The sequence below is a fragment of the Ciconia boyciana genome, chromosome 3 (genome assembly GCF_034638445.1).
Source record: "Ciconia boyciana chromosome 3, ASM3463844v1, whole genome shotgun sequence".
In the NCBI taxonomy this organism is placed as follows: domain Eukaryota; kingdom Metazoa; phylum Chordata; class Aves; order Ciconiiformes; family Ciconiidae; genus Ciconia; species Ciconia boyciana.
Window position 1 is genome coordinate 67,665,815 of NC_132936.1, and position 144,179 is coordinate 67,809,993.

At 38.8% G+C, this 144,179-nt stretch overlaps 3 protein-coding genes and 1 long non-coding RNA gene across 5 annotated transcripts; 2 read left to right on the forward strand and 2 right to left on the reverse strand.

Moving 5' to 3' along the window:
• Positions 1–36,147: 36,147 nt before the first annotated feature.
• NMBR (neuromedin B receptor) lies at positions 36,148–54,467 on the reverse strand. Its single transcript, XM_072855978.1, has 3 exons — positions 54,052–54,467; positions 38,936–39,284; positions 36,148–36,549 (listed from the first exon to the last, which is right to left on the reverse strand). The coding sequence occupies exons 1-3, from the start codon at positions 54,465–54,467 to the stop codon at positions 36,148–36,150; spliced, it is 1,167 nt and encodes a 388-aa protein (XP_072712079.1).
• Positions 54,468–60,044: 5,577 nt separating this feature from the next.
• On the reverse strand, positions 60,045–68,378 carry LOC140649177 (uncharacterized). Its single transcript, XR_012041511.1, has 3 exons — positions 66,080–68,378; positions 65,304–65,400; positions 60,045–62,604 (listed from the first exon to the last, which is right to left on the reverse strand). It is a non-coding gene; the product is annotated as an uncharacterized lncRNA (long non-coding RNA).
• GJE1 (gap junction protein epsilon 1) lies at positions 62,862–63,842 on the forward strand (the record flags this gene model as incomplete). Its single annotated transcript, XM_072855400.1, is given in 2 exon segments — positions 62,862–63,056; positions 63,447–63,842. Coding segments are annotated over 2 exon segments (591 nt in total), but the record flags the coding sequence as incomplete, so codon positions are not given.
• VTA1 (vesicle trafficking 1) lies at positions 68,327–109,318 on the forward strand. Of its 2 annotated transcripts, none has more exons than XM_072855980.1 (8): positions 68,327–68,522; positions 82,687–82,781; positions 86,006–86,133; positions 86,804–86,879; positions 89,268–89,379; positions 97,822–97,995; positions 99,845–99,925; positions 107,155–109,318. In XM_072855980.1, exons 1-8 carry the CDS (start codon positions 68,414–68,416, stop codon positions 107,298–107,300), a joined length of 921 nt encoding a protein of 306 aa, XP_072712081.1. In that variant the 5' UTR covers positions 68,327–68,413; the 3' UTR covers positions 107,301–109,318. The 2 variants fall into 2 exon arrangements, with proteins under 2 accessions (XP_072712081.1, XP_072712080.1); XM_072855979.1 differs by having other exon boundaries at positions 97,819–97,995; positions 107,155–109,314.
• The last annotated feature ends 34,861 nt before the right edge of the window (positions 109,319–144,179 follow it).

Here is a 144,179-nt window from a genome sequence, read left to right on the forward strand (position 1 = left end):
AGCTACTTGGCACACAAGCAAAGACTAAACTGGTGTGCTCTTTGAAACTGCCAATACCAAAGTGAAAGACACCAGGCAGACTATTGGCATCAAAAGGTTTCCAAATTAAGAGCACTTACAGTAATTTTATCTGCTTCCAAGAGCCTAAAATCATAGTAGCTGAATCCAGAATAATGAGCTTCTGCTGAGCCTTAATGCTTTGGCTTCAGAGACCTTTGATTTATTAAAATGCACATAAAGTAAGGGGAAAAAAGGAACTTTAAAAAATATTACAATAATTCAAACTTTCTGTGTGTTCAGATAGATGCATATATGCTTCACTCCCAAGTCTCTGTGCCAAATTTTTAGCAGTAGCAGCTTGTTGCCATAGAGAGAACACAACACATGAGAAGATGGTGAACCAGGTGACAGAGTGAACTATGTACATCTGTTCATCTCTGGAGACTCGGTTGCCTGTATCAGCTGGGAACAAGTGAAGCTGAATGTAGTTATCCAATGTTAGTGTCTGCCAAAACCCAACACAATTTGGCTAATTCTTTCCTCCTGATATAATTATCTGTTTAGTTCAAGAGTTACCATATTCATTATAATTCTGGATATCTCCTCAATCTATATTAATTTAATGGATAATATTATTTAAAACACAGAGCTCATGGAGTCACATCGCCAGTCAGGGAAACTCATTAGTCTCAGGCTAATTGCTCAAGCAAATTGTTGTGCTTCTGTATGTATCATTTAGATCCTAATTCTGTTCACAACATAAATAATCACTAGCGTGGCCTAAGCTATCCTTTCAGTAGAAGTTCCTGTGCATGCTTAGAAGAGGGAATTTTCTCCTGTGTGGATAAAGAAAAAGGGTTTATTTATCTTCAGGTATCTGTAATTGCAATGGTCATCCCCTCAGTAGTGTCTGTGCCCTTTTATCGTGACGTGGAAGCATGATAAGAATGAAAGAGGAAACCAGCATGCACACAGATTTAATGGGATCTTGCTTCATAAGCCACTTGTAAACCTAAGCAGCAAATGTATTCTACTGCATAAGACAGAATAAATGGCAAGTGATAAGGCAGATGCAATGCAAAAAGTGCAAAGCTAATTATATCAGTCATAATTGATAGGACAATAAGCACAGAAAAATGCAGATACATTTAGTTGGTTTTGTTGACAATCAACCAGAGCCACTGAGTTCATGAATTTTAGCCTTGCAGGGAGGATTAATCTAGATATGTTTTGCAGAGCAGACTGACAGAGCATTTTCCCTTGCACAAGAAAAAAACAGCTGATATATCGGATACTCTAGCAAAACATGAAGCAAATAGACATAAGTAGCCATCATTCTTGGTAAATTTTAAAAAAATAGTAAACCTGGTTTGGCGATGATCCCTTTGATTCCAGATGTGGCAATCAGAACCTCTGATTAGTAAATACTTCACGTTGTTTAAGACATCATGACTATAAGTCGAGTTGGCTTACGAAATGGGTCAGTGGTAAAGAGAAATGTATTACGTCTGCTTTAGAAATCAATCAGGTTGTATGGAGGGAAGTGTGGGACTCTGGAACAGGCAAATTAACAGTAGCAGATTCACTGAAATCAGATCAAATCAGATTTAATTCAGGATACATTTTCAGTGAAAAGATGTGTTAGGAACAAGGTGTATAGCCACTTCTACCAGCAGATTTTCAATTTTATAAACTGTTCTTGCCTTGTCACCAGTCACAAATGAAAATGGTTTCTGTCTTCTTGGACTGCTCAATACCATCCTAAACATACCTCCCCAAACATGACAGGTAATCTGCACAAATGAGCTGCTCTGCTTGGAAGAACTATCCTTTTCTATGCAGTATGACAGAGCCTGGTGCTGTCTCTGCTTGCACTTCACATTGCCTTGGTTAAAAGATCCTTCAGCACAAGAGAAGGCTTATTCTGAAATGTTCTTAAAAACACATTCAGGTTCCTTTGAAGTCTGCAGTAGTCTTTCTGCTGACTTCAAACAGCTTGGAATTGGCTCTGTCATGGATAAACAGGGAGGAAAAATAAGGCGAGCATGAAAAATTAGCTTACAAAAATAATGTTGGTACTGATCTAAACAGAAAAAACATATATTACACAGCATGTGATAAAGACAAGGTGTTCTTATGTAAAAGGTGCATCATAAACAATCCATTTTATGTGCATGGGCATTTAAGAGGGAAATTTCAGCATAATTATCAAGATTGTAGGTGGTATATTACTGAAGCTAATGCTTCAATATAGTACACTGGTGAGGTAAAATTTTCCAGAAGACTGTCATGCCAACAGACCCCTCAGATTATTGCTACCATTACTTGATCCACTAAAGTTAATCCTGGAAGCTGTGTTCAACTAAGACTGCCTCTAAGCTAACATGCCCTGCCTAAAGACAGCACCCCCTGACTGTGCCTGGATCTGCCCTGCTACACCTGCAAGGCATTTCAGCCGCACAGTGTGACCTGGTGACCAATGTTAAATTAGGGACTCTCTGCCATGGTCTCCATTTGTACTGTAAGCATGCTCTCAGGCATCCTGAACATTAATATTCTATGGTATCTGCTGCTCTGAAGATGATAAATTAATCAGGAGGTTTCATCACAGCCACACAAACATGCCAGGTATCCCTGGCTGCTCCCAGTCTGCTGAGGAGTCATTGCAAAATGACTGCCTTTCTCCTTGTACAAAACCTTCAGTCACTAAAGGAATTAGGTAACCTTTTGCATGAAGTAATATTTGCTTGACTAGGATTGTTTTCTAATCCTAGGCTGTTGCTTTGAAAATCAGCACCTTAGAATGTTGGAATTTTGCTTTAAAAAAAAAAAAAAAAAGAATCACCAAGGCTGATCTAAAAGCATTATCTGAGGGAATAAAGGCTAGCTCTGCATTGCAAATATTTTGATTAGCAAGCCACAGTCACAGAGTTCCAGTGCTATAAGCAAGGTCCTGATGTCAGCTACCGTGTTGTTCTGACTGTCCATCTGCTCAGTTTTTGGTTCTGAAAATTACATTTTACTGCATTTTGGAGTAGAAATTAGGAACAGTGAGGTTTATTACTACTCTCCAGATTACATTAGATATTGCAGCTGTTTTTGAATGGATACGTGAAACAGCCTTGCCCTGTCTCCTCCACTATGTTTTATGAATTTATCAGTTGAACTGGCAAGTGCTGTTGGTAGTTCTGACATAAAAGAGTTTTGCTAAGTATAATGTCCATAGAGCTTTCTTATCCTTCGAAGATAAATCCTTCTCTGTGCAAGCTTACTGTTAGGAAACTACCTTGAGAGTTTTGGAGAAAGAGAGGGAAGGAGAGAGAAAAATACTGCAGGAGATGACAGAAGGAGCTTTCCCCTTTCCACCACTACTCCTTTCCACATGCATATCCCTTATGTGTTCCATGCATTGCTATCATATACACAGTGTATTGGCTTAAAAGATAGCCCTGGAAATGCTGATGCAAAACCTGAAAGCTGGGAAGAACTAGCAATTTCTTTGACTTCTAGTGTATCTTGAATTTCTCTGTTATTCTCATATTAACCTCAGCAATCTGAATTTGGCCAACATGTTTTCCCAGAAATAACTCAAACTTCATTTGAAGACCTTAATCAATAATAATTGTGATAATAAAAATACTGTTCTTGTTAATATTTACTGCTTATCTTGGTAGTTTGTATAATTGAGTAATTATGGCTTTTGTAAAAATGTACTTAATTTCTCATCTAAATTACTCAGCTTTAATTCCAGATCATTGACTTTCATCACATTTTATTTTTTAGTGAGCTGAAAACATTTTTAATAAACCTAGTCTTTTCTCCTCCTGAAGATACTTTTACAACTGAATCACATCGTCTCTCACTCTTCCTTTTGATATACTAAACAAAGTGAACCCTTCTATTCTTTAAAAGAAAGCTACATGTTACAGACCTTTCATCACCTCTAGTCTTTGAACCTCCCTATGTGCAGTTTTTCATCATCCTTCTAAAAATGTGGATAGCCATGGGATTCAGTATGTTCCTTCTGTAGGAAAAAGGACATTTCCAGAGGTAAAGCCATGTTTCTATTTGCTAATTCCCTCCCTCTATAAATAAGGGTAACACTAGACTTTTTGCTACAACTCAACATTGTGATTTTATTCTTAGTTACTTACCTCTTTGGAAAATGCATTTTGCCATTACAGAAGTGTAGCAGCAACTTCTGTATTTGGGTCTGGTAATATTTATGCATCCTTTTCTCTGGAGATTATTTAATAAAACTTGTATGACTACCTGGCCTTCATTATTTGCCACTCAGTGGCATCTTTGTGTAATATGTACATTGGCATTAATTTTTTTTATCTAGTTCTTGATTACTGATGAAAATATTGAGTCATGCTACACTGAAAACTGCTCCTTGAAAATCCTCAATGGAAACTCCAGCACTAGAAACTCCCTTCACCTGTTTTCTTATTAACGAGAAGGTTTGAGAGCTCCAGGTCAGCTCTTATCTCATTATTGTGTGCATAAATGCCAGTTTTTAATCTGAAGGTCATAAAGAACAAATCACACTCCTTATCAAAGGCTTTATGTTTTACAGAGCCTTTATCAGCCAAACCCATTATCTCAATTTAAAATGACTATATACATTGTAAAACAGCTATGCTCTGTGGTGTTGGTTTTTTTCAGTTTCTGGGGGGGTGGTTTGTTATTGTTTTTTTCCCCCACAGGAAGCCACAGTGACTGCCATTAATAATATTCTCTCTACTTCTTTATGGATTGAATCCAGCCTGATTTTTTTCTGCTGTTATCCCAAACAGACTGTGACTCTCCTAGCAAACTTATGTCTGGTCTGCAGGAGGAGTAAAACAGCATTTGATGCTGGTGTCATGACAAGCTGTCTACAGAAAAAGATCAGGATGGTTGATCAGTGTAATATAAGCAGTAATAGCCAGCATGACAGATTGTCTTTCTAATTCATTGAACCCCCAGGAACTGGGAAAGTTACCACCAAACATCCTACATGCTGCACAAAGCCTTGCATTTCACAAGGCACCCTTCTAGTTACTAAAATTTGTTATATCAGTAGAAACACAACCCAGAGATTTCAAATTTACTTATCCATGACCTTTATCCCTGAATTTGTATGAACTCTGAATGCAAATGCAAAACTTGAAGTATCATCACATCTTTGCTTGCAAACTTTGAACACTAGTGATTTTGCGCTGTAATTTTGTCTCAACCCTATCAGTCAATTACAACTTTTGAATGTATATGCTTACTTATGTTGCTATGGTTCCCTTTGTTATGGTGAGCAAAACCCCAAGAAAACAATTTGCATTTTGCTGAAAGAAATCTGTCTTTTGCTTCTTCTCACCAGGAGATTAGTCTTTGTGATAGTTCAGTCTCTTGCTGAGAACATTGTCTTAAAATCACAGAGAATTATGGCTTTATATGAGGTGATGATAACAAAAAATACATGTGGTTATTCTTAAAACAAATACCATTCTTTATCAAAATGCTGTGTTGAAATGTAACAAAGATTATTTTGTCAAGTTAACAAAAACAAGAAGAATCAAACAGAACTCAGTACTCTGCACTTAACAACAGTTAAGTTGCATAAAGGTGCATTAAAAAGAACACCTCAAACTTAGTTTTCTCCTTTTTTTTGTTACAGATAGAAACAAGAAGAATATAAGGTATTAGAATAAGTGCGATGAAATACAGAAAGTTTTTAATTGCTTTTATTTTCATATTACACTATTAGAAAAATATCAGTCGGATATCAAAGAAAACCTTCAATTATTTTAGGTTTTCACCCCAAAATTGAGCAAAAAGCAAAAATAGGCTATTGTTTTTATACAAATTTTGTAAGCCAACATTTTCTGTTACTGTCTGAGGTACTCAATACTGATATAATCTGATATAACTAAAGTGCTTAATTCATGGATTAGGGAATAACACTTGCAAAATATCTACATCTCCTGAACTGATTGCATTTATAGAAAAAATCAGAACAGATATTGCAATTGCAAAAAGAGGTGGTGCTTTGTGGTGCTACTGAAAATACAGGGATACTATTTTGCTACAGAGCACTGCGTCAGCCTGGAATGAAAAGGCTGCACCCCAGGAGTCTAAATTATGCTCACTGACAGGATCCAGGTGAGGATACAAAGGCATCTATATATGTTGAGGATATATCACTTGTTCCTCCTCTCAGCAGGCAGAGGGATGAGCAAATTTGGAACTGGAGCTCATAGGACACTCAGGGTTTTCTGTTCATACAGCCACACATATTGGAGTGCTGTTGCAATTTACAGACACAAAGCTATGGCAAATGTCAGCTTGATACGCTAATAATTCCAGTAATGGTAGACACGCAAATGGGACTAAACCTCTGTCTTTGAGCTGGACCAAGGCTGAGCTTCACATTGTTAAGGATTCATTCCAGTTAATCGATGGATGTACCATTTTTTGAACTGCTCATGGCTTGGACGGGTGTACTCTTTGCTGCTTGATGGCAGGGGCCAAAGAGTGGTGGTGAATGGAGTTAAATTCACTTGGCAGCTGGTCACAAGTGGTGTTCCCCAGGGCTCAGTACTGGGGTCAGTTCTGTTTAATATCTTTATCACTGATCTGGACGAGCAGATCAAGTGCACCCTCAGAAAGTTTGCAGACGACACCAAGTTGTGCGGGAGTGTTGATCTGCTTGAGGGTAGGAAGGCTCTGCAGAGGGACCTGGACAGGCTGGATCGATGGGCCGAGGCCAACTGTATGAGGTTCAACAAGGCTAAGTGCAAGGTCCTGCACTTGGGTCACAACCCCATGCAACGCTACAGGCTTGGGGAAGAGTGGCTGGAAAGCTGCCCGGCGGAAAAGGACCTTGGGGGTGTTGGTCAACAGCTGGCTGAATATGAGCCAGCGGTGTGCCCAGGTGGCCAAGAAGGCCAATGGCATCCTGACTTGTATCAGAAGTAGTGTGGCCAGCAGGACTAGGGAAGTGATCATGCCCCTGTACTCGGCACTGGTGAGGCTGCACCTCGAATACTGTGTTCAGTTTTGGGCCCCTCACTACAAGAGAGACATTGAGGTGCTGGAGCGTGTCCAGAGAAGGGCAACGAAGCTGGTGAAGGGTCTGGAGCACAAGCCTTATGAGGAGCAGCTGAGGTAACTGGGGTTGTTTAACCTGGAGAAGCGGAGGCTGAGGGGAGACCTTATCACTCCCTACAACTACCTGAAAGGAGGTTGTAGAGAGGTGGGGGTCGGTCTCTTCTCCCAAGTAACAAGCGATAGGACAAGAGGAAATGGCCTCAAGTTGCGCCAGGGGAGGTTTAGATTGGATATTAGGAAGAATTTCTTCACAGAAAGGGCTGTCAAGCATTGGAACAGGCCGCCCAGTGAAGTGGTTGAGTCACCATCCCTGGAGGCATTTAAAAGATGCGTAGATGTGGTGCTTAGGGACACAGTTTAGTGGTGGACTTGGCAGTGTTAGGTTAACGGTTGGACTTGATGATCTTAGAGGTCTTTTCCAACCTTAATGATTCTATGATTCTATGATTCTATTTAATTGCAGTAATGATAATGTGGTTCTTTTTTCACTTTAAGAGCTTTCATTATTTGTTCTTTTACAGCATATGGGAACATAGTCATAAATAGGAAATCACTGTGGCTATGTGTACATGTTGAACAAAAGGACAGCTTCTTCTTTTTGTGCCATCTAAGACAGGAGGCAGCTATAGATGTATTCAGACATGGAAGTAAAAGAATTTGCTGACACATGCTAAGAAGTTGTATTCACTTTTTAATGTTTAATCATATTTTGACTGTGCAAATTAATACGCCTGCACTCTAGCAAATATTAGCTCTAGTTTGTAATAAGTTCCTCTCAGAGAAGGAATTATATTTGTTGAAAACAACACTGTAGGGAAAATTTTGTTAGTATTTTTCATACATATACAGCTCCACTATTGTATTAGCCCAGAATACTAGCCCCTTAAATGAGGCACATTTTTACAACTACAGATTTCAAGCCACACCTTTTCCATTCACACTTTAATCCCTCAAATGTGCTAGCACGTACTGCAGTTGCACCTAAAAGTGGTGGGAGTAGCAGTAGGAGGAAGAAAACATGAGATAACCATTCTCTTTTGCTTTTCAAAGCAGAAAGGAAGAGTTTAAAGTCCCTGCCTTAATGAAACATGGACTTTGGAGTGACAGGAGCCCACTTCCACTGCACTCCCCTTCCCTCCTCCTTCCTCCCCTGTGGCAAGTGAAGCAAGGACCAGGTAGTCACAAGGTAAAATGTTAGCGCTGTTCCTGGTGTTAACAGGTACTCATGCTAGCATGTGGAGCTGCAACTTTTGTCAGCAGGGGAGAGAAAAGTTATTTCCTACAGACCATCATGCAGAAGAAAGCAGACAGGATGCCGCAGGGATCTCCAGAAAGGAAGGGCTGTATTACTAAATGGTACTTTTTAACAATAAGGAGAAATTAACCAAATCTAAACATAATTTGGGACATAATAGTGCAGTCCAAAATGTCCAAAATGTTTAAAATAATCCCTTATAGTATTTGCCTAGTAGCTTGTGAAGCTGCATATTATTCCAGGCCTAGCCATCAGAAGATGGTGCTATCTTCAGACACAAAATGAGAAAAGCTGATAACTAAATCGGCCATGTGAGGTACTGAAATTAATTTCCAATGCTAGTCTTAGACTCATAACACCTGCAAGCCCTACATTAGAAGGCATTGCTAGAGTGTTTGTGCCTAAGACCAATTCTCTTCTCAGAAAGCAAATCAGAGAGCACATGTTCATGACTGAACTTTACACAAGCATCAGTAAGAGCAAACATCCACTTTAGCTTCATGTAAAAGGGCATTCTTCTTCAAAAGCTCAGTCAGATGCCTGATCACAGCCAGCAATTATTCAAACAGATAAGTCAAGATTCTGTTGTTACTGGAGACAGTAATAGAACTGCACTGATTAATGTAATTAAGTGTAATCCAGCATTCAAACTTGCAGTTTGAGTTGGCATTGGGTATTATTCACAGTTTTATTTTGTAAGAAGCTCCACACAAACATATTCTCCAAAAAAGATTAGAAGGTATTTTGCTCCTAGAGGTACTGACTCCTAGTGAGATAAAAAAACATAGTTGTTTTCATTATAGAGACAAACACAAATGCAGAATATATTGGAGTAAGGAAAGTTAGAGGTAATTCCATTTTCTTTGGTGTCCCTACCATATTCTAGCATAAGTGTCTCAGAAAGTCGCAGGTTTTAAGGGCAGAGCAGAAAAAGCACCCAAATAATTTGTTCTGTCTTCATATTTAACATGGTGATATGAGCAAAGCTTGCTTTTTAAAAGATAACAAAACTTGAGAATTAAAGAAGATAAGCCATATCGCTTAAAAAACCATGGTAAATAATTTTCCCTCTTTCCTATGCTAAGCAGGCAGAATATTTGTATTTTTTTAAATATAATCTAAGTACTAGTACAGAGACATTCATTTCCCACCTCATTTAGGTGGCATTAGATGTATGCCATCATGGAACCAACTGGAAACCGGCTAGCCGGGGTCACCAACACCACGGGATGCAGTGTTTCCCTGTGCAGTTACCGTTTGGATCCTCACAAATATTGTTTAGGTTTAATGTGAGATGACAAATGTATGTTAAGTCCATGATGGCTTCCCTTTTACTGTTCTGAGAGACAGAAAATAATTATTAATTCAGATAACTTCCTGTGCCTTAATTTTCTTTTCTCCTGAACATGTAGCTCCTCAGAATCTCATTTTCATGATCTTGTATTCGTTGAGCAAATAGCCAGCAGATTTGTACAAGGAGATATAAGGTTTTATAGGATATAAGTGTATCTGCAGTGAAAGAAGCCCTGGGGAATAGAAGGACATTCCTCTGTCCTTCCTCTGTCAGCACAGTAAGGTGTTTCCAGTTTAAAGCTGGTGTTCTTGCAAAGGTATATCTCCTCTGGGATGCCTGCAGGAGGCTGTAGCATAGGGTGACACACTTTCCATGGCATGTAAAAATGTTTAATGGCTTAGACTGTGCTCCCAGCAGCATTTCAGTGTCTCATAAGAGTGACTTCTAGGAAATTAACATGAAAATCACTTTGGGATCTTCCAGTGTGAAAACCAAACTACATCATGATAAGATTATTTTTTAAAATTTCCTCTGAACTGCCTTCTTTTTTTCGGTAAATGCAAGAAGATAGAAAAGGAGTCTAAGCCAACATTTTAATGAATATAATTCAGAAGGCTAACAATAATTTCCTAAAGAGTCACTCTACTGGTTTTGGCTGAGGTAGAGTTAATTTCCTTCATAGTAGCTAGTACAGGGCTATGTCTTGGATTTGTACGGGAAACAGCGTTGGTAACACAGGGATGTTTTAGTTACTGCTGAGCAGTGCTTGCACAGAGTCAAGGCCTTTTCTGCTTCTCACCCCACCCCACCAGCGAGTAGGCTGGGGGTGCACAAGAAGCTGGGAGGGGACACAGCTGGGACAGCTGACCCCAGCTGACCAAAGGGCTATTCCCTAACATATGACGTCATGCTCACTATATAAAGCAGGGGAAGAAGGAGGAAGGGGGGACATTCGGAGTGATGGTGTTTGTCTTCCCAAGTAACCATTATGCAAGATGGAGCCCTGCTTTCCTGGAGATGGCTGAACACCTGCCTGCCCATGGGAAGTAGTGAATTAATTCCTTGTTTTGCTTTGCTTACACGTGTGGCTTTTGCTTTCCCTATTAAACTGTCTTTATCTCAACCCATGAGATTTCTCACTTTTACTCTTCTGATTCTCTCCCCCATCCCACCAGGGGGGAGTGAGCAAGCGGCTGGGTGGGGCTTAGTTGCCAGCTGGGGTTAAACCATAACAGTGACAAAGGGATCAGAGGGGTTTTTAGTGACACTTCTCTGACTTAATGCTTTACTAGAGAAAAAAGAAATAGGAGACAATTCTGAAAAAGGTCATGTAAATCAACATTTTAGGACAGGAACCAGCTATTCCAGTTACTTCAGAGGATAAATTAAGTTATTGTCCTCTTAAACATACAGAAGAAATAGTAAGGTTAAATATTAGAAGGAAAGCTCAATAATGCCAGTGTATCAAACATCACGTCAATTGTACTCATTGGAAAGGCAGATTATGGGATCACAGTGACTGGAATTATCCTTTTATTTCAAGCTAGACTTCATAACTCTTTATCAGAGACAAAATATCAGTGGTTAAACTTGCTGTTATAGAGAACTGGCTGAGCACACCTTTAAAATTCTTTTCAATTCATGTTAATTCAGGCTTCTCCTGTCCATCTCTCCTTTCACCCCAAGACATGAACAGTTGTATTTCAGCCTGGGAAAAGTTTGCATTTGAGATTTCCTGACAATACAAGTCATTCTGGAAGTTAGCAAAGTTAATTAAATGTATTTAAACAAATCATTCTTCCTTGTGATTTAACCTTATGCCTGAATTCCCTTAAAATTATATAAGTCCATTACCTGTGAATGAGCTATGATGAATAGATAAAATAGACAAAACAGATTTAAAAAATTGATTTTATTTTCCGTTCATTATCATGATTCTCTGTTTCTCACTTTCTATCCTTTTGCTGGCTGTTCCTCCCCTTTCTTTCTTCTTTTTCTGTTCACTCTAGGCTACAATAATTGTAGTGAGTAATAGTAACTCATGTTCTTTCAAAAACCACATGGTGTCCATGTGGTGAATAAGGTGATTAAAAAAGTGATTGCAGCAACCATTTTTGAGCATTTGTACAATAAAATAACGTACCTTCTAGAAGACTGTGCTGTGTTAGCAATGCATATAAATGACTAGACATGCAGAAATTTTGTTGAACTAATATGTGGGAGATAAAACAGAGAAAGGGATTAGACAAGTATTTATGGTGCCCATGATTAGGATTGGCGTTCTTCCCAGTCAAAGAAATCAAATGCCTTTAATATTATTAAGAACCGATATTGTGCTGAAAAGGCAGTACATTTTGTTAACTGATCAAAGCGGATCTACATATTCAGATCTAAATGAAAGATATTTCATTTATAATCATCCCCTCTTTTCTCTAATTGCATATCCATTAATTTAGCTCTTTCTTATCACATTATTGAAAATGAGTTTGCCCATCTTTCTGTCATCATTTGCAAGCAATTTGGTGAGGAAAGAATGCCTAAATTCTCTTGTTTGAGTTACTGGTTCCTTGAGCCTTGTTTTCATCAGGAGGAAAAGGCATTTTCATAGTGTGGTAGCTGAAATACAGCAACTAATCCTAGTGAAGGAAAAGTGGCCTTGTAGCTGTCATATGAGTTAGAAGACTGTAGTAAAGAATGATAGGAAACTAAGCATATACCCTGAGCCGATATCCTGTTAAGAACTACTCATGTTACACCTGTGTTATCCCATGCTTTTCGGTGGCCATCATTAACAACTGGAGGTTTTGCCTTAGGTCACAACTAAGTGTCCACCATAGTAAATAAATAAAATAGCTAGAGTGAAATAGAGCAAGAAAATGTATTTTCTCTGTTACTAGGAGATGAAGTCCATCTCTCATGAAGGCAGTAAGATTTCCTTGCAACATTGTTAATACACTTCTGGAATAAGTAAATAAGTGGCCTTAGTTCTGTCAACCAGCTACCTATCTTCTCTTCAGATTGGTTCCCTAAGGTTTGATACCGTGATTGTTTTTTCATTTGAACCTTTGTCTGAAGCATTAAACTGTCAAAACTGAAATAATGAAGTCTGAGATATCAGCATCAATGCATTGACAATTAAAGTAACTTGTTAGATCATTTTGTACCCACGTATTTTCTTCATGAGACTGTCATGGTCACAGACGACACCACCCATCAGCTTTAGATTGAATTATTTCAACACAGTGGATACACAGAAAACAATCTCCTATCGACACTTAGGAACTTGGTAACTAGAAATTTTCATTATCACAGTATTTATACCATCATTTGTATAACCTGGTATTTAATTAGTCAACTGAATTTTGCTGAACCTTAAAAATAATTCTGTCTTTATCATACTTCTAGCTTAAGCAACAGGAAACAACTGTTGCTGGGTTGTTGTTAGTATATGTTACATACTTAATAATAATTTTAATAATCATTTATAATCAGTAATAATCATTTCCTGACACTTATGTTTAGCACAATTTTTTCCTCTTGCACAGAAAAGTGTTTATTCAGGGAAGAATTACTAGAAACTATAAGGTATCATTTATGGCTACTTGCTGCTGTGAGCTGATCTCAGTTGGCCTTAAGGCTATAACAGGTAAGAACTGTGAGGACACAACTACACTGGCTTTCTGTGCCAGACCCTTCCTTCACTGCAGCTGGCAATGACAAGGATGCTACCTAGAGCAGCTTTAAACTAGTTTTTCATTTGAAGCAGCTTTCTGCTAACTTTTACTGCCTCAAAAAATGAGCTAAAATGGAAAAGAGACCTTGCTACACGCTGTCCAAAGATTATTAGCTAGCAATTAGCTAGCTGCCTGGCAAGTAGTTTTTAGGCAGACACATGTACAAGGCCAACCAAATTGTTCTATCTAAATAACTACTGACTTTGCAACTTGCAGGGATAGTGAGCAGCTGTCAGTGAGCCAGGATCTGGAGCTTTCAGCAAAGCCACACAAGGCTTCCGTCCAATTTGTTATTTGAACCTGTCCCTCCAAGGGGTATTCTCAGGCATAATTTCCTGTCTGTGCTTAGTGTTGACTAACCAGGTGGCTTTTGCTAAATGTGTATCCCAATGTTTGAACCTCCCAGCACGCAGTGCTCTCAGTGTAGTCTTTAACAGTCCACTGTATCATTCAGTTTTCCCAGAGTCTGGTGCATGATAGGGGATGTGATATACCCACTCAATGCCACGCTCTTTGGCCCAAGTGTCTATGAAGTTGTTTTGAAAATGAGTCCCATTGTCTGACTCAACTCTTTCTGGGGTGCCATGTCACCATAGGACTTGCTTTTCAAGGCCCAGGATAGTCTTCCAGGTGGTGGCATGGGATACGTTTCCAGCCATCTGGTGGTTGCTTTCACCATGGTGAGCACATAGTGCTTGCCTTGGCAGGTTTTGTGGGAGTGTGATATAATCAACCTGCCGGGCCTCCCCATATTTGTATTTCAGCCATTGCCCTCCATACCAAAGAGGCTTTAACTGCTCTGCTTGTTTGATTGCAGCGGATGATTCGCATTCACGGGTAACCTGTGCAATAGTGCCCATGGTTAAATCCACCCCTCGATCACGAGCCCATCTATATGTTGCATCTCTTCCTTGATGGCCTGAGGTGTCATGGGCCCACCAAGCTATAAATAATTCACCCTTATGTTGCCAATCTGGATCCACCTGAGCCACTTCAATCTGAGCAGCCTGATCCACCTGCTGGTTGTTTTCGTGTTCTTCAGTGGCCCGACTCTTGGGTACATGAGCATCTACGTGACGTACTTTTACAACCATGTTCTCTACCCGGGCAGCAATATCTTGCCATAATGTGGCAGCCCAGATGGGTTTACCTCTCTGCTGCCAGCTGCTTTGCTTCCATTGCTGCAACCACTCCCACAAGGCATTTGCCACCATCCATGAGGCAGTATAGAGATAGAGCACTGGCCACTTTTCTCATTCAGCAATATCTAAAGCCAGCTGGATGGCTTTCACCTCTGCAAACTGACTTGATTCCCCTTCTCCTTCAGCAGTTTCTGCAACTTGTTGTATAGGACTCCTTACAGCAGCCTTCCACCTCCAATGCTTTCCCACAAGACAACAGGACCCCTCAGTGAATAGGGCATATTGCTTCTCATTTTCTGGCAGTTTACTATACAGTGGGGCCTCTTCAGCATGTGTCACCTCTAGCGATATTCCAAAATCTTTGCGTTCTGGCCAGTCCATGATCAATTCCAAGATTCCTGGGTGACTGGGATTTCCTATTCGAGCTTGTTGTGTAATCAGTGCGACCCACTTGCTCCACATAATATCAGCTGCATGATGTGGAGAGGGGAACCTTCCCTTTGAACATCCAGCCCAGCAGTGGCAGTTGGGGTGCCAGGAGTAGCTATGCTTCATTACCAATCACTGCCAAAGCAGCTCATACCCCTTCCTATGCTGCCAATATCTCTATTTCAGTTGGAGTCTAGCAGGCCTCAGATCCTCTGCATCCCCGACTCCAAAACCCTAAGGGTCAACCTCAAGTCTCCCCTGGTGCTTTCTGCCAGAGGCTCCAGGTAGGGCCATTCTCCCCGGCTGCAGTGTAGAGCACGTTTCTTACATCTTGCCCTGCCCGGACTGGCCCAGGGGCTACTGCATGAATTATCTCCTGATTAATTTGTTCAAAGGCTTGGCGCTGCTCAGAGCCCCATTTGAAATCGCTCTTCTTCCAGGTCACTTGATAGAGAGGGCTTACAATCAGACTGTAATTTGGAATATGCATTCTCCAAAGACCCAAAATGTCTAAGAAAGCTTGTGTTTCCTTTCAGCTCGTTGGTGGAGACATGGCTGTTATTTTCTTGATCACATCCATTGCGATCTGATGATGTCCATCTTGCCATTTTATTCATAAGAACTGGACCTCCAGCGCAGGTCACTTGACCTTACTTTGTTTTATGGCAAAACCAGCCTTCACAAGGATTTGGACTATTTTCTCCCCTTTCTCAAAAACCTCTTCTGCTCTGTTGCCCCATATGATGATGCCATCAATGTATTGCAGGTGGTCTGGAGCCTCACCCTCTTCCAGCGCAGTCTGGGTCAGTCCATGGCAAATGGTGGGACTGTGTTTCCACCCCTGCGGCAGTTGATTCCAGGTGAACTGGACACCCCTCCAAGTGAAAGAAGAATGTAGCCTGTGCTCTGCTGCCAAAGGGATTGAGAAGAACGCATTAGCGATATTAGTTGTGGCATACCACTTGGCTGCCTTTGACTCCAGTTCATATTGAAGTTCTAGCATGCCCATCACGGCAGCACTCAGCTGTGGCGTGACTTCATTCAGGCCATGATAGGCTACTGTTAGTCTCCACTCTCCATTAGACTTTCACACTGGCCATATGGGACTGTTAAAGGGTGAGCGAGTCTTGCTGATCACTCCTTGGCTCTCCATCGACATATCAGCTTATGGATGGAATCAGGGAGCCTTGGTTGGTGCGATATTGCCACCAGTGCATTGTTGTGGTGGCAATTGGCACCTGTTATTCTTCGACCCTCAGCAATCCCACAACGGAAGGGTCCTTCGAGAGACCGGGCAGGGTGGACAGCTGTTTAATTTCCTCCATCTCCAAGGCAGTTGGAGAAAGCCCACCGGTACCCTTGTGGGTCCTTGAAATACCCTCTCCTGAGGTAGTCTATGCCAAGGATGCATGCAAGGCCAGTCATGATGGGGTACTTTTGCTACTCATTCCCAGTTAGGCTCACGTCAGCCTCCAATACAGTTAGCTATTGGGATCCCCCTGTCACTCCAGAAATACAGATGGGTTCTGCCCCTTTATAGCTTGATGGCATTAGGGTACACTGTGCACCCATGTCTACTAGAGCCTTACACTCTTGTGGGTCTGATGTGCCAGGCCATCAAATCCACACAGCTCAGTAAACCCAGTTGTCCCTTTCCTCCACCTGCCTGAAGGCAGGGCCCCTCTAGTCCTGGTCATAGTAGTCATTACTCACTTCTTGTAAATGCAAATCAAAAGTCCCTTTATTAAGATTGGAAGTAAGATCAGCCCTTCTACTCTGTCTGAGGAACTGCTCACTAGAAACTGGAGCAGCAATTTTCCTGGAAGAATCCTCTTGTGTGATTGTTTCTCCTTGCAACTCACGTACCCGTGCCTCTAGGATCAACGTAGATTTTCCATCCCACTTCCTCCTGTCCTCTCCATGGTCACGTAGGTAAAACCACAGGGTGGCCCATGGGGTGTATCTATCTGCTACATCCTCTCTCTTGAGCAGAGGGACACTTACTCCTAATGGCTGAGATGATACTGATCCGTACAGGTAGGGAGTAGGACATATCCTCTTTGAGTTGTTGCAACTCTCAGGACAGTTTTTCCACAGCTGAGACACAGGCCCGTAGGGAGGAAGAGAGGCTCTCTTCGTATTGTTGGGGTTGGCCAGCCAATTCATCCACCATTTGTCACTCTTCATCTTTCCAGGTCATTACTGCCAGTGAGTTGGCATACGGTGATGGTGCGCTCTGTACAAACTTCTGCCACATGGGTCATATGCACTTGACTTCATCTGGATCTTTGGATAACTACTCATTGTTCAGGTCATCATAAATCACCTCCAGCACAGCTAATTCCCTCAGGTACTGGATAGCTCTCTCCGTGGTGGGCCACTTGCCTGGGTGACATATAACATCTTCCTTGAAGGGATACCTTTCCTTCACGCCTGACAGGAGTCACCTCCAGAGACTGAGGGCTTGTGTCCCTTTTCCAATCCCTTTGTCCTTGCCCCCTTCCCTAGAAAGGGATGCCAGCTGCTTGGCTCCCTTACTCTCTAATTCCGGGCTACTGACCCAGTTTTCCCAGCATCGGAGCAGCCATGTGACAATGTGCTTGCCTGGACGACGGCTGAAAACCTTTCGCATATCTCACAGTTCATTCAGGGATAGAGATCGCGTGGTTACCATCTCATTTACGAGTTCTTCCTTTCCCTCTGAGGAAGAGGGGGAACCCTCCCACCAAGTTCTTCCTCAGGGGAAAGCAGGGAATTCTTCCTCTTCCTCCTCTGTTCTCTTGATGGCCCTGCTTTAGAGTAGTCTGCCTCCTCGCTGGCGGGGCAGTATGCTTCCTTCTCCTGTTCTCTCTTAGGAGAAGCTTCTTCATCCCGTACTAAATGAGCTGACCTTCATTTCCAAGATTTCTTCTTGTGTATGGGAGCGACTGATACCAGCACAGGTTGGTTCTCTGGTTCAGCCGCAGTGCCTGTCACCAGGGTTGGAGTAGCCACAGTGCCTGTCGCCAGGGTTGGAGTTGCCACAGTGCCTGTCGCCAGGGTTGGAGTCGCCACAGTGCCTGTCGCCAGGGTTGGAGTCGCCACAGTATTCTTAAATAGTTGTTTAACCCTAAGCAAGACCTGACACACATTCAGGAGACATAGCAATAGGAACATGCTGGTTTGAACACCCCAAGGATATTCAAAATTCTCAAGAGCTATTGTAATTGGCCTGGAGGAGAAGGGGAAGATGGAGGAAGGTGTCTCCCCCATAGGTTGGCTCTCCGAGGACCAAAAGTAAAAAGTGGTATTAATAATTTCCAATAGATGGCTCCTGAAGTACAGAGGTGACAGCAATGCTGAGTACAAATACCAGATTGATCTCACGACCAATAATTTTATCATAGCATAAGCCAGTGTTACACAGTACAGCAAAACGATAACCTTAATCGACCTCCCCAAGGTGATAAACAGCATATAAATACTGATAAACAGTATATATAGCACGTAACATGTTACATAAGACAACTCTGAGATATAATACACAATACAACAACACAAATACAACAACTTTGAGAGCAAATAAATCAACACTGTGACCAGTGACTACGAAACTAATATACTGAATGCTTATAACAAATTTGTTTTAACATGCTCTAGTCAGATCTGTCATTATCTCAACCATTCGAGCCCCACATTGGGTGCCAAAAAGGTTTAACCCTAGCCAGCAGCTAAGCACACACAGAAGCTCGCTCACCCTTCCACCCACCCCAGTGGGATGGGGGAAAGAATCAGAAAAAAAAAGTAAAACCCATGGATTAAGATAAAGACAGTTTAACAGGACAACAAAGGAAAATAATAATAATGATAAAAGAATACACAAAACACGTGATGCACAATGCAATTGCTCACCACCAACCAACCAACCAATGCCCAGCCAGTCCCCAGGCAGCAATCACCACACCCTGGCCAATTCCCACCAGTTTATATACTGAGCATGACGTCACATGGTATGGAATAGCCCTTTGGCCAGTTGGGGTCATCTGTCCTGGCTGTGCTCCCTCCCAGCTTCTTGTGCACCTGGCAGAGCATGGGAAGCTGAAAAGTCCTGGATTAGTGCAAGCACTACTTAGCAACAACTAAAACATCAGTGTGTTAACAACATTATTCTCATACTAAATCCAAAAGCACTATACCAGCTACTAGGAAGAAAATTAACTTAATCCCAGCTGAAACCAGGACACCTAGAAATAAGCAACCTTCCTCCTTGCTTCTCAGCTAGACCTTTTTCACAGAAAACAATATACAGTAAAGTGAAAACAAATCAAGCTGTTACAGCAGCTGACAGAAGTCCCACAGGTGCTGCACAGTTTTATCACTGAGCCATCATCTCTTAGTGCAGCTGTCTTCCTTGAAGCTATGAGAGCTTCTACATGACCAAAAGGCATGTGTGACAGCAGCCTACTGACAAACACACTGAGTAGCTTCAGCTTGCCCTAACCCAGCTCCCTGATACCCAGTTCCCTGCTGCTTCTTCTCCCTGCAGTGCCTTATCTCCAAACTAACTGATCCCAGGTCACTGCTTGGTCATCTGCCTACTCCAGCCTTTCCTGTGTGTCCCCTCACATCCCCATTACCGTATGACAGCCTCTTGGCATCTCCCTACTCTCCACAGCTAGTCTGTCTTCTAACACCTACTCCGATCTATGTAACACTGGCAAGCAAATTAATCACTTTCTCCCTCTCCTTCTCCTCCCATTCGCTCTTGTAATTTACTCAAAGGCCAAGGTGGTCACGAGCAGATTGTCACCTTTGTTCCAGCGGATAAGTCTTGTTTCAGATTTAGGATCCACCATTCAGTACAGTGTGGGGAAATTGCTGGTGGTCCACACTCTGCTAGGATTACTGCCTTCCCTGGCAGTCTTAGCAGAACACATGCCTTAGAAAAGGTAAACCAAATGGGACTCAGATGGAAGATAGGATAGGCACATATCCTATGCATGTTAATCAGAAATCTGACTAGAGGATTACCAGACTTAAACTCATTGTGAATCCCCAGAGAAAGTGGTGAGTCAGTAGGGTATACTAGTGAATAAGATTTAGATCTTGAAACTTACCTCATAGGTTTCAACTCCTTGTCTACTTACCTCATTAGTACCTATTCTGATACTTTCCTGATTTTTAAAACCCCAAATATGGCACTCAGGGAATACTTCCTCTCAAGTAAGACCAACCTTTTGTGTGTGGCTTGCAGAATTCCAGACACTTCATGAGTGGTGGACTGAGCCTGGTGGACTTACAGTCAGTCACATTGCTGTAGACACACCCAAAGAGCACCCCTTTGCCCAAGGAAGAGAATTTTTCTCTTTTTGCAAGGTTAACTCTTCAGCTTCATTTTTTCCTCCCAAGAAGCTTAAGTCTTTTCTGTGTTTATATTGATGAAACATCATCAGCATAGTTGGCTTTAAGCAAACAGCTAGAGGATTAATTATTTGAGAGAGAAATACGTATTTGGATACCTATTTGGTCAGTTCCGAGTACACAAATCCTTTAAAAATCCTGCATCAAAACAGATTATATTTTCTGCAGAGCCAGAATATCTGCCAAGAGCTAGTACAAAGTAACAACTCTGCTTAAAAGTACTATGTTGAAAACTTCCGAATAAATGAGGTTTGAGGTTGCATGTTATGAAATACTATTCTAGGAAAGTGAACTGGCAAAAGTTTGAGGGGCCAGTCGTTAAGGGATTAAGTAACGTCAAATTCCATTCAGCTGTGTCAACAAAAAGTCTAATCCATTGTGGTTTGCTACCAAAATGTGAAATTCACAGCCTTGGAGAGAAAAGCCTTAATCAGAAAAGCTACCACAGTATGTACGAATCAACCCTCTTCCTGGCAGTCATTACAGATACGCCAACAGCTGAATGAACATGAAGCCTGGGAACCAGGCAGCTGCTGACAGTTTTTGGAAAGAGGAGGTCCACCTGAGACAAATTATTTATTATATGTTCTAGGTATTGAATATTGTCATTAGGGGAGAGGCACAGTATTGGACTAAGACTAGTGATTAGGCTTCTGATTTTTCCCCTTCTTTTTCACATAATATCCACCCTTGTGCAATATTGTTCTTAGTTTTTCTAACAGCTGGATGAAATAGTTTTAGAGAGACGGAATGAAGAATCAAGCAACACACTTTTTGTCAGTTTTATCAAAAATACTTTCAAATGAGAGTTAAGATGCATCGTTCAGACCAACATTGTTCATTGTAAGTGAGATTGTATTTATCATGCCAAGATCGGTGTCGTGGTTTAGCCCCAGCTGGCAACTAAGCACCACACAGCCGCTCTCTCACTCCCCCCCGGTGGGATGGGGGAGAGAATCGGAAGAGCAAAAGTAAGAAAACCCGTGGGTTGAGACAAGAACAGTTTAATAATTGGAACAAAATAATAATAATAATAATAATAATAATAATAATAATAATAATAATGAATTATAATGAGAAGGAATACAATGAGAGAGAAAGAGGAACAAAACCCAAGGGAGGGAAAGAAAAGGGAAAGGGAAAAAAAAAATAATAAAATAAAATAATACAACCGCTCACCACCCGCCGACCGACGCCCAGCCAGTCCCCGAGCGGCGATCGCAACCCCCCGGCCAACTCCCCCAGTTTATATACTGGGCATGACATCATATGGTATGGAATAGCCCTTTGGTCAGTTTGGATCAACTATCCTGGATGTGCCCCCTCCCATTTCTTGGGCGCCTGGCAGAGCATGAGAAGCTGGGGAAAAAAACAAAAAAAAAGGTCCTTGACCAATGTAAATACCGCTTAGCGACAGCCAAAACATCAGCGTGTTATCAATATCATTCTCATACTAAAATCCAAAGCACTGCACTATACCAGCTACTAGGAAGAAAATTAACTCTATCCCAGCCGAAACCAGGACAATCGGGAAAATAAAAAAAAGGAAAATATTTCACACTAGAAAAGAAAAGTAAACTAATGTCTATATAATTTAGTGATACTTGTCTGCTGAGTACAGGAGACAGTAAGTCCGAGTTTATAAAATGTTCTTTTAGAAATAAATCATAAGACTGGTAAAATTCAGGCTCTCAAACCTCACAGTGTTATTGTCTCGAATGTTAAACCACTAAGGGTCACAGAGTACATAAAAAGCAAACATTTTATACATCAGCATTTACAGAGAAGAATAAGAGTTATGAAGTAGTTATTTTGAGTAGGGTGTAATGAAAACATTTGTCTAACACTACACCCGGACTTCAGAAATAGATAACATGACATTATTTTTATTAGCATTGGTTTCATTATGCTAATGCTTAAAACACCAATAAAGAGTGGGCACCTTCAAAGGTACTGCATATACACATATTTACAGGATAAATAGATAGGCCAGTGAAAGAAGAGGAAATGAAATGGAGGACCACTTATCTTAAAACACATCGTGGCCAGGAAAAGAATGCACCACTGTGATTGTCATGTCCATGTTGATCATGCTGGACCAGTGGAACATCTTAGCAGTGATCTGCACTGCTAAGATCTAAACACACCTAAACCTGCCTGAGATTGGATACATGACTACGAGAGTGCAGTTATACAAGCACATAGAGCCAAAGCATAAATATTTTAAATTAACATCCCTTATTAGATTACTGCTGATCATAATTTTCACCAGAACAATCCATTTAGTATTAATTCTTATCAGTACTTGTGTGTGTGTGTGTGTGCGTGTGCGCGCGTGCATGCGTGTGCATGTGTGTGTGTGTTAAGGGCGTGTTTGGACGCTTGCAATGAGCCATGATTCTGTTTTCCTGCTCTATGATGAGATACCCAGAGATAAGAAAGGAAGCCCATGACTGCCAGGTGTACATAGGAGGGTGTAAGGGAGTTAAGGGAGGTGTAGCGTATCCATCAGCAGTTTCCAATCTGTGCATAAGACAAGATATAGAAGATGTTTGTAGGGAGATCTACTCAGCCTGCCCACAGAGCTCTGGGAGGGCCCGGAGAACCAGCACGTTGCTGCCTTCATATCTTGTATGCCTGAGTGTCCTGAGCACAAGCTGCCCCTCACACCGGAGCGCTCAGCTGGTGGCCACGATGGGGCACATACTGTGGTTACCAATGCTCCCAAGGCTGGTTTTTTTGGAGCAAGGTCAGGCTGGCTCAGTCAGCACAAATGGTGCATTTGTGCACCAGGAGACTGATGCTTCTCAGTCTTTTATGGGGCCTCAGTACCAGGCAGTTTTTGAATGTAAAGACTGGAAAGAAGATAGCTTTTGCTCTGTGCAATAGTTTGCGAATTATTCCAGACATCATCTGCCCTTGAAACTTCCTTTATCTTCTCGTGGTGAGGTAGCAGTGTCCTATTTCAGTAAGGCTTTTAAAACAAATATAAGATCTCTTCTGTCAATACAGGATGCTGGGATTTACTTTTAAAAGTAAATAATAGTATTTTATGGTCCTTTTACCTACCTTCTCAGCTACTTTCCTCTCTCTCTGCCATACTTCTAATAAAGTGCTTATCCAAATCACAGTAAGGGTCCTACCACAAAGACCTACCATTCTTTTTTAAGATAATCACAAAAAAGAGAAGCTTCCTTTTTACTAACCTCTCTATATGTGGTAATTGTTTTAGAGACAAGCCTCAATGATGCTGTATTCTTTCTTCCTGAAAGGCATGCCGGTGCTGTAAGGATATGTCTGTATTACTAGACACTTTCCAACTTTCAGGTCTGGGTGAATGCCCTACCTATATCTCAGCTTCATATCAGCACAAGACCCTGGCACATGCTACATTCCCCAGCACATCAAAGGCAGTAGTCTGTAGACAGCTTAAGTAATTTGCCTTCCTAAGCACCATAAACTTTCTGTAGGTAAAGTTAGTACTGCATAGTCTGTGAAGTCTCATATATTACCTCTTAAGACTTAAAGGCTGTTCTCAGATGTCTCCTTTTCCCACTCCATAAAACTATAATCTTATGAGGACCATTGATTTTTCAAGTTAATGTTCCATCTTCATCTCCCACCATGGAGAAAGTGGTTTTATCTTGTTATTTGCACCATGGAGTTTTTCCAGAAGGAGCAACACTAACACCGCCACAGGAACGGGGAAGGAGAAGAAAAGCAAAATGTTATTTATCACCATAGCCTGGGGGCGTAAAAACAGACTAAGAATATCATATTCCTCCTTTTTCTTCTTTTAAGGCATTTCTATCTTGATATTACTATATGAAAGATTAATTTCTGGCTTTGGGGTTTTTTTCTTTCTCTTGTGGAGTTGAAAAACTCACTGAATTTAAATAGGAAGAGAAAAAATATGTCTGTTAACTGCTATAGCACAAGCTGCAGCATATGAAATTGTCCAGATGTTTCTCATGGTGCGAACTATCAGAATACCTGATAGAATGGAAAATCCTTGTGTGGGCATGACATTGTAATAAACAATTAGAAGTGCCCACTGAAAGGGAGCAAGAGAAGCTCCATTTCTGTCCAAAATCCCCAATGAGGGATGTATTGCCAGATTCCTCCTCTTTGTTCATGCCACACTGTACACATGCACCTTCCTATAGAAAGGGCTCCCCTACCAGGAAGATGTATGAATACCCATATGGCATTGACCTTTTCTAGTCCCCCATACACTAAGAAAATACAATGAGGTCCTTGAAGTACATGTTCACTTCCCCTTGGACTTTAAGTCCCAGGATGAAACCAAGTCAGGTTTCCAAAGTTTTGGGAAACCTTAAGGGCTGCTTCTCTGGTACCTTCCTGTTGTCTTCTTCCCTGTTATTTCCCCATCCCATGTCAGAGGAAATCCTCCTTCTGGGTGAACATGCCACTGTAGCACCCAGGTGAGAGCATGTGTAATGCCCAACTTGTTGTGCGTGCTGGGTAGCTATTGAACTGTGCAGGGGAGTCTGCAGGACTGGTCAAGCTGTCTTTTCCAGCCATACAAGGGGGGCTGTTGTTTAGGGCAGCAGGCACTATGGCCGTGGCGCAGTGTTCTCTGAGACAGATACCCAACCACTTCTGCTTTCAGCACTGGTCTTACAGAGGTTATGCCTTTCTCTCCTGGCAGAACACCATTGTTTGCAGATTATGGGGTTCTTCTGTTATCGAGTCTTGAAAAGCAGGAAGGATTTCCACCTTTTTTTTTTTTTGCAACAGTTATGACGATTATGATGAGAAAGGAGGACTGTATACAGAAACCAGAGTGTGCTTATTTGTGACTGCCCAGCAAACACCTTCTTTTTAGTTGCAGGACTATATAAACATCCCGGCATTCAGGCTGTGCATTACTCTGGATGAGGGCATAGACAATTATAGTGCAACGCACTCTGTAGAAGGTGAATTACTCATTTGTGCTAGGAGGAGTGGATTGCAATTAAAATGAGCACTAATTCTGGAAGACGTGTCTAGCCTATGTTTGGATGAATACTTACAGACAGACGAAGCACACTGTTAATACTTACATTAACTTTATTAAAATTAAATTAATATTTAATATCTTCATTGATTTATCTAAAGACTGATGCAGGTCTGGTTTTGTGGGGTTTTGTCAAGTCCATTTTCCTGGTGAGTCCTGTGCTGTTAGCTGTCCCCACTTCTGACCAATACCATAAGGCAACACACTCTGAAGGGTACAGAAGCCCTCAGCAGGCCTACGTGAGTGTCTACTCAGCAGTATCTGCTATATGAATTATTCTGGTTCTCTGCTATGCATTTATGGCTTGTGAGGGTTTTGTATCTTTCTAAACCTATTTGCCCCTTAGCAAAGAAAGTGCAAAACAGATGCACCACAAAATCAGCATTCTCCCATTGTTTACACCACCCATAGTGTTTTCTGCTCACTTGTCACACTTTATTTGCCATATTTTTGAAAACAAAGGAGAATTAAAAAGTCACAGAGTTGACATTTCCTCTTGTTCTTTATAAGCATTGGGCACAGTCATTGATCCAACAAGACTTCATGAAAGACAATTTACAAAAAAGGAAAGATTTTAATATATTTGACATGACTCAAGGGTGTACCCAAGGGCTATCTCTGCTCTGTACATTTTTGCTTCAGTAAGAAGGGAAACTGCTTTTGCATTAAAACTTTCTCTTGGTTCTGCCGTTGTGCAAGCTCTGGGAACACGCTGAAGCATTCTGATGTGCCATGGCTTCGTGCAGTGTCTGATATAAGACTTTGTCAGAAAATATTTTTATTTTCATCTGACAGACTATGGAATAACCGTTTTTACTTTCTGCCTCTCCGTCAAATTACTATGTTGTGCTTGCTCGTATCAATATCTTTCACATGAAATAAAAGTCATATGTAATTTAGTTAAATATAAAGGGGATTCTCCAGTAAAAATTCTCTGTACACAGGACAGATCCTTTAAAACTTGACCTTTTGCACATATCACTATTGCATGGGGACTCTCAAACAGTTCCCTAGATTTAAAACTAATGACAGAGAGTTTGAATTGGGCAGTTTTGGGTTCTTCCTCAAAAGCAGAAAAACTCTGGCATTAAGTATAAAATCTGATTTTTCTCTGCTTTTTGCTTAGATTCAAACAGGACTGTCATTTTTCTCAATAGATTTAAAATTACTTTTTTTCACATAAAATGTGACATCTTCAAGAAAAATTCTCAAGATTTTTCATATAATTTCTTTTCTTGGGAAGAATTTCCATTTTTCAGACAATCCTAGTGAAAGCCATCACTTAGGACACCTGAGTTTGGTTTTCAGCTGTTCTTTGTTGGTTTTGTGCTTCTGTGGGAATTATAGAGGCTAAATGAGATGAATAAATGGATTTTTAACAGGCTTATTACAATGAATACTTGCCAACATGTTCTCAGCCTGAAAAATAAAGCTCTTAAGATTTAATTTTTTAGCAGCCTTTCTCCAAAAGTAAAATTTAATTAGAACCCAATTATACTGAAATTGAAGTAACTGCTGAGGTAGTGCAATGAATACTTGGTCTCATATGGTCTGATTCATAATCCATAAGCACTTTGAAGAACTACCTTATTGTCCTTTCTATATTCATATGCATTTCCTAGTAATATCAGTAAGAATTGTATGGCTGCTTTGCATATATTTGAGAAAATTTTTAAATAAATGTCATATAAGAATCTCTATTTTACTATATATTTATCGTGGCTTTACGCTGCCAAGAATAAACATGCATAAATTAATGTTAAATTGCAGGACCTTAAAGCTTCTGTTGGAAAGGTAAAGAGGAAAGTAAGTGAACCTTTTAGAAACATCAGTATCACCTTAATTCTTTAGTACATAAACCCTTCCTAGAAAATAGAGAGTAAGGTTTCCTATTTTGTACCCACTTACACCAATGTGAGCCCAAAATAATGTTTCTGAAGTCATGATTTCTCATTATTCCAGACTTAAAATGAGGTATAACAAACATCTCTAAGCTATATGGTGATCCATAACATAAAAGTTTTAAAAAAAAAAAACAAAACAAAAACACCCAGAGATATTTTGCCAGACTATTTTCTTACCCTCCATCATTTTTCTCACAGGGAATTTCTGACACTTTTAAAGAGCTTGTATCTGAGATTACTAGTTAATTACATGACCAGAGCTTAGAGCAGAAAGCATCTTCATGCTCTCTCTACATAAGGGACAACATAAGGTGCAGGACAATGAAGAATCAGCAGGGTAAAAAACAGTGAAGAAACAATTGGTCTGCAGAAATGGCCCTTTTTGACTCATGCTTTAAATAATTTTTCATCCAATTTCAAGTCAGAAATAGCTGCAATTGCTTATCTTTTAATATCTAACAGGAAATGTTAATGATTAAATGGTAATTAGTTACTTGCATGATTAGCATTTCCTACAAGATAATTTTGATGTGGACTTTGATGTTAAGCTCAAGCTATTTTCTCCAGAGATCATTTTGTATTTTCAAAATGGTTTCTGTAAGATAGCAACCTATATTTTCAAAAAAACAGTTTTCTGTATGGTCATCTTGATGATCAGGTTTTGCAGACTAGCCAAATGGCAGTAAGATACCAAGTTAGTGGACTAAATAATTGTTTTGTTAAGACCTGAAAAAGCTTTTCTTTTTTGTAACGGAAAGCTCCTCTTACTTCCTTATTTTCTTATGTACAAGAGGCTTAAAAATACTTTTATTGTATCTGTTTTCTCCAGTTACACAGTCTGATTGCAGATCCAACAATGCCATGGGAATTGCCAACAGTTCTGCTTGTTGGCAGCTAAATGTCACTGAATGCTGATACTGTACATCGCCACATAACCTCTCAGATCACACCTGCACCCACAATCCAAGCACTGCCACAGAAAGCTAATGGGGGTTCCTACAGAGGAGGCAGGACTCTATGATCTCCCACGCAAACAATCATTGATCTGCAGCATTCAGTGCTTGATTACACACTATAGGAACGTGCTCTTTTTCTTACCCAATTCAGGCTGCTACTGTCATTGTGAAATCATCATAAAACATCTTTACATCTTTGAAAAGTAGTTGAGAAGTTGGTTAACTTCCAAGCACGTACATGCCCATTTGGGAATCTCGCAGGATGTGATCATCAGCACACTGGCCCTCCCATACATACTGTGTAAAAGGACCATTTCCTCTCCTCCACACGTATTCTCTGTTCTCTATTGCATTTGTGGGCAAAAAAGCCAAACCGTGAATTTGCTTCTGTTCAGGTTTTAATAATATTATTCAGAAATACGTCTTTATTAGTTGCTTTTCTGGTCAGGCGCTGCTAAATGCTGTCCAGGTATAAGCTGATTTGAAGCTTTGATGTTTAATTGAAATGTATTCTTGAGCCTGTTGTTAGTATTGGCCAGTATGCTGGAAAATGCAGCCTGACTTCTTGTGATACAAGCTGTCGGGGTGACCCAGCCACTTTGTTTCAATAAAGGCTAAACCCACAAAAACAGTCTTCCTCTGTAAACATCACACAGAACATTCAAGAAAATCATAGTAAAAGGTCATTATTCAAGTAGCAAACCAAAGCTCTCCAAAATTAGGAAATGCTGGATTTACAGTGACTCTTGCTATCTTCAGCTCCTGCCCTGTGCAATGAATAAAGAGAAGTCCTGTGGGAGTGGAAGAGCTTGTGGTCCTAGAAGTAACGACAACCTCAATGATGTGTCACTCAAAAGACAAGCGAGAGGCACCAGTGATTTTGGCTTGTCCTTCTTTGTCAATGCTCAGGTCCAGCAGCTGAGCCAGGCTATTAGAGCAACCACGGATATAATGTTAAAATGAGGCACAGGAGCCCATATAGCTCCTGAGGGTACAAAGGTGGTTTAGAACAGTGTCATTCCTTCACTGAGTGGAGCACTGCTACAGTTCCTGGGTTTTCTTTGCTGAATCTGTAGGAAAGTGATAATGATGAAACATGGTGAACACATCTGTCTTTGCCTAGAGAGGAAATGAAAGCAAACAATGTCTAGACATGGGCGAAGCATTTAACTGAGGCTGGTGCGCAGTAAAAGCTATATTTGCTGTTGCTGGCTTTCTCTCCTACGGATACTTCCCCTGCTGCTGACAGCTCCATTCTCCGCAGCTACAGGATCAGATCGGGGAAGCTACTGTAGACTTACGAGCCCACCCAAAGATGTGCTGTGCTTTTCTGAAATGGCTGCGCTGTTACAGAAATTAGGCAACTCTGCTCTCAGACTGGCAAAGCCGATGGGGGCTTGGCAGCATTTAGTTTCAGACATTGGGATGCTCGAAGGTAAAGGTACTTTGTCATTTTAGAACTGGCAGTGCTTTTAGATCATATTGATTTTATTTCATTGTCTTGAGATCATCTATCCTTAGCTCTAAGTATAACTCTGGACTCTCACAACTCTTGAAATATATACAGTCCTAGGCTAGGCATAGCTTAAGGCTGGAATGCACGCCCCAGCAACAGGAATTTCAGCAACGGGAGACAAATCTTGGGATGGGCTTACAGGTTTCATGTAAGTCTGGGGTTTGCAGTGAGAGGAGTGACAGTCGCAATGCATAGAGAGAAGGCACAAGGGGCTCTCATGCACTCGCCTTTTATGCCCAAAATATATATGGCATTTTTGTTAGTAGTTCAGATGGACCACAGTCAGCTACATCAAGCACAGCTAGTTTTCCAAAGGTGTTCACCTGTGGTGGAGCTGATTTCCCATTATGCGTATAGGGAGGGGACAAGGATGTATAGGATACATTTGAAACACCTCCTTCTCATCCCTTTCCTGGTCTCCCTTTCCAATCCCCAGCTACTGTGAGAAGCTGGCTGCTACATGCCTTGGGCACGAAATGAGAAGATGCTGAGAGGACTGAAATAAGAAGGACCTTATGTGACAGACAGGTAAATACTACATGGCACAAACGCTGGAGGGGCCGTCTGCTATAGAGCAAGGTCTTGAAAAATTACTGATGTCAGCAAGGATATCTTGTCTCAGATGCCATGTAGATGGGGCTCTCCAGCTTTACAGAAGCTAAGGCAGAAAGTTGCAGCCCACCTCCCCACAGTGGGTCTGCTGGAGGTAGACTGCTGGAGATGCATGGGAAACACAGTCTGTAGGCACTGGGCAGCAGTAATACAGACTGGTTCATGGAGCAGCTCAGAATCGGGAAGGGTTAAAAACAGCTATGCTACTGTACCATCCCTCTTGGGAGAGAGACAGACTTAATATCTTGTGTTCACTCCGTAGAAGTGTCTTTTCTGAATCAAACATGCACTACAAGGTGAATCCGTAGTGCACTGAGCCAGTAATGACATGGAGCTTCTGACTCACAAATTACTCCCCTTGTTTAAAGAATGAAGTAACAAAAGCCCTCTCCTGATAGATTAAAAACAGTTCACCACATTAGTTAAGCATGGCCACATATTATACCTTTTCTGTTCAAAAGCAATGCTATAGAAATTTACTAACTGTATCATGTTGTAATATAAAGTCCAAACTTCTTTAATTTACCTTATATACTGACAATCTTCAACTATACCCTCTAAAAGAAAAATGAACATATTCCTCTCCAGTATATTGGCATTTTCCTGTTGACTTAGGACATGAAAGTCACTAATGGACGTTTGTTAAAAGCAAACACAATTCTTTCACATTATTGCTAGTCACTAAAATAACAGTAGTATTGGGAGTCAGAAATAAGTCAGAAACAATCAGAAATTAAGGCAACTTTTCAAAACTGAATTAGACAATTGTCTAAATTAAATGAGAAATCAAAAGCAGATCTGGCTAAGCAATATACTTTTGGTGCCGATCTGCCAGTTTAGTGGCTGCAAAATGTGCTGTAATGTAAAGCATGGAGTCAAGTTCTTTAGACAGACTTCCCCCTTCCCTCCACTGGATCAGGACCAATCCCAGAAGCATCTGAATGTACTTGTGAATTGTACTTGGTTCTACCTTTGTTGTATATTTCCATAGTTTGAAATATAAAACTTCTTTGCGAAGCTACAGCTCTTGAGCTATAGCATGCACATTTTCAGATGTCTTTCTCGCTCATCCAGACCCCAAGGGACCCTTACCCTATTAAAACTTTTATGTTTTCAGACTGTGTTTGCCAAAATGCAGTCATGCTGGCAATCTTTGAGCCAGCAAAGACCATTTGAAGACATATCTTTTTGGTCTGTCCTTGTTCTCATTCTTCCTCCTCCCATATCCCTTTCTGGCACAGCGGATGGGGCCCCTCTAGCCTTACAAAGGCAGGAGAATGAGAAGACTCATCATGGTATCAGAAAGAAGAAAGAAGCCAGTAGCAGGTAACACTGAGCATTCGTGTAGAGCCCTGTGATTGTTACAAGTACTACAAACATGCAGGTGGATTTTCAAAGGCATCCAGTGATTTTGTGAGGTTGAGTTGTGATTTCATTGAAAGGCTGACTATTGTGCAACAGACTCTTATTTTAGAAATAAGTGAGGAAAGAAATGGTACTGAAATCAACACTGCAAATCTTCAACTTAATATGAATCTGTTTAAATTATGAGAAAGCATTTTTCTCTCCTACTCCCAAACTGACTCTTCCTGGGCCCATATTTCTGTGAATCTGTTTTGACTGAGTTAAGAAAAATATCTACAGGGCAGGTGTCTTGTGAAAAGTAAAGACATTGTTCTGTATTGTAACCAAAGTAGCTTTGTTGAAGACACTTATCACTTCACAGTGTAATGCTAAATGAGGTACCTCAAGTCTGTTGAGAATTCAACCATACTTACACTTCAGGATTCAGCATTGTAATGTTTCTGTTACAGGCAGGGTGGGGTGGCAAGATGCTATCAGACTTATTTTGTGCTAGTTCTAGTCTAGAAAAAAAGAAAAGTCTTACACAGAGGAAGCAGTAATTATCCTCTCATTTCTCAGAGACTGTGAGAAGGGATGGTATTTTTCTCAATAGTTGCAAAATATTATTGAAAGAAACCAACTCAAAATTCAGGAGAGGAAGATAGAAAAGAACTGATGTTTCTGAAGTAAGAAAGTTTTCACAACAGAAAAAAAGAATCAAATGGTATTTTAACAATCGTTTTGGCATAGATCTCAATGTAGTACTTGAAAAGTTGACATGATCTCATTTACAGATTTCCTTTGTTTCTTTGACTACAGAGTTAGAGGAAAATACTTCATATAATGCATTCTACAATCATTTTTTTAATTGTTAGCAAGCAGTGTTATCTGGAAATAGCATCATACATACAGATGTACTTGTATACAATGTGTACAAAAGCACAGTAACAGACACTTCCAAAACGTGCATATTGGGTTAGCAATGTGCCTAGTAAAGCTCCAGACAGATTAACTCATTCCCCCACACCATGCTACAAGAATTGGAGAGGAGGCATATACAATTTATGTTACTTACTCAAAACAGGCTTTGAGTATTAGGCCTGGGAAGTAATGAACCAAAATTGTGCTGATTTCTTGACAAGAAGGAGTTATAGTCTACCTGGGAATACCTTCCCTGCACAGAGAAAAAGAACAGGCTGTAGCCTGCAGTTCTGCCAGAAGGCAGACTCACGCTGTCCATACCACACATAGCAATTTAAGACACTGAGTGAAGAGTATGAATCAAACACAAGCATCAAATCTGCTATAAATTAGATTATTATTTTTCTGGTAGGGTACCTGTATCATCTGGTAATGTCCACATCACACAAATGCCTTCAGGAAATAAAAAACACAATGGATTTAGAAGTCATATGAAATGTTATGCTGTGTAGAGAGATTGCCAAACAAAATGAGAAGCAGGGAACCAGAAAAAAAAATGCAGAAATAAAAGGGAAACTTGATCACAGTAAATGATCACCATTGAGAACTGAGAAAGGAAGTCTTTAAGCTTTTGTGGTTTGTGGGTGTAAAATATCCCAGAGTAAAAATTATTCAAGACTGATCAGAGCAGAGGAATCCAAACCTCTGGCTGGCAGCCAGGAAGAATTAGTGGCATAAAATTAAAGAGGAGTTCTGAGAACATGGGGGCTCACATGGAATTAAGAGAGAAAAGAGGCGAAATGGGAGAAAAAGGAAGACGAGGCAGTGTTAGGAAGTTATGGATGACAATTTCCTAAACTATTACAGACAGATTTACGAGATCATGTCAATCTGCTCTTTTGTGTAAAGTCTTCCAAGGAGCCACTGAAGCCACAGGAACACTGCAGTCAGCTAGGGCAGGCAGTATGGAGCTGGTCCACACTGAACTTCATAAATTTTGTCATTCGAATGCTGCACACAGCTTTAACTCCATTACATACTATAGGTCTCACCAGATGGACCACGCTGGTTGACATTCAGACCTTCAATCTGTTACTTTCTCTGTTGCATGCTAACAACCAGGGATTTTTTTCAGGTAATTAGCTAAAATTATGTACGGATTACATCAATGTACCTTCTTGTTGCTTTAAAAATTGGAGTCGGAGGATAACTAACCTTGAAGGTATGGGAATTGGGAAAGAAATTTTGAACTTCAGCTGGTTCCACAGAGTTACAAATAGAACTAAATTAACAGCAAGTGCGTTAATGAGGACAAAAGGAACTATAAGCTGCTACACTGTATTAGTGCTTCAGCTTTTGAAATTATAAGACTAGCAACTAATTCTGAAATCCAAACTAAATTTCTAGTGTACTTTCTATCGTTCACTTTAGAGGAGTCACTGCAGAAGTACAGGCTACAGTGTTGTGACAGAGATAGATCTGTGCTGGAGCAGTTCCACTCAATTTGAAAGAAAAAGCTATTTAAAATTACATTTGGCTCATGAACTGGCCATAAAAAAATACTTCCACAAGGTGCCATTGTCTGCCACTGCTGACCCTTCTCCTAAGAAGGACATTGTGAGCATCTCCTCTCTGAAGCTCAGACCCAGAACAGACCCTGCCCCAGCTAATCTCCCACCTGGCTTGGCAAATGGTTATTAGTCAGCCAGCATACAGCTGTATAAGGGGGGAATCCGCTCCTCTGCATCAGCTCTTTCAGCAAGAGACAGGTTAGAAACTTATATGGTTAGCCTTACATGAGTTTTTGCAGCAATAAGCTTCAGTCATTGTGTCTATTCGACTACCTGTGTTGACATGGTACTGACATGGTTGACATGAACTGATTTTAAAAAAGAAAAAAAAAAAAGGTAAAGAATAAAGAGTAAAAAAAAAAAGAGGTGTTTTAAAGCTAAACTGCTTGCTTGCTTGTGGCCTGAAGGGCCGCTTTGCAAGCCTTGCATAAGGTATCCCCAGCAGAGGAGCGTGAATGAAAAGAGAGAGCAGTAAGGCCTCCTAGCAAATTCATTCTGGACAGGATGGTAACTGGCAACTACAGCCTCACCCACCATTCCCTGCTGTTTTAATCCCAGATCTGCACTGACCATGTACCATGAAAATGTCCTCCTGGGAATACTGACAAAGACCTGTGCACCGTCCATGGCACTGGGATGACTCACAAAAAACATTTGAAAAGCCTTCTTTTAGGCAGCCCAGCTAGGATTTTCAGAAGTGCATTGACTATTTATGCACAAGGGCCTTCAGGAAAAGAAAAAGTGTCTTTTAAAGCTGAGATTTTCAACAGTACTTAGGCTTTGTTTAGACTGGTAAACAGTGTGTGCAAGAGGAGTAGATCTAGGCAGCAAACAGCTGGTACTGAGCAACCAATGCCAGCTACCCACGTTTCATCACTTGGGCGTTATTTCAGACTGGAGCTTGTCTGGTCCCATGGGCTGCATGATCATTAGTGATCAGAGTATGTTAGGTGTGTTCCTGCAGGGCATCCTTCAGTTTGGTTTTGTCTGCTAGTAATCTGGGTTCTGCACTCTGAGACTGCTCTGAGCTGTAGAAAGCCTTGCCACAGACCCTCTTTGAAAAAGCCACTCAGAACTTTACCTCTTTGAATGTTCAGCCATCCCATTACACTTAGCGTCCTTCTTAGCTGTGTACTGATATCAGCAAGATCAGTTAGTAGTAGCAAATAGAAAGCATGTAGACACCCTAAACCAATGATGTCACAGACTTAACAAATCAGAGAAATGAGCTTTCAGACACTGAGTTCTAGAAAACCTGCATGTTGCACACAACATTTTTCTTTCGAGATGTTAATCACAAAAAGAATGTAATTTTGGCAGATAAACTTCTGACCTCAACAGCAAACAGAATCCCCAAATTGTAAATTCTCATCTGTATGTCTGCCGAAGTGAAAAAACAAGGTGGATTTAAATGAGGTAAAGATCTGGCACTCGATACTTGAATATTTTTTTATCTGAAACTAGAATCTATGCATTGCAATGGCTCCTTAATTGGTTCAAAAAATGCCTACCAGTCTTAATGAGCAATCCTTGTACACACAGCACAGCTAAAATCATGCAAAATCTATTAGAGTAAAACATAAGCCTGGATCAATATTCAGTTAAAAATACGGAATATTAGTGTAGCTGATCTAACATTGCTTTAAAATGCAGAAAATTGATGCATTTTAAAGCAATGTTAGATCAGCTACACTAATATTCCGTATTTTTTCTTATGCGTTAAATATATATTAGCATCTCCTTTAAAGTACAATATGAAGCCAGTTTTGTTTTCGCAGTAAAACGTACTCACTTCTGTCTAGTAAGACTAGGTGTGAAATAACCTCAGATTGGCCAGACTTTAACAGATCCTCTGTGCTGAGGACTCAGACAGCCTAAGCATACGAGAGCCAAAAGAAAGTTACAAACTGCAAAGAAAAAGTTCAAATTTGTTCCAGAGTCAAAAATCACACCCATTAAATCATAATGACATTTCTTGTTTCAAGTTGTGCCCATTCAGTTGTGTCATGCTAGTCACTGTGTTCCTGGTATTGCTTTTCAGGGAAGTCATTTGAATGGCAGAAGAGTTGCGCAAGTAGCTGGCAGATCTCTCTTGCTGAACTTTCTTCCTGCAGCGAAGCTGGTTGTTGAAATGTCTTCTAAAACTCTCACTGAGAAAATACAGTGCAAATGGGTTGACACAAGAGTTGCAGAAGCTTAGCACTCGGGCCACTAAGGTAACAACCATATGTCCTGTCGATGGATCAATCTCATTGTAATTAAAAGATCGGTACATGTATAGCACGTGGTTAGGAAACCAGCAGATAGCAAAGAAGCCAACAAAAACTAGAACAATTTTTGCCAGACGTTTCCGAGTTTCCATCTAAAAAGATGAAGAGAACCCAAATGAAAAACAACGAATAGAACTACTCCACATAACAGACTTAATTAAAACATGTAGCATTTTGCTTTATATTAACAACTATCACGAGTAAGGCCAGTAAAAATGCTTCCTTCAGGGGCTGAATTACTTTTTCTATCTCATTTACTTTCCTTTCCCACTTTCAGTTTACTTTCAGTGACAGTAAACCTAGCTGTTTGCAGTTACAGAAGGTTGCTCTTTCTACATGATACGCGCAGCAAGAGTCATTCATGGGCCAAGTAAACATTGGCTTTTAACCTGAAAGCACGCACCAAAGGATGCTATGAAACACAACCTTTTCTGATGAGATCTCAGTGCTTGGCTTGAAACTTAGCTTTAGTTAGAAAGCTATTTAGAAACCACTGGCTTTGAAATGTAGAGACATTGTGAGCGAAATGTAGAGCCATTGCTAGGGTGTTAGCTATACAATGGTACTTACATCCCACTATTTTGCCTGAAATGCCTCTGCTTGCACCTCTCTCCTAGGCAAACCACCAAAACTGCATTGCACAGTCTGAAGCATCTTAATGCCAGGGTAAGGTGAAAGGTTCAGTTAATCTTCAATAATTATATGAAAGAAATGTACCTTAATTGCAGCACTAAAGTATAATTGGATTACAATGTAGATATTGAGAGTGGCTGAAAAGTTGACAGGAAACGAGCCTACACAGAGGTTCCAAACTGTGAGAGGGAGGGAAACTGGCCAGGCAGAAGGCACCAAAGGGAGGCAGAAACTTTCTACATATTCCTCCCAAAAGATTTATGATGTCTGTCAGGTACCAAAGTTTTGCAGAGGCAGGAAAGTTTTCTGGCTTTGCTCAATTTTCTATCAATTTTATCCTGAAAAGTTCAAGTGAATTTATTCTAATGGGGTCTCAAAATCTGTGAAATAAATCTGTAAGTTTTCTTGGCTCCATCTAAACAAAAAACAGTGAGGTATTCACAAAAGATGGGAAAACTACCATTCCAATTTGGTAGGATTTGCACTCAGACAGATTGCAAAGGCAGACTAAAAGGCAGAGAGGTATAGGGTGAATATTACACTCCTGTGCTGTGGCCTAAAGAAACGTGAGTTGATAGCGATAGTCTGAATTTACTTCCTCTTGCTGGGAGATACGTAAGTACACTAGAATTTTCTATTCTTCTGAGCCTCATAGATTGACAAAAAGAAAAAAACTAAGTAGAATGAAAAAATATGTTCTTACTTTGAAAATACATGTGGGTTCAGAAATGTGATATAAATTAAATATTGTTTCCATCCGGAGGGTTCAGCCAAAGGCTCTCTATATTTCACAGGAAAATAAAATAATACATGAAGTGCTAATATGAATGCGTTTTTGACAAGAAACAGGCTAGAGTAGAAATGAAATGCTGAGCAAAAAGGACATGAGGGAATGTGGTTTTTCTTTTTAAAAGACTATGTACATGCTATATATGCAAAGAGATTTCAGTGGGTGTAAAAGTATTTTCTAAAATATTGGCAGAGAAAAACCTTCCAAATTATTTTAATGGGAATAAGTATTTTTGTCTATCAATACTAATGCTTTTGTAAAGTGGTTGAGACACTTTCACTGCAAAAGCTGTTTGTATATATAACTGTTCCTGCTAATGAACAGCCTGTTGCTATCTTATTGCTTCCTGTGCCTTACAGGGAAGCTGGCTTTGTCCAGCATTTTAAAATGCTTTGTCTCAAAGGTATACAGAACCTATACCGAAAGTTTTATCGCATCTGTAATAGAAAGGCTATTAGAAAAGTGCGAGTGCAGGATTGTATCCAAGAAAGGTCTACTGAGACAGCCAAAAAAGAATCAGTTCATGCTCTGTGTTCATACTTTCAGCACTCCTTGGTCTGAGAAGAACCTTAGATCCCCTAAGAAAAATTTTCCATGCTTATGTCAGTTTTTTTGTTTCCAAGCACAAATAAAACAGGGAGAATTCTCAAAAAGTTCATGTAAGATTTCTTCCCAAAATGGCTGCCCATAGAGATAGGTGAAGCCACTAGCATTAACACAAAAACATTGTTCCTCAGTAAGAATACAAGTAATGGTTACACTAACGACACATACAAACACATATACCAATCCTATTTCTTGTTAGGAATACGCATTGATGGCATTGAATTTATATTTTTCCTTGCTCGTATTCATTTACATACTGGGCTTAATACTGAGTAATTGTGAAAACAAGGAGATTTTTCAGATAATCCTCGGCTTAGTTCATGCATGTGGAAACTGAACTAATCCTCTGTGAAATCCAACAATTTGGATGTTATAGTTCCTGTACTTTCATTTATAAGTGTATACAGCACACAAATCTTTCATCAGGATGTAAAAAGCAAATTGCTTACCTGTCTTTTGGAGTGCTCACTGTATTCTCCAGGGATGTTGTGAGCACTTTTTATTAAACTCTTTGCAATATGATAGTAGTAAATACTAATAATAGTAAGAGGGATAAGGAAATACACAAGGAAAATGAGCACAGAATGGATCTTCGGGTGCATATCATCCGTCATGGGGTATGGTATGCATGCTGTGAAAGTGGCATTATTCGTGTCATTGATGTGGGCCAGTTCGGAGAACACCACTTCAGGAACTGCTAGGAGCATGGAGATTACCCAGATGGCAATGGCTTTAACACAGGTCCATAGCACTGCACTGGAGGTCTGGATGTCCATGGGATTTACAATTGCTTTGTACCTGAAATTGATCAAAATGCAGATGCAAATTAAAAGCTATCTTCTCAAATTCAACATGTGATTCATAAGGCCACTTCATCCCTTTCATTAAATCAATGTCATATTTTGTTCTTATTTGAAATGTCAACGGGTTTGTAGTTTTTCTTAAACTTGCATTCTCTAAATCTCTAGCTTCGTCTGCATATATATCCACCAGAGGTGGCAAAAGGAGCCCTGGATACAACCTGTGGCTGTAGGTGCCCATGCTGTGCCAGCCTGGTGAAAGCACAGAAGCAGCCATGACTCCCCCCTTTCTTTCCCCAAATCCTCCCAGCAAATCCACAAATGCACATCCTACCTCCATACTTCCACCTCACTCTCATACCAGCACCTGTATACTAGAGTTTGTTTCCTTCCTCGGCTCCCACAGCCGAGGACTCCCTCCTGCCTGCTACCACGGCTTTCCCGCTCTCAGACTCCACCAGCCCCCTGGGAGCGCGGGACAATAATCAGCATTTATCACCTCTTGCCAGACCAGAAACAACCGCTGCTGTGGTGGCTCTTGCCTTTCCACCCCAGCGCCTTTCTGCACACAGATATACTGTTCTGGCTGTAATGCCTGGAATATAAGCATCTTCATAAAGTCAGGCAGGAATGACTCCCAACGGCCTGTGCAGAAGTATTAAACTCTTAAAGAAAGTAAACATTTCCACATAAACAACTGGAGGCTGCTGCTCTGTACCATGTTGTGGGAAACTGTCTCAAAATATATGATTACATATAAACCTTTGCAGAACTGATAATTTCATAACCATTACAATTGAAACAAGAAGTGTTGCAGAGAATGGAAGTATCACACTACAGCAAAGTAAAATAAATGAATAGAAGTAGACTCTGGTCAGGAATTCTTTTATTAAAAAAAAAATTGTTGCAGAAGGTGATACAAAGTGAAACTTACCACAAGAAAAGGTCAGGTTTAGAAGGCCAAATATACTTTGATAAAAATATTTCAAGGATACCTTAATTTTGCTTTGATTTTTAGTTTATTTTGAAAACATTTATTTTCAAAATGTAAGTAAATTTGTTTTAATGTTTTTATTAAAAACCAAACATTGAACAAAACATTTCAGTTTGTCTAAGCTGCGGTAATTTGGAAGGTTGCTTTATCTGATGGGGTTTTTTTTTTTGCTTCTTCAATTTTTTGTTTCTAGTTTTGATTTGATTTGGGATGGGTGAGAGGATTTTTTGAAATTGCAGAAGTTTTGAGAAATGGAAAAATTATTTTTCTTTAATATCTAAATAAAAGTTTAACAGGTAGAAGAGAGTCAGGAGAGATTCATACTCCAGGTACATAACTTTATTCATGTTAAGGTCTTTCTAGTCAGTGGAGATGTATTTTCAAAGGATTAATCAGGTTTTAGGTGCATTAAATCACGCTCTGAAGTGCTTATTTTTCTCTGTTAGCTATACAATGAGCTTAGAGTGAGAAGAACTGTAACTTAGATGTCTCTACTTGGTGATAAAACTCCTTATCCGTGCATATAGATACATATACATGCATATACAAATATAAATATGTATGGGTGTGAACAGGTGTCTAAATACATACCCAGGGTTAGGTTATGGCTAAATATAACATAGCTGCTGAAGGGAATGCTGAGAAATGGAGTTGTGATCCCAAATACCCTTTATGGCTGATTTGCAGGTCCTGACAGGTATGTCATAACCCCTCAAAACCTTGAGCAGATGTTTGAGAAACTGTGGATAAAATCTATATCCCCATGCAGCAAGTTGTCAGTTTGCTGCAAACCATCAGTGCAAAAGGCTGTGCCATGAAAACATCTGGAGCAGAGCACTGTCTTGGTACCCTAGCAAATTTTTTCTTCAGAGAATATTTGAGTGAAAATGTGCCTTGGAGTCCTCTTTCTCAGGACTGTGATAAATTGTCTTATCACTAAATAATTAAAAATAATGGCTATTTATGTTCATATCCTCTCTGAATTCAAAGAGAGGATTTTTCCTGTGTCTTCACCCTTATTACAGAGTGGAAAATTAAACTCAGTAAATCGTCTCTATTAATTTATGTTTACCATTTCTTCTAACACACAGTCAGAAACTCCCTGGACATCAAGGTGTAAAGAAATCCTTTATACTGCCATGGGAAGGATAGAAGCTTCTGCACAAAGCATGAATGTTCCCCAGCACAAACTGGGACCTTATTATTCAAGAATTTGCTTCCTATTGCTGTTTGCCTTGATTTCATTACATAAAGACAGACCTTCTATTTCATTTCATTCAACTGAGGTGACGTCAAGTCCTTACATCTGCTCATGTCTTTAAAACTTTACATTGGTGGGGAAGAGCTGGTTTGGGGACTTTGGGGCAGGGGAAGGACACTGGATAAAAATCATGTTTCATACTACAGGGTTTTATTCTCTCTCTTTTCCCATTGCAACTATTTTGACCACAGTCCTGTCCCCCAAGACAGTGACTGTGTACAATTAATTGTTTTAGCAGCATTTGGTCTGGTTAATAGCTAAACAGGAGACCTATTCAGAAGCCTTTACATTAGCAGAAAATGTGGCATATACTTGTGCCTTGGCATATATTGCTGTTTCAGCAAATAGCATGCCTTCCCCTGACTCCAAGTTGGAAGGCATTGGGGCAGACTGCCCTTTTTCACAAAAACAGCTGGGTTCAGCCCAAAAATCTTCTTCTTTAATCCTATCAAAATTCTACTTGCTATTTCAGATGGCACTCTTCTTCCTAGGACTCAGCCCTGCACAGTACTCGGTGTCAACGGGAAGGAAAAGGCACTAAGTGCTTTACAAAATCTGTCATCTTGTCTATATCTCTGAAAAGACACAGAGTAGAAAGAGACAGGTTACAGATGAAATCAAATGTAAACTGAGTGAAATTCAAGTGTTCCCAAAATGAATACCCAGCCACTTCCTTTGTATAAAACTAGTGTAAGGCTAAAATATACCACCAACCATTCCCATTACAAAGTGCATATTTTCTATCAATAAAACAACTCTGGTAAATCAGGATAAGGGTGCAAATTATTTAGTCAAATTAGTAAGCAAAATCCATCTTTTCCTTTACTTCACTGATGAAAAAATAAAATTATAGGTTGCCATGAAGATCTGGAAATAATTATAAATACGCATTTGGTTTTAATTAAAAGCCTTCATGTAAATTCTGTCTTCCTACATCCTCTATCATTATGACTGCTGACAAAGGCATCCCAACTCAGGAAATACTTTTATAATAAGTTTCCTTTCTTTGGAGCTGTGGTTTCTGCCAGAAAACACAAGCACAAACTTGCCCATTCTGTAGATATTGGTTTTGTTTGTATAGTGTATTTGCATTATAAAGCAATCTCCTCCCTTCCACACAACCCAAAAAAATTGAGGAAAGAAAGAATAACCTCTTCCTCCAGAGTTAAGACATGTTGCTACCTTCTAAACTCCAGTATAGCTTAACTACTCCTCCCCATGTTTGTTTTCAAAGGCCTTTGCAAAGGTATTTCTGAGCTTCCAGCTAGTATGGGAAGCTCTACTCCTGTCTCTGCTGGGACCACAATGCTATTCCCCTCCCACACACTTGACTTCAAAAGAAGCTGCTTCATGATTAGTCCTAAGCTGTCCCTCCATTGCAGTACTACATCTTTTTCTAGAGTACTTTGTTGTGATGCCCTTCAAAAACAAATTAAAAAGAAAAACCAAAACAACTAGACAATATTTAGGCACCCACTGGACTATGATTATAGCCTACCATTCTAACCAGAATTGTCTCAATATTTCCTTGCCCTTTCATTTCTGTAACTTGTGTTGTCTCTACTTAAAAACCCTTCAGGTCAGGGACTTTCTTCTTGGTCCTGTTCATATAGCACCTACTACAAATAGGACCCTAATTTATCACCCAGTTTCCTACATGCTATCCCAATGCAAATAAATAAATATAATAATGAAGTGTCATAAACCAAGCAGAGACCTAATTCAGGCAGGGCAGATCCATACTACTTTGATTTAATTTGCATTTTAATCCTGGAGCTGGAGGGGTTGGTATCATTGGCTTTATTATAAAGCTTCTGTTTTAAGTGATGTTGCTGTGTCACAGTACTGCATTTTCCTGCAAACTAGAATCATTAATCAAAACCATTTCTATGTTAGCATTTTATTGTGTCACTGCATGAAGATTTCAAACACAAAAAACCAGCATTTAGCCTAACAATATAAAAGGATATAAATATATCTGAATAGGAAACATGGCTGTATGGTCAATATTTGTTAAAAATACTGTGTCCAGTTGTAGTCCACTTCACTAAAGTAGTATGAAATTTTGGGCAAACCCCTTTTCCTTGTATGGGCAGTTCTGTTGTCTCAATTCCAGTTGCATCATTAAGAGGAGAACAATTTATCTAGCTGAAAACAACGTGGAATAATTTGATGTTCAGTGCTGTGGGAACTTCTTTCACAACACACAAACAGCCTGAGATTCACATTTATTCGCTTTTATTCTTTTAAATTCTTGCAATTTAAAGTAGATATCTTAAAGTTTTTTATAGTTAGTCCTAATATTTTTGTTCTGTGCTTATCTAAGTGCAGAGAACTGCATTCACCAGGAATGAGCATCTCAGAGGTCTGATAGCTGAATATAATGAACAGTGTTTGAAATGAAGACTAGCAGACCATGTGTAAACACAATTAAAATGAATGTCAATGGCATGTGTTCTGCGTTTCTCAGGGGGAAAATCCTAAGATTTTCCTAAGTGGAAAAAGTTTTCCCCTCTATAGAAATACGCTCTGTTGAGCCAAAAACTATCAATAATGCTTCAACAAAAAAGTCTGATTTAGTCTTTTGGATAGTGATTTCTCCACCCCCAAAAGAATCAAAACATAAGTTTCCTAGGATGGGGGGGGGCGGTCCACATGAAATATATTACCTGTCCTGTCCACCCAGCGTTACAGAGGATACATTTTCTCTTTCCTTTTCATTTTTTCTTCTTTTGCAACTTCTTTCTCTTGCTATTCACTTCACATTAGCTAACTATATTTCTTACAAGCTAGTACAAATATTGCAATGCTAGCTCACTGCCTGCAATCTGGCTTTTTAGTCCTACTTGTCTAAGCCCATTTACTTATAACTGCACTATTTAAAAGTACCATTAGTAATTTGTTCAATTCTCCTCCCGAGAGTGGTAATAGTAAATTGTTTCACTGACTATTATTCAGAAGAGTTCATATATGTCAGTATTCCCAGTAGATTTATATTTAAGTTTGATAATGCTAAGTCACTGGTGAACATATTTTTACATACCTTAAGATAGACAAATATGTCTTCAGCAGAGTTGCAGTTTCTATAAGTTTCTACTGTGAAAATAGAGAAGAGAAGAGAAGAGAAGAGAAGAGAAGAGAAGAGAAGAGAAGAGAAGAGAAGAGAAGAGAAGAGAAGAGAAGAGAAGAGAAGAGGAAGGAGAAGGCAACCAGGAGCCAAATCTAACAAAAACTTATGCTACATCTCTATTAGCAAACTAAACAGTGCCAGAGCCTATTCTTAGAGCCAGGTGGCATTGGCTGGACACTCATGACCAACCCATTAAACTCTTTAATCTCCCAATATGAGACCACCACATCCAAACAAGATAGGCAGTTTATGCTTCTACTGGTAATGGCCCCTGGGCTTGTGTTTAATCCTGAATCATGCCTAGAAAATGTCTAGGAGAATATTGATTTACCCAGGTCAAAACCACACCATGGGCTGCCATAGCAGTTTGACAAGTGGTTGACTTCCAGTGCTCAGGCCTATGTTTTGGCACTGTTTAATAAGTTTTTGTGCATATAGATATATATAAATATATACACACACATATATGTGCATATAAACATACGTGCATAGCAAAAACACACACTTTCAGGTGCCTGGTCCCAAGAACACGACCCAGAAGCCTCACGCAATGGCTGGCCTACCCCGGCCTGCTGTGTCCCTTCTTTCTTGACTTTTAAATTATGCAAGTAGCTGTATTTCTCCTGCTGAGCATGCCAGGAGCTCCCCTGACCAGACCTACTCAGTTTGCATCTAACCATCATTAGGATCCTGAAACTAAGCATAGCAAAGCTGAGGAGCCTGACCTCAAAGTTGTGTTTAAATAATGGCTGGAGCACACAGAAGTCACAAGCCTTCACAAAACAGCTGTGGCAAAGGCAGCTCTGGTACCTGCCTCTCCAAGAACAAAATGGAGCATTCACTCAGCCAGGGTGTCCAGGAGTCATTGCCCAGACCTGCTGGACAGTGGCTCAAAATTAACATTTCATCAATGAGGAGAGAACCTTATTCTTACCAGGCTGCACCATACAAACCCCTGGATTTAGCATTTCCCACTGGGAAGTACAAGGCAGCTTAGCAAGTGTATTCTCTTGGCTTTTTTGCATTTGTGGAGCATTAACCTCATTCCAACACTAATTCGGAATTACGGATTTTGGATTCTGCTCATGAGGGATGGACAGGAGGAGGGGAAGGTCAACACCTAGGTTAGAGAATAGGCATTGCAATAGGTAGCCTAGACAAGCTTACATACTGTTTGGTTTTGCCCCCTAGTGCTCTGTTCTCCATCTAGTCATATTACTTCTTCCTCACTATAATCCTATTGGAAGAAAAAAAATCTTAGAAAACCACACCTAATCTTGTCTTATTCTTTCAGCGTTTATATTCTGAATCTCAAAGGGTCAAAGGAGTTTGAGGAAAGAGAAACATTTCCCCAAATGGGCATGATCCAAATCCCGTTGATACCCTTGCCTTTAGATTGATGAGATGAGATGCGTGTTTATCTGCATATCCACCATATGCTTACTGCATGACTCCCAGCAATGATATCCACACATACCTCAGTGACGAAGGTCTCAAAGAATCATCACTGCTGGAGCAGAAGGTCAATAAAAATATCAGTTACAGAAACTAAAATGCTGGAAGCAGAAATCCTGAGTGTAAAATACGCTCAGTGCCAGTTTACATTTATAAAATTGTTGCTGTTACAAAATCATTCCTCCCGTTTCCTTGATGAATTCAGTAAAAGTCCATGCCATGGCAGATAACATAATTATTGAGGAGAACATGACATGGTCAGATGATTTTCAGAAACGTTACAAGCCAGGAAGAATTAAATAACCAAACCTCTATTAATGTATCTGGAACAGACTTAGATTTTACCATTTGAGAATTGAGACCCCAAATCTCTAATTTCTAAATTCAGAAAGCTGCAACTTCATTTATTTGCTCTAGTATCATAATTTGGAAGGCTCCACTCTATCATGTTTAAACTTGTTTCCAGTTCAATTTCATTTGCAACTTCTGTTGTAATTTTGCATTTAAATCAATGTAGATGGAAAAAAACAAGCACACACCATAGTAAAAAAAAGGAACATTAAAAAAATCACAGAGGAAAATGTATAGCAATCCTTAAAATACAAACAATCAAACAAACTTGGAGCCAAAGCACAAACATGACACTATGTTAAAAAAAATACTGTGAAAATTAGTTGGAAAAAATGAAGCAATATTTGGGATAGTCATGTGAAGGACAAAAGAGAATCATATCAGATAGAATGATAATAGATCAGAATAATCCATTTCTTTCATATTCATACACACACCACAATTTTATTTGTACATATGCTCATACAAAGCTGGAAATACACAATTAAATCTACATGCAGCAGAACTAATTATGCCAAGGTTTGTATGGATTGTTTGCCTCTTGGTTATTTTCTCTGACATCTGACAAGTTGTGCCAAGTTAATTCCCAAACACACTTCTCTTCAGTGGACACCATAGTAGGTTTCCTCTTACCTTCCACAAATTTCATGAACTTGTAAGAACTTGCTATTTGTAATCACACTGTCAAATTGGACTGAATCCTGGCATGGATTTAGAAGTTACTAGTGGAGGTACACAGGGATTGTGACAGCATATGCCTTGTTTCATTAGTACATATAAAAAAGACAAAAAGAATTCAGCACTAGGAATATATAGTTTGGAAGAATGGTCCTGCAGCAAAACTCATATGAGAAATACACCAGTTCTTCTATAATTAAACTATTTAAAATCAGGATTGAATGAAATTGTCCCTTTTGGGAAGGATATTTGAGAGATCCATCCCTCTGCACATATGTAAAAGATATTCATTATTTATTCTCTAGCAAATTTATCATCACAGAAAATATGTGAAATCTTTTCCCCAGAGAGAGCGTTGATAGAGCATATTTCATCTCTGACATTATTTCTGAGGGCCTGTTGAATGCAGACTTGAGGATTCCAACAGTCCAGTTTGGATAAACCCATTGCAATGTAATATATAAGGGAATTGTGTACTGTATTATGGGGAGAGACAAACAAAATAAATGTATGAAGATTTATGTTCAGGCCTGCTTGGTAAAAATTCAGCTGGATCTGCTGTTTAGCAGCTATTTTGTCTGCCACAGACACAGGCTTTTACTGAACTGATCAAAGAAACAGGAAATAGGAGGAATGGTTTTGTAATAGTTTCTCAGGGTTTAGGTTGCAACCTACAAAACGCTATCGGACACTGGAATTTGCATTAATCAAAGCCAAGTTGGCTGCTGCCAGCACAACACAGGTGTTGCATTGGTCAGTGACTAGGATAAACACCACAGCCATTTCTCACTTCGCCATCCTCAGGATTGAGCCGTTTAGTTGAAGAGCACAGACAGGACACATGCACAAAGGCAGGAGTTTAACAGATGCGTGTGTCTGTATGAAGCTTCAGAAAAATTTGCCTAACTTGGGAGGAAAATCTTATTTCCTGAGAAATTATTTTCAGCTGTGTAAAGATGGTCACAAGAGGAACTTCTCCAACAGCTGACTTGAATTGCCTGACTTGGACAAACTTACCCTAAACTAGGTAATTCCTTAATCTACTCCAGATATAAAATTTCTCCTGCACTGTTGCATGGGGTTTTTTCCCCATCCCTTTTTTCTTTCTGGAATATTTTTCATCACATGCCTTTTAGCTGTATTGAATGGATACAAATTAACTAGAACATTTTGGGGTGGGGACAGGTGAGGAAAGGCTTCACTGGTTAACTTGACAAAAAGGATTGCTCCTGATAAAATATGTCAGAGTTTCCTCAAACATGTTCTGGCAAGCTTTATTTTGTCAGTCAAGTTTGTACATATAAATTAAAGGGCGAGCTGAAAAAAATGTGAGAGACAAAGCTTGCCCAATCTCTCTTAAATTTCATTTGCTTTGCCTGTTATCACACAATTATAACCACAATGCTACAGCCTACAGTGAGAAAAACATCTGGACCATCATTTATTTTAATGTACTTCAGTAACTCATTCATTCAATACATTTACCTCAAGTGTTAGGGTTTCTAAGGGATATAGATTTCATAGTTCTACTTGTTCCATATAATTTTGTTTTCCCTTCTACTATATACAGTCAAGGCACTGTTTTTCTCTTATACAGACACTCTTATATCTTATACTCTTATACTCTTATTCAGTCTTTCATTTTACCTTTGATTATTTTTTCTTTATTCTTTGGTTAATTATAGGTAATTTTCAGGATGTCATTTAATACTACTTTCCTTGTCAAGGCTTTTTAGTCCCTGAATGTCACCTATTAGAGCTCAAAAGGAAATCATGTCCACTTTCCTGCTTCACCTGCTCCACTACATGTAATAAGAAATCAGGATTTTAGAGGTCTCCAATCACTATATTTCAGCCTGAATCAGCACCTGACATAACAAAAAAAGAAACTTTAAATAAATTCTGAAGAAGAGTAAAAAGAAATTTTTATTAAGAGTGATTTTATAATGTAAAATCCTAAAGTAGTTACTAGGGCACCTTTTCACACTTCTGAATGTCTTCAAAATATTTCCTGAGTCCCCCAAAAAGTAGAAGACAGTAGGCATCCAAACTGAGCCAGAATGGCTTTTGTCATCAGCTGTAGTCAGAAGTCAGCACATAGATACTAAACTTGCAGAAAACGTTTTTGAGTTTCTTAACACTTTTAAAAATACAGATTGCAATCTTCCAAAATTAAACCAAATAAATAGAGAAATAAAACAAACAAAAAAAAGGATCAAATAGTTCAGCTATTCACATCTATAGGATACATTTTAAGCATCTCAGGCACTGTATTTAGTTATTCAAGTATGAATTTCAATTTTCAAACTCCTTTGTTATTAAGATATAGGAAAGGAGTCCTGGCACTAATGAAAAATAACTTTGTTACCTGGTTAATCAAGTATGTGTGTCATCAAAGGTGTCTTTCTGTCACACTTTTTAGGAAGAATACAAAGAAGAGGCTAGTTCAATTGCAGTAGGGCCAGTTGCTCCACTGTTCAGCTTCACTGTCTTCGTTAGAGTGCAGCAGGACTGTATGTGAGCTAACACATTTAAACCCTTCATTAGAAAGAAAATTCAATCTAGAAAAAGTAGCAGAATTAAATTTAATCCTATTTTTACAGATCACATAAAAAATGAGGCATTAAATGACAGCCAAAGAGAAAAGGAAAGACTGTGTGGGACAAACCTAAAGCTGTTGTAAGGAGCTGCCATTTATTCCTTCAAAGTCTCTTCACCACAGGTCTCTTGGCATTTTTTGGATACAATTGCTTTTCATCAGCATACACAATAACGCAGTGATGGCCAGAGGTGCACAATGTAGCACTCAATCTGCTGCCCCCTGAGCTTCTCCAGCCACCCCTCCACACCAAGGTTTATGCATCATCCAGCCCTCTAGCTCTGAAAGGCATCTTGGAAAGTTCTTTCTGTACTTGTGCTCTACTTCCTTACCTTAGAGTCTTTCCCAGGCACAAAATGGCCCTGAGAAGAGGGTGAGAAGCCCCATGGGCCCAGTTTGCACTCTGGGCTAACTGCATGGCCCACCATGGACATAAATTGGAAAAACACTCCCTGAAGCAGTGAACAAGTTCATGGGATTGTTCAAGTCAGGCATAGTTCAAACCAGATTCATCCCTGGCTTCTGCCCTTTTTGCAGTGAGGAGATGATGGCACATCTTTTCTTCATGTGTACCATGCTGCAGTTCTTCTGGCTACGCTTCTCCTTTCACCTCTTTATTTTTACACTCTTTATCCAAGACCACACCAAGTTCTGGGAGACCTGGGAGACCACACCAAGCCAACATCCATTAGCCCTGGCCAAAACTGCAGCCTATGGCCCCTGAAGAAGCAAGCTAGACAAGGGACCCATTTTTATTTCCTTGTCCAACCACACCTCTAGGAAGTGCACCCCCAGCCATCGCACACCAGCTCTGTGGCCACTTTCAGAGTGTGCTGAGCGATATTGGAGGTCTTCTTCCCTATGGCCCCTTCGTTTCCCTATTTTTTTTGTTTTGTACATTTTTGTCCCTCAATCCCTTCCTTTTTGCCATTTGTCATCCACTGTAATTATTAGGTTTTCTCTTTCTGTAATCCACCTCCTGTTTTTTCCTTGTTTTTTTTTAAACCAGAGAAATATTAAGGTTTCTAGAGTTGGTCTGGTTTCTCTGCAATAGAGTAAAATCAAGAGGAGCAGTGGCCATGAGGGGCAGGGGCGCTGCCCCTGCACATCTCCTGCGTGGCGGTGAGAGGGGATGGCTGGCTCAGCAGCACTGCTGCCTTCTTCACCCCAGAGGAGAGGGAAACTGCACCCTCGTCTGATGTCAACACACTGCAACGCCAGTGCCACCGCTGCATCGTCTCTGCTGCCGCCATCCCCACCACCGTCACTGACCTCCCACCCCCCTCTGCCCCAAAATGTGTGGGGCCACAGCAGGGCACCACCACCCACCCCTGGCAGCCAGACCCAGAGGAGCTCAAGGGTGGGAAGGGCTGTTTGATGGGACTAGCTGCTGTTCCTGGTATGGGCGACTTTGGGCAGATCTGCTATGTGCTGCCAATTTCAATCTGAAAGTGTGCTCTAGGGAAGTCTGGGAAGCACTGTTACAAATTACATATCATGTTTGTACACAGAAAAAACCCAAACCAAAAACCAAATAATCTCATTACTAGATAATGAAGCTTCCAGGCAGAAGGTGCACCTTTGCCCCACTGAAAGCACTGGTGGTGCTGAGAAAGACTTCTGTGACAAAAAGACATATGAAATAAAGCAAGTTTAGAAAAGATACATATGCAGTGAATACTACTTTTTTCTCCTTATAGTTTCAGTTTGTAGGTAACGATCTTTCAGAGTTTATTGCTTCTGTAGCCAGTGTTGTTAAATGTATCACATACATGTAATTTGCCATGCAGAATTTCCACATAAACAGTAAGTGCTAATCACACTGTGGAAACCAAGACAACCTCCCTTACCCTAATTCACGCAGGTACACTGTAAAGAACACTAAATATTTATAAATCTGTTCCTTAGTGTAATCAATGTCTGGAGTTCTATACAGTCCTGTGGTAACAGGGAGTAAAAAGCAGGAAAGGCTTTAATGATCATATATTAAAATGTACTTTGAGCATTATCTGTGAAAGAAGGGGTCACTGAGAAGACATTGTATACCAGACTAAATATGTGCTGGATTATAACGGAGCCTTTTAAGCGATATCACTGCTTCCAAACTGCTAATATCCTAAGCTAGATTTGCCTATCTGGCGATAACACTGCTCCCAGCCAGGCCTCACCTCCTCATCACCTCTTAGGTGCAGGATGCTGCCACCACTTCTGATCTGATGACATAATTACACATACAGTTTCCCCATAATCTAATCTAGTCAAGATGACAGACATTAGGGTCTGGCTACAAATTAGTGTGAAAAAAACCCCTCCACATCAGTGCCTCCCCTTTAGTTTAACACAAGTGCTGTTGTACAAAAAAGTAGACCTGAGTCCAACCCAAACTCCATTGAGAGTCCAGCCAGCTTCACTTAGAGATGACTTGGGCCCCTAGGAGATAAGCCACTGGAGATAAGCCACTGTCTCTGAAGTCAGTGGCTGCTCTTCTGACTGAAAAATAAATGTTTTTTGTTCTCAGTTACTGAAAATGTAACGGCAGAGGTTAAATAAACAGAGTTGTTAAATTCTTAGTATAACCATTTCTGATATTTGTATATACTGTGGACTCCAAAATGCTGGAGGAATGTATTTATTATGAGCTTATAGTGTCACAGCACACCATCTGTAGCTGTTTTCTAGGATGTGTAATTCTAAATGCATTCAGTGTAAACAGATTCAGCATTATTACTTCTTGAATCTTTACTGATATTAAAAGAAGGATATAAAATTATATGGAAAAAGCAAACAATGAATGCTCCAAAGCTATACAAAAAGTAAATTAATAAATCCTTAAACATTAAACCACCAGTATTCCCTCACATTATATTTCACTAGAGATATGATCTCCTCTGCAAATAACGTCTTCCCTTTTCAAATAAGATAACACAGTGAAAATAAAGCTGAAAGAAAACTGCAAGGTTTGCTTGGCTCTCTGAGGACAGTTTTTGACATACTCTTTAACTGAGTTAATCAGAGAGTGACAGGTGTTCACTTTAAGGTATGTTTTGCAAGCTCTTCTTCAAAAATATCATCCATTTTCATAAGTTACGAAGTCTTTATACACAAATATTTTATTTAGGTCCTGATTCAAACACCACTGAAATTGATGGCCACTGAAGACTACTCTCAGGTGGAATAAAATGATTTACTGAACTGGATACAAAAAATACATAAATTATAATTATACTCTATTAAAAAAGGATTAAAAGTTTTAAAGAAATGTTAGTGTAAGTGTGAAGATAAACTACTAAACCAAAGCCTTTACATCATGCACCAATGTAATGCATTTGTTCGGCTTAAAATTCAACAAAAGAAAATGGGGTAATTCCCATGGAGAAGGAATTAAACATTTTCATTTCTGGCTAAAAAAAAATTGCTTAGGTAAGGGAAGAAGGATAATTTCATTTAATTTCAGGTTGCCGATTACACTGCAAGATTTTGTCTTTCAGAGCCTGAAGCACAGTCTAACACCCACCCAGTTGCTATAAATCCCTTAAGTACCCATTTATATTAATTGGGAGGAAAAACTTGGGGTCCAGCTCTTCGTTTCTTCCTAATTTGACAAGTACTGGAGATGGAAGTGTTACTTTCTAGTTTGTTTTGGGGGATTTTCTTTTTTTCTTTTTCTTTTTCCTTCTCTGTAAGTTCAGAAGAAGCCAAAATGAATACTTTGAACCAAAGGTTTAAGACTGACAATTACAATAGAACAGTTTGGTGCCTCCAAATTCCCAGAGGCTGAACTAGTTCTGGCAGTCACCTCTGGTAACTTGCTCTTCTGTTAGGGCACAAATACACATACACACACACTTTCTCCACAGAAAGAAACAAATCTATTAAAAATACCTCTGTGCTTGACTTGGTTTAAACTGCTCACTGCCTGTTGACATATCACTGTGGCTTGTCATGGATTATACTTAAGGTCTAAAACCTTCCTCTAATGAATAAGATTTCAATACATGGGCTGTTACAGGACCATCCCAGAGGTGCAAAAGACAGGACTAAACCCAGTTCTTGCAGCTGGCATCCTGGAAGTTGGAGGCCCAGGTGCACCCATTTCCAGAAACCCTTTAACTTAAGTTAGTACCTGACTCACCATCAGTCAGTGAGGGAAGGAGAAGTATGGGCACCTCACAAGTTGGAATGAGGCGATTGCAAACCAGGGCTACCTTATCAGAGTGGTGTTTACCTTTCATGCCACCTCCAGCTAGCCTTAGCCCAAGCTGCAGAGGGCTGAGAATGGGCAGCCGAGCTTTCCTACCTGTCAGCACTGAGGGCGGTGAGGGTGAAGACAGAGACGCCAACAGAGGTGAGCTGGATGGCAGGGATGAGTTTGCAGCCCACCTCCCCAAAGAGCCACTCCTCAGAGAAATACCGGGAGGCATCCACAGGCACACAGGTCACTAGCAGCAGCAGATCGCCAGCGGCGAGGCTGGAGATGAAGATGTTGGGCACGCTCCTCATGGCGCTATTGGAGATGAAGATCTTCATGAGGGTGATGTTGCCCAGCAAGCCCACAGTGATGATGAGCAGGTAAAGCGAAGGGATCACGCAGCGGACGGTGAACATGGCCGTGCCCTGCGCCGGGGGCAGCAGGGCTGTATCTGGCACCAGCTGGTCGCTCCCATTCCCCCCGAGGGGCATTGCCGTGAGCTCGGGTGGCAGCTCTGCCTCCATCCTCCAGCTTCAGGCAGACCGGAGGTCTCCAGTGCAAAGTGCAGTGGGAATCACTGGAAAGCTTCACCTCTCTGCAAGTCAACAAACTTTCTCCCCTTTCCCTCCTGCCTTTCTTCCTCCGCCTTTTTCCCTGTCGAGTTTTCTTCCCTCAGAAATGCCGAGGAAGCACCGTCCGCCGGCGCAGCCCGGGGGGCGGGGGGGGCATAAAAAATCCCGTGCCGCTCCCTTTCGGCTCGTCGGACAAGCCCTCTCCCGGCGGGGACGGAAGAGCGAGATCCTCGGCCTCGGCGGCAGCGACCGCCATCAGGCCAGCAGCCTCGGGAGCAACCCTCGCCCTCGGGAGCAACCTCGGAGCGCCGCCGCCGCGGAGGCACGGCCCGGCCGCCTCCCCGCGCCCGCCGGGGCCGCAGCGGACGCCCCGCGGGAGCCGGGGCCGCGCTGCGGCGGAGCCGCGGCGCTGTCCAGCGGCGCCGGTGCTGCTCCTCGCCCCGCGGCTGCGGGCGCCGGAGCCGGAGCCGGGGCGAGGCGCAGCCAAGCCCGCTCCTTACTCCGCAGCCCCGATTTATACCTGGTGCTGGGAGGAGCCGCCCCGCCTCTCCTCCCGCAAGCGCCTGTGCCCTCGCCCCAGCCCCGAGGCGCCGAGGCGGACCTTGGGCGGAGGGAAGCCGCGGAGCGGGGAGCCGCCGCCCGGCGGGGTCCCAGCCCCCGAGCGCGATGGGGACGGCGGCGGGGGCGAGGGGGGCCGCTCCCCCCGCCGCTGCTCTCCTCAAGCGGCCCCCCTGCAGGCGCTGCCCGGCAAACCGGAGAGCTGTCCGCCACGTCGGGCGGAAGGCGGGATCGCCTCCGGGAAACCCGTCTTCCAGCATCTTACCCAGGTGAAACCACGGGGCTTTGAAATACAGGGTGACGGGGAGCGAAGAGATTTTATTCGTGTCATCCGGCTGTAGGTTCTGAATAGACCCTACACAAAGACATCAGCTTCCTTGAAAGTTTTAGGGGTTGGTTTGCGAAGTTGCATTTCACATTAGTCTCGAGTATGGAAATGGGGACAGGTGATGTGTTTTGTCCACGACTGACTACGCAAATGGTATAACACAGTGCAGAATAAACGTTGTTTGCCTCTTTGAAGTGTAGCATTTGTCCCTAGTGTTATCTTTTACTTCCTAGTGTCTGCACATGGATAGACTTTCCAAACAGCTCCATCTCTTTCCAGCAGAAGCCATGAATGTAGGTAGCAGTGCAAATATGCTGAAAGAGAGGCAGACCTACTGGACTGAAGTTTTTGAGATAAAGAGCTAAGGCAGAGCAATAACAGCATTTGCCAGTAACATTCTCTGCAGACTGATTCTTTCCTTTCCTCTTCTCAAAAGGGAGGATGTAAGACCTTGCAGTGAACTTGCTTTTTCATATTATTAAAACAGATCTCTTGAAGCCCTATGGGATTATGATAAGTGTACGGAAAAAGCAAATGAATGCCCAGAAGACTTGCTGAAGTCGGAGAAAGAGTTTGACCACTGAAATACCAGAAGCAAAGCGTGTCACGTGTGCAGTAATACATAGCCTGTCCAGTGTAGGAATTAAATTTAAAAGACATCAGCGATTTATCTTAAATAACCTTTTACTAAGATTACCAAACAAAAAGTATTACCGCTTCTTAAAAGTTACACCTTTCTGTATCTATTGATTGATCTTTGTGACCCTTCTCACTTCCCTGAATATATACATGTGTTAAAGTTGTGTACATTACTGATTCATATAATGCTGATTAGTTTATTAGAAAACCCAGCCAGTGCTAGTCCTCAGAAACGATCAGGCTAGAGACTTCACCTTTACCACCAGGCAGCTGGTAGGAATTGTCACAGAGCTCCTCTGTAAGTGATTCTTGTTTAAGTTTCCTCCACACGGTGGAAACTTTCCTCCACAAGTTTCCTCCACACGGTGTTAAATTCAACTACACTCCCTCTGAGGCAGCCTCACTGTCAGCTTCGATATTTATCACAATCACTGGCATCCTCTACTTTTCTAAGACCATCAATATTCAGGTTTCTGCAAACAGTCCAAATCAGTCTTTTTGGCTCCCATTGGTTGATCCAATACCTGTCTTTAACAGTGACCTCTGACTATGGTCCTTTCACTACTTTATTTGAAAACGGGTTTATATGTGAGCAATCAATATGATTCCCATTGGGAGAATAGTTTAAAGTCAACTTTTCCTTAATATTGGTTTACCTGAGACATCAAGAAGCTGGGTCTTTTTGCACGAATATCAACAGAACACTTTAAAAGCTTCTATTGGCATAAACTTCCTGCAGTTTGTGTGGAGAGAGGTGAGACCCCTTGCTTTTTGTTGCACAACATCACCACTCCTACTGCTGCCCTCCAGGAGAATTTCTGTTATCCTAATAATTTTTACCTGTCCTTTAGTCCAAAGGATGGAATTCCTAAGGTTGAGGAATTAGGAACATATTCAGTAGGAATTTATGTTCCTGATTTTTGTCATTACTTGATTTTACCTGATCTATATTTTCAGAACTCTGAACAGCAAGGAAATAAGCTTTGGAGACTGTGAGTGTCTCCAGCTCAAAGGAAACAGAAAGTTAGATTATGCTTCTACTGTCGTTCAACAGATGTCTGTGTAAAGATAAGGGAATATACTCAAACAGCATGGACACAATTTCCTGCAGAGGCAAAAAGGAGAGGGAAAAGATCCACAGACCCTGACATAAACCAGACGGAATTCAGATCCCCATATACAAACTGTTCATCATTCTCTTCAAACAAAAGAATCCATCCGACTTTTTGGATGTTATTTCAGATTATAGTCTAGAGACCATCTCATTGTGCAGCTGTGACACAGTACTTAGCAGAAGAGCAAAGGAGAGAGCGAGCGAGCCCCACAGGTAAGTCTCCTTAGTGGGAAAGAAACTGTGCATAGGCTGAAATCAGCCAGCGCAGACAGAGCGTATCCGGGAGTGCAACACCACAGGGCAGGCACTAGGAAACGTGGGAGGCAAATCTGCTTCATCAGTAATTCCCAAACGCAGGGATGCAACACCTGTCCGTGCAGGAACGAGGAACTCCACATATCTCACAAACGCCCTCTACCGAGAACTGCTTCTAGCAGGGAAAAAGGATCCTTTCACGTGTTTGTGCAGCTCAACGCGCTTGATAATTCCGGGGCTAATTCCAGATTTGTACATCACAACAAACTTTGTGTAGTCCCATGAAGAGCCAAGCATATCTGCCACCAAAACTACCTGCAGTAAGTAGCCTTTAATTAAGTATGCACACTTGCAAACTAGATGAGAACTGTGTTCAAATGCAGCCCTGGAAGTGATCACGTTTGAAGGCCTGCTCATCAGTCATGTAATAAAAAGAAACAAGGCAACAAACAAGGAACAAATACTATTTGATTTTAAACAATGAGCATTAGGAACCAAACCTCAGAGAAAATTTTGTAGTATCATGCATCAGACCAGCAGATACAGTTGCGAAAGTGGACATGCATTGTAGCAGAGAGTGACTTCTCCCAGACAGTCAGATCTACAACAACCTTAAGTAAGTCATGTCTTCTTGTTACCTGAATACAGGCTTTCTTAGCTTGGTGGAGGTTTTATCTTTCAGTTTCTTGAGTCAGCGGCTCTATTTAAAGGACAAGAGGATACAGAAGCAGATCACTTCCCCTGTCCCCAGGTTTCAAAAGAGATAACAGGGTTTGCTACTGCTACTATGTGGGTAGCTGGAAGTGGGTCCAAGAAGCATCTGAGAAGAGTAGGCAGAGCTGGAGAAAGGAGGGGATGGAGACAAGGACTCTCTACATGGATGTGAAACACTCCATGTTGTGGAGCCTCCAAGGAGGACAAACGTTCAGCTTCTAAGGCCACATCTCTATGGCCAGACCTCAAACTCTAAGGTTAGACATCTCAACATCAAACCTCTACGACTCTTTTACTAGTAAAATAGCGCTGAAAGTTAATCACCTCATAGGCAATGCCAGTGCATTCCCTGGGAGAAATGGGTATGGGAAGAATTACTCTAAAAAGAAGAATTGTTGTGGATTGGTGTAGAGAATGTCACAAATGGCATAAGCTAGCAAACTAGATATGTTCTAAAGACAAATGCTGAGTTCCACTATGGCTGCTCAGGAATAAGCTCTAAGAAGCAGCTAACTAATAGAAAAGATGTCAGATGTGTGCCTTGCAGCCCTTTCCCCTTCAAGACTCCAGCTAACAGAAGAAGTAGCTACACTCTATGGTCAGAGCCAAGCTGTGTCCTCCAGCAGTACTGTGTCCCTGGAGCACTGGGCTGCAAGCAGTAGTTTGTGGCCTCCCAGGCCTGGCAAAGCTGCAACAAACACCGATATGGAAATGCCTCTTTGTTAAGTCTGCATGACTGGACACGGTGACTGTAGAAAAGAATGCCAGAGTGATTCATCATGCCTATTTCTTAATTTTCCAAAATATGCTTTTTAGATTAAACATAATTTAAAAAAAATTAAAAAGTGAGGAAGAAGCTTTATGTATGACACACATCTCCCCAGACTGAGCGCCGTGGTTGAGCCCATACGCCTGTGCAATAAACCCAGACTCTCTTTAGTCCATCCTTCTCAACTGCCAGACTTTGCATCCTGCCTGCTACACTCCCTGCTAAACACAAACCAGCAGGCAGTCAGGAGGATCTGAAGAAGTGACCTGCCTCCTAAGCCTCCCACCCCAGCTGAAGGTGAGGCAACCTCCATCTCAGGTCCAATTGCAGTAGAAGCACCAGCCTGCAGCTAGTAGAGGCCTCCACTGGGCCTAAGATTCAACGTGGGGAACTCTGCAAACCAAAACAGAAATTCAGGTGCTTCCAGCACTAGGAAAAGCTGGAAAGCTGGCAGAAGAGGCTGTTGTCCAAGATTTAGGCATGCAAGCTCTCTTTTGTCAGAAAAAAAATTATCTTACTGATACCAGTTCATTTTTTGTGCCATTTCATTTTGTGCCATTTCCATGGTGCCATTTTTTCATGGCACAAGGATAATAGGTGCCATTACATTTAACCACACTAATAAAGCAATGAACTGGGTGCTTAATGTTAAACATGCAGTTCATCCCTCTAAGCACAAGTACAGCTTCATGCATGCGTTTAGTTTCCATTTGTTTAACTGTGATTATTCAGTAGGACTGCAACTCATTAAAAGGTTAAAGAGCATACTGCTGAGTTGCAACCTTGAGCTGAAAGCCAGGCTTCGGACTCACTTAGAAACAAATGTGGTATCAACATCTCCCATCCCATTTGTGCATGATAGACAACCAACAGACAGCTGCTCCTGCAGATTCAAAACAAATAATGATTTTCTGTCAAGAAAGTCCCAAGGAACGGCTTGAGTTGCCTTAACAGACTGCATTCAAAAGGACTGCACAATGCCAGCTTACTCTACTCCCATCTCAAATCATTCTCTTAATGTGGTGTTACGAAGCACATTATTGAACACGCATGACAAAAGGAAAACATTGCTATTAGTTCCTCTTAGTGTGAAGATAATGGGCTTCCTGTGCTTCAGCTCACATGACATGTATTGAGCCACTTCAAAGAAACAGACAGTTTTATTGTGGGCCCATTCATCACATTCAGCGGGGTTTGAGCACAGACACCCATGGGGTTTGTATTGGGTTTATTTGACAACCTCTCCACAATTCATTTTTTATTTCAATGCAGCTGTATTCCTTGCGTGTTTCCAGAACCAAAGCAGAGCACCACCAGTTAACTCTTCTTTTAGCATCTTTATCACAGGACAGAAATTCAAGTTTCCATAATGTTACTGAGGTCATAACAGAGAACGATGTGATTGCCTTAGATTAGACAATCCAGTCAGATAAGTAATTCTGTTATCCCCACCTAACAATATAAAGATACAAAGTAGCATTTGTATCATGCAGCTTTTTACCTAAAATGTGTTCTTAAATATTTTTTCTCTCTATAGTGAAATCAACTGCTTCCTGACCAAACTTTATTATTATTGTGGGTTCATGTTCATCGATTAATGTGAAAATAATTGCTACTATACCAAGCATAATAAAAAGCATTGAAAGATCTAGCTCAATTTAGAAACTAGGAGTTTTTCAGTTTTCCCATTGTTGCTTTTTTAAACATTTCTGCTTAAAGAGATCATAAGAAATATCAACACAAGTATTATTTGAAGTACAATCAACAGTAGGTTTTCAATAGCAACTCACATTTTAAAAGAATTAAATGATTAAAATATTACTGATATTAAACATCTGTCCAGCATGCTGAGCTAATTTAGTAATTTTACAGTATTGTGGGAACATTAACAATTGCTTTCGGATGATAATTAAGCTCCATATGTATTATGAGCAGAAGAAAAACAATTCACTGTAATCACAATTATTGCATTTTTGTGAAGGTTAGTCACACATTCTGAGAACCACAGTATTTTATTGCAGAACACATACCACTGTGAGATATTATTGCTTTTAGTTCATTCAATATATACAAACCTCAGCATTCTCTCTACGCAGTAGAGCAGCAGATTGCATTAAAGAAAGTTTAGAAACCCAGTCTCAGTGCTACTAATACAGCACCTTTTACAGTCCTCCAGGGGATAAATAGACATTTAATTAACTGCCTGAAAAAGGAGCTGTAGTAAATAACACACACTTATTGAAGCGCTTTTCACCTTCTTCGTAATCTAGCTGCTTCAGCAGATGTAGAGCAGGTTCCCCTTACAAAGGGTGTTCCGATGTCTTCCAACAGTTATTCTAATCATGCCATTAATATCGTCATTGTGGTACCTTTTCGAGCCACAGCAGCCAAATCCACACATAAAAATGAACCCCGATTCCCACCTCTTCCCTCCTCCTGTCTATGTTCCCGTGCCTGTGAGCATACATCACGGGAGGGGCAATACTTCTTCTTACATCAACTTGAAGTCACGCTGCAACCAATTACAAGGGAGGCTCTCTCATGAGTTTAGAGGTAAAAGAGTAAATGCCCCTCTTTGGATTTGGTGGCTGGATTTCACTTTCCTGTGCATCTTCTTCAGTACGCCGAATAAGCTACTGCGCACCAGCGACCGAATGACGAGCTACCTCTTCCCCTCCTCTGGTTTCCCGTCTCCACCCTTCCTCTCTCCAGCTTCTCAGAAAACTCCCACTAGGTTCAAACTAAGGTGTCGAAGTACATCCCTGCGCTGTTCACCAGCGGGAGCGTCTGGCACACGCGTGAGCTCCCATGCATAGCTCTTCTGGAGTTCTTTCAACTGCACATATGGAGTATGTGGGCAAATTATTAACAGCAATTATCGCCATGAAGTTATTTGTAGCAATATCGGAGGGGTTAATATTATTTGTTTTAATTCAATTGCTGTTATTTCTTTGAGTTCAGAATCTTGGACCTACAGCTTCCAAGTTCGGTTGCATCCTTACTTTTCATTGGACTTAGTTAAAAATAAGTTATTAACCTCTAGATGGTGTAAACCGAACCTGTCGGCAGCGCAGGAGGCCAGCGCTGCGCCCCGGCTGGCGGGGTCCCGGCTCCTTCCGCCGGCGGCAGCCCCGAGACCGCCGCGCCGGGGCTGCAGCTGATGCGTAGCCCCCGGCCGGGGCCGGGGCCGGGGCGGGGGCCGGGGCCGGGACCGGGACCGGGACCGGGGCCGGGGCCTGCCCGGAGGCAACGGGCGGAGCGAGCCGGGGCGGGGGCTGGCTCCGGCCGCCACCGCCCGCGCCGGGCGCCGTCCCCAGAGACGTCCCCAACTACGTGCGGAGGGATGTGCGAGTACGCGGGGGCGGGCCCGGGGCCGGAGCCGGGAGCGAGGGGTCCGGCCCCAAACCGCGAGGGAGCCGCGCCGCGTCCTCCATCCCCCGAGCACCGAGCAGCGGCGCCGGATCCCTTCCTTCACGGGGCGCTCAGCAGCAGGGCTTCCCGGGCGGGACGCGATGCCCACCGAAACAGGCCTGCCTGGGTGCTAGAAATGCCCCTTTGGGGAAGCTCAAGTTTAATTTGCAAGAATAAGTATCGTTAGGTTTGATGATGCACGGCGGTCCTTACTTTGCCATCACCTGACACGACGTAGAGCGGTACAACAGCAAAATGAATGGACTTCTCGGTCAAAGCGTTCAGCTCCGTCTGGTGCATTCTGCAACAGCAAAATTCAGATAAAGGCAGTGAACCAAATTAACTGATAAGTGCTAGACAAATGAGTGTTTATATAAAATTACTAGCAACAATAAAGTGTTCTAAGCCATTATTTTGTTAGAAGCTACTGCAGCCTTCATAGGCAAACTCTCTCCTTTTAAAACAAGTAGGATAAAAGAAGTATTTTGGATAATGAGAAAGAGCAAGTAGGCCTCCAACAATAATGCTGTTCATTTTTGTTTTCATGTTGAATAACCCTGTGATTTGCAGCTCAGGGCACCAACAGTAATTGGCCAATTCCATGCTCTTTCCTTTGGCTCCGTTTGTATGCTTTTCCTTGGTGTTTTGGGCTTTGCTGTTTATGGAAATGAGGCCTTGCATTTCAGCTGTGACCCAGACAAGAGACAGGTTAATCTTTTCTGTCACAACCAGTTCAGGCCTATAACTCCTCAGGTAATTATCTTCTTTTATTGTAGAAATCCAATGTTAACAAAATAAACTGCAAAAATTAAACATAATTGTTCCATATAAGAAGTAGTAACTGATAGGGCTAATTATCACTTAGCTTTTCCATGAATATTTTCCTTTTAATAACTTTTCATCTGTGACTAAATACAGAGTTGTGCTTTCTATCTTTCATAACAACAACCCTCACGTTTCAGAAACCAACTGAACTTTTAAAATTAAAACATAACAGTGATTTTTACCTTTATTGTCATCTAAGTGTTTATACATTTGATATATATTAAAAACAGACTTGCAAAATGTTCCGATATGTGCGCGTTTTAGCTGTCCCGATGCAGTTGTAAATGGTCTGACAACTACGGTTCTGCTACATTTTAGGTACTCTGGGCATTACAGTTGGTGATTGTACTGGTACCCGGAGCCTTTTTTCACCTTTATGCTGCGTGTAAGAGCATCGAACAGGAAGATATCCTCCAAAAGTAACTCTATGCTGGTTTTCATACCTTCTCTGTTTCCTTAAGGATTATCCTTGAAGCTGTGGCTTTTTCGCTTCAGATTCAGCTCTTTGGTTTCAAAGTGAACGCAATCTACATGTGTGATGTGGGAGCACTTGAAAAAAAGTTTAACATTACCCAGTGCATGGTGCCAGAGCACTTTGAAAAGACAATTTTTCTTATTGCAATGTACACGTTTACTGTGATTACAGTGGTCTTGTGTGTTGCCGAAATTTTTGAGATCTCATGTAGAAGGCTAGGTTTCTTAAAAACTCAGTGATGTCAATAACTCCTAGTCATTTACCACCCTGTCCACCTGCAGTTTTATAACAAGGATTTCAAGCTATAACAAAAAAAATCTCCTGTCCTCTATGCAATGTTACAGAAGAGAAACACACTCATGATTACTGCTTATTCCTCATCTGAAAACCACTGCATTATGTGAATAATCTTTGTTTCCATGTAAAGATCAAAGGCAATAAGATTCACAAGACCAACATGTTTTCATGACCTGCCACATACAACAGTTTTGCCTCCAGAGGCGTGTCTGCATGTGAGGAGGAGGCTATTTATGTATATATTTTTATTCACAGCTTTTCTAACACATGCAATTGGAGCTAGTAAAGTTATTGACTTGCCAGGAAAAACTATTCCAAATTTCTTACATGGTCTTATGGCTTAGGAATTAAGCAGTAATGGTGGATAATCTCTGGGTACAAGAAAGTGTTCAAACGTTTTCCCAAGCAGTGCCACTGTTGCAACCCGCATCTCAGACCCCAGGGGCAGAGACTCCTGCTTAGGCTGCGGTGACAACATATCCATCAATATCAGCTTACTTTGCAGCAGTCCAGCTAGTGTCAGCTGCTAGCTGTGAATCTCCTTCTAAAAGTGAAAGACTGGCATGGTATTCTTTGTGCTGACTGGAATGCCTTACCCTCATTATGTTCTGGTTTACCATGTAGAAGATTTTTACCAATTTTGTATGATCACATTTTGAAGGAGTAAAAGGGCTTTATGACTTAGTTTTGCATAAGAGGCTTAAGTGTCAAAAAAAATCTCAGAGAAAAGCCTTTTCTGGGTCCAGTCACGCCTTGATTTCAGTGAGTTTTGCTTGTGTGTGACTGCAGAACTGGGCCCACATAATTTTTTGCCGTGTGTGTCACATCTAACTTCTTATTGCTCTGGCTAAACTTGCTAGAATAACAGTTAAACAGAAGTCTGCATACTAAAATTATTCCATGCAATAAGTGTATTTGGATAGGTTAGGTCTTGAACTTTATATAGGTATCAGATGTTTTCGTGTCCAACAGTTTCTTCTTAAGGACTAATAGACATCTTAAACTTAGAAGTTATTTAATTCCTGCTGCTGAAGTGAGGTAATGGAAAAAACAGATTTCAGAACTGTAAAGAAACGTAGAGGTAGTTTCCTGTATAGAATATGTACAAATCACAATCTTAACAATTAGCTCTTTTCAATTTGTTTTTCAAATACCCTCAATTTCTAGGAAAAAAAAATAGAAGGTTTCTTCCTCTTCCTCTTGCATCATTTTCTACGGCTACTAAATTGAACAATTTCTGTTCTGAATCTCAGTGAAACAAGAGACTCAGACTCATCACTACTTAACAGTGATGCAGGAACCAGCAAAGTCAAAAGGAATCCATCAGCATCTTTGGACACAGTTTGAGGCCTGTAACACTGAAGGGAAGAACATCTTTGCTTCTCGAATTAAGTTTAACTTACGTGAAAAACACAGTGTAAGCAACATTCAGCATAAAAGCATAAAAAGTTGAGATCTTGGTGGCAGCATTTTGGTCCTTTCAGGAATATTTGGAAAATTCTGGAAAAGTTACCACAAAATCTTTTAGCACCAGCTGTTAGTTAAGCAGGCCCAAACAAGGTTAGGTTGTAAGAACCTTGTAATCCTCACCCACAAAAGTAGTCCTCGTTACATAAATGGAATTGCATTATTTAGTTGTCTTGGATTTGATTGCTTCTGGGCCATTTAAATCTAAGTGGATCACAACTAGATGTGTGATTTTTTTAATATGCTGATCAAGAACAAGATGATAAATTTCAATACATTCACTGTATTAAAGCGTTAATGTTGTGTTACTTTTTCCCCACGGAACTAAGTTATATGTTGTCTTAGATATATGTCCAGTCAACACTATCAGATTTGTGCAATAGTAAAGCAGTTACTTGATATTTGCAAGAATTACAAGTGGAATAAGAATCACTGTGCTAACTTCTTGTTTGCATAATATACCATGTGCTTTGGTAGATACATGCTTAATTTTTTGTTGTACACATCGGTATCCATCTGGAATTATTCTTTGCAATTTCAACTTGTAATCTCAGGTAAAAAAAAATCTTTTTATAAATAAATAAATTACGATATATCTATTACTACTAAAAAGAATAATTTACTTCCATGTGCTAGCTACAGTCGTGACCAATTGTAGTCAAATCACACTTAATCAGATGTTTGTATAATAATAAACTAACTTAATCACAACCTTGTCAGTATTTTCCCTGGTGCTTAATATTTCCATTGCTTGTTGTTGTTCTTCTGTAGATTCCAAAACATTTCAGAAAGGTCAGAGGAGTGCCAAAACCCTGAACTCCTTAGGGGACTTCCCTGTTACCGTCAAGAGCCTTGCAGAGCCAGGACTGGCAAAGGACTGCCTGAGGACCCCTGGGGGGGCTCTAGGAGATGGATTACCCACCACCGTGCCCTTTCCCTTGCTGGTCAAAATCTGGAACATATCAAAGCATGTTCTTCTTCCAAATCAGATACAATGCAGATTTTTTCTGCACTTCCTGTGAAATTAAAATTGTCAAATTCCTCAGTTTATCATTTAAAAACAAAATGTGCATTATTGCCTTTTAGTGCAAATGTTTTTCTGTGACTGATTCCGTCATTAGTTTCTGGAACATGTTGATGGAGATATGTCCACGTAAAGAAACCATTTCCCCATGGTTGTCAACACTTCTCTTTCCTACATTTGCCATTTGTTTTCCTGGCACTCATTGTATTCTCAAGTGTCTCTAAACTTTTCTTTCTCCTAGTCTTCCAAACTCCCACCACTTTTATGCTCATCTACATTGCTTTCCATCAGCTTCCTTACACCCTTACTCCCTCTGAGATTTATAACATGTCTGCATGCGTTTCTCAGTGTTGCACTTTAGCTCAAATGCTTAGCAAATATTTGAGATGATCCTGAAGGCTTTTTTTGCCATTATGAAAGGAATTATATAATACACTTGGGGATTCTTTGATTCAATTCTATTTCCTTACACAGCAAATATGAAATCCTGTCTCCCAGAACACAGTAGGAAGTATTTTTGTTGCTTTCATCAGAGTCACATTATAAGTGCTTCTTTGACTTTTTCATTGTTTTCCACCATACTCTAGCAGCCTCATTTTCACAGACAGCACTCAAGCAATCCCCAGCTCATGCGTTTGCAGTCAGTTTTGTCCCTAGCCAGACATCATGCCCATTTCAGTTCTCACTTAACAAAGAGCTGTAATTGTTCCCTTCATCTTCAATGAAACAAGCTAAATACAACCCGTAAGTGACGCAATTGCCTTTACATCAAAGGTATAGTTGCTCTGGGCCAGCAAACTTCTAGTACACCACCACAACATCCCAGTCCTATAACCACTCCTTGTTCTGTTCCCTTCTTGTCTTCCTTTCTTCTGCTCAGCCACCATTTCCCTTCTGTTCTCTTTTCAGCACTCTCCCATGCTAGCAATGAGACAACGCAGCCGCCTCTCCTACCCTGTGCCTCCTTCCAACCTGCATCTTTCTTTATGCCCTGGAAGCACTGACATCCTCCTGCCTTGCAGACATCCATTTTGAGACCACGACAGTGTCTGGCAACTGGGCCATTTAAAATAAATTAAAAAAAATCATTTAACTGTGCTGTCAGAATGAGAAGATGACAGACACTAAAATAATTTACATTGCAATTTGTGAGAGCCATTTGAAACCACTCTGCTTCAACGGTTCCTATTTCTTTTGCTGTTCTTATCCCCTCTCAGCAAAAAGAGGTTCCTCTGAGAAAAAGTTATCTGGGAAGCGCTGATCCTGCGAGATATATTTTCTACGGCTGGCGGACTTGCTGACAGCTGTCGGGAAGCAGCCCCGTCTGGTGAAGCGCCATTAACCAGGCCGCTGTCGCACACGGCTTCTCCAGCCAGCGGCAGCGGGACGAAGGGCAGAGGCCCGGCAGTAGAGGTCTGGTTCAGTGCTCGAGGGCCTCCCGGACCGCTGGTGAGCCTCGGGGCTGCCCAAAGGGAAGGTTTTTCAACCTGAACAGGAGTTTTACTTGCAGGTCTACCGCCAGGGGGAAGGTCTGCACAGCTCTCGGGGCTGACGTGCCAAAGGAAGGGGCAAAGAAGGGCCGGGGAAGGCGTCGCCGCTCAGCTGCGGAGAGCGGGGCCAGGCCGCCATTCCCCCGGCTGGGGCCGGGGAAGCCCCAGCCACCCCGAGGCCTCCAGGCCTCTCCGCACGGCGGCTGTGGGACGCGTTTCAAACACTGCCGAGCCACGCAGGAGACGCGTGAGGCGGTACAGCCCCGCGGACGGGCGGGCGGGCCAACCCGCCCGGCGCTGACCGGCTGCTGCCAGCCGAGGCCCGGGGAAGCCGCCCGGAAGCCGCCCGTAGCCCGCTCCTCCCGCTCAGCAGAGGGCGCTCTTCCAGGGTGCACCGCCACCGGCGGCAGCCCGCCCACTGCGCACGCGCGCCAGTGTCCCCTGCCGGAAGCGGAAGCGGCCGGCGCCAGGCTGAGGAGCGAGAGCTGTTGTCTGCTGTCCGTTGTTGCCGCTTCGTGTCGCCGCCCGCGTGATGGCGGCCACGGCGCTTCCCCCGCTGCCGCCGCAGTTCAAGAGCATCCAGCACCATCTGCGAACCGCGCAGGAGCTGGACAAGCGCGAGCCGGTGGTGGCATACTACTGTGAGTGAGGCGGCCGCAGCGCCGTCCCGCCCCGCCAGCCCCCGAGCCGAGCCGGGCCCGGCCCGGCCCGTCGCGTCCCGCCCCGCCGCTGCTCCCGGCGACTGGAGCCGCTACCGTCCCCCGGCCACCAGTCGCTGCACCGGGCGGAGCGCGCCCCTCCCTCTGTCCGCCTGGCTTGTTGGGTTGCGCGGAGTGCCCGTCGGATGTACGGACAAGCGGGGGCGGAGGGGGAAGCCCCACCTCTTGGGGCGGTACGGGGTGTTCACGGTTTTCCTTGTCTGCCGCTTCAGCTGCGAGCCCCAGCCCGTCTTTCATTATCGCAGTGTTAAGCCTCTTTGCAGACGTAGTGGATATGCCAGCAGCCTAAATACATGATTGTACGCACGTGTATAAAGTCAAGTTTTCGGTGTTGGGATAGTCCTAATAAGAATCGCAAAAAAGTAACATTCGAGAGTCTTTTCAGAGTTTTTCACTTGCTGAAAAGACCTCCTTCTTTCTGTCTTGTATCTGAGTAAGAAGTTTTAATTCTTTTAATACTGTTCATTTTATTTTTTGTGAGGCTTTGCCACTTCTTCAGGGCTCTCTAAGGGGGAGAGTGGGTGGGTCTTCTTTTATTTGTTTTATTGAAATGAACACAGCGAGAATAATTTTCTCTTACTGTAAATCTTTCAAATTAACATGCACATTTTTCAAGCTAACTTATGGCTTCGAAGCTAACGATCGTCAGGGTGGTCTGTGAGCCTTTCTAAAAGACTTTCCATAGTTAATTAAGAAATGCAAGCCTGTTGTTAGTCGTCTTAAATTCCTGTCACCACAACTTGGAAAATTTTGAAGACTAGCAGATCACCAGAAATGTATGTTTATGTTGTTTGTTATTTTCTTTTTATTGAGATGTGAGGAGGTAATTCAGGGAGTTTACTTGTTAATAGCTTATCTTCAAAAAGAGTTAAATAAAAAATAGAGGTAGAACTGGTACTTTAGTTTGTAAGGCAATCTTAAGTTTAGAAGGATGAACTCATGAAATTCAGGCTTCAGAAAGCTCTGAAAAAACTGTCAGCTGAGCGTCAGAAGAATAGTTTTAATTTTTATGTGTTATGCAGGAATACTGTGCTAATGTGGAAAAGTGCCACCAGAGAAGTGAACATATTAGAACACTGTATGTTCTCAATAGTACTTGCTCTTTTTTACTGGAAAAAAACAGGACAAATCATACTTCGTGTGGCAGGAAGCACCAGCTAGGTCAAATTGCACTGTTTGTTTTTTTTCTTTATTTCTTTGGGGTTTTTTACCAGATGGAATACCCTGTCTGGCTATACAATAAAAGTACTAGCATTTATTGAAGGTAATGAAATACAAGTCTATTTTTATTTTGGAACAGAAATGTTTTGGTGGCTGACCTGTATTTTTCTTAATGTCTTTTCCATTCTGAAACTTAAGGTAAGTCTTAGTGTACAGGAAAAAAATAACTTGAATTGTTAGCATTTTCAGTAAAGTCCTTTGCATTGTCTGTCCTACGTAGCCTGAAAATTTGCATATCATTCTTTCATTTGAGTACTTCAGCACATCTGATTCATTACTGAGTATAGAGAAGACCGTATTCTAGAGATATCTTTCTCATTACATTATTACATAAAGTAAAAAGCAGTGACACCTCTTTTTCAAGGCAGGTCTTGCTTGGATCCTTTGTTCTTTTAAATACACAAAGGAGAAGAACTAGTTTTCACCAGTGTTCCACTGATTACACTTATTTCCTCCCATGGTTGATGAGTTTGTCTGGGTTGACTAAAATGCAGAATTCCTGTTTTATGGGAATTTTTTGTTGTTTTAATTCTGGCTTTGAAGCAAAAAGAAGGTTTATGAACCATTAATTTTGAACATTGTGGATTTGGAACAATTATGCAGAATCCCAAAGTATTAATTACTACTATTGCTACTATCAAAAAAATGTACTGTGTATACTTCTAGCATGCTATGAATAATAAAAGCTTTCCTAAAAAGGTAGCGTTTTTTAAAGTGTAAGTCTGGGTATACAAAAAATTTTCAGGATACTTTTCAGATAACATTTTGAAAGCAACACAGATTTTATGTGGAGTTAAAGCAACATTTCTCATTAGATGCTTCACTGAAAAAAATGGAACATCTTGTTGAATCTTTGGAATGTGTTTCAGAGGAGCTCTATACATTTGCTATAATGTATTGTGTGGAACGAGTAGCACGAGGAAAGCTTGGTGTGTACTGGAACATGTGGTGTTCTCTGTGCTGTCGCTCCTCCGCCAGGCTTGTCTGCAGGCCTGTGCCTGGCACCGTGCGTGTCGTGGGACCAGGAGGCTGGTGTCGCACAGCAGCCAGCCAAGGGGACCCTGTGGTGAAAGGCCATGTGATGGAACAGTGCTGCGTGTTTTGTCACAAGGCTGCTTGCACAGCCACTGCGTGAGGGGGAACATCTGAATTTTGGTTATATGATGGATGTAACCATCAGTCTGAAGAAAAGAGTAAGGTGTTTATAGCTTTGGAATGTTGCCAGGAGTGGTACATCCCTAGGCAAAAGCTTTGGTCCTAATGTTTCCATGGCACAGTAGTTTTCAGTATGGATGTATGTTTGCTAGGTTTTGATTTATGTACATTTTAGTTCAATTCCACTTGTATATTTCTGATAATAGGAGCTGCTACACAAACTAATTAGGATATCAGAAGCAAGTGAACTCTGGTAAGATGTGTTTGCAGCCTAAAATTCTTTCTATAGCTCAGCAATAAAGTCAGGAGCAACTATTTACTGCTCATCATATTATTTTTGTCTCTCATCAGCAGCCACTGGTGCCAGAGGTGTCCTCTCAAAGCTGGGAATTTGAATGGCAGTTACACATTTTATTTGCGTACACCATTTTACATCTTTTTTCTCTTATGTTTTTTTGGGTATAGTTCATTTGAAGCATTAAACTAGGATAAACCAGCACTGCCACCTAAAGAAGATACTGTAGTCCTTCGCTGGCCACTCACTCCCAATCCTAATGTGCTTCAGAAGCAAACATTGATGTAACTGTACGATGAAAAACAACAATAAGCTGTTTTTCAGCCAGGCCAATTCACTACTGCTTAAACAGCTGTGCTTCCACACAGACAAAGACAAGGAACAAGACACAGTGGCTTGGGGTGAAGACAGGACTCCTGCTTTTTTGATATTGCTGGCATATTTTGATTTAAAGAAACTGTAATTTGATGAACCTTAATCTGTTTTACACAACATGGATAGCTACAGCGGGAATGATTTATATTTTTCAACTGTGGCATAATTTTCCACATGAAAAATAAAACGTTGAAGAACAACATTGATGCTTTTGTGCACCATAACACATCACAGATGCTTTTTGTTGTGGTACTTGCTAGAAACATTGCAAAAATTAAAAAATTATTTTATTTCTGATAGTCCTGTGTATTCCTTACAAAGCCTTCATGCTTAGCTCCATTTTTAGGTATTCAAATTCAAAGTAGCATATTATCAGTAGCTTTATATGTTGTTTGTAAACTGTTCCTTTTTTTAGCCCTAGCTGCTGTTAGTAGATGGACATAATTGATTGAAGCAATAAAAATATATTTCCTTCCTGGCAGTATGTACTGTAAATTTATATGGCTGTAAAATTTGTTCCACTTAGAACACAGACTGTAGAGAAATAAAGGAGCCAAGCTTATTTTTTTAAGTTGTACGGGACATGATCTCACAAAATAATTCCTCTTTTAAAGAGATTAGAGACTTTATGGTTAATGTAAGTGTTCAGCACTGCAGTAGTCTACTGCCTTCTTTTAAAATGCTTGACTCCCCATATGATACATTTTCTCACATTTCATATTATTTTGTTAATCGTTGTCATTAAGTATGTAGCTATTTCAGGTTCAGTAAAGGTCAGCTGATTAGATAAGTATAAGGGAATCCTGGTAAAGGATGCTACGTTGATTAGGCAATAAGTGATTGGTGGCCAATAAAGTAACTTTTTTATGTTAAAAACTTACATGAGTGACTGTTTGACTACTTTGAGATGTTATTCTGCAAACACAAGGAGGCAGGCTTTGATAAAAAAATTCTCTGGCCTGTGTAATAACTAAAGAAATTACATCTTTAACTGTGCCATAGGCAGTTTGACTCAGAAGTTATTTTTTGAAAAATTGCAAGGTTTGAGAGGTAGTTTTGTCTTCTGAAAACTTATGTGTTAGTGTTTAAAGCAAGATTTTCCTTAATAGCTGTTTTTTCAGCCTTTCAGGAGTGTTGTTAAGCTCTTTCCAAAGATGATTGGTAGTTTATTTTATACTTCTGTACTTACTGGCCATTGATGTTCTAATTCAGAAGTATTGAGAGAATGCCAGTGAGTTGCCAGAAAAGCATTGATGTTTCATGGTATATAACTTCCTAACACACAACAGTGTTTGGATATCCAGTGAATGCAATGTGGAAAAATATTCTAGTAACTTCAGAAAAGCAGCGCTGTGATGGTTTTTGCTTCACAGTCTGCTAAACATTGGAGAACATTCATGTGAGATCAGTAGACTTGATCCGTTTAAAAAAGGTGTGAAGAAAATCTCCTACAGTTCTCACATTCTTTAGATAGAAAACCACCACAGAAATCCTTATGAAGGATCTTACTATTGTGTTGACATGTCTGGTTTTGTGGGATCAAGCAGGAGAGAAAGGCAAAAGAAACTATTTTTTTTCCACAACTAGTTGACAAGTTGAATCAAAAGTCATTCAGCTTTTAAGAGAAATACCTATCTGTTAAATGTGACTGGCTTTTTACTTTCAAGTTTAGTCAGACATCTATAAACAAGCTTCTCACTACATACCAATTACAAGACGTTTTTTATTAAAAAAAAAAAAAAGACAAAAAATGAAGTTCATGGTCTGACTCAGAACTTGGGAAATATAGTTACTATGTAATTTTACAACTGAAATACTGTTAATTTTTTACTGATCCTTCCTCAAAGCAGAGCACTAATAACAGACAAATATTTTAATTGAGCTTTTAATTTATTCAGCTTTTTATTGTATCTTGGTGCATTTTGAATGACTAATTTAGAAGACGCATGTAATTTAGATGTATTAATGGAAATAAAAGTAAAAGGTATTTGCTGTATTTCACTGCAGAGGTTCTGCACGTACTTACTGACTTCATTTAACTGTAACGTTGTAGAATTGAAATGCATAAAATAATGTTCTTATAACATTCCTTATCTAATAAGATCAAATTCCTGAGCTTTCCACTTGAAATATTAATTTTTTTATACTAGTTTTATATAATCCATTTGTAAAAGTACATTTTCTATATTCTCACGTTGCTGGTGGCAGAAAACTGTTTTGTGTGTTGCTAATACTACAAATGATTTAAAGCCTATTATTGGAGATTACATACTGAAGAATAGATTTAATCTGTTCTTTACCCAGGATAAGTTAATTGAAATGGTCAAATATTTAAGTAGCTACCCATTTCATAGTGAGCTTTGAGACTTGCTTTGATTGTGCTATGAGTATAAACTAAAAATATCTCTCAATTTCTTTTTTTTTCCCCATGCTTTCTATTTTTTCTGTCTTCAATCTTGTCTTGTCTGCTCTGATTTGTTTCAAAGATTTGTAAGTGGGGAAAACCGTGCTCTTAAAACTCTCGTTTGTCTGTGGAGACAGAAAAACAGTGAGAAGTAATTGGAATAACAAAGATAAATACATAAACCCCACAGTCCTCAAAGCAAACTGTGGGCAGAAACAAAAATTAAAGATGATGTTAACTATTGTGTAGTATTTTTGGCACTTGCTTTGATTACATAAGTAATATTTAAAAATAATCTGCTCTGACAGAGATAGGAATGAGAACATAAAATATAACAAGTGTACTTCAGAGGTTGAAACTTTATTTCTGAGGTCTGTGTATTTGTATAAAACTCCTAAAGTTCAATTGTATGGTGTAAATATACTAACATGCATTTTTCCACCGTATAATTCACATTTTTTTGGTGGATCTTTATGCAACTTGAACCTCAGGAAGCAGAATTAAGAACTGTCTTTTCCTGCCTGAGGTTTGCTGCTGCTTCTGAAGAAGTGATGCATCAATATCAGCATTCTAATTTGCAGAATCACAGAATCATTGAGGTTGAAGGAAACTTTGTACGTCACCTAGTGCAAGCCCCTGCTCAAAGCATGAAGCATGATCACTAGTACAGGTTGGTCAGGACTGTGTCCAGGCAGGTTTTGAATATCCCCAAGGATGGAGACTCCACAGCTGCTGGGAGCAACCTGTTCCAGTGTGTGATTATCCACACAATAGAAGATTTTTCTTATGTTTAAATGGGATTTCCTGTATTTCATTTTGTGCCCATTGCCTCTTGTCCTGTCACTGGGCAGCACTGAGAAAGGTCTGGCTTTGTCTTCACTCCCCACTGCCCCCCTCCCCACATCGGGTATTTATGCACATTGATAAGACCCTCTGAGCCTTCTCTTTTCAAGACTAAACAGTCCTAGCTCTCTGCCTCTCCTGGTATGACAGATGTTCCTAGCCCTCTTTCATCTTTGTGGCCCTTCCCATGTCTCTTGTACTGGGAGCCTGGAACTGGACGCAGTACTTGAGGTGTGTCACACCAGTGCTGAGTAGAAGGGAAAGATCACCTCCCTTAACCTGCTGGCAATTCTCCTAATGCAGGCCTGGATGCTGTTAGCAATTAAGGTCAGGAGTGCACTTCGGAAACTTATCTCATGGTCATGCCCAGCTAGGGTGCTTTGTTTCACCTCACAGAGTAGTTTGAGAGCATGAAATAGGTTTCTTCCAGTTTAAACTAAACTGGAGGGTGTTCCACAGGAGTGCTTCAGATTTGTGCTCTAATCACTACAAGCTGTTTTGTCCGCATGACTTGACCATAACTAATGCAGAGTAGCTGCCTTCTCCTCCTTTTGCCTTCTTGAGATCTCAATTACTATAAATCCTACAGTTAAGGTAGTTTTTCTGTTTTAATGAGAAACACTTCATTTTCTTTATTAGACTATAGAGACAAGCTTTGAAAAATACTGATAGTTTAAATATTGTGCAAAAGCTTAGAAACCTATGAGTTCCACATATAGATCTCTTACTCAAATTTTACAAGACCAAAGTTGGTCCTTAAACCACACTGAAGAATGGCAGTGTAGAATACTGAGTGATTTCCTGGGATTCATAATAGATATTATTAGATTACTTGTTTTGGCATCTAACCTTAATAATTACCACTCTTGTTTGTAATTGCAAATTTTGTTTCACCTGTTTAGTTTGTTTACAAGTTGCTATTCTTCAAATAACAGTGAAATCTAATGTAATTTACAATGACTTCAGTAATTTTAAGTAAGAGACAATTTTCTTGAGATAGTTTTGACTTGACAAAGTTTGTCCAGCATGTAACATAACCTTGAAATATACTGTTATCAATCTATTTTCCTCTGCAGGATTTAGAATACTATGAAAGATCTGAGGGGAAGAGGAGGGGGCCATGATACTATCCTTTTTTTGTTGAGTTTCTTAATTAAATTTGTGTGTAGTCTTCCTTCCCCTCACTTTTGTCTCTGAATTTTTTTTTTCCTTGCATTTCTCCTTAAACTAATTTCACCTGAAAATAAATATTTAAAAGTAATTTGTGTTCTCTGGAATGTTTCAGATTTTGAGTTGATGCTGCCAGCCTAATACTTACCTTGACTTTTGCCAGTTTCCTTCAGTGTCATATAATGAAGAGGTATTGGGCCCTTCGAAGTTAGTTTGTCAGTGCTATTAAATCTATTTTTAAAAGTCTTTGAATTCAGACAACTTTGACTTAGCCATGTAGAAATAGCATATATTTATGATCTGCATGCAGAAATTACATGAATGAAGTATGATACATTAATGTTCACAAAAGCAAGAATAATTAATTTTTATTTTTCTTTGCAGATGCGTTCTTTATGAAAATACACTTGCAGTAGTTTGAGTACAGTCCAATTTAATGTTTTGGTGTCCCTTGCTTCCCACATTTGTATTCCAACTATTGTCTCCTGTACCAAGCAGTTAACGAATGTTTTTCTGCCAGTGGTTTGACAAAGGGAAGAGGAAGGTGTAGAATATGAATGAGTAATAAATTACGGCCTGAAAAAGCTTTCATCTCCTAATCAGAATCAAAATATGGCTAAAGTTTATGGCAATGTTTTTTGTTACTGTTTAATGTCAATTTGTTACTATTAAATGTCAAAAATATTCCAGTTCCTAATTTTTTTTTTTCTGTATTAGAGAATAAAATACACATGGCGAAAAAGAACTGAAATCTTTTGATCCTGTTAGACTAGGAAAAAGAAAGAGGGATAGTAGGACAGAATTTAGAAGATAGAATCAACCTATTGTGCGTGCTTGCTGGCTGGAACTTTTGTGCTCCAGTATTTTTACTTGGCACGGAGTTAGTTTAAAATGGGAGTGAGGGGAGTTTCAGTTGTTATCCAAACATAAATCTGGAATAACTTACTGTGTATTAGGAATGAATGCCTGGCACGTACTAAAGACAAAATACTAATTCTGAAATTGTGCTGTGTATTAGCAAAGGAAAAATAACGTGGTATTGCATGACATAAATAAAAGCAGAGAAGTTTCTGTAAGGCTCACTGTATAATTCCTTCCAGCACACCCACACTTAGTATTTGCAGAACAAAGATTAAGGGCAACAAATCAAGACATAAATTTTGTAGTTGTCTTGGCTAAACATTTTTCTGAGAATGATTACTTGCCAAGTCTTTATGAATTTGAAGATAAATGTCCTGTCTGCAAACTGAGAGCAAACCCTCTTTTAGTTAATAATTGGCAAAACAGTTCTGTCTTTGTGCATAAAAGATTACAAATTACTTTAGCTCTACTTATAATATTAATTAATATTTAGACATTAGCTCTGTGTAGCCTCCTTTACCTCCTTAGTGCTTTACTTTATGCATATACTACTGTTGTTGGCCACACAAAAATCATTTTTGCTATTTGATTTGGATAAAGGGGGCAAAAAATGTAGATTGTATCTGTTATAAAGCCAAGTGCGTAAAACAAGCTTAAAAAGAACCAATAATTGCATTCACTGACTTGTTTCCAAGTATTCCAGATCTTCATCACAAATAGTGAAGAGAGATGAGAATTACAGGTCACTTATTTCCAAGATTGTCTGCATTCTTCAAATACTTCATTTAGGCTTTAAAAACTTTTGTAGCTACAATGTATGGTTTTAGTTGTCTTTTTATATCACTATTTTCAGCAGCTCGGCTTTTCACAGAGGAAATTTTTTATCAAAAGTTGCCAAGCAAATGGCTCCTGTAAGTCTAGTTGTTTAGTTTTACTGTAGTCATTAGGAACATGCACTTTAAACATTTTTCAGTGTATAGAGAGAAGTTCTGAAGAGAAGAACTCTGAAATAATTTTGATGTAAAATGGCATCTCAAGTGTGCTATTTTTAAAAGGTGAAAAAATGCAATTGTAATACAGAACACTAAGAGGATTTATTTCTGTGGTGTCCATACCATTGAGGAGATTAACTTCTAGTTATTAGACATTGAACCACTTGCATTAAAGCAAAATTTTTGTGACTTAGCAGGCACAGTAATAATACATTCCATTGCTTTTGCAATATTATAGAAACCAGAACAGCTGTATTTAAAGGAATGTAAATAATTACTCTGTTTTCTTTCAGATGGGGGGGTACGGGGGACGGGACTGAACTCATGTTACATTTGGCTTTCTCAGCAGAGATGTTGGAGGCGGTAGACTTTTGGCCTCTTGCTTATGAGTTCTATGCTACTGAGATTACCTGTCAACATAAACATGGAGGACAGTTCTTTGACCATTAATTGCCAGTTTAAAATTCCACTGATGATACGAACACAGGAAAATTATGTTTTGCTCATTGCTGCTGAAAATTCAGTAATGAAGTGAGTTTGCCCATTTGCTGCACGTTAAACAGGAAAAGGACATAATAGATTTCCTTCACTAGATCAAAGCATATCTTTCAGTTACTATCGTGTATCCTTACCATAAGTAATATTTGTGTGATAAACTACACACAAAAGTAAAAGATATGTAAGAGTCTTCTGACACCTTAATTGGCAAAGGTAGTATCAAAACCAACACGGTTGTACAGATAGCCTTCATATAGAATACTCAGGACATTTCAAAATTAGAGCAGAGAGAAGGATGACAAAAGATGCAGACATGGAAAAACTTGTGTTTGGAAATAAATTAAGATTCTTTGCCTTAGGAATAAGATGTAATAATAATACACAAAAATGTAAAGAGTAGAACTAGTAGACACTTTTTCCTGTTGTCTGTAATAAGGCAAGGGATTACTTATTGCTTTCAGATTCACTCACATATTGCTCTTCATACAGATAACGTTTTGAAATTTTGCTTTTGAAATTAAAATAATATTATTTTTATTTCAGTAGTGTCTGTAGAGGCAAATACCAAATTATTTCTCTTCATCCTATTCTGTTTCTGTCAGAGGAATTCCTAGTTCTTTCAGTTTTTCAAGTACTTCACTTGCTGTCTGCTTGATAAGTTTAATGATTGTTGATAGAGGTTTTCAACACCCAAGCCCCACCTTTGACTAGAGCAGCACTGAGTAAAGCAGTAAGTGTGCCTAAATGTACTTAACATTTTGTTTGTCACTGGTGAGTTTCAAACACTGGAGAGTATACTTTCCTTCTGTATCTTCAGTTCATCAATTGAAACTGATGTTCCAGGCGATTTTGAGTGGTAGAGTATGGTTTGCGTTTTCTGACCTGTAGGTTGCCTAGTTCTTGATTACAATCAGGTTGTTTTATCAAAGGTATTTGAGTCAAGACTCCCTTTCAGTACTGAATGCTACTAGGTAGTGATGCTCTGTCAATAGTAGGTTTCAGAAACATCATACTCTTTCTTGATCACTACTTACTTGAGAAGGAAGGAATAGCTTTTGCCCTTACCTCATTGATTGCCTCATTAGAGGCCTGTCTCTGGGCAGGTTTTGTTATGCAGTACTCCTTTCAAACATATTACTGTATGTGAAGATGTGAGTATGCACAAATTCTGAACTCTGAAAGTTCTTAAAGATTGCAGTAGGCTCTTGTTAGGGTAACATAAGTGTGCTCTGAGCTTTTGCCAGTTAATAAGATCATGCAGGAAATCTCCTTTCCAGTTTATATAGATGATACAAATTGAGGTTTGATGGCTAGACGTGGTAACTGTCTGGTATAGTCACTTGTGTGGTACGAGATGTAATTGCTGTGACAGGTGCAACACATTTAATCTTAGTCCAGGTGACATTAATTGTCTGTAGAATGTCTCTGTTCTTAATATCTGTAGAGCTGCTGCTAGAGCACCTTCACATTTTCTTTACAGTCTATGTATGCTTGGGATAATAGTCCTTCGATCTTGAATGACCTGAGGACTCTTGGGCACCTTGGTCCCAGAGTCTTTTGTAGCAGGAAAGTGGTGTTGGTATGGAACGTTGCTTGATGTCACCCACAGTGTAAATTTATATATAGACAAGAAAAACATGTTTCATATCTGTAACTATTGTTCCTTGACCTGTGTTCTCTGTGTATTCAAGACTCACTCTTCTACATTTGTTTATTGGAATGCCCGAAGGAGTCTTCAAATTTTTCCTCAGTCTCTGAAATCATAAGAGGGGAGAGGGCTGGCTTTTTAGGGCTGCCTGTAAAGCATACAGATGTTACAGTCCTGTAAATACACCCCTTTGGATATTATTGAGGAAAAAAATTATCTTGCTTTCACTATTTAAATGGATGTATTTGCAATGAATGTGGGGAAAAAAGCCACATATAGGTAACCGAAGAGTAACAGTTAAGCAGATAAAAAATAAGCAGATCTTTTAATGATTAAACTGATCCTCAAGACTAAAGACATTTGCAAGATTTCCATTTATATGGAAACAGTTCTTTTTATGTAAATTAATTTTGGAAGAGATATGAAGGTGCGTGCTTCAGCAAGTAAGATAAATCTATATCCAGTAATGACCAAGGGTATTCTGAATTTATGTAGCCCTAACTCTTATCAATCTAAAATTAATTTACTTTCCTCTGAAAATGTCTGTTATTTGCATCTGTCAAAAAGAAATAACTGATCTAGATGGCCCATAGGTCTAGCATCCATTATGTTAATTCCTAAGTTTTACATTATTAAATCATACCATGAAATGTGTTCAGGGAAGCTTACAGTCAAGTATGTACTTAAAAATCAGTTTAATTGAAGACTGTAAGCATTAACTCCTCATCATGTGATTGTGGTACTTTAATCGGCAGTAGACTTAAATTAGCTTTGAGTGCCTCAGATACACATCTCTGTGTCTTTCTGTGTATGGATTTCTTTGAAGTGTAATTTCCACTTTACATGTGCTGGTTTCATAATTTTTAATATTAACATGTCAGCATCCTGAAGATAAATAAGGTGGGCTTAAGAGTACATATCAGTAATTAGCTTAGTATTAGTGTTGTCATTTGATGAAACCTACATAGCATAGAATCTACATAGCAATTTTTGTTAAAATTGTCATCTTTCATTTGTCATGATCAATTGTAGTTGTTTATAGCCTTTATTAATTCCTGAAGTTTTGCTCAGAGTAGACTTTTACTTGGTTGTTTTTTACTGGAAACTTGAATACGAAGGTGCTAGGTTGTTTTATAAATTGTAAATGTAGAAGTAGAGAGGCGTTGGAGGGCACAAGTACTTTATTATTTTGGGGGGGTCTTTAAATGGTTGGGCAGCCCAACAGCTTTAACATTCAAAAATTTGTCAGCTTTGCAGTCCCAAATAAGGAATGTACACTTTGGTTGAATAGTCAATTGTATATGGAATGTGAAATACTACTTTTAAAATCCAGAAAAATGAGTTAAATTATGATGCTCACCAGCAGAACCTAGGCAGGTTTTGTAGAGAGAGATCTAATTTTATTAGGCAGACTGATAATGGATGGAAAAGGCAGACAAGCTTTTGAGCATATAATGTTTTCTTCTGCAGCAAACATCAGGATAAGTGCAGTTTGGAAACAACTGTGTTACATTCGTGTTTACTGAGATAATTTGAAGGGAAAAGACTTTCTCTAGTGCATGAAAAGATGTTTGGAAGGAGAGAGACGGTAAAGCTGTGAAGCATGTAAGGATCACCTGCAGAACTCTGTGTCCTGCAGGAAGAAGGACATTGGAGTATGCCGTAATAACTAGCTCGTGATAATATTTGGTAGAGTTACAGCTTTTAGTTCTTGAGCTCTGCATTTGAAGGTGTTTTGTAGGACTGACTTGAGGGTCAGGAGTGAGAGTTAGTGGAATGGGGGTTTTTTTGTGAAAAATGTTCTGCATCTGGTTACTGAATGTTTCTGCCCATTTTCCCTTCTCTGTATGTTTTAATCCTAGTAAATAATAGTTGTTTGGGTTTACCCACAGTTTCCTGAAGCATATAAAGTTCTGCCATGTGCGTACCTAAAATTCATAGATTTTTGGTAGTAAAAAGATAATTTTTAATCAGAAGATGTTAATTGTTCATTTTCAAGATCATATGAAAAACTGGCAACTTTACTTGCAGGGAAAGTTTAATAAAGTCTATCTTGTCTGATTTAAAGATCAGGTTTATGTCTTGTGTCTTTTGATGATATGTATGCATATACATGGATATAATAGATGCTGAATTCCATTTGTTAAAGTGGAGTTTAAAAGCTAGCTAGTTCCTGCTACATGAAGTTCCATTTTTGAGATATATCTGTACACTCTATACATATATGTAAGTCATATGAAAATTATTCACGTATAATTAGGGATAAAAATCGACTTGAAGTTCCTATTTGAGAGAGTTGCAAATGAGGATGGTGGTTATTTACAAAAGCACTTAATATTGCATCATAGTGATACAAGCATCAATCTGAAATCAGCAGAAATACTCATTGAGAAAAATAAAGCATAAATCTTACAAAAATATCTCCTAGTATCTCTGCAAGACTTGACATATCTAGGTTTCACTGTCATTGCTTAGTAGTACTGTAGTAGTACATTGTTAAACCACAAGATGAGTTTCTTTCAGATGTGTTGGGGCGGGGGGAGGCATTGCTTTTTTTGCTTATGGGTTTTGCCTTAGATAATCACTTCTGATTTTTTTTTTGGTGTGTTTTGTCTCCTTTAAAGGTCGTTTGTATGCAATGCAAACAGGGATGAAGATTGATAGTAAAACCCCAGAATGCCGTAAATTTTTATCCAAACTTATGGATCAGTTGGAAGCTGTAAGTAGAATTATTGCTCTTCTCTAAAATGATTCATGATGTTACTTAATTTTTATTTAAACTTCTGCAAATACTATCTTACCTCTGTCATCAGTCATTGATGCAACTACTCTGTATGCAGGCATACTGTATGAATTTAAGTTGTATGTAATAAATTGGCAGAAGGATTGAAAGGAGATAAAGCTATATGTGTATGTATGTTTATATGTATGTATGCATGCACGAGCATAACTGAAATTTCATACAGCAGACATTTGCCTTAAGGTTTTGTCTAGACAACCTGAATTACAGTACTTTATTCATACATATCCTCATGAGAAATCATAATTCATTATGAAATAAATGCGGGAGTTGAAGACTTTTTAATTGATTTGTCTTTGATTCCTTGAAGTCTGTGAGAGTTACTTTCACTGCTATAGAACTGGCTAGCCTAGTCCTTGGTGCTTTTGAAATTTTTGACCTAAACTGTTGTACCCAGGGAGTTTTTTAAAACATTCTCTAAAAGACAAAGATACTTTTGATCATATCCTCTGTTAGAGACTGGGGATCTTATACTATGAATTTTTGTAAGCACAGTCTTATCCGTGTGGGTGAGAGATAGCTATGCCACGCTCTTTTGAGTGGACCGGATAGTATTAAAAAGCAAACAACCTTAATTAGAACAGAGTTAAATGAAGAAAGATAAAGTCATTGTACAGATGGTCTGTTTAAGTTCCAGGAGCTGTTTATGTTCATATGCTGTAGTTTTCAATAATCTCGAAGTAGTGTCTGGATTTTAAGGTTTAAGTGCTTATTTGGAAGCAGAAAGTAATGTTGAAAAATGAAGCAGTGGTTCTTTTTGTGTTCAGTATTAATGATTCCATCCATAATCTAGCCATAGCAATGCCTGAAGAGTTTGTGTGAAACTAGTGCAACCGCCTTCAATTCTTAAGAAAAAAAAAAGAAACATGAACCATTTGTCTTTTATTCATACCTTGTGCTTCTTGCTATATTTCTGATTTTTTTAGCAATGGAAAATCCAGTGTACAGTAACTTCTTGGTGTGTTAGTTCATCAAATTTTAACATCTTTAATGGGTCTGATTTTCATGCTGAAAAGGGAAGAGAGGTGGCAGGAGAGATGAGATTAAAACTCCGAAAGATTTTCCTCTTCATTCCCTAAGTATTGTTAAAATTTATTTGATCCCTTGTGGTACTGCAGCAACTAATCTGTCTGCAGTGTTCAGTTACGTCTTTTGTTTCAAATTTGGAAAGACGGGAAAACCAGCAAAAACCCATGGTTTCATCTTTCAGTTGCTGGTAAGATTGTGTCAGAACTGATGGTCAGGTATCGAAGTTCCTTCTATGTAACCAAGTGGTGGAAGGATGGAGAGAGCACTTCTAAGCAGATCTAATACAGCATTTTTGGGGCCAGGAAGCTTGGGTATGTTGAGAAGTTGGACCTCTGCAGTAATTCAGCAGCAGCCGTTTTCAGTCTGCCCTTAACCATCAGTGGGCACAAAGGGGTGCTGCAGGTCTGTGCTAAATGTTTCTCACAGCCTTCTGTGTGTTGCCGTAATTGATTATTTTAGAGGTTAAGACAGAAGCTTACAAACAATCCTGAACTTTGTAGTAGCAAAGAATAAAACAGTTTAGCTATATCTGGAAATTACTGGATGTGTTCTTTGCAAGAAACTTAATAATATTCCAAATATGTGAATTAATTACAGTGATTTTGTATCCAAAATGCATGTTTCTGTCAGAAATATTTTTACATATGATTGTGTTGGTTTGCTTTTCCAATAGGTAGCTGTTTCATTTAAATGTTTTTAGTAAAATTAAACCAAACTTGCTTGATTTTAGGTTCAGATTATGTATTTAAAACACCAGTACTGCTGTACTGAATCACAGATTGTGTGAAGGGTAATTTCAAAAATAAAAAATTCTGTTAACTTTAATATTTTAGAAGTGTATGTAACTGAGTGTCATTTGTGCATTTGAAATCATCTCCATTGAACATCAGATCAAGTATAGTAATAAGTTATTTTCTGAGTGTAAGGTGTATATATAGGCTGGTGAAAAAAAAATATATAAACAAATAATTTTCTTCCTCAGTTAACTTCAGTGTTTCATTTCAGTTACGTATCTTGCAACTTACAAATTGTGGTACACTCACAAGAAAAACAATTACAATTTGTAAAACACAAATATTTTTTGAAAACTATGTAGAGTATGAGTTTGACAAAAGTCTTCAAATTTAAAATTCTGTTTGGAAAGTTTATATTTCACTACTGAAATCAAGTAACTTTTCTGGCAACATTCTATGTATTAAAAAGTTGGCAGCAATCTAAAAAATATGGAAATGCAGCCTGCATGATTAAATTTTCTTCACACGCACAGTGAAAAATAACTGCCATTCAGAGATTGGTGTTAAATCTTTTGGCAAAATAAAGGCTGCAGGTTAGTATCATGCAGTGTTCCTGGTTTTGTTCTCTAAGGATAACCTGAGATTTCCTTATGTGCGAACAGTAAGCCTATTCAGAAGCTGTAAATCCACCTGTTGTAACTGTTAGAGGGTTATTTGCTTTACTGATTTTTATTAGGAAACCTGAGGATTCTTGTACTCCAACATGTTTGAAAAGAGGTCTTTGAATTGCAGTACACTGCTTACACTGAAAATTCCAGTAAATCCATAGGTCACTAGGGCAGTCAAGTAGGGCTCAGACGCTTTGAAAGATGTAATGAACTGTGGTGAAATAACCTTACAAGAGAGAAGATACATGATCACTCTGACTTACAGTACCTTTATAAAGCATGCATTACTTTATCAATTGAACTGTGTTGAATCCTGACGCAGGCTTCAGAGTGCTTGGTCTTTCGGATAGTAAGGGGAAAAATAACTAGCTATTCCTTCACAATATTGCAGTTGTGTTTATTTTTAACACAGTTTTTGTTTTGGTTTGGTTTGGTTTTTTTAAAGTATTTTGTGATTGAAGATGATATTCAGAGCTACTTATTCACAGTATTTCTCCCTCCAAAAGAATGTTCTTTCTCTTTAGCATGCTACTTTTAGCGTTTGTTATGTTAGACACTGGAGATTTGTAAAATAATTAAAGTGGGTTTTGGTTTTTTTTTTAATTGTACTTGGCTTTATCTAAAATGGCAGCTTCTTCTTGTGTTTGAATTAGATTGCAGAACTTCTAGGGTCTAATAAGGTAATGAATGTATTTTTTTCAACTTTTTTCAGATGAAAAAGCAATTTGGTGATAATGAAGCAATTACTCAGGAAATTGTTGGTTCTGCTCATGTGGAGAATTATGCTTTGAAAATGTTTTTATATGCAGACAATGAAGACAGAGCTGGGCAATTTCATAAGTAGGTGAAAATCTTTGGTTTTGTTATCTGAATTAAGATACTGGTCAGGAAATTTGAATATCCAAACTCTCTTTAATTTGACTGGAAACAAGAATTGTGCTTTAATGCATTCATTTCTCTTTCAGAAAACTTGATTTGTTACTACTTGTATGTCTCTAACCTCACACGTTAACTGGTATCCTCATTCTTGTGTTCTTTAGGAGGTTGCTCACCTACTGGCAAGCCTTCTAAAACCCCAGGCTAATATTGAGCTTGGCATCAAGCTTGTTATAGCTTTTACTGTTCAGTGATATTAAAATAGTTGTGATGATACATTATATGGTTTGATTTACAGCAATTACTACAGCTTGATGACTTTGCTAGGCTTTTTCTAAGACAATATAGGATGCCCTATGTCCTATATTGGACATTCCAAACTAGAAACTAAGTGCAGAACAGATGACCAGCTTTAAAAAATACTGAAAACTTTCTGCATAGTAGTTAGGAGACTAGCTAATATGTTGCTAAATTTGAACATTGTGAAGTAAGTTCTGCAACATCAGATTAAAAGAAAAAAAAATTAGTGATGCTTGGCATGAAATAAGCCAGTATGATCTAAAATGCCAACTTCTAAAATGTGGTCCTGAGAGAGTGACGTGACTAAGTTAGTGAAATGTTTTCTTTTTTACAGAAACATGATAAAGTCCTTTTATACTGCAAGTCTCCTGATAGACGTTCTAACAGTATTTGGGGAGCTCTCTGAAGAGGTACGTGTTAGGGATATCAGTGTATTATTTGATTGCTTTTCCTAGCACAGGTGCAAATTACTGTTTTAGTTCTGTAAAGTTGTTTTTATAATTTGTGAATATGAAGTTCAAAGAACATGGTTTCTAATTGTATTGTCAAATACATATTAGTCATAAGGAATTGTGCTAAGTATTTCAAATAAATTATATGTGAAATATTAGATAACTGTTATCTGTTAGAAGATGCTTCGTGACTTAAGTATCAGTTAGAAATGCAAAGTCTGATTATTACTGTGGGACACACAGCATTACATTGAGCAAGTAGGAATGATTATAGGAAAAAATTATGCAAGGTTCCTGGCTTTTTCCACCTTCACTTTTTTCGCCCTGCAAGCTAGAACTTTAGTGCTAGTAACTGAGGTGGAATTGTGTACAGTTTTAGTTAGAACAGATATTTTTGGTTTTGCAACAAACCCCACTTTTAAAAGTTGATACATTAAGTTGGAAGAATATGAATTTACTTCACAAAAAATGGCTTGCTATCTGGCCATTAGGACATGCATGTTTTAATTCAAAAAATTATCTACTAAAGTAGCTGACACAGTGCTCTTTGTGGCAGGTAATTTTTTAATCAAACAAGCATTCCGGAATTGGCTGAACAAGATCATGATTATTTTTATTAAGGCACACCAGAATAACCTGTTGGTCTGTTTTAAAACAAACTTTTCTATTTGGTGCATAGTCAGCTTCTCTCTGTTATTGATGTCCCACAGAATAATTAATCTCAGATATAGAGGAGCAGGTACTCTTAATAAAGTATTCCTTGTTCTGAAAATTAAAAGTGAGGTTTCCTTGCTAAATTAACTGAATGAGAAGCTCATTTTGAAAATGTCACGGTATAGTTGATAACTTCTGGGGGGGGAAAAAAAAAAAATTAGAGAAAGCAGCTTCTGAGTCACGAAGACAAGTTTCGAAGATTGTTAAAGGAAGGTTGAAATACCCGGAAGAATAAATAAGAAATAGCAACGATGCTAAACAATCTGAGAAAAAAATCAGCAAGTGCTGATCATGTAAGTGCTGAATATGTCTCAGGACACCTAAATCCAGACAGGTAATGTACAAATATTTTTTTTCCTCACGTGCTTGAGTGTTATAGGCTTCCATGCTTACACTAGTAAAAGTGCCTTAGAAACCAAAAGTTCTGCTGCTTTGCAGGCCCAAAACAAGCCCGTGGTTGTATTGGTCCCAAACTATTCCATGCCCTGCTTGGAATTCACAGAATTCACATTACATCCTGTATGTAAATTGCCAGTCTGATAAGTGTGCCTAATATGCAGACATATTTGTTCAGTTTAAAACACAGTTACCATGACTACTTTGATTTGTAAATACTGTAAGGAAGGTAAAAGAATGGTTTTGATAGCGGTGCACTTCTTGTATACTATGATATATGGGAAGGTAAGCGTAGCTATTAAAGATAGGTCTTGCCCAAGAAGAACACTCGGCCAAGTGTTCTTGCAAGGTTCTACGTCTTCCATAGCCTGAGACTATACCAATCTACAATTTTCGTCTATCAAGAGGTGCAAGTAAGATTGCTCTTTCATGTGTTCTCTTAAAACTGGCTGCTATGCACCCTGACGTCCTTTACGATATCAACTAATAACGGTTCCTAGAGCCAGAGAGTGAATGCACATTGAATTGGACTGAAAAGACAACAATCTTAGACTGTAGGAATCGAGTGCACAGGACAGTGCACTGGTTCGGTGACTCCTCAGAGGTCCTGAAGCAACTCATGTTTTGTGAAAAGAATAATTTATGAAAGCCCAGGTGAAATGTTTTTTCTCAATTCCTTTTTCCCAGAAACTGAAAATAGTGGAAAATCATGTTGATTTTCTTTAAATACTGAAGTTACTACCACTTTTTTTCAATTTCAAATATATTTTTAAAATGTAAAATAATGTAATTAGAAAAGATTTTATATTATTGATCAGCAGGAGTAGTATTTTGTTTCAGATATTTAAATCTAAAGTAAATAAGCATCTAAGTTTATGGAGATAGGAAGTTTTCTTTATTATTTTACATCAGTAATTACTACACAGTGCTCCGTCTTTCACATTAGATGGTCCTAGTGTGATTTATTTCCTTTTCCTGACATGCTGCACTAATTGAAGATCTCCACATTTTCCTTTCATGCTGAGATCCTGTTAGAGCTGTTCTTTTTATATTTTTAATGCACCAGTTAATTTCACATGTGGTGTTTATCTTTAAAGGGGTGTCAAATGATAGCAGAGAAAGCAGTTTAGTTTTATAATCTCTTCTCAGGGTGGAAAACGTGCTTATATTTCTGTTTTCAATGCATTAATTTGCAGAAGTGAGTGGTTAAAATGGTTGGCCTTTTCCCTTCCCCAGAACACCCAGCACAGGAAGTATGCCAGGTGGAAGGCAGCATACATTCATAACTGCTTGAAGAATGGAGAGACTCCTCAGCCTGGGCCTATTGGAATGGAAGGAGAGAGTTTTGGTATGTGTTTCCCTTTTTCTTTTTAAAAGAGCAGAGGGCTGGGCCAAGACCAAAACGGTGGTATGCACAGTTCTTCAGGGAGCACCCCACAGGAAGCACAGCTTCCCCGTTTAATGTTCCATTCACGATGGGCTGCCTTCTGCTTTTCTTCTCTGCTTCTCCTACTGTTATTTTTATTGGACTTTACTCTTTGACTGACTTATTTAATAAAGCATTTTTTGGTTTTTTTTTCCTCTGTAGTGGAGATTATTATTTTGAATACAGCTACTCTCTAAGAAGGCATTGTCACCTTTGGGCCAGAACCATGTATTTGTTTAACGCTACCCACAGTCCTTCTTTTAAATCTGTTCTGTAAAGTTATGATCCCTTTGCCAGTTTATCCTCTTTCAGGAGTTAAAGAGGAATAGAAAATGGATTGATTGTAGATGAATTCAACTTCAAAGCAGACACCTGATTGTGAGACAACCCCTTCCTCCCCATAAAATAGCGTGGTTTTCAAAACAGGTTAATGACCTACTCTTTTTAGATAGGAATTTCTACTGCTTTCTCACTCATCCCCTTTTTCCTTGTGTTTTTAGTTACTCCCTGTGTTCTTCTGGCTACCTGACTTTCCTATACAGGATTTCTCAAAGTTACCTCCTTAACTGTTAGATAAAAAGTGGTGATTTCCAAGGCCACCCATTTACCAAAATTAATGTTTATCAGAACAGGTTGTTTAAAACCTAACTTGTACTGTCTTCTATTTAATGCATTCAGACCTGTCTAAACTCTGCTGCTAATTAAAAAGCCTTAGCTCTTCAGTAAGAAATATTAGGGGCATCCAAACCTTTCTCATTTAGAGCTTTTTTAAGACAGACACCACCACTGTGGGCAGATGCAAGCTAGCCTCTCCATGAAGTAACAGAACACATACTAAGCAGACTCTATCTTACAAGAGCACGTTGATCACATCCTAACCTATTCTGAGAAAGACAGCTCCATTCTCTGTCATTATGTGTGTTTTTACTAAAAATAACTAAACAATCAAAACAGCTGCCATATTATTTCTAAACTTTATAATGTCAACCTATTTCTAAAGTATAGATCCAGAGGCTTCACAGATACACATGAGAATGAAATCACTTACAAAACATTTTTTGTTAAACTGCTGAAGCAGGTAATAGTATTACTGTTCTATAAACTGACCATGCTTTTCAGTTATTGATAGAAGCAAAATATATGCAAAAAATGATGCATTTCTGAAATACATAAAAATAAAAATGGTATGTAATTGTTAAATTAACTTTCAAAACATTTTCATCCATTTACTTTTCCATTGTTTGCAGGTTTTCTATGCTTAATGCTTTATGAATGTTTAATTCTTTCTGCATTTCACCAGTTGCTTTTGATAGCAATTAGTTCCATTAATAGGGGGTCTCTTTGTTTTCCTCCCCAGTCAGCGCAGAAGCTTGAAATACAAATTTTAAATGTGAATCTCTTATCGATTCCAAAAGATATCCTATTTCCATATTTTCATTATGCAAATTAAATCAGACTAATTATGCACAATGACAATAACCTCTATGTATAATTCTTCACATACCTAATGAAACAAGTAAGAACATTAAATGATTTGAAATTTTCCTCTGAGCTAATGTACAGGACTTTGTGGCTTGAATACATGTCACTTAAGTTGATGCTTATTTATCTCTTAACTTAAGCTTGAATTTAGTAATACAAATTTTTCTAATAAAAAGGATCAATAAATCTACAATGCAAAAGAGATAAATCTAACTTGTTGGTAGTTGTAGTGGTGATATGAACATAAAGTTTTATGTTCATATGTATTAATACATATGATCCATGTATTTACACATGCGCGTGCATGCACACATACATGAGTATTTGTTTGTTTCCATTCATTCATGTTTGGGGTCTGTACCTGGGTCTTAAGTGGATTTTGAAGTTTGAACCTGTAATTTCAAATATGTTACAAATAGGCTTGTAATTTTCTGCACATTGGTTTTATTTTAAACATGTCAAAACATTCGAAAACTAGTTTCTCTTCTGATTCTCAATCTTTCATCATGCGATCTCATATTTTGAAGCTTCTTTCCTGTTCATCTGTGAAGAAAGAGGAGGATGGGCATGACCTACTATTTATAGAAAGATTAAACTAGTGGTCCTTCCAATAAGGTATAGCATCCTATTCCACTTGGCAGCCACTAGCTGATTCTTTAGCAGAAGACAAATGTGCAGCAGAAGATAAAAAGTGACAAAGTAGCATGAATAAACTGTCTAGTTTACCACCTTTATCAGACAGTAAGCAAAATATAAGGAAGTAGAAGATAGGCAGTCTTACTCCTTCCAAGCCCACTTTTGTTAGAAAGTAGTATATTTCTTGAAGTATGAGAGTTTTCTGTTGTCTTCCAAATGTGAACTGGAGAACATGGCATACAAGGTGAATTTAAGTGGGTCTAAGGAGAGTTCTTATTGCTGTCTTAAACTATACCTAATGGGAAAGTGTAGAGAAGATCTAAGCCAGACTCTTCTTGGATGTGCATAGTGATAGGACAACAGGCAATGGACACAGGTTGCAACAAGGAAAATGTGAATTAATTATTAGGAAAATAATTTTAATCATGAATGTGCTCAGATATTGAAAAGAGGGTCCAAGAGAGGTTATGGAATCTCCATCCTTGGAAATATTCAAAACCCGACTGGACACAGTCCTGGGCAACTGGCTCTAGCTGACCCTGCTTGAACAGGGGGTCAGACTAGGTAATCTCAAGAGGTCCCTTCGAACCTCAGCCATTCTGTGCCCAGAGCAGCATGATCTGTGTTAGCAATGCTATGAGTGAGGAATTGGACCAGGTAACCTGCAAGGGATCCTTCAGCCTTTTTATGATGCTTGAAAAAATCATTCAGTTGTATGTGGAAGAGAATCAATGGATGGAAAGGAGAGAGGGCCAGATAAGTGAGGTTCAAATTTGGCCAAAAAAGTGTGAAAAGTGGCTCTCCACAGTGTAATCTCATATCATTTATATCTCCTGGCCACCATTACATTTAAAAAAAAATTAAAAATTATAAAATATATCATCACCATTTTTTTAATGAGAATGTGTACCAAACATCTATCCCTGTTTGTTGTTAGCCTTTATTTTGTTAAAAGTAAACAAAAGTGTCTAAAAGACTGGGTGCCAATTATAATTTCTTTGCAGTTTCCTGGATAAAATACTGTTTGGGTATTAATACTCTAGAAACACTACAACATAAGTGAATTCAAGTATTTGTGAACAAATGAGTATGATACAATTTGATTTTCAAGCTACCAGTTTATTATTCTTATTATGTTTTCCTTACCTAAAGATGCCCTACAGACTTAAACACTGGAATGGCCATCTTACCCACTGAAATATGCTCCAATCTAGGCACAGCTATATTTGAAGTGAAGCATTAGCAAACTAATTTCTTCTTCAATATACGATCTTTTTCAAGGCAGTTTTCTTAACTGCTGATGCAGCTTTAGGGAGAGAGACTCATGATGCAATTCCAGCTGCAAACATAACTACATCTTTGTAAGTCAAATTATACCAGTTTGATAATTTAATGGAGAAGGCAACGTGGGAAAAAATCTTTTGTTACAGTGAATATAATGAATAGCCCAATTAAATACTTCTATCTTTAAATTAATGCTCTTTAGTGCTCTGGCTCATAGTGTGGTAATGTTTACAAAGCTCACCTGATTATGTGAAATGAATTATGAATTCTAAACAATTGCAAAACCAGAATTTCTAAGCAAAGATTACAGAGCTTTTGCTAAAAATCTGTGTATGCAGCTTGTGTAGAAACAATAATTGTTCCTCAGCAGCAACAAATAGGCTCTTTCTTCATTTTATTAACGTGGAGGCAAAGGTCACTGACTTGCTCAAGGCTGCAAAAGAAACTGTTGTAGGAGGGAAAGTAGAATTCAGACTTAACTCAAATCCTTACTATTCATTGCAGGTTATTACAACCGGTAATGTGAATAGGTGAAGACTGTTGCTTTCATTAACAAGTTATGTCTACGTACGACTTAAAAGGGACGCAAATGCTGAGTGAGCCAAAATTTTAACATCCTTATTGATAGGGAGCCTGCATTATCTATAAATTGGCAATATCTTTTTATTTGTTGAATTGTATTTCATGTAGTAAGAGAATTTCTCACACTCTTTTATCTTCTGAGCAATGAAAAGAAAAATACTTTTTGACGTTTATTTTTGGAAATTAACTCTGCAGTGTAGGTGTCCGTAATGCTTTACACAACCAAGACAAAAATTTTATGCAAATTAATTTTTATTAGAAGAATCAGTAAAAAAAAAAGTGTCAATTCTTGCTTTGTGCATCACAAGAAGAAAAGCAGCATTGTTTGAATTCACGGCTGGACCTTCCCCATTCCTTTCTGGTTGCTCATTTTCTTCCTCCCCTTGCAAGTGGAAAAAGTCTGTTTAAACAGAGTGAAACTAGGTCTCTGTAGCTTGACAAATTACCATTTTTTTCCAAAGTGTTATTTTCTTTGTGATTCTTGAAAACCATACTGTAACTCTTGGAGATGTTTTTACAGTAATATAGGCATGCTTTATGCAGTTCTGCTGTTGGATTTATGGATGCTTTTGTCAGGATGCCACCATGGAAACCTTAGAATTACATGCTTGATTTATTAATGCAGTTGGAATACAAGTCCTGGAGTACACATAAAGGTCACTTAGCAGTAGCCCGAGGTCATCCAACGAGATTTTATACTAATGGAAAAAAATTAAAAATGTAATTTCAAATATGAAAAAGTTCCTAAATGGTCACAGTATAGCCATAGTAAAATACATTAAATGTCACCACTTTCATTGCAATATATAATATGTATTCTACATTTATATTGCAGAATTCCAGGAAACCTTTATAGTCCCAACTAGTAGAAAGAACAGTGTATGAAAAGTTGATGGATTTTTGCGTCCATTTCTCAGTGTTGTGGAAAAAAATATACAAATATATATATATTTTTAAAAAGCAGTGTTCCAATAGAACCTTACATTGTGCCTCTTTTAACAAAATCTCAAACTAAAGAGAAACAGTGCAGCAGAGTGAGAAAAAGAAAATGTTTTTTGGGGCCAGGGGTATCAGCCTTATTCCACAAAGTCTTGCCTTCAATAAATAAATAATAATTAAAAAAACCAAACAAACAGATAGTCTGGGTATACTGTAGCTCTGAGGAAAATCTAAAGAGCACATGAATTCATTATGTTGGGATCCAAGCACAAAGGCTGATGAGGTTCCAAGGCAAGAAACTCAGCTGGAGCTGAAAAGGAATGTGAAACAATTGTGTCACTGTTTCACAGCCTAGTATTTCAGCATCCTTAAGCAAATTGCGAGGAACTTTAAATTCTAGGTTATTACTGCTTTATGAGAAACTAATTCTCTAATTTTTCTAGCGTTCATGCCCATTCCCTGGAAGAGATTTGTTTTTCAAGAATGTTATGGATGTTCTAACCACAGAACTTAAAAACAGTTTGTTGACTTAAATGTTCTTTTCCAGCAGCCTGAAATCCTTCTATTTAGCACTACTTTTAAAACTCTTCACAAATACTGCAAGCATGTATCTTAAAATGGTTGTAATACTTTAATCTTTGATAAAGAATATTTTAAATATTTACTTTGCAGAAAGAACAGTTACAATGCTTTGATGACATTTGGGAACTTTAAACACCTAAGAAGAGTTAATTTAAACAAAGTTACTTTTATGTTTAATACAGTTTAACATTTTCCAATTGCATAATGAGCAAATCAAACAGTTGAGCTTGATCTCTTGATACATATGCCTGATTAAAAAGTATATCGCCCTTTTGTGAATTTGCCTCTTACAGGCACTGTTACTAAGGGCGGTCAGCACTTCTGACACTTTTTTTCGTTGCTTTTTTTGTTTATAACATTGCCAGACTTTAACCATTTGAGTTCATACCTTCCATGACTAGTGTTGCTTACAGCACTGCACTTTTACAGGAGTGAGTGGAGACCATGAACTATGCAGTGGGGAAGTTTGAAGCTGGAACTGGAAATGTCTTGGAGAGAAGATTGGGAGATAGTGCAAGACAGACACAAGTATGGGGCAAGGGGTTGCAGATATGGGATATGAAGTCCTGATGCAGAGAGAGAGAAATCAGCATGGGACTGATGAGCCAGATAAGGGCAGCAGGAAGCTGCAGGGGGCAGAATAAAGGAATAAATGCATTAACATTTTAAGTCTGGGCAAGAACTTAACAGGTAATTTCTCGTAACTGGGATACTAAGTACCATGAAAGCATGTTTTCTCCTACTCCCTCATTCTCAAAAGTGGTTTAGTAGTTTTTACAACAGCCTTCCCAAAATACTAGCTTCAAGCAGACACCCAACATGGAAAATCCAACTTCATGGCTACAGTTTGACCAAGCTATAAATACTTGATAACAGTGTTACAAGTAAACTTGGGCAGCCTTGCCTTCAGACAGCATAATGAGCGTTGTGTGTAACTGTTTCCTTAATCTTATGTACAGTACGTCTCTGGGATTTTGTTAAACTAAATTTTGTTTTCTGAAACTGTTTTAAAATATTTTTTTTAGTTAACACCAAAACCACTGAAAAATATAGCATTCAACCAATGGCTTATTCCTATCATTACATTATTATTTAAAAGGTATTTTACTTGTGAATCTCACCTTTTTTTGGTCAGTTTTAACACATTTAATTTTACTTTCCATGCATGTTAGCCACATGATATTGCAGCATGAGTTACTAGCAAAAAATACAGCAAAGGAAAAATCTGGCACTTTAAGATATCCTTTGCCTTCCAGAAATCTGCCAGGTGTGTGTTTGCATATGTCAGAAATAGCTTCATAAAACCACAGCCTGAATTACTGGTTGCAGCAAGTGAAAGTAACTTTCACAAGAGTAACATACAAAAATGTTACCATGTTCTGTGTTTTTATATTAAATTTTGCTAGCAGTGCTTGACAGTCCTGACAGAACTTTGTTTCTAGGTTTCTTTGCTTTTTAATACTTTTAAATAAAGATTCTTGGTATTAGACTGTGGATTTGGGGGATTTGTGAATTTGTTTATTAGTACTTGGATGTTCTGAATGTAAGTGAGCTACTACAACTTTGCAATATAAACAAAAAATATATTCTTTAACCGTGTATTTATTAAAGCCCAGTAAAAATGTCCTAATGACAACACTGTTGATTTTACTCTGCATTTATAGCCTTTTGTTGTAGTAACTAGTATTGTGAATTAGAAGGTGATTAGTCATTTTTAGTAAAGGTAGTACCTGAACTTTTTCTGGGAGGAAGAGGACCTTACATGGGGAAAAAAAATATGTCATTTGTAATAGTAATATTTGTAATAGTAGAGTGTTTAATTATTAAGCAGTAGAGGTGTTTGCATAACACATAATCTTGTATAGCTGAAGCTCAGTGTGGATTTCATAAAGAAAAAACATCTCTTTTGCTAGCTCTAGACACATACAAGTTTTATGCTCCCATATTTGTTTTGCTCCCTTTCAGGAACTGGCTGTTAAGAAGGCCATTCCCAAAACTGTGTTTGTTCCACCTGACATTATTGATACAGAGGAACACATGCACAGTAAAATAAAATTAGCTTTTTAAAATTGAACTGAATTCAAATTAAAGAGCTGAAATCAACCATATTCTAAATTAACTGGGTCATTAGCATAATAAAATTGGACCATTAGCCTTCAAAGCAACATTGAATAAACTAGACTGGAACCTTAAGAACATGACTAGATTGAAAAATAATATATATATTCTTTGTACATGCTACGGGGTATATTGAACCTCATTATTCTTACAGTACATAATGTACTCTAACTGTTCTAGATCCAGTTATGACTCAGCTAAGCTGCATTTCGTTTTCTTGTTTGGTATTACTTTCCCAAAGTTCCCCTTTTTTGTTATTTATTTGTGGTTTGTGTAATTGATATGGGGTGGAAGGATTGCCACTGTCTGTCTTTTTACAAAGAGTTTGTAAGACAAGTACAGTTTTCCATATTCTGGTTCATGTATATATTAAAATATAGATTACTGCATATTTGTAGAATCTTGTTCAACTACTGTGGATGCAGTACATGGAAGTATAAGGGATTGTACTAATGAGACAAATTGCTTATATTCAGACCAGTAATGAGATGATCCTTCAATTTAAACAGAAGAGATCTTTGAAAGTATGTGAGTTTCTAGATCTTTATCCTATGGTATGTTGCTTTTTTACTTTGTCAGATCAACCATAGGTGGTTTGGGTTGATAAATGTTTTACGTCACACTGTGGTGGCAATTTTTCTACTAACAAAAATTTGAAAGGAGGTTTTAAAAGAAAGCCTAAGTTTTCAAGTGTTTGTACAGAAGAGTAGCAGTAATTCCTATTTTGTGTCATTGTAGCAGATGTTGAAAGGGAAGAAGCAGGGTCATCTTCTCTCCATAGTGGAACAACTCAACCAACATCATCATCTACATACGAAGCTAACAACATACCAACTAGTAATTACAGTGGCATACATATACCACCAGGTGCCCATGCACCAGCCAACACTCCAGCTGAAGTACCTCATCACACAGGTATGTCCGAATCACGCCCAAAAAATTCATGCCTTTATTGAGAGGTGAATTCTAGCCCTCTTTCCATTACATATAAAGTAAAATAATATAGGTATTCTCTGGCAGAAGCAACTTCATAAATTAACATTGTAAAACTGCCATCGGAAATATTTTTTATGTTTTTATGGTTTTCAAAATACGTAATTCATATTTTGGAGCATTTTGCCAGAAGAGATATATGGACTGAAAGAGTGAGTGTTCCTGCAGACAGAATGTTTTTTTTGTTCTCTAGAATCATGCATTGCGACATCTATACTGTGAAGCACCATTTGAATCTTTCACTTGATAGATGAAATTATATGACTTCATTTCATATTTAGCTTTCCCTGTGCAGATAGACTGCTGCTCTTTATGTGGGAACGTATCCAACATAGTGTTGAAACTGTTACAACAACACTATAACAATCATGCCTGAGGTACCATTTATACCTTTCTTCTATTTGATTTATGCTCCTTTTCCCATGCACGTACTTCAGTGTGATTGACCTCAAACAATATTATTAATGGAAATTTTGTCCCTACTGCTAAACTTATTGGCTCCTATATCCTCCTTCTTATTTGGTCATTTTTGGACCAAAACCAAGTTCTTAAAAATCCAAAGTTCTTCCCAGTTGGTGTATTTAACAAAAAAAAAAAAATTTGTATTGAATGATTTGTTAATACAGCTTTTTCACCTCATGTTACCTTTTTATAACGATGTTTAATAAGACTAAAAAATCAAAAGCTCTTAATTTCAATCCTGATGATCATTTGATTGTTCAGATACATTTTTATATTATAGAACATATGAGATGTTTTTGTCACACAGTCCCTCCTTTTCTTTTACTTTCTCATTTTAAAAGTGCTTCACCCTATGAACAGTTCAGGATGCTCTTTTTTCAGCTTTATCAAAGGGAAATCCTTCAGATAGGTGGGGGGTTTTGGGTCTGGGAGGGGGAAAGTGTTTTTTACATTCAGCCTAGGTAAATGTTTAGCTCTTTGTTTTTACCAGATCTGAAAATTATGGAATATGTGCCTTGTTGTAATACCTGAATTCTTTGCATTACTTAGTTTTAAGCCCATCAGTCATTCCATGAAATAACAGATAATTTAGAGAAGTGATTTTACCATCTTCCTACATAGCAGATGTTGTAGAAATAATTTTATGTTAGTCTGGTATGTTCTGGACATACTGTAAAAACACAGTTTTGGATAAATGCAAATGAGGGTGTCTAAAATGTGAACACAGATACAAGAATGCTTCACAGTATAAAGTGCTGTTTCTTCTTCTAGCATCACCATTTCCCTTTTAAATCTAGCCAGCTTTTTTATTCTCACTAATTGTTTTCGAAGGAATTAGGAAGGAGATAGTTTGCAAGTGTGTGAGATTGCAGGCAGGGGGCTTTAAAAATACAATAATGGAGATTCTCTCTGATATTAAAAGGCAGAATTTAAATTTCAAATATAAAAGTTTACTCATACTCTTCTTCAGCAGGTTTTCCTCAATACTCAAGGGTAACCAGTGCCTTTTGGACTAGTATTTGCTTATTTTTTTTAATGCTTGAAATTAAATTTCTGTGAAATACCGTACTGATAAAATGAATGACAGCCTGTAAATTCTTCTGTATTATTTTATAAAACATTCATCATCTGAAGTGAGGGTTTTAAAATTATTTGTTACAAACTTTCAGAATTGGGAAGCTATCAGCTGCTTAATTTAAAAATCATTGAGTCATTAGGTTTACCTGTTCTATTTTCTTATTTTGTCTGCTTACTTTTAAAGTCTATAAATAAAAATAACCCAAGTCCAATTTTTTGCATTGATTTGCAGGAGTGACAAGTAACACCATTCAGCCTGCTCCTCAGAATATTCCTCTAGTTGATCCTTCCCTTTACAGTGCTCAGTCTGCAGGTAAGGTTTTGTTGTTGCTCAGTCTGCAGGTAAGGCATTTGTGTTGTCTGTACCTGGACGTGCTGTGTCCTGTGTGTCTCCCCTGCACTGAAGGGAGAAGTTTGAGAAATAATGTCATCATTTTCTGAATGCTACTAATTCATAAATTTTAAAAAGAATGGACATAATCTAAACATTGTGTTGCTAAGAGTTTAATAGTTTCTGAAAGCTTTGCTACAGTGTATGATTAGTGTTGTCTATCTGACTTTTTCGAACCAATGAGCTAGTATTGTGTTAGGCCTTTTATTATTTATGTTGTTGCTTCTCAGGTGAGGTTCTGATATACTTAGCAAAGCCTTTATTCCTGATGGCCTTGCTAAATCATATTTTTGGTAATTAATCCACATTCCCTTTACTTAAAATTTCTTCTACAGGGTCAGTACATAAGTTATTTATTCACTTCATTAAATAATCACGACATTCCAGTGGTGTTTTCTGTTGCAGCATAATTGTTATGTGTGCTTGTTGGTTATACGTAGTACCTGTATTAAATGAAATAATTTATAAGGTACTGCTAATGATGTCATTTTGAGGTACCATTTAATCAAGGCTTTTATCTTTTAAAATGCCATCTGTCTTTGATATTAAAATCATTGATAGCCTATATTACGTGTATTTTATGTCTGCTTGCATATATCATGCTTTGAAGTGCATACATAAATGCTAACCTTAGGGAAACCACGGCCTGTGAAAGAGTAGTGACTGACAATAAAGCTGGAATCACCCTAGATTCTAATTTGAACACTGATGTGCATTTGGACAAATCATTAACTTTTTTCTAGGAATTTTTCTGTCCATGGAATAGAGATAATAAAAAGATAAGTTACATCTGTTTGTAATAATAAGATTTTTGTTGTCAACGTAACGTGGATGTTGAGTGAGGAGGATGTCTCCGAGTCCTTCTATGAAATCTGTTCACATTCTACCCTACAGTTTATTCTCACCAGGGAAAGCTGATGGTATAAGTAACTGATCTTTTAAGTTCCAGTACTAGATACAGTCAAATGTTGCCTGTTATGACTACAAGTTTAGATAGGTATATTTTTGTATATTGTAACTTACAAATATTTAGTTAGATATTTTAGTTTATTATGCTGTTGAAGAGGGTGTCTATGTTAAAATACCAGCTTTACTGAAACAGCATTTTTTATTCAATGGAATGCTATGATAGGAATTCAGTGTTTAGCTTGATTTTAGACTGCTGTCATAAGAATGCTTAAGGATGTGTCCATCTTAACATTAGGAAGCCATTTTTGTAGAATATGTCTTAAAAGGATAAAAATAACAAAATTTATCTTTGATAGAGACACATTAACCTTTAGTATTCTCCTGAAGAACAAAAGGCACATCCTATTGTTTGTCTGGCATATTACTGTAATGTCTCATGTTGACAGTTAACTCATTTTATTGAAAACAATACGTCAGACGTGTAGCTGAACCATTTAAACTTGGTGATAGTTTTTGAGTTTTAGGGTTTTGGTAGCTCCTTAACCAAAACAGCTGAAGGCTTTACTTAAGCTTTACCGTAGTAACTACTAGTTGGAAAGCAAATTTTGTGGTTTTGGCAGCGAAGCTTTCATATTTAAGCAGCTTATCGTGATCGTCTAGACAGTAATTCTAATAAGTTTTTGGATAATTACTCTGAAAATTTCAGTCATCGTTGTTTCTTCATTTGAATGTTTAATTCTAGTTGTCAAAAATGTAATAATTTTGATTTGAACTTCAATTCTTCATTAAGTATTAGAAGTTCCATTATTCGATATCTGGATAGTATCAGTGCATTGCTCCCTCTAGCCTCTTACCTGTGATAACCTGATTTAATAAGTACATAAATACAAATAAAAAGGAATTGAGTTAATTAAGATACCCTGCAATTGTGAGAATTCATAATAACTACTGTCCTGTAATTAAGAGATTAAGACCCTTGCTAAGCACAGTGATGAATCTCTAACTTGATCTAACCTGAGTATTTGCATGCCTGCATTCCTCCTCTGCACATCTGTTGTGTCACTACAAATTTGGGTCTTGTAACAGCTTAGTGTTACATTCTTATGAGCAAGTTTTGCAAAAGTGCACCTGAAGAGGTGATCCAGCTCATAGAGATCCTTGGTTCTGAAAATCTAGAAAATATGCTGTCCGTTATGCAGGAGTTTGAGAGGGCATAAGGGATATGTCAGTCAGCAGAGATACAGTAACAGTTTTGTTTGCATGCATAGAATTGAGAAGCTTGAGAGCAATGGAAAGTGTTTGTCCTTGCCTGTCACCATCTTGTCATGCATGCCTGATCATGACCCAAAGCATCCTCCCTTCAGCTGTATGTGTAAGAGTAACGGCAGATATCATTCTTCTCCTCATGCTGCTGAGGAGTCCTTTTTATGCTGACAGTACTCTGTTCCACAGTAGCCTTGTTCCCTGACCTGTAAGTAAGTAGATTTAGAAATGCCTGTATCTCACAATGGACATACTAAACTGTGGGACCCAGGAGCCCTCCCCAGTTCCTGAGTTGCAATATATATATATTCAGGCTAGATCCTGGATGCCTATTGAGGTTAGACTTTGCTATGTACCATTCCTATGAAACTGAAGTTTCCTTTGGACGGGAAGGAGGGATCAGTGTTGCCCTCCAGTAGATCCATAGAGCTAGCACAGTGCAAAGTACACTTGTTCCACAATTTAGACACAATGTCTGTGTCTATACTAATAAATTAAACATGCCTGTAAATATTTGACACTGAGAACAGCTGGCACAGAACCACTCACATCCATACTATTAAACTTTTAAACCTTCTAAACAAGGTAGTTTGTGAAGGCTGCCAATATTGAATGGTCTCTAGCCTGCTCTAACCACAAGTCATGCCCAGGAATTGTTTGGGAAAGTGCTAGTTTGCATGGGCCAAAACCATACTGGAGTCTGTTCCAGCAGTTTGACAGTGTAGACAGTCAAGTTTGAGTGCTGAGAAGCATTCCCTGGCACTGTTGAATGTACTAGTATAGGCATAGCCAAACAGGATATTCCACATATTCCTGCAAGACTCTTTCTGGTAGTAAGATCAAATGCATATTTTTAAAATAAATTACATATTTTCTTTCCTTCCCATAACATGGGAGAAGCAATTTGATTAATGCTATGGTGGGAGAGAAACTTTTGATGGAGAAGAGTGGAATATTTTATCAAAAGAAAATTAAGTTAAAGTCACAGTATTCCTTTGATTTTGGTCAGCGTGAATCCTTCAATAATTGTCCTGTCCTGTGGGAACAGGTTTTGGAGTTTAACATTGACTTTTGAAAGTGTCAAAGCTTATGCAATTAAACATTGGTTAATGTCTCTGACAACAGAATGTAGAGCTACACAGCAACTTTGTATGTGTGCAAGCACTTCTCTGGTGTAGTTTGCTTAAAAAATTTATTACTCCTAGATTTTGCTAACACTAAATGCATTCATGATTGTGCTACGCAGACTTTTTATAAAATCTTCTTACATTACCACATGCTCCCTTCCACAGGTGGCATAGTATAGAGAAACCATTTGTCCATTCTAGTTGTGTGTATAATAATGTTTGATTTTCTACACACAAAGTAGAAATAATAATTTGATATTTTGTGTGTTTTCATGATCTTAAGAAATCTTTGAGGACTTATATTTCAAATATCTTAAGTGCCTTAATAGGAAAAAAGAGCATCTTGTTTCAAAAATCATTTCAGTTACCTTTGCAATCACTGTTTTTACACCAAGTTGCATTATTAAAATGTTCTTAAATCAGCTGCCTTGTATTTGGGCAACTTCATAGAAAGGAAAAACATCTGATGGATAGAAAAGGATACCAAGGAGAAGCAGATACATCATGTAAAATACAAATTATTTTCATTCTAAAACTGCTTTTTTCCCCCAACGTGATTTTCAGCATCTCTAGTCAAATCGCCTTTTGGGTTTCTCTTTTTGTTCCTCTAAAACTAAGAAGAGTCATGCTTGTTGACATTAGTTACGGATTCCATGTTTCAGTAATAAATGTAACTACTGTGCTAATAATTTCAGATTAACACAGAAGCAGGTTTGTTTCACGATAAATACAGTATACTTTTCCCATCTCAGTGTTGTTGGGCTTTTTTAGAGCTCAGAATCAGGATGGCTGAGGTTGGAAGGGACCTCTGGAGGTGATCTGGTCCAACCCCTCTTGCTCAAGCAAGGGTCCGGTAAAATGGGTTGCTCAGGACCATGTCCTTTGTGTCTCCCCCTGCCCCTGCACTCTCCCCATGGTTTAATTTGCAGCACTGAAGGAAGAATTTTGGGAAAAAATGTCACTGTTAATTCAAAAGACAGCTTCTGAATCTCTCCAAGGATGGAGACCCCACAACCTCTCTGGCTAACCTGTGCCAGTACGCGGTCACCCTCACAGTAAAAAGAATTTCCTCATGTTCAGACAGGACCCTCCTGTGTTTTAGTTTGTGCCTATCACCTCTGGTCCTGTCACTGGGGACCACTGAAAAGCACCTGGCTCCATCCTCTATGCACCCTCCCTTCAGGTATTTATATACATTGGTGAGATCCTCCTTGAGCCTTCTCTTCTCCAGACTGAGCAGTCTCAGCTCTCTCAGCCTCTCCTCATGTGAGAGGTACTTCAGTCCCTTCATCATCTTTGTGGCCCTTCACTGGACTCTCTCCAGGATGTCAGTCTCTCTCTTGTACTGAGGAACCCAGAATAGGCCACAGTACTCCAGGTGTGGCCTCACTAGCGCTGAATAAAGGGGAAGGATCACCTCCCTCCACACTCTTAATGCAGCCCAGGATGCCATTAGCCCTCTTTGCTGCAAGGGCAGATTGTTGGCTTGTGGACAAATTGGTGTCCACCAGGACCTCAGGTCTTTTTCTGCAAAGCTGTTTTCCTTGTCTCCAAAGCTGCTTAACTTAGAATACGTAAATTGAAGTCAGTTACTAACTTTTGTGGATATACCTTTGATGTAAGTACAGACATTATAGTTAAGTTTCACATTATTTTGAAAACTTAAGAACACAGAGCTGTTTTATTTATTTCTATTCTGCTTGTCCATTGTGAGTGCTGACTTCAGTAGGAGCTGAGGCCACTGAGCACATCAAAAGATCAACACCCTTACTGTGTAAACTTTGGTTTATAAATTTAAAATTGTTAACTTTTTTCCCTTCAGTTATGTCATAATAGCATCTGAAGTAGATTTCATAATAAATAAGGCTTTATGCCAGCAAAACATTAATAGAGCTTAAACTGTAAAAATAAGATTAGACTGGTGAATTTAGGCTTCCTTCCAATAAATTAGTTGAATACTGGACTGATGCCTTGGCCAGTTTTTAAAGAATGATTTTGTAGTTTCTTTTGGCATCATAGCATAAAGCCACTTTGAGGGGAACTTGGTCTTTTTAATTTCTTAAAGATGTTCAGTAATGTGGTCGCAGATTGACCCCAGCTGCTTTTAGCCTGTGACTTTATTTAGGTTACAAAATAACCTGAGTGTGTGCCTGTGTTTATGCACTCCCTCACATGTATTTACTCACATGTGTATGTATTAAGAGATTTAATGTGGCTTCATTTATTCACCAGTAAACTAACATATATTGCAATGATAATGAGCCCACCAAGTTGTCGTGTGCCTCAATTTTCAACAGTTACTTTGTGGTTATATTTATTTATTGAAGGGAAAATAAGTAGACTTCTAGAGTATATTGTAAAAATTGATAAAATTAATCTTAAGAGCACTTACCCTTCTGCTTTTTATTGAGGTAGGGCTGTTTTGAAAACCAGCAGACCAGTCTAGTTTTTAATATTCCCAGGTTTTCTGTTTTATTTGTTCAAAAGCTGTTCTTAAGTAATAAGATTGGGGAAAGGAAAAGCAAATATAATAGACATTTTCTGATAAGAACTGAGATTCTTTAATAAACGTTCTCACAGTATTGCAAACAACAGTTTTATTTTGAAAGAAAGGGATCCAGCTAACTGAAATTGTACCATAAAAATTACATTTAAGTATATTCATGTCCTTGCTTAAAATTAGAAAGCTGTGCTTAGCTAAATCTTTGTTTAATCAATTTTATATAAAATCTGTGGTGCATTTTAAAATGCATTTTTTCTTTAATCTGTGAGATCTGTTCATTGCTTGTAAGATGCTGTGTGGGAAACCTATTAAATAAATACATAATTCTTTAGTATTGCATATAATTATTTATCTGTGTCCATAAAAATCAGTCTTTTACAAGTTAAGTTGTTCTGAAAGAACATGAGTAAAGGTTTTATAGTTTATCCATACGTTACTGGAGTGGCATGGGATTAGCCTTAAAACTCCCAGTGAATTTGTGGGTGGAAGGAGGGACAGTAACATAACTGTGCTTTATTTTACGCACACATCAGTGATGCTATTCACATATTAAATCTGCCAGTTAGGGCATAAATCCATACTATGCTTTCTAGAAGACTGAATGCACGTGTGTGAGCATTACAGAATTCCCAATGTCTTAACTTATGTCAAGAAAATACTCTGATTAATAAATAACAGGTAATTGTTTTATACTGTATTACAAGAATATTTTTTGCTAGTGTTCTCCGGTATTACAAAAATGGGCACATTTAATGAGATCAATCTTGTTTTCAGTCATCTTACATAAAATTGGAAACATAAACATTACTTGGAGAAAACAGAAATATAAAATGTGCAAAAACATGCCAATGAGAAATGCTTCTACATTTTGAAAAGTTATTCCAGTTGAGAAGAAACAGTTTCTAACTATGTATTATTCCTGAAGAAGAGAGCAAAGTAATTATACTGTAAACACAAAAAACACTGTCCTTGTTTCTTGCAGGTTGTAATATGATTACAGCTAACTCATTGTCGTTAAAAAGCTCTCCTTTGCTGCCTTAGATGAAGAGCAGATCTTTCTCAAAGGTATTGACTTACTTTTGAAAGGCACTGGGTCATTCAAATACCAGTGTTTAGAAAGGTCCTCTTATATTTTTCAAATGCCAGCAGCAAAGAAGTTAAGCATTATATGAATGGAAAGAAAAATGAACAGAAGAAAAACTGTAGCTTGGTCTTTGTAAAATTACCACAAATATTAGCCTGGTTTTCATAATACTACTGCAAATATAAGTAAAACACAGAAATCACATCAAAGGAAGCCTCAGTCAGATTTCTTTTATAGTAACTTTGTAATACTTATGTTTTTGCAGGGGAAGTCCGTTTGACACCAGAGGACTTTGCCAGAGCTCAAAAATACTGCAAATATGCTGGCAGTGCTTTGCAATATGAAGATGTGAGCACTGCTGTGCAGAATCTACAGAAGGCCCTCAAGTTACTGATTACGGGCAGAGAATGAAGCCTTTATCCGACAGATTCATGTGTTTTGCCTAAAGAACTAACAGCATATTACTGTACCTGTTAGGGGAGTGGAGTTATACAGAAGTTCTCAATCCCATCACCCATGACAATGAAATCACTGGTTCAGTGTCAGATTAGCAATTAATGGTACAGTAGGAATCTCTGTTTTCATTTTACAAACAGTGGAGCTAGAAACATATGAATGCAGTGGCTTGATGTAAGCAAAATACTGAAGAAAGTACTGTAAACACTGCTCAAGAGTTAGAATTCATCTTGCAATATTTAGATTATCAGAATGGGAAAATGCTGAATCTGTAAAAAACTTGAGCATAAGAATGTCCTGTTAAAATTCTTACTCCGATTTTATTATTTCAAGCAATTATATAGTAAGTATAATAGCTTTAAAATGGTAACTAAGATTAGTGCTTGCCTTCTGAAATGAGAGCATGTTAGAAGGCTTGACAGATCCACAATGGGAAGGACTTTTTTCTATACGTAAATTATTTGGGTATTATCGGAGGCATAAGTCAAAGTTGAGAGAGACTTGAGGACATTTGTATTTCATTTTAAAACATGCTGGAAAAAACATCTCTTGATACTTCAGAGAGTGTAATTTTGGTGTTCCAACCCAATCCCCCACAACTGTACGGACTGCTACATGTTTTCTTGATTACTGGTTCTTGTTCCTTTTGTGTGAACACTTACAATTTTGTATATGTATGGGTAATTAAGAGAAAGTACTAATATTTATCAGAGATGATCCTGAAACCAGAGGCAGAGATTCTAAACAACATGAACTTTTAGGGAGATTTATTTCGTAGCTTTTCCATCTTTTTAAGAGGCTGAAAAGAAGGCCTGGTTTTCAGCCATTAAAGCAGTATAGGTTCATCTCTGGTATTAGTGTCATAGAGCTTCATATTTCCAGCTAATATTCTTCCTGTCTGCTTTGTTGTGGAGACCTTTTGGACTTGGGATTTAATTAAAATATCTTGGAAACTGAATTTTGAGTCTTTATGAGGTCTGGCCTTGCGACTACAGAGCTCTTGATTGTTAAAAATCCATCCATGCTGTTTAAAAGAAAGAAAAAGTAGCCTTTTACCGAATGTGACATAATAATTGAGTACACTATAAAGCACGTCTGATTTATGTAGTAATTTTAATGACATATTATCTGACCCGTCTTTCTTTCCAAGCTGCCAGATCAAATCCATGTATTCTTTATAGCTGCACTGCTTTGCAGTGACTGAAAGAAGTCTGATATTCAAAGCAAAAAGATGAGGAAAGGAAAATCAAACGTAAGCATGCATTAAAGTTTAGCTGGTCATATCCTTTTTAAGAGTGTAGAGTCTTTGACAGCAGGTTTGAAAAGGGTAGTATGAAACCTGTAAATGTGTGCTTAAGTATTTTAGTTGACTGAGATTTAATAGATAAAATCTCTGGTATTGTTTGTGTTGCTTTCTGATATGGGGTAGCATGCTAATCTGGACAGTGATTTGGATTAGATTTTAATTGTTTTGGGAAATTTAGAATAAATCAGTCTGAAACTTTTTGGCAGTAATGCTGTACAGACCTGGGCAATAAGCCTGTGTTTTGTACAGTGCTTCATGCAAGATGGAACCCTCACTTCAGTATCAAACTGAATTACTGTAAATGATTCCATCTATATTATTGTGGTGTTACACTATGATTGGAAAACCTGCTTTTCAGTTGAAAGAAGGATGCAGAACATTGATCCATGTAGAAATATATATATTGCATTGCTATAAAAAAATCAGAAGTTGCTTTCATTTGGGGATCATACCATTATTAACTAATATCAGCTTCAGTCCCCAGCACTTGAAGGAGGAAAGTCAGTTTTCCTGTTTCTATTTATAAAATAATTAAAAGAACTTCAGGGCTTTTATGTTACATGGAAAAATAAGCAAGCTATGATATAATACTGTATTAATGCAAGGCTTTTCAATTAAAATTGATATTATTATGTTATAATTGATGTTATTTTAAAATAATAAAATTGATACAATTTGTAATTGGTATTATTATGATATAATTATATGAAATGGAAGTACATAACTAAGAAGGCTGCAAATGAAAATTTAAGTATTTCTCAAAGTCTATAAAAGATTGTCTGTTGGCCATGATTATGTTGAAACTCTAGGTTCCGCTAGGAGACCAGGGAATCATCAGTAAAAAAGCAATAAGCAATTAAAAAGCCATAAGCAATTTTTTTGAGTGATCATTTACAAATATGTAACCTTCTTCTGCCTAGAAATAAATTAAAGTAAGTGTCTCTGAGGGGAATGGAGATGAAAATGCTAATACAAAAGTTTAAGAATTTCTTAGAGAAGCTATCAGGACATTCTTTCTGAAAATAAACTAGTGTTTAGAAGATTTGTCATAGAAAATTCTCATGAATTCTGTAAAACCAAACATATCCTAATACCAACGTTCAGACCACAATACCTGAATTAGCATATTGAGTTTTATTTTGCATAAAATTATTTTGCATTTATTTTTTAATTGAGAAGTTTTGTAACAGCCCATCAAACCATGTTTGAAGCCACATCTTTAAGCTGCTAACATTTGATGCAACAGACTCTTGAGTATTTATCATCCAAACTGATGCCTAAAGTAAATTATAGCAAAATGTTTCAATTCCATTAAGTATAGCCTCTGGGACAGCTTTAAATGTGGCAGATAGCCCAAAAGTACAAACCAATGTTGCAGAAAAATTCAAAAAGTGTACCTATTTGAACATGTCAGGAGAATGTAGGTAGGTAGCCTGTAATTATTCCAAATTGGAATTTGTGGTAGGCACTGGAAATTATGGCCCCATTGTTAAATATTGTGTGAGCTTTAAGTGTTGACTGATTCATTTTACAGCCACTCTGAACGGTAAAGTATCAACCCATAGCTCCTCTTAAACCAATTCCCAACACGTACGGGTACAGTATTAAATAAAGGAGAGTGCCGTTTTTGTTGCATGCTACAGCCGACAATTCTCTCTTCTTCAGTATGATTGCCGCCTATATACTTGCTAGCCTTTTTTCTTTGGATTGCAAGTTCCCTGTCTTCTCAACCTTGCTTAAGAAAGGAGAAAGAAACGTTTTCTGTCACACATTCCATGTTCAGTTTTGCTACTTATATAAGCTAGAATTCTAGTAAATCTGTTTGTTTGTTACTTAAAAGGTTTTTGGTGTTACTTAATGTTTTTGCAGTTCTTTATACTTTCACCTCTCTGCAGGGGAAGTTCCATATTATACTTCAGGATTCCTACAAAAGTCTTTGAAAAGTGTTTTGCTGAGCAGGTTATTGTTTATGAAATGGTGGAGATTTTTTTCAAATGTGCACTAATTGAATTTACTAATACTGGAGGTGTTCTTTTCAAATTGTTGCAGTCATTTCAGGTGGAATTTTTAATTATGTCCTTTGTAAGTGAAGTTTCAGAGCCACAGACTTAAGTATGATCATATTCCAGAATGTGATTGTAATTGTAGTATTTCATGCTATATAATACTTAGCTACAAGAAATCAACAACAGAGAAACTTACTGTCTGAAGTAGGACTGGGGGGGTGGGAGGTGGTGTGCAAACATGTGTCTGTGCATTTATAATATAATGCATGTAAATTCAGTGGTGGGCTATAAGAATGCCTTCCAAAAAAACATAATTAGTACCTTGTTTACAAGTATTGGGGAAATGTCAGATACAAATACATAGATACTGCTGACAAACGTTATTCTTAGTGCTAAACTTTAAATGTACTAGTATAGTGCCAAAAGTTAGCTTTTAATTGTGCAGTATTCCAAATGAATGACCTTTGATTTTTACCTTTTTCATGTCAACAGTAAAATAAGAGCCTGGTACAAAAAGAATGAGAACACAAATTTGGAGGAAGTTAGATTTACGAAAGATCAAAGATAGTTTCTGTTATTGTAAAGTCTTTGTGGTACTGTTCTGATTGAGATTGGGAAGTGCCCTGGCTTATAAAGTATAGTTCTTGCTTTCTTTTAAAATGTCCTTTGTTCTGCAGTTTATGGAATTAGAGCCTGAGCCTGGATATCTAGATTAGGAAAACCTAAAGTTTGATGCTAAGTTTCTAAACCAGCAGTGCATCCTGACACTGACAGCAACTGTTCTTCACAATCACCTCAGAATACCTATTTTTAAATGTTAGAATTTTAACCAAGTTTGTTGGGAAGAGGAGCAATGCTTTTTTCTTATGGCGTCGCCACCTTTCAGTGCACAACTGTAGTAATGAGAACTGGAGAAAACATGAATTTTGCATTAGATATTTCACTATCAGCAAGAAAAGAATATTATGTTGCCAGCAGAGCTCCTTTTGTTTACAAGAGTATTGGAACAGTCTGATTGTGGAGATGGTTCTGAATGTAATGCCCTAAATGATCTCAGAATAGGAACTTTGTAAATAAGAGCATTGAAAACAAACTTGAGAGTGGAGACATATGCCAGGGGAGAAAAAGAAATTGCCCTCTCTACAGGATGGGAGGGGGCACAGAAATGATTGCGGAAGAAAATGGAAGAAATACTTACAATCCCACATGGGATGGGAGCAGGGCAAGGACTGGAGTGAGGTTAGAGTTGTTAGCTGATTCCTTTAGAACCCTGAAAGAGATGAGAAAGAAGCTTGAGCTTAAGGCAAAAGATTACAGGAATATAGAAGAGGTGGGGAGGAGCACTAGAATGACAAAAAAACCCCACTTTTTTTTACCTCAAACTGGGAAAAATGTGAGTTATAGCACAAGAGAAAGTTAACCTAGCTGAGGAAATGACAGCAGAGACTAAGTCTAGATCTAAAAGGAAAGAAGAAAAAAATATAAGATGACAGCATTCTGAAAATGGAGAGGAGCAAATCTTCTCATCCTTGGAACCTTTGCACTCATTAAATATGTCATATTTGTTAAATAATTAAAATTGATTTGATGTGGCCCTTTTGGAAAACTTAGGAAACTACATAAATAACTGCATGGTATCTGCAGAGAACTACAGAGATCCATGTTTGTCCTTAAAATGCTATCTCCTGATTTTGTGCTTTCATTCCTGTTTTTATTTGCCTCCCCTTTTTCACTGTCTGTGTTTATTCTGTGGTGTTCCCATATCTAGAGGGGAGGTTGTTGTGGTTGAATACAATGCTAAGTATGAGTGATAGCCCACATGTTTAGACATTCTTGGGTAGTTCTCAGGAAGATTAACAGGTCTGCGTTTTACCTGGTATGTGCTATGGAGAAAAACATAGCGATTGTACTTCTCTTCTGAGCTTCAGAGGCTCTTTGGCAGTAGTATGGCTTAGGTTGAGGTCACCATCTAAGTCACATGTAATTTGTGGATGGGATGGAGTTGGGAGGTATTGCAAGTACTGCGGAGAACTGGGAACAAATCTGTGACTTTGACTGAAGGACTAGAATGGAGTGAAACTGAAAGCACAAAATACAAAGTCACTCACTTGGGTTCTAATGAGAATATTTTTTAATAAAAATTAGGATACTGGAAGCTGTAGTAATTCTGATCAGCCTCACCTAGTTCAGCAGGCTAATGCGAATTGGATGAGATTGTTTCAGTATAGAGTAAGTAAACTGTCACTTACAGTACTGGTTTTGATTCTGATCATTGTTGATGAAAGTTATTTACTAGTAAGAGATGCAAAGAAGGGATACTGAGATGATGAAAATCTTATCTATTGAAAAAAGATTAACTCTAGTTAAGGAATGGCTTTCTTAAGGCATTAGGGACAAAGCATTAATTTATTTTAAGACATCTTGATAAATTTATGGATTGGATTGCAAGACTGAAGTGGTTCTAGAGTTAAAATGTCAGTTTTTCAGTCAGTATTTGGGAAGGTTTTTCTAGCTTCTGCTCAGCCTTGAGTAATGATTCCAAAATACCTGGAAATGTTACTGTAAAAAAAGGTATTGCAGGACCTGAGACATTGTGATGACCAGATTTCTCCCAGTGTCTTTCAGTGACACATCATTTTGTCTTTATTAGGTCTAATGGTTGTTATGATGCATTGTAAGCATTTTGTGAATAATAGTGAGTGAGGGGCAGAATGAAGAGATTTTTATGCATTGTATGAATTCAATACCTAGTGTATGTTTGCTTGTGACTGTGGAAGAATATCCACAGTCTTCATGTTTCTGAATGCAGACACCTTTTAAACTTGCAATAAGAAAAGCTTATCGAAGATTTAGATGTATAGCATATTGTCAAGATATACAGCACTGCTCAAAATAGAGGCCATGTCTCCTGGTGTGAATACAGCTTTGCAGGAACTAGCTCATACTGAAATCCCTGTAAGCCATGGTAAAAAACAGCAAATATTTATTTTGTGCTGAGGGCAATCAAGTGTATCAGCATAGTCTTGGGAAAAATACTTTATTCAGTGTAGATATTAAATCTGTAGTTGTAAAATAGGCATGCAGGTACTCATGACCACTGCACTTCAGCTCAGCAGCCCTTTGATAATAAAAGCTTTACATGCATCTGGTCTTTATCCTACACTTACTTGCCTGAGTAACTTCACCCATGTGAATGGTCCTATTGAGGCAATAAGAGTACTCATGTACCTAAGTGTTTGCCGTGTTCGGGTAGAAAGCTTTGCTTGTTGTTCAGTAAAATATAGCTAGAACAATGGCAATGGCTTTAATGGATCCAAGTGTGATATGGCGTTAGTTCTCCAGTGTGGGGGTTCTAACCTTGTCATCTTTATACTGACAGATTTTGAGAAGTCTTGACTTTTTTCCATTTATGTTTTCTGTTGGGAAATGCTGAGGTTTTATTTGTACTTTATACAAAATAATAAAAATAAATCTTACTGAACCTAATTGCACTGGACTTGCAGAAAAGGACAGTACTCCTTTGAAGGCCCTATCAGTATATTTTATGGTACAGATATATCTAAACACAGCTCCTGTTAGCTAAGAAATTTTTATTCTCAGCAACACCTGCAGGAACGTGCAGAAGCCCCACAGTACAAGCCCTGCCATATGTACTGCAGGTGGTCATGAAAGGGGGCACCTTCTATTCTTGTTCACTCTCAACCACCGACCTAAGTCAGAACATTCAGCTCTCTTTTGAAGAGAGCATTGTGAACACTACTGAAGCTTTCTTCCCTTTACCACACAGCTTTAGATGATAGATTTTTCCCACAGATTCTTTGGAGTACTTAGCAGTTGTCCCTGCTGAAGCTCAAGTGAGATACAAACAGCGTAAAATGTGAAAGTTTCTTTCTACAGCCACTTTTCATAGTAACTATGTAATATTTGTTGGTACTGTTCAGTCAGCTTTCTGTGAAGTAATCTGTTTGTAAATGTTTCTGCCTGTATATGTCAGATTTACAGATCCATGTGTATTTGGTCAAATCACTAAGCTCTTTGAACCTAAGCACATTGGAGTATGCTAAACACCTTGCTACTACATTTCTAGCACCTGCAATTTCTTCAGTTTCTGATAATGGAAATACCTGTCAAGATTACTGTGTGCTGAAATTCCACAACTTCTTCCTCTGTCACAGTTCATCTTTGAAAACATCATCTTGCCTCTTGACTACTTTGATCAGTTTTTCCAGTCACTGTAGACACAGATGCTGCCACAAATATCTGTGCACTGTGCAAATCTTCAGGACAAGCCTCAGAAAAGCCCACTTTTTTTTTCCCTTGGTTCACACAGCTCCAGTCTTAGATTAAAAATAAGATGACTTTCTACAAGCGTTCACTCTCAATGACTAGTATTCTCTTAGTCTTCTGTCTGGAAATTTCTTGATCTTCAGTCAACTTCCTTGTCTTTTTAGTCCTCAGCTATGCAAAATGTAAGGACTCAAGAGCTCCCAAGAGAAAACATCTGTTTACGCCTCCCAGCTTGAAAGTTCTTTCACTTTCAAGCCTTTAGAAAAGGGAAATGCAAAACACAGGGTGGGAACCTTGGGTTTTCCAGACATAATGTTTTTAGAGACTGAAGAGGCTTTCTCTTTGTAGGGCACTCTAGAGAAGACCTGAGAGTATCAGCCATTTTTCTGAAACTCTTTGTCTATTAAGACTTTGATTTAAAGTAGTTTCTTGAGATTTTGGCAAGCAACTGGCAGAAGTACTTTGCAAGGATGATATGTTGAATCAGTCTACATCTTGGTAGGTTCCTCCATTGTCACTCCAAAACAAAGGTCTTGCTGACTGGCAGTCACTGGGTGGCAAGTTCAAAATATTTGACATTATACTAAAATATCTAGGAACTTTGACAAAAAGTACAAAAGACTGCAGAAGAGGCTTGTTTTGTTCATGTGACCAAACACAGTAGCCACCATGTCTACTGCAGCCTTTAAAAAGAGTGAACAAACAAGAACTGAGTGGCTTTGTTTATAGTAGAAGACTGTCAACCACTTGACAATTTGATAACGTTTGAAGACTCACTAAATAATTTATTCTGGGATTCAGATATGTTAGTAGCACAAAGCTATTGTCATACAACTCCCTGGGCCTCGCAGGAGGATATCAGAGCACATGCATTAATGTCTACTGTGTGTCTCTTGGTTCCTGAAGAAAATTTATCCTGCAATAAGAAAAAGTCCTTTGAAGGACTATGTTTAGCACCTGTACAGTGAGGTTGCCATTTTGATAAGGATAACTACTTGATACATTTTGTCTCTAGGGGACCTCCCTTCACTCTACAAAATAGTAAATCTGTTGTATATGCTATGATCTCTTGCCCTCAGTCTCCTAAATCCCACAGAGGCAACTTCCTGCAGACTCCATATAGGAACCTCCATGGAGGTACCGATATGAACTCTGATGTTACACATTCTAGCTATAAAGGAATTGTTTGGAGATCTTTGTGGAATGCAATCCAAATTGTTCATCCTCTGTGTACTATGACTGGCCTCTTTGACCTAATGTTATTTTAGATGCCATTTATCTCCAGTGTTTGACAGCTGGTAACCTCAGACATACTCAAAATTATGAAACAGTTTTTCTTCACTATATTTGAACTGTTGTTCTTTTGTTTCTGTTCTAGAACTCCTCCCTTGAGACTTCCATTACCTCATTAGACTTGCTAATAGAATCAGGCTCAGAATATGTCTAGGAGAAAGGAAATTTACAACTGTTTCTTGTCATCAAAAATGAATATATCATAGGCCAGTCTTAAACCTCAAAAACATGAATATATTTTTGAGTTTTAAGTGAACAATATCACAGTTGTCCTCTACAGTGGTTCATATTTCTCAATTAAATCAGACCTGATCAGGCCCATTCCAGATTAGAGTCCTCTTCATAGTTGCAGAGGGTGGTCCTCTTTACTTTCTTGGGAGTCAGTCAATGGATCAAGCGCCTCAAGCATTGAATACAGAAGCCACAGTGCAGCTGGTGGTTGTAGTTGCAGTTTTCTGAATATTCTCTCCTACTATGTTTGAAGCATTTGGTGATGGCCTTTCCTTTTATTGAAAGCCAAGATCCTTACTGTGACTTAATTTTGTCTTTGTATTTTTGATTTAACAGCCTTTTGACCAAGGGCTATTGTGTCTCCTGTAAAAAAGTGCTTGTTCTGCTAGCTATCCATCTGGTCAGGAGAGTAGGAAAGAGTCAATTTCTAGGGTACAAACCTGATGTTCTACATCCTTTGAGGAGTAGGCTACTTTGAGGATTCACCATAAGTTTTTTCTAAAAATGGGTATCAAAGTTTCACTTGAAACCATTGTCTGTCTTCATCCATAAGCCTATTCACAGAACTGAGGCTACATGAATGCTCTATTGGCTTTATCTTTTTCTGTTCATAGGAAAGGTTTATTCTGGTTGTCCTCTTGTCTGTGTCTACAAGCAATTGGCAATTGGTGTGGAGGTCCTCTCAGTAGACTGGTTCAGTAGACAGGCAAGAGATAGAACCATGGATGACAATGGGGTAGATGCTGCTGGAAATGTGCCATTGTAAAGGAGTGGATGGAGGCGGTTGAAAACAGAATTCGCTAGCTAATGCTGCTGTATCTGTAGGTAATATATCTTAGAAGGAATTAGTTATAGGTAACTAATCTCTTTCATACAAGTTTTTAAGACACCTTTTCATCACTTAAATGACCATCGAAGATATTGTTGATGAAGATGCAATGTAAATTATAAAGTTAATGCACATGCAAAATATAAAATAATTGATAACTTAGGGTGGATGTTCATCTTTATCCTTCTTTCCAGCTATGCTCTGGGCAGTGCCCAGTAAAAGGACTTTATTTGGAAAGCGCATTCCACACAAAAATTTCCACACAGAAGTGGATGGAAGAAAGAAAAATGGACCCAGATTCTAAAGTAAAACAAATGTTGAAAATTGAACTGCCTACATCTTTATTGCAGTGGGGGGGTTTAGGGACACGTATGCTATTTCTGCTTTCAATCCTGTAAGCTTCTATTTTTATTCTATGTGGGCATCATAATAAGATGAGTATGTGCTTAACTCTTGTAAGTGTAAATGAAATTACAGTTTTTAATGTAATTAATATTTGTCTCTGGCTAGATATAATTGAAACCAGAGGGTTTATGTAGTTGAAGTCTCAAAATAGTAAAATGTAAGAGAGGCTAGAAGTGGGAGAGGAAACTTCCCCAGCAAAATTCACTATTTTTCATAGTGGATTACACCATAGATTAATTTGATTGTCCAGAATGAGAGAGATTTGTACAGACATTTTGTATCCAGAGTTTTTACTAAGTTAAAGTGCTGAACTAACTACTATTGTATGTTAAATTGTATTTTAGACCAGATAGAGGCAAAGTAAAAAGTCTGGGAAATGTTGATGCAAATTTGTATTTTGCCTCAGACATTTAAACATACTGCACAGTTGGGAAGGGTGGCTTTAAAAGTTAGCATAGCACATCCATTTTTATCTGATATTTCTTTAAATGCTACACTTGCCACCAAATGAAGGTTCATAACTTGCGTTATGGCATTTGCAAACAAGCCAGCACGCTTCATGATCACACTAAATCCTGGAATCTGTTGCAAGCATTCAGCTGTTGAATGCAAATAAATTTCTTCAGTGGTTCCCTTCCCCAGCGCCACACATTTTGATTAGTGTCATCAAAATAAGCAGGGAGACAAGACAATGACCTGGTCAGATTCTACATGAAAAGAAAGCTGATAAAATTCAGCATATGAACATTGGTCTCCAGCTGCATAATGTCTGATTCTATCATATCTCATTTAGTGTCTAGATGTCAGGTTTTCTGCTTATGGGAGGAGGAATCTAGAGCCATAGAGATCTTTCACTAAAATGATGAAATTAGCACTTTCCTGGGGACAAAATCAGAGTTTTCCGTAAGTATGTGGAATTCTGTGCAGAGAAGATTATGCAATATGAATATTTATGTGCAAAAAAAAGTATTCTTTTTTTTTTCTGCTTACCTCTCTCTGACTGCTTTCAATTACTGTTTCATGCATGCAGCCAGCTTGTTTCCTGGAGTTTCTATGAGTCCTGAACAAATTGCATAAACAGTTTAAAAGATACCCAATCCCACCCCTGCAATGTGGCAACAGTAATGGCAGATACTTTAGACTTGTCAGTAGCGCTTTTTTTTATTAACATTATGTTGTAAAAATTACGTGAGTTGCTGGCAAATGGCTTGCTTTGTTCTCCTGAGATGGAGCATGCTTATACATTGGTATGCTATTTTATACATTGCTGCAAGCATGATTTCCATTAATCTGTATAATTGCTACAGGAAGGTTAGGTTCTTGGAGAAGGGAGAGATACTCTTTGGTGACATGTGATTGCAGAGCATGTAAAGGAGAAGTGGGGAAAACTTCCAGGGGTGATGGGGGGGGGATAATTTGAGGATGCTGGAGAACTTACATCCAGATTGCCCTAAGTGGAAGCAAAGATGATTAAAACAGAAAAATACTCTTTAAGAATCAGTTCAGAGGTTTAGGGCTTAACTTGTTATGAAGATTTTAGCTACTGAACTGTGCTCCTAAAGTTTTTTAACACAGGTTCAAAACATACAGACTGAATGTCATCAATGGCTATCATGATTTTGTCCATTTGCTTTGCGATACCAGGGTCTGGTATCTGTAGAGCACATGGTATAAAAAGAACTATGTATATGTTATGAGAAGGCTTTTGTGTGTCACATTTGTTCAGATATTTTGCTTCCTACCTTTATAGTATTTGCCACTTCCACAATTTGCTTGGGAATGGAAGTTGTAATTATCAGCTGACATACCCCCATCTGGGCTCTCCTGGAGAGTGGAGTTTTCTGCCTCTGCCATGATATTGTTGGCATGCTGTAGGATTTCCTTATGTTTTCTTCTAGGATACATGTTTCCACAACTTCTCACTTTTTGTTCTAGATCTGCATTCATGTTCAAAGCAGCCTAGCTCTGGATGGAAGGATTCACTTATTTCTGTATCTTGCCAACTCTCCTAACAGTCAGCAGACTAACCAAAGATGATTTTTTTTCTCCTTACAGATAATCTTGAATGTATTTTTCTTGAGCATTTTATACAAGACAATTTGTAAACTGGAAGGAGAAAATTACATCACTTCATATGATTTTTTTTTATATATAGCCTTATTCCACATGGGCAAATACTTTTTTTTCAGTTGTTCTTTCCATTATAATTTTGAGCATATTATTTTTGAACAGGATACATATCTGTTTATTTTCTCTAATTACAGTTTTGGATGTGAAACTTGACTAGATTTGCCAAAATTACAATCCAGTGAACCAAGACAAGTTTAGGGGGGACAAGGCGTGAGTCAGTATTTTGCAGTGCAGACTCCATTTTGATCAAGTTTTGCTTTGTCTTTTGGAAGATTCTTGGCCAACAAAACCTTAGGGTACAAACCCAGATGAAGCCAGACAGGAGGGTGGGAAGCAGACCACTCTGTCAAACAGCATCCCTCAGCTTCGCATCACTAGCTGTCATTACCCTGCATAACGGCTGCCAGTTTTCTGTATGGGTGATTTATCTATTCAACAAGTATGCTGGGTTTTTTTCCTTTAGTTCTAACTAATTTCTTCGAAATAGGAGTGCCATTCCAAAAACAAAATAAGATTTAAGTATGTGTTAATTTTGTCTTGGAAGCTGCTCTGATTGGTATCCAAGAGCAGTACTTCTGACCATGGTACGATGCATTACAAAAGAAACAGGATGTAAGCACGCCAGAGTTTTACAAAGCACCCTTCTTCTTTTAAAAATGGGAGTGTATTAATGTGTCGAAGTATATCTGGTGTCACTTAGACTACAAAGGAATAACCATCTCTTTGCAGACTAATTAGACTTCCTACTCTTGCCTATTTGGAGTCAATAAATATTGTGTACTCCTTCCTTGGCAAAACTAGGAGCCATGAAGAGAAGAGGATCAGACAGAGTTTTAACTTTCCTACCTTCCTAATGGATCTGAACTTCTAAAGGGAGAGCTGTGCATTTTTATATTTGATTACTTACTTTATGTACCATCTCTAACATGGGACTGGCACCAAAGAAAAAAAAAATTAGCTTTTACTTTGATTCAGTGATGGATTTCTATTATAATGCTTAGAGTTGTTTAGCCTGGAGAAAAGGAGGCTCAGGGGAGACCTTATTGCTCTCTACAACTACCTGAAGGGAGGTGGTGGAGAGGTGGGGGTTGGACTCTTCTCCCAGGTAACAAGTGATAGGACGAGAGGAAATGGCCTCAAGTTGCACCAGGGGAGGTTTAGACTGGATATTAGGAAATTTTACTTCACTGCAAGGGTTATCAAGCATTGGAACAGGCTGCCCAGGGAAGTGGTTGAGTCGCTATCCCTGGAGGTATTTAAAAGACGTTTGGATGAGGGGCTTAGGGACATGGTGTAGTGGTGGTCTTCGTAGTGTTAGGTTAACGGTTGGACTCTAACGGTTAAAGGTCTTTCCCAATCTATACAATTCTGTGATTCTGTGAGTTCTAATTTTTATTTTTTTTTTACTAGTAAATTCTTATGAGTCTCATTCAACTAGTGGCCCTTCTTCTATTAAGCATGTTTTCTATTTTCTGTAGCACAAGTTGCTATTGAGGGGAACAAAAATCATAAAAGGTTCAACAATCAAGTGCTGCTTACTTCACCTGATACAGTTTATTAATCATAAAAATGTATTAATGATGAAGTTCTAATATATTTTACTGTCTTCCCAAAGGAACGTGCCATTGGTGTACAAAAGATTAAATTAATCCATCTCCAGAAAAGAGTGATCACCACTGTGGCTGTTCCTTGGTCATCCATAAGGAACGTAAGTGTTGGAGGGGTTCCAACTTCCCCAGCCAATCTCTCTGCTTTTCTGCAAAGATAGCTGGCAGTAAAAGTAAAAGCTATTCATAAGTTTTTAAACAACAATCCTGAAATGCACAATGAGAATGTGCTATTGAAAATGGTATTTTCAGCACAACTTCTGTTATTCAGAGCTGTGTTTCCTTAGGATCCCTCCCTGGCATGCTTGCTGCAGGGATGCTGGTGCAGGCATGAGAGGGGCAGTGGTTGGGGCATAGACTGTCACGTACCACTCAGACCATTCCCTCTGTGTCTGACCAGACTTCTGGCTTTAATGGAGCAGTGACTGTGCCCATTTTCCTTGTCTGGTTGGAGCTGGTATCCAGCGCTGTGATAGATCACTCCAGTGAACGATCTAATCTGCCTTCTCTGTTTTAATCTGCTCTTCCAGTGTTTTTCTGCTTTTTTCCTGTAGTTCTGCCAAACTTGAAGAAACATTATGTTCTAATATGTATTTTGTATAAATGTAGGACCTTTGATCCTGAAGTGTAGTAATGCAATCATTTAGGTATAAATGACACCAGTGGTGAAGAAGGGAAACAAACTGGGAAACAGTGTATTCTGTCCAAGTAGTTTGAGGGGAGGACATCTGGGTAAATTCTACTTTCCATAACCTGTCACAGGTTCTAAATCTTACAGAAGAAGATCTAAGCACTCGGCTTCGTTAAGGCACTACACAGGAGACCCACAGCTGGTTCCATGCAGCACTTGAATTCTCCAAATGCTAGAAAGAGAAAATAAATCATGCCTGGAATTCAACGAGTGTGGTCATTCTAGAAAGTCTAAACCAACCCTTTCTTTTCATTAGTGCTCATTCTTCCAATTTCTATCCAGGGGAGGTTTAGACTGGATAGTTAGGAAAAATTTCTTCACTGAAAGGGTTGCCGAGCATTGGAACAGGCTGCCCAGGGAAGTGGTTGAGTCACCATCCCTGGAGGTGCTTAGGGACATGGTTTGGTGGTGGACTTGGCAGTGCTAGATTAACAGTTGGACTTGATGATCTCAAAGGTCTTTTCCAACCTAAACGATTCTGTGAGTCTATGATTCTGCCAATGTTTGCGTTTTGGCTGTGCGTTTGGCCTGGCGATCACAACTCCTAGACTGAGAACAACTGAACAAGGTGTTATAAATTAAGGCTTGGTACTACCATACACTGCGGAAATTATCACAATGAAAACCAGACAAATGGTATGTAAACAAGTAAATGAACTGAATAGTAATGATTGTATTGTCCAAGTGAATAAGGAATTTCTGAATCTATCTTTCCAACTCTCCGGAATGTCAATATTAAAATTGCACCTTTTTAACACACAAATTCTAGACAGATGCACAGAAACGTAATCTGAGAATGACCACAGGTAGTGTAACACTTATTTTCAAACACACCAAATAAGCAGGAGCTTTAATTGCCCTCCAGTTTCTCTCTTCCATGACTAAAGACTTAACTGGGGAGAAGTAGCTATAGTGAAATACAAAGTGACATGTCATAAGGCAGGACTGTATTAAAATTACTGCACGTACAAGAAAAGAATAAACTGTAAGGACATAGTGTGAATTCTTCTGCTGAAGGAACAGTATGGGGCTGCATGGAATTTACTGCACTTTTTCACCAATCAAGAATTAAAAGTTTCGTTTTTGTCATTGTTCCTATTTCCAGCTCTTCTTCCTATCCAAGTGGGCAGGGTTAATAATTCCATGTATGACAATATGATACAGTATAGAATAAAACTTTAGAATCATCATATCCCATTCTAAAATGCCCATAGAGATGCAAAACCTTTGCATTTCATTGATATGTACTATTTAAAACTTCTCTGTTTTCAAAATACCAGACAGATGCCAGTTCAGTTTAAATTACCTATCTGCGCAGGTGGAGAGCTGTTCCAGGCAGCAACTTCCATATAACCCTATAGTTTTCAGAACAAGGTGAGGAAGTTTTGGGTATGTATTGTCTATGAGAACTATAGTTGTAAGTATAGGAAATCTAGGGAAAGTGATATATTTATAAACTCTGGTGTCTTCCTAGTTACTAATCCAACATTGTCCGTTCCAAAGGCAGCTTCCTGGTTTGATATTAATATTCCTCATCTCAGTGACAGTTTTCATGACACTGATAGCTTGCTGTAGCTAAATTCTCTGCATAGTTGAAAACCAAGTGGTATTCTCTGACATCTCTCTTCAGTTGTTATTTCACCAGAACCGTTGATGTCATCTTGCATCATAATCTTGAGTAAGTGTGTGTGGAGAAAAAAAATTGAAGTAAATGAGAACCTGATCCTTAAAGTATTTCTCTGTAGATGACTTGAAGTAGATAAATGGCTCTGTACACACAAACACATTCTCCCTGTTTAATATCTAATATAATAACGCTATAATTTATGAAAAATTATTATCTGAGTACCTGTCATGTGAATTTAAGTCCTGTTTCCTTGCTGCTTATCAGAAAGCTAGAGGCGATAGGCCATTTCGGGTGTTTTGTCCTAGACGAGACAGAAGTGCTACAGCGGTGGCAAATGTAAACCTGGCAGACACTGGAGACAAGGAGGGGAAAGGAAGTACGTTAAGTGCTTAAACATACTTGGGTAGTGTAAATATCCTTTTCACACTCCCCATGCTGTTGAAATCCAGAATATTTAGACCAACTAATAAAGCCAAAAGGGAGCTCTTTGTTTCCATGCACAAAGCAAGGACATATTTTTGAAGGCTGTTTAACTTCGAGTGAAGAGCGTTACTGCAGCAAAAGTAGCCATATCTAAGTTACCTTAAATACTGCTAACAGCAAAATTGTGGCAGCTTGGATTTCAGTGTTGCTGGTTATCCCTGCTGGCCTGAGGTTAGGAGTGCTAGTACAGGAACTGAAGCCTGTGTTGGGGTGCTTCGCTGCCAACAAGTGCTTTCTGGACCTGGGTTTATTAAAATATTAGTCTCTGTACATTACTGTTTAAGTAATCAAATTATGCTTAAATCATTAAATTAGACTGTTAAACAGGCTTCTCTAAATGGTGAAGTAAACAGTGTCCTCAATTACTGCTTTGTCAACTTAAGCATTTTGGTGATGCCCTTTACTGGAGAAGAGCTTACTTTAGGAACACTATTTCTAATGCATTAAATCTGCATTTTCTACTAGTGCAGAAACTGTAGCTACTGATCATGCTCTACATTTTTCCTGAGATCAAAATGCCTTTGAAGACCTTTTTTACTGCTATACAATAATTGTTCTATTTTGAAACTGATGTGCACTGAAACACCTTTGGAGCCATACCAAATACAATTAAATTTGCCCAAATGTTTTCTGTTTTTTTTCAAAGGGTACATGCAAAAAACCTGCTAACAAATCAGATGTAGAGAAGTATTTGGCATCAGCTATACTTCATTAGTATATCCCTATGACAGAAATGGAAAAAGCGTTTCCTTTTTATATTTAGGTACTTTAAAAGTAAGGTTTTCACATGAATTGCCTACACTTCAGACAAGGTATTTTAAAAGAACTCTCTTGGTGCAAGAAGAGTCTTTATGACCTTTCATACTTTGATACCAATGTAGAACTTGCCCTAAAGAAGTAATTATAATAAAGGTAATTTCCTTATATAGATACACTACAGCTAAATGCAATTTTCAAACACAATGCAGCCAAAATTCCACTCAAATTCACTGAAGCCAAATGAGCCACTCTAGCAAAATTCATGCAGCATACTCCCCATGACAAGCTGCACAATGTTTTCCTCACTGACTTTTAGTTTGCGTCTCTATATACAGCTGGAAAAGGTTATCCACCAAAGCTAACTTTGTCCTAGGGAGGTGAACTTTCCTAAAGTACATTTCTAATCTTCATTTCAAGGTAACAATATGTTCCCTGTCAGCAGTTAAACTTGATTCTGGAAACTTTGCTGAACCTGTATCCAGTCTGCAGGAGGTACCTGAATACCTGTTAGATATAGAACGTAGTTGTTTCTAGTGCAAGAGAGATATATACATTTTTTTTTTTTTTTTAAGTGAGAAAAGTTGAATTGTAATTATAATTTGTTACCTGAAGAAGTGAGGAAGAGAGAGGATTTTACCACAAAAATCGAAGGAACTGCCTACATCTCTGCTAGGTGTTGTAGTTCTCAGCTGCATTTAGCTGACCTTCTGTTAAGGCTGTGTAAACACATGCTTTACTTTCCAGTGGAGCCTGACTTTCTTAGTTGCACAGCATTGCACTGGTAGCCTTTATTTGCTGTCCTTTGAACTAAAGTTGAATTTAACTGGCTTTGTCTGGACTGCAGCCTGTTCTTTATAACTAGTATATCAGTATTATATTAGTTCTAGAGAAGATAAATAACATGTCAATTTTTGAGGGACCTGTAGAAAGCAGTAAACACAAATGGTTTCATTAACAGCAGTGCTCTGACATGAAAGAATTGTAAACAATAACTGGAAATAGTAGGTTAGGCATGAAAAATAAGTCCTTCCTTAAAACTGACAGCATGAGTCAAGGTGAATTAATGAAAAGGAGCACTGTGTGTGCTCTCCCTGCCCCTTTCCACCTACTGTCAAAAACATGGTTATGTCTACATATGTTAATTAAGTTCCTACATATGTTAATACATTCCTACATATGTTAATTAAGTTAATTAAGTTCTGAAATAAAAATATTTCAGATTGGAAAGCCTCAGCTTTGAAATTCTCATGTGCGATAGGGAAAGGAACAGAGATGTCAGAAGCATTGACTGGGAGGAATTAGGAGAAAAAAAGTCAAGGAAGCCTTCAAATGTGGACAGGAGAATGATAGCTGCTTACAGGAAAAAAGTTATATTTGGCATATCATGTATTGAAAACTGAAAGACTGTCACCTTTAAGAACTTGTTGCTTGAGTGATGAAATGCACTTTATAAATTGTTTCATATGGCTCTCTAATGTCCATAAATGAAAAATGGTCTATCACCTAGGGCTGTTTTAGTGGAGAATTAAAAACTTAAATTCTAATTCTGAACACTGATGTATTGGCAAAGGATTTTTTTTTAATTTTATGGACAGAGGGGTAAACAGATTTTTGGAAAGGTGGCCTTTTCTAGCTGTGGGCTGTAATGCAGCTAGACAAACAACCGTTTTCTACCCCATTCACGAACTGAAATCTTAGCTTAACTGATGAGTGTTCTATGTCAGATATAAATGCCAAGTGCCGTTATTGGTGATTCTCGCCGTGACTTGCTCTGACAAGTTCAGCATTCAGTACCTATCAAGAAAAGAATCATGTTTATTCTGGTATGTTCTCCCTGCATCTTTCAACTTCAGTTGAAATGGTAGTTACATTTCCTGTAGAGAGAACTATTTGTGTTACAAGGTCATAGTCCTCAAAAAGGCCACAAAGACAAGCCTCCATATCTCGTCCTTGCAATATTCCACTCATTTCATTAGATGTATATCCGCTCAGCGGACAAATGTGCACATGTGGTCTCTAAAGGGTTTACATGTTGGTCCCACTGTCCTTCAGCTGGAACCCTGACTATTCATAGGCCTCTGCTTTGCATAATGGAAACCAGAGATATTTATCTGGTTTATCATTAGCTATATCATTAATGTATTTCCAGTTAAAGTTGGAGGGAGGTTTCTTGCTGATCTGGCTGGTAAAAGATAAGATAGAAACGCACATCAATACAGCACTCAGATGTATTCTGTAGCTCATACCAAGGCAAGGGTTGTGTTGTAAACTTTGGGTCTTGCTGACAAATACATGCAGAGAGCATCCGGACAGAAGGCAGAATCTTATCTCATAACAGAGAAAATAAGAGCATAACTTCCTACAGTGACAGGACAAATTCAAGTAAATTTTCTGTTATCATGTGCTAATTTATTTGTCATTCTGACAAAATACAAAAGGACTCTGGAAAGAAGTTGAAAAGTTTTAGAAGTTCTCCTGTGAGTAAGGTAGCCTGAAGCGACAGCCAAGAAAATGAAACTCAAGAGAAAGACAATACCAAAGGTTTAGCCTGGAAGGAAGGGTAATACAGACTTTCCTTCAAAAGCCATAGCTCTAATCTCTTAAAATGTGCAGTGGAAGATTATATGCACATGGCTGTCATCCCATTACCTCTGGAAAGACCTGCAGAGAGTAAGGACAGTGTTCCATTAATGCTTTCAGTTTTGTTTTTTTTTTAAATCATTCTGAACTGTTGGATCATACAGACGCGTGTGTATAAGAAAGGTGTTCTGATTTCCCAAGAGTGCTTAGTACTGTGTGTTTTCTTGAGGGAACTGTGGCTGGAAGACAGAAAAGGAAGCAGCTTACCTTCTTGTCTTGTCAGGGCTGTCTCAGCCCAGAAAACCCTGTGGAATTAAGTGAAGATTGCACCATTGCTAAAAGCAAGCAAGCTTAGCAAGGGAGAAGTTCACAACGCAAGAGTGAAAAAGAGCACTATGAGGAAAGCAGGGACTACACAAATAATAAAAAGAAAGTAGTTTTCATAGACACCCAAGGGGGAACAGTGCAGTGCTCAGAGCTGTGCAGAAAGCTGCTGGAAATTGCTGGACTAGAAGTAAGGCCTTAAGTAAAGGTCTGGCCATTCAAAGACAAGAGCAGGCAGCACAGAAAAATCTCTTTTCAAATGCTTTGATTTTTGTCTGTTTTATCTAACAGATCTAAAGACCTCTCTTTCGAGTCATCTGGTTCTAGTTTGTGTTCTGAGTATGCCAGTATAGGTAGAAGGTCTTGTTGGGGTGTTCAGTACTCTTACTTCAAGGAAGAAGTGCAGGCAGATCCACCACAAAAGTTCGGGCTGTCTTGAGATCCCATCGTGAAGTCCAACAGCCAAAATCTTAAAGGCCTTATGCAGCTTTCAGTAAATGTGTCAGGACTACCACATGCAGCTAAAAACCTAAAACCAACATGTTACAAAGGCACTTGGTAGAGAGAAAGATTAAGTGGTATGCGTTCCAACGAAGGAGGAACTCTGATTCAGTATCAGAAGGAGAGGTAAGGTGAAGATTTAAGCCTTGTCATAGCCCCTGCCTGGTGGCATGGCAGCACCAGACGTTAGCCAGGGAGGTGGATGAAATCCCATGGAGGATGGGATGGGATCTCACTTGGCATCTAGTGAGCTGGTGCTGTGCTAAGGCTAAAAAAGTGGGTATGATCATGAGAGGACAACTCAGGAAACCATCCAGATTCCTAGGACCAGCGTGGGGAAAGGAGTCAGAATAGCCCAGTCTGGACTATGCATTACTTCTTTTAGGGAATAACCTTCCTGAAGGCTGAGACTTCATTCACCGTAAGCAATAAGCTTTGGGAGGGCAGAGGGAAAGGGAGACTGGACCAGGTGGAGAAAGCATTTGTACCTTGAGTTCTGACACTGTGTAATGCGAAATTGAGACCAAAGGATGACTGCCAAAGCTGTTGCAGAGATGGATATGTTATTGATTGCCTCCATAAACGTGTTGTTGGCTTATTGTTATACTTCCCCAAAATGAAAGCCAGATTCCTTCTCTTCAAATTTTCTTTGTTTAGATGCCAGTATCATTCTTAAGAGAGAAAGGAAATACACCATTTGTGTGGGGTCTGTTTCCATCCTTTTCTTGCTGTGATTGAATTAAGTTGTGGTCTATTCTCTTTTTTAGTAATTCTGTAAAGGAAAGAGTAGAAGTGGATGACAAACTAACAAATATTATAAATGGTCATGGCAACCATTACAAAAAAGTTTTACTTCACTCATTTGATGGCCATTTGAGAAAAATCTAGTCACTTCATTTCTCTTCACACAGCATAAACCACCCTTGGCTACCGAAAGGATCTTCTGCAGAAATACTGGCAGTCTTTTGACTATCAACTAAGCTGACATGCAAAATTGGAAATAATTTTAGAATAGTTTCTTCTGGAGGAAAAGGAACTCTGTGACTCTAAGAACAAACTCTGTTGGAGTTTACCTCAGTCTCCCCTTGTAGATGTGTAACATTGTACTCTAAGTTTTTCTTAAGTATGGCTGTGTGTATATCGTAATAAGGGTGTACCCATAAAACTTGTGAATTGTTGGTTTACAGTCATTCTGATTAGATTAAGCCTAAAATAAGTGAGTGCACTGGGAAATTGCAGTTTCCTGTCTTAAAGCTTATAACAGGATATGTCAAGACTTATATATCAAGTTATTTGGTACTGAATTTAATTATTCACCTCACATCTCACCATCTTATTTAAAGTGTCATACCAGTTAAAAATGCTTCTCATTATTTTGAGGAACAGCCAATAAACATGATATTGCCTGTTGCATAAAAGGAATTTGTTTTATATATATATATGTATATATAAATGTAACTGGCTTTTCATGAAAATAAGCCTCAGTTTGCAGGGAGGAAGATTTTGCCTGTGTTAACTCAGTATGTGAAACTCAAGATGTTTATCAATGACATTCATACAGTTAATAAAATCAGCAGTGAGTTAGCCCTTGCTGGAGTTTCTATTTAATAGTGTTAGTTAAGGTCACAATTGTACCTGAAACTTTTTGAAAAACGCTTCCACTTATTTTGAAATGAGGAGGACCATTCTTGCATGTGAGAAGTAGCTACAGCCTGCCATGACACAGTAATAACAGAGGCAGAGCCAGGGTACGAGGGAGGAAATTATTTGCAATGGCTTATAAATACCAGAAGGGGTCTCCAAAACTGTTGCAGGCAAGAGTGTCAAATTTATTTTATTTATTGCTAGTTAACATAGACTTTTAATCATTGATTCAGAAAAATAAAACATAATTAAACAAACACCAAGGGAGAATAGCCACAGAGCTATTCTCAAAGTTTTACATACATGGATGTTTCCATAATGGCTCAGATATCTTTCCCACTTCCACAGAGGTTAATTCAGTCTTCTCTAAAAACAGCCCACAGATTAGTTAAATTCTGCCAGTTACCTTTTTTTCGTCTGGCTCATGCCAGCTTGCCTCTCTCATTTAACAGGTCTACGTCCAGAGTCTGAGGATGCAGTGAGGCAGGCTGGGACAGAGGGAATGTGAAGGAAAAGGAACGTAGGTAAAAGGCTATGCTCTGAAAAAAAGACAGTACAGGAAATTATTTGCTTTATGAACACAACAGGGAGGAAAGCAGGCTAGGAAGAGAATTCAAGGCTGGTATCCTCTCCCATTGCCCTGAGCACCACAGGGAACAGTGCTGAGGTTAGCTGGGATGTGATGGAGGCTGGAGGGCTGGGGTCTCCACGGCACAGTGAGGGTCAGGAGAGGAAGGGGCTTTTGTGAAGAAGTGGACAGTACGTGGGTTGGAGGGAAGACCATACTGTAGGTACCAAAATTTTCCCAGGCGGGTATCAACACCGTGGGGAGCCAGTTCAGCATCTGTCAAGCAGAAGGCAATTTTGAAATTTTAGTGCATCATGGCTGTAAGAGGAATGACTAAAAGGCTGCATTTGACATGGTTTAAGCCGTTTGTAATACAAGTAGAAATACAGGGATAAAGCATGAGATGCAGGAACATCGATTTTTGGTTAGACAGTGTTACCCTCATTTGGATTCCGGATCTTAACTGTTGTCTTGGTGATTTTACTCACTGGGCTGTGCAAGACTTGTTTTTATTACATCAGTAATTTAAATGAGTAATTCTAGCATAAGCTAGAGCTAAAATAATAAACTAGGCTATATTTACATCTATATAGACACAAGTGGGTTCTTAACGCCTTTATTAAGGTAATATTTTACTTGAGCAAGACACATATTAGCAAGCTGATTGTTTTTCCATGTTATTTTCTGAATACAGCACTTCTTTTTCAGTGTGCATCTACAAGTTCTCAGTTTCTTTCAGTCCCCATGCAATCCCTCAGACAATAAATTAATTAGTTAGTAGTCGACACACACATATATATGTGTGTGTCTATATATAGGATATATATGAATGTATCTTGATCATGACACACAACATTTTCTCTGAAGAGGAAGTCTTTTGTACTAACTACTCACACTGTCCTCCTGTTTCTTATGCAAAGCAAGTAGAAAAGGCATGGTGAGTTGCCGAGGAACTATTACCTCAAGGGAAAATAAAACCAAATCCTCAGGCATTTGGATCTATTATGCATTTAAAGTAAAAACCTATTCCATGCTAAAAGAGGCCCAAGTCAGAGGACCTGCAATCTCATCAAGGCTCATTCATACACCTGTTCCATCAACTAACAAAAGGAGAATATAAAATATTGCATCCAACTTGCCTGCAACAACTTCTGCATTATTAACTAAAATTGCACTGAATTAGGCCCCATGCTTTAACAATCTAATTGTCAAGAGGGCTTTTTTAGGCATGCCATGGTAAGGCAACCCTAGTGGATCACTGTATTATTTTCCTGCTAAGTTTGGGCTCAGGGGTGTGATGAGTGGGTTACAGTCAAGTGATTTTTTAGTTGTGCTTCCCAACCACTTTTGTGTGATTCCCACCAAAAAAATGTTAGTGGGAAGCTTAACTTTATATTTTCTAAAGAAGAAAGCCTCAAGGGCCACATTTTTTCAGAAGCTTAGGCAGTAATGTGTAAATTGCACGTATTTGCACTGCTGACACTGGGAAAGATGAATGTGCTTTCTGGCTCAGAAAAGGACAAATGATTTCCTCTGTACTGGAAGCTCACAGTCTTTATGAACTTGATTCCCTACACCAGTCTTTGTTAAAACCTGGTTTTCTGGTAATAATTAGCTATTAGTTATATCAAAAACACCAGTGTGCCATAATAAATCCAATACGGTGCTCACATTTGCTGCTTTTGTCTGCATGTCTGCTTGAGCAGCAAGTGCTTGAAGACAAAATAGTGATTAATCCATTGACGATCTAAAGAATACAATGTTTAAGCACTTGCAGTGCCTAATACGAGGATTTTAATACATGTCCACCCTATGTCATGAAAATAAATCAATGTATTTCATTCTGGTCTGGTATATAAATTATTTATTTTCAAGGTTTTGTCCCCCCCTTTGTAATAATTTTTAAATCTAGTGTAATTCAGAAAGCATTAACACATAACTAATTTACAAATATGAAAACCAATCGAAAATTAAGAGAAACATTACTCAATATAAATTGGAATATTTGCTATGTCCCCACACAAAATCAACTTTTAGAGGGATGTCTTACTATAATCTCAATAAAAAGAGCATTCAATGAAAGGGATACCCCTTGGCTCTTAATATTCCCAAATTTGATTAAAGGGGGGGGGGGGGTAATGTTATGTACTATATCAAAGAGGATATCCAAGTATTAATCATCAGATTATTTCCAAACAAGCATGAAATAGCTGCTGACTGGGAATAGAATTCTCCAGTGTACATTCTGACATTTAACCCAAAACCGTGTTTAGAACAATTCTACATGGGTTCTAACACCATTGACTTTTTTCCTAGATCATATCTTCCTATATTTTGGTTGTTGTCACTGTTAGTAGAGTAAAGATTTTAAATCTATTTAAAACAGATTGGTTTCTCATGAATGTACTCATATTCTACTGAAGATTTGAAAGCAAAAGAAAAATTCAGTCTTTTCTCCTGTTTCTTTCCTCCTGAGCTTTTTTGGATGGGGAATAATTAGAGCTAAAAAACAAAGGATAGAAAGTCTCATCTGTTCCAGGAACGAAGCATTCTGAAATTCCCTGTTTCTCTTTCTGTGTTTATCTGGCAGAGCCACAGATTCTGTCACCAGTATTTACCCTGCACAGCTCCTTACTCACAACTTAATCCAAAGCCTGTTGAAGTCAGTGGGAACCTTTCCCTTGACCTCAGGGGGAATCAGCTCTGCTTGTGTAGGCAGAGCAGTTTCAAATTATTTCCACTGCTGATTACAGTATAAGTACTGGTTGAAATCAGTAACCTGTCCTGAGGTCCAACACTACAGCTAAGTTGATGATGTCTTAAATTACTATTATGCTCTTTTAGTTGTGCTTTAAGAAGCTTAAGTAGTAACAGCTGCCAGAAAAATGAGATAAATGACTTTTTCTTCTCTACTGAGAGTAAAGAAATTAAGAACAACTGTACAGCTTCTAAAGGCTGTGTCATTAATAACCATCACTGGAGACATCAGAATGATTGTTCTTGTCTTTTGAAATGTTTATGTCAATAATACAAGGTAATTTAGTTGTTATAACTCAGGAAAAAACTTAGTTTTTGTCTGGAGATTGTTTTTAATACTAGAGGAAGTTCTGATACAAGACAAAGGGACAAAATTTGGAGAGCAGCTTATAGAGCCTGTTCTTACTGACTTCAGTTAGAATTGGGGGTGTTCAGACCTTTCTGAACCTGAGCTGGTTATTTATGGAAACTCTACAAAAAGTCAGATTTAAATCTTACTGCCTATTGAACCAAGCAGAATTGGGAGCCATTCCAGGAAGACTAGAGCAAATTCAGCTCCATTTTCCTCATTAGCTTAATGGATGTCTGTATTCAAGTTCATAAAAAAAGGGATGGGAAATGGAGGAAGAGTGTAATGATTGTAAATTCATGGCTTTTAATGATTTAGATTGTTCATCCTTATAATATTTAGTATAGTGAGCGTTATGTCTACACACACATTCTCACATAATATGTGTGATACCTAAAAACAGTGCTCTGAAAAGTGCATTTCCAGTTAAATTGTTAAAATGGTTACAAAAATACTTGTGTGCAGTGTATGAACTCCAGGTCCAAGTTTTTGCATCATCTTTTCCACACCCATTTCCTTTTGATCTAGCAATTTTAATTTTAATAAATTTAATGCTTATTTTGTATTTTTCAAGTTTTCCAATTTAATTTGTTGTTTTCCTTCTGTACCTCATTCTACCTTCTTCCATTCTTTCCTCTTCTCACTACTATGACTTGCCATTTTTTCACTCTGTAGCAGTATTTGCATTTCTCTTCTCTCCATTATGAGGTCCTGTCTCTACCTCTTCAGCACCTCTTTGGTTTATCCATCCAGCCTTCTTCCACCAATCCATCTTCAACACTTCTACCATTTTCCCAATGTCTTCTTTCTGAACTTCCCACTTGCTGAGATTTCCTGTATCTTCTTAATCACCCCACAGATGTCTGTCTTCTGCCACCTCATACATTCACCCTTCTTCCTCAGTAGTGGTTAGGGGTTTGCACTCCTTTGTTTACATGCACCTTATTTGCTAAGATGATGTGTGAAATTCCAGTGCAGGGTGACCCAGTTGCCTATTATTGAGCAACAAGAAGGCGGAGAGGGTGTGCTGCATGCCTGGGGACAGAAAGATGACTAGGGAGCTGTTGTGGTCTGTGGACACAGTGCTGTTTCCTTTTTCATCGTCCTCCAAAAACGCATGAGACAACAAGGGCAGAGATGAGACTGGGAGGAAGCATGTTTCGCAAGAAGAGAGAAAGGACAGTACCCATAGGAACACCCACTCTGAATATCTAAATGCAGCCTTTTATAGTAGGATCATTTAATGATACACAAAATAACTCTACTAATAGGCTAATATTTCTAGCATACTACTTTAAATGCCCTAAGGCAGTGATTTGAAAGTGGGACTCTAGTGCTGTAGACTACCTTTTCATAGGAGGAGTTTGGGCTAGACATTGCTGCCTTCCCAGGTCATTCAGCTAACATGTCCATGAGTTGAGTGGTATATACCTACCATAAGAGAGAGGTCAGCCCTCACTGCGGTTCCATTCATTTCTCCACTGAGACTTTAAATAAAGGTCCGAAGGCAGATGTTTAGAGTTATGATGTGATGATGGTAAAACCAAGTCATTGAGAACCGGACTCCAATAACTTAGGACATAAAAGAACCTGTATATTAGATCATTGCTTTAGGGACATATTTGAGCTGCTGAGTCATTAACTCTAACTGGTCCGCCAAATACCTCTAGTTTGATAAATTACTGACAATATTAATGTTGTGAAATTAATAAGCAGCACTAACATTCAACTGTCTGAATTTCCTTTTCTATTTGAAAAAATAAATAAGTATGTTCAGGATAGATTAGACAAAGGTTAGCTGCAGGAAGACGTTTCAACATCATAATGAAAATGGTGAACTTCAAAAGAATTACTGTATTTTTTAAATTAATCTTTGTGAATTATCAAAAAAGATCATTAAACTAAGTTCAGATGTTTTCTTACAAGGGATTTATTTGGAATTTATCCTTTAACCCTCTGCATTGTCATGATTCCCATCTCTAATGAAAATAATTCAAAATAGCAAGGTAAGAAAGTTAAATGGGAGTGACATTCTAACATCTTTAAACTTTGGGAATCTTCAATATTTATATTTGTATCCGTATTTACATTATTTGCAATGTTTTCTCTCTGTCACTGTTTATTGTAATAGATTACAGAGATTAAGAGTGTATGTAAGTAGTCAGTAATTAATATTATTAATAAGAAGAGCAGATTTTGCTTATTTCTTTTACGTTAGAAGCACAGTAACCCTAATATATGCTATAATGGAACACTTAGAGCATGTAAGTAGTAGCAGCTCTCATGATTAGCTAGACCTTAAGGCTGAAATACGAAGCGAGCCGCAGGAACACAGGAGCAGCTACAATTCCTGTGCTGTGGGATCCGTCCTCTCCTCCTGTGTCCTGGTCCACGGGCAAAGCTTGCTCCTCGCTTCAGTAAGTAATGGGTGATTTCTTCTCACAGGCTAGAATTTGCTTTGGGTAAGCTACGGGCTCTTGCTGCAGTCGTTTCACTGGGAAACGCTGTCCCGTGCCTTTGTAACCACAGCCCTGGGAAGAGGGCTGTGGTATGGGGGGGGATTACGCTGCTGGCTATATCTCCACTTAAACTCCTCTTGGCAGGCAGGGGTACCGTCCACAGGATTATTTTGTATATCTACATATAATATAATGCTTAGGGAAGTAAAATAAACAATCTCTGGGTCCTAGCAAAAGAGTACAGGAGATGCCTCTACTGAGGGTACGGCTGGTCCATATTTCCCAAACAGAAATGGAAAACAGTGCTTAAAAATTATGAGAAAGTTAGAGGTAGGGTTTTTTCTTTCCTTTTTTTTTTTTTTTTAAGGAAGAGGTGTTTACTGACTTTGTTCTGGAATACAGTTTGTTCTTTTTATGATGTTTTGAAAATTTTAATACAATTCAGGGAAATGACTGAATATATCTAGGTAATACAAGCTTGGAGTTCATGGTTTGGGGTTTTTCTCCGCAAACATATATTAATCTCACTACTTTTCAAAATTCATGCAAAATACAGATTTTCATACTTTAAAAGGTATGTCATAATTTTTCATTTAAGTAGGTCTTAATATAGGGTTAAGTTGAATAACATTGAATTTAGAATCTCTAATTAAAACAATTCTACCATCAAATATTTGTAAGGGAGGGAGGTGAGGGGAGAAGGGACAGGGAAGGGAGGGGAAGCAGGGCAGGAAAGAAAGAAGGGGGAAAGGAGGGTAGGAAAAATTTTATGATAGTAAGAATGAAACACCAAAGTTTCACAGAGGGTTAAATGGAAAATATTTCTTTTCTCCTTGCATAGTTTTCTGTGACTTGTCAAGCCCTGATTTAGAGTTAGGGAAGTAGACATTCCTTGTTTTTTCCCCTTCCCCACAAAATTTTCCAGGTCTTATTCACCATGAAGAAATACAACCTCAACTGTTTTTCTTATGCACTCTCTCTTGAATTAAGGAAAAAAGCACAGATATAACCATCCAACACATGCCCCATAGAAGTAACACTAAAAGATTAAGTGAATTAAATTCCTGAGGCTATGTTTTAGGATGTTTTACTATGTCTTATTCTAAAAGACTGAAGAAAATGCATAAACTTTCACAAAGGATCGAAAAGATTTTTCAAAAATTAAGTGTGACTTGGGCTATGACAAGTTATAAGCACATCCTACAAACATAGTCTTAATTATCCCTCACTAAATGGGAAATTCATGGGACTGCGCATTCACGTTGCAGTATGAGTAGGTGCAGTCTTGCTTCTGTGAGGAAAGTCACAGCAGTGTTTAAAAAGAAATAAAATAAATTTAAAACATATGCAACTAGCTCAGCTTTCACAATGAATTAAGCATGTTCAGATGGTGGATTAGGTCTTCTATTACAATTCTGAATTAAAGCTGTCTATAAAGGTTTGGTGTCTGTTTCTCCACTGCTGACTTCTTTCCCCTGTGCTGCAGCTGGTCTGTGGAAAGTCGCCACTGATACTTCTCCTTATGCCCCACAATCACAAAAAGATATTCCTATTCCAGTATCATTCTCTTAATGGGGCTGCGCCTTTGCTTTTCAGGTTTTTGCTCTGCATTTTTTTTTAAACTATATTCTGTCTGTGAAAGGAAAACAGAAGACAGAAAGAAGAAGTAGCCAGGAGGTCTGCAGAGGTATGGATTCCTAAATCATCTTCTGGAAAAGTCCAGGTTTGGGTGAGGCAACTACACATTAATCTAGTGATTCTGAACTCATTTTGGCTCATCTAGTGGTATTCCTTTCAGTAAATAAATTATAACCTGTTTCAGATATGCTGTTTTTCCTCACAGCTTTTTCTTCTTTAGTTGCAGGTCCTAACAAGGATGTTGTATCAGTGTCAGGTCCAGCTGGAGTAAAATATGGTGGCTTAATTGGAGGTTCTGGAGTTAGATGATCCAGTTTCAAGAGGAGCTCAGTGAGCTGGATGTGGTTAGAAAGTAGCCATATAGCAATATATGTTGTGCTATAACCTTTAATTTCTTACCACACCCTCCTCAAGGTCCCAGCTTTATTCCCTGCTGGGAGTTTATACATATTCCTGCAAGAATCAGGATTATTTGTAGAATTTGAGATGCTTCTTCACTGTGCACAATACCTGCAACCAGTGAGAAAGGGGGAACAACACATGGGAAAGGAGTTGAAGGCAGACAAAAATTAGTTTAAGGAAGCTATGAAGAAGTGGTTCCTGCTGCTGCCATAGAGATTTTTAAATTTAAAAAAATCATTACTAGCTGCTGTATTTCCACTTCCTTATTAGTTTTTACTATGAGGAAGCCTGAGCTCAACAGGAATACATCTTAAAAATATAGAAGTGTTATAAATAGAGCACAAAAATCACAAGGGAAAATAATATCCTAAGAATTCCAGGCTGGACACTTAGTATGTGGGCACTTTTCAGTAATTTTGCGCTTAATCTCTCTGTCTGTCAGTTCCCTATTTGGAAGGTAAGGATAAATCCATGTAGTCACTCAAGGTTACTGTGTTATCAAGCATTCAGATACTATGGTGAGGGTAATTTAAAATGTACTTTGAAAAGTTCAGGTTTTGGATTTTTTTTCTCAGATCACACTCTTAACGGAAAGCGCTTTTTTATTTTAATTAACTGTTCTTGTACTGACTGGGGCCTGGTAGTCTGAAGCATGAGTTTAATTGTTACTCTGAATTCACACCAGAGTCTGTCCTATTTAGTTCAGCTTTTAAAGCATTCCTAATTATTTGGTTTGGGGAACTGAAGGCTGCCAGACTAAATGTTACCTGTATCACTCCATTATGTGCTTCAGGCTCAATAAACTGTCATGGTTCTTGTTTGTCTTGTGGAACAGATAGTATATACTTGTGTAATTTATAATAATGCATATGCACAGGAAATGGAATTTAAGTTATAAAAGCAGGTCAAATTTTCACATAGTTTTGAAACAATATTGTTCTTCTTTGTATAATTTGTTGAAAAGTGGAATTGTAAGAACTTTTTCTCAGACCTTCGAAACAATACTTTACAGTACTAGCTTAAAACACTGCTGTGTAAATCCTGTGGTTTCAGCCTGAATACAGTGAAAAGTTTTAGAAAAGCAGTTGATAGCTAGTTAATCTCAAACATGGCAGTATCTCATTTTTTTCTTTCATTCTCTTAAAAGTCAGAAAGGGTTTATACATCTGTATGTTTACTGCTTTCACCCTACAACTGCAACTCTGCTCTTTGAAAACTTTTTTTGATTTAATGTTGCACTTGTGTTTAGCATCTAATTTCCATTCTGCATGAGAAGTATATTATTTTCTATGACATGGGAAAAAGCTAATTGTTTATGATTAATGTGCAATTATTTCCGTTTCTATGTGATCCTGTGATTTTGTTACCACTTGTGCGGTTTTTACAAAGAATGATGAATGAACTTCATAATGTTCACTTTGGTTTCAGTTCTGATAAGCATCCAAATATTTTGATGCTTACTCAAAACTTATCCAAAGTTTCCTAAGCTCTTGAGTCTGCAAAACTAGTCTGAACACTTAGACAGAGAAGGGCTTTCCTCATGAGGTTTCCAGTTGTTCCACAAGTGGAACCTGATGGAAATACCATGAGGTCAGCTTTTCTTCCAGTTGTTCCAAATCTTTAACATCTGGACAGAAACCGGAAGTGAGAAATCCTGCCCAGAAGTTGTATTATAGGAAAAGTTGGGTTCTAAAAATAGGTGAAGAATGACTGTTTTTTAAACTCCTCAAAACTGGTTAATCCATGACTGAAAAAAATCAAGAATCCAGAATTAGAGGTGAATCAGGTTAACTGGTACCAGAAACTATAGCCTACTCAGCTGAAACCTTTTGCTCCTTAGAATTTGGTTATTTGCAAAGTAACATATGCAGAGCAAAATTCAAATTTGGTGACATTTTAGAAGCTTTCACGGACGAGTATTTATTCTCATTCCAGCCAAGTATTTATTCATTCATGAGAGGTTAGTACACAGATCCTGGTGGGAAAAGGTTATCTCAGTTTTGTACAAAAAATATCTGTGTGTTTCCTCCCAGTATGAATGCTCTGGGGGAGACCCTAGCTATCAGTGTTACCTTCTTTAAATAGCTCTAATTTCAGAGTTAGTCTATTGAGAAGGTGGGGGAGTTTAGCTGGTGTGGAACTTAGCATTGAAATGACTTGGAGCCAGAGACACATTTTTAGACAAAAGAATTGGATAGCTCAATGTGTCCTGTTGGGGTGGTATCTAATGAGTTCAAAGTATACTTTGCAGAAATTAATAATCTCTTTGATGAAGCCCCTATTTTCACTACCTGTGATCTTCTGTTTACTGTGCTTCTTCCCTCGTGCTTCATTATCATGCCAAGAACGACTAGCTCTCCCTGCATATCCTCTGATTCTGCAAGCTCTTGCTTACCAGTTTTATCTTCCTGTTCAAATACCAGATACCAGCTCAGATCAGGCTGCTGATAATTGTTCATTGCTGATATCAACATCATCCTACAGGTTTCTTTTTAGCAATAGAGTGCATCACCATGTAATGTGAGCACTGCTCCCAAGTTCATTCACCTGAAGCTGGGAAAAAGTTATGAGGTTCCTCTTCCCCTTGAGAGAAATTAAAGTTCAGGACACCTTTACAAGTGGGCAAGCAAGGACCTCCAGCATCCTCCCAACCCCACAGATCAGAAACGTGTGCAAGAACACCAGGGGCAGCATGCTCCAGCAGGCTAAGGTTTAGGACCCCCAGAGTGCTTGATCAATAGTAAGGAGATGAAATGGGCTCAAAAAAAAAGACAGTGATTAAAAACCTGAAATGTTTTGTGAAAACCATCCAAATTAGTTTGCTGCCCGATCTGTCTCTTGCTTTGCTTGAGGTCACAGACTTTACAGAATTTTATGGAGTGCGATGTGTGCAGGCACTGTATATGCCATGCTCTCAGCACCTCATCAGACATTTCATCTGGCACAAAGCACAGCATTTTAGCCATGGGTAACGTCCCTGACAGGAAATATTTCATAACCTAAGTTGTATGCACATGAAAGCACACAGAGAAAGTACCAATGAGGCAAACACATGAGTGTATGTTAGCTCCTGAAGTTCTGCATGTGCATTGTAAAAATATATTAGTTATAATTGACTTTATGCGTGTTTTCAGGAGACAAAAAATTAAATTCAAGAACATATATGTCAGTGCAATCATTTATAGGCAGTATCACCAATTACTAACTTTAGTCAATATGGTCCTTCCAATTCCCCTGCATCCCAAGCCCATGCTTGCCTGGTACTTGGTCAGGTATAGAAATTGCGTGCCATTTCCCCCTATCTACTGGATTAACAGCCTCTAAGAAACATTCACTCACCCAGCCGTCCCTGCCCAGCACGTACATGAAACCATTGCATTAAGGACCACAGTGAAAACTGACTTGCCACCTCTTCAGTCTCTTAGTAATGGGAACCAGCCCTGTCTGGATGGCATCTCAAATCTGAAGGGAAAACATCTCTCTGGAAAAAAGGACGGAACAAAGAAAAAGACCTGTCTGATCCTGTTCTCACCTCATCTACACCTGAAACAGAAAGGTATGGCTCTTAATCTCTCAAATAAGGGAAAACAAGGAAAGAGGAGCTGTTTAGAGACCTTCTGGCAGACTCAGTAGAACAGCCAGGAAGTTCAGGCAGATTGTCCTCTGGACTGTGAAAGATGGCTTCTGCTGTGACCCAGCTAGGGGCAAACAAGGCTAACCGGGGCTGGGAAGTCTGGGAGCTGATGAAGTGGTCTTCAGAGAGGTAAAAGACCCTCAAAAAGGAAGAGCTGCAGGACTTTAAAGATTACTTTATGTAAAAGCATAGTGAAACAGAGTCCTTGTCTGCTGTATCTCAACAGTCTGAAGCAATTCTTGAATTACAAGTATTGGGAGCAGCCGTTCACATCAACTCTGCTGCTTCACTTTTTACATCAATGCCCAGTCTTTGATCCTCAAAACCAGCTTCTGGGAGCTCACCTTTGAACTTTCAGACTCAGCTGGGGGTTATCTATCATGTTTTCTCCAAGACAGGAGAATGACCAGGCAGAAAGCCAGGAATGGTTGTAGAGTGAAAAGCCAATTTTTTTTTTGCCCTTGGACTTTCTGAGAATGCATATGATCTTAAATTTTCTTCATAAGTTTATAGCATTGCACTATTTATTTTAAGCTTCCTTTTTATTGTTGTGCATTAAGTGTTTTCTCTTTTGCACTGTTACAGGCAATAAAGTTTCAGTATTTGCACTCCTTTGGAAAATAAACACAGGTTTTCCTAAATGTAATTGATATAATAAGGAGGAAAGTTTCAAAACAAAAGTTCCAAGAAAAATCACGTTTCTCAAACGTTAAAATGAAGTATCCAGACACAAAATATGGTATTTCATATTATTATTTCATTAAACATCCTTTAACATTCTTATAAAGTATTTTCAGAGGTCCATGCAATGTTGCACAAACCATAAGAAAACCACCCTAATCGAAGTTTAAAAAAATATATGAACAAACCCATAAAAATCGGGGCCTATAAAATTCATACAAAATTTTTCACTAATCATCTCAGAATATTCATGAAACACTCTGGAATATTCATAGAATATGATACCCCATACCTAACAATATTCAGACATCATTGCTTGTAGTATAACAAAAATAAGCGTAAAGCAACATTGCCACTACAGATGCAGTAAGAAAAGAATAAAAAGTTCCGCCTGCCCTTCTGTTGGTATTGCTCACTAGATGCCCATATAAAGAACCTTTCACTAGTTATAGCACTGTTATTTCACTTATAGCACTGTTTCCCAGACTTTGGTACTTTTCTTCCTCTCACTCATATTGTGGAAAACACAGCCTGCAATGTTAACCTGAGACGGGTGTCGTTAGGTAGCCTGCAGTCTCACACTTTGAGTCAGAGACCTTAAAATCACTGTAATCTACACACACAAACTCTCACTCTTGCTAAGCAGCAGCATGACACGTAACAGATAGCAGGCTTCCACAGCTGTGACAGTAGTAGTAGATTAATTCTCTCAAAATTACACAAGGGGCATTAATATCATTCATGTCCATATTGGTCTTGAAAGCAAATACTGCTTTTTTTCATCACATATAAGTGGTGAATTCCCAGTGGCTTGAACCTTTCAGTATCATCCCGTGTTAACGTGGGTTAACATGTCATGATGATTAACAACATTATGGAAGTTGGTAAGAAATATCTATCTAAAGAGATCATTGCCCTTACAATGAATGTTTCAGCAATGATGTTAGGCCAAATAATTGATCCTAAAAATGTCTTCTTCAGAAAAGTAGCCCCCTTCTGACTACCGACCCAAGTTGTTTCACTGTTGATTAAAGGCAGATGTGGCACAGTGAGCTGCTGCCAGATAATGATCGGCATTTTCTCGAGAGCAGTTAGGCTGCTCTTCGCTGCTCTGCAGCTCCGAGACAGTCTCCAGCAACACGCTACTTCATCATCCAGAAAATCTGCACTATACATTATCCCCACTGGACAGCACAGGCATTTCTCACCAGGCAGTGTTCGGTTTGGGGATCCAGAAGTGGCAGTGCTCCTGCTGTGAAGAGGAAAGCAGTTTGATGATTGAGAAAGTATATGACAGCAAATTCAGAACAGGAGAACTAACCAAGAAACAGCTCAACAAAAGCATGACAGGAGAAAAATCCCATGATTTCTCTTTTTCCTTTTTTTTTTTTGCTTGACTCCCAGGTTCTGGAATGGCAGTCACCTCTAATGCCTTCCAAGTAGGGAAGGAAGATGTAGGTTTCCAACATAGCCAGCAGATATGCACTACACGTGTATCACTAATTCTGCATGAACAGCAGATTGACTTCTTCCAGATGCTCGACTTACTGTGTACATCACATACACAGTGGTTCCCATATGCCCAGGAGATACTGAGCTTAATCTTCAATTGATCTGCACATGTACAGCAAGTCCAATGCATT

Bases quoted from the DNA above. Each gene is read 5' to 3' on its own strand.
- VTA1 (XM_072855979.1), top strand. From the start codon at position 68,414: ATGGCGGCCACGGCGCTTCCCCCGCTGCCGCCGCAGTTCAAGAGCATC. The intron at 86,134-86,803 runs GTAGGTGAAAAT...TCTTTTTTACAG, and splicing joins AGAGCTGGGCAATTTCATAA to AAACATGATAAAGTCCTTTT. The intron at 89,380-97,818 runs GTATGTGTTTCC...GTGTCATTGTAG, and splicing joins AATGGAAGGAGAGAGTTTTG to CAGATGTTGAAAGGGAAGAA.
- NMBR (XM_072855978.1), bottom strand. From the start codon at position 54,467: ATGGAGGCAGAGCTGCCACCCGAGCTCACGGCAATGCCCCTCGGGGGG. The intron at 39,285-54,051 runs GTAGGAAAGCTC...GATCAATTTCAG, and splicing joins ACCGCCCTCAGTGCTGACAG to GTACAAAGCAATTGTAAATC. The intron at 36,550-38,935 runs GTAAGCAATTTG...TCATCTTTTTAG, and splicing joins GTGAGCACTCCAAAAGACAG to ATGGAAACTCGGAAACGTCT.